The following is a 123,229-nucleotide window of genomic DNA, read 5'->3' as shown; positions in this document are numbered from 1 at the left end:
TTCTAAGTCTGATTTTCCGATTGTCAAAGTAGGTCAACGCACAAAGAGCCGATAGCAACGCATCGGTCTTTTACCATAAAACGCCAGTAAGGCCAGACTCAAATGGTAACCTGTGACCCTCGCCTGACCAAACTCAGATCCCCAATTGCCCATCGAACAGATTCAACTCGCGGCGATGCGAATCCCAGATCCCCAACCGCGCAGATTCATCTCCGCAACGAATCAGATGGCGGAATCGTCCAACGCCAATGCAACGGTCTCTGGCCTGAAGGTAATCTTTAACTGCCTCTCGCCATCCGAGCATAGTGTTAGAACTAATAGCAAACATCTGAATTAATGCCTCATTTCACCATTAATTTTAGGTATCAGACATTCTGTTGCCGCATCCTTCTCTTCCAAACTCTCTCTGTCTTGGCCCACGTACTATCGAGAGTCCTGCCCATCTGATTTCTTGCGAGGCCAATAGGATCCCCTTCGTGAGCCAGAATTTAGATCTAGCTTCTTGGACCGACTGCTTACGAGCCTGGCCTAACCCTCCTGAAGATTGGGTTTCCTGGTACAGTAGAATATCCAAAACTCACCAATCCAAATGGGAAACCACGGGAATAGCCGATGCTCTGTCCTTATCATTGTCTCCCCTTGAGAAGCATGAAAATCTTCTAAAAACCATCGGCCACTTCTGGTCTGATGCTCTGAACTGCTTCATGTTTGGCCACGGCCCCATGACACCAACTCTTCTAGATGTGGTAATGATCACTGGCCTAGACGTTACATCCCCCAGCCCCTCTGCTTTTATGCTGCCAAGAGTTCCTTTCAAACTCTCTTCCAAAACAGAGTGCACAAACTGGGGTACTTACCTTCGACGCCACATGAAAAATAAAGGCCCTGTAACAGAGAAAGAACACACGGCCTTCCTAAATTTCTGGTTGGAACACTTCATATTCTGTGGCCCTTCACTTGCTCCGACCAAGAATTATCTTCCCTTGGCCTATGTACTTGCCAGAGGCACCCATCTTGGCATCGGCAAACTGTTCCTTGGAGAGGTCTATCGATATCTCCAACTAATGTCCGTCAAATTATCTTCCCAACAAACAGTCAAAATAGGAGGTCCCTGGTGGTTTATTCAGTTATGGGCTCAATTGTATTTCCAGAACCATATCCCAAACTTTCCACTTTTGGCCACTTGCACCTTTCCAGATGCTAACGAGAAGCAGATCCGATGCACTAGCTACGGCCAAGCCTTGTATAGCCTTCCAGGTAGTAAATTGATCCCCAGGGAAGCATCAAAGTGGTTCAGAATTTTCTTCCAAGGCCTGGACAATCCTCTCTTCTTTCCTTACACGGAATCTAAATTTTTTGAAAATCCAGTCTCCTTCAGGCTAGACAGCTTTGCCGATGACACCAGCACCCGGCAATTGTATTCCACCATGATCCGTCCCTTCTTCCTTCCAGTTGGCATGAGCACATCAAACAGAATAATCAAACATGGTTATGAGTCCTATCAGCCGATCGTAGCAGCCCGGCAGTTTGGTCTTGGGCAGGTGTCTCCCCATTTCTTCCTCCACCACTTAACAGAGAGCAGAGATGATTTGCCCGATGTCCTCACCGGTCAGAGGTGTTACTCTTTCTTCGATGCTCTAGCCATCCCAATCCCTAACAACCTCTCTTTCACCTCGTCAACCGATGGTTTTGAGACCTGGTGGTCAATGTGGAAAACTCATGCCTTCAGGAGAGGTCTGGGACCGTTGCTGAAACAACTTGATGCTGAATACAATATCCCCGCAGAACAGGTACTACCACTCACAAATTTTCTTGAAGTGGCTTACAATGATTTTTATAACCTAGCTCTGTCTCCTTGCAGCAACAAGATGGTCCAGAACCTACACACGATGACGGCTCCCCCTTTGAATTCTTCCCACCAGCTCCTGTGGTCCTCTTCTACAAAAGCTCGCCACCCTTGAAAAAGGTCGTGTTGCAGAGCCAGCCAATTTCACCAAAATCGGCTTTCAAGAGCAAAGTCTCTTCCGGGCCAGCTGCCCCCCGAGCCCCAACCAAGGCGAGAACGGCGGTGAGGAAAGTAGCCGCCAGGAAAACTTTGAAGCGCCGGAGCCCTTCTCCAGATCAAGAGATCTTGCACGTACGTTGATCCATGCCTTGACTGATTTCATCTATCCTTATGGGCTTCTGCCAACATGCTTGTGCTTACTAACTCTTCTTTTATAGGCCTCCACCGAAGACAACTCCAGCGAGGAAACACAATCCAATCGAGGGGATTCGAGCTCGGGCAACTCTGGGAAAATCACCACGCAGAGCCAGCCAGATTTGCCACCATCGGCTTCCAGGAAAAGGCCAGTTCCTAAACCTGTTGTCCCCCAAGCTCCAATCAAAGCGGGGCAGGGCGGTCAACGCACAAAGAGACGATGCACCAAGAGGACTCGAAAGGAACCGCAAGCCCCTTCATCAAAACAAGAGGCTTCAAATGTAATTACCCTCCATACTCTCCCCGGCTCATCTTTCATGCTAACCCATTGCTGCTCGCATCGGCTAACCACTTCCTTTGCAGACTGATGACACTTCTAGTGGGGGAGTCGAGGAAGTACTGATGCCCTCCGCAAACCTGGATCCAGTAATCCCTAAAGGTGCCGTTGACAAGGTCGCCAATTTGGCCAAGCCCCCAGCAGAAACACAAGAGCCGATTACCTCATCATCGGCTGCCCCCTGGTCTCAGGAGAGGTATACTCCTTTCGTTTGGCTTACCCTTCCTTTCTGCTGCATACTGACGCTATTTCTGTTTGTCATGGTTGTGGCCTCTTGGGCTTGCTAACGTTCGACCCTGAATCCATCGAACCAGCTCCTTCTACGGCATGCAATGAACCACGACCCAGCGCTGTCCTACGTCAATTCCAGCGTCTCAAAGCCCTGCTTTCCTCCCCGATCGAGACGTTGGTCGAAGACCCCGAGGAAGTGAAGAGCGTTCTTGAAGAAATCCAGCACCACCTCCCGGTAACGTTGCAGGTGAAACTTTGGCCAGTTGTGACTCTGTCTGCCTACAGGTCAAGGGTGAAGTTAGCTCGTCAGAGAATCGATCAACGCCACGCCCAACTTCCGTTGAAAGCCGATATTGCAGACAAATGTCAGCGGCTCAATGAGAAAAAGGCGGCCTTAGATGCCAAAACTGACATCTCTGTCAGCACCGCCGAACTCGAGACCTTGCGAAAGGAATTGGAGGACCTTGAAGAGAGGGTCCGGGCAACCAAACAGCTTATTTCCGATAAGGAAGCTCTTATTGCCCGCTCCCAAGAGGAAGCAGAAGGCCTCAAAGCTCAACTGAAAACTGATCTGGCAGAAATACGTGCCCTGAACAAGCAGCTAGTGATGGGCGAAGACGAAGATGACGAGGCCGAGATCGCCGAGGTGGATCGTGTCCGTGCTGACGCCCTCCGTGCCTTCGAGGCATTCCTTCAGTAGAGCCCATCTATGTAACAGTTTGTACCTCTAGAGTCGATGGCTGCGCATCGGCTTTTTTGTCTATAGTCGATGTTTGTGAATCGGCTGTACTTTGCGTCCTGTTGCTTTGTATTTTTTTTACTGGCCGATTTCATGCATCGGCCCCCATATTTCACTGTTCGTCATCCCACATACTTGGGAAATATTTCTTGAGATGCTGACCATTGACAGCCACTGGGAATTTCACACCGTTCAGCTCCTCGAGCATGTATGCGTTACCCTTTAAAACTTGGTCGATCCTGTACGGCCCGTGCCAATTTGGAGACTATTTACCATACACTGCATCCTTAGTCCCCAATGGCAATACAGCTTCCCATACCAGATCTCCAACGTGGAACTCCTTTGGTCTCACCTTCTTATTATATGCGCGAGCTACCTTGGCTTTGTTCTCTTTAATTTTCTCAAGCGACCAAAGTCTAAGTTCTGTTAGATCCTCAATGCTATCACTCATCAGGGCTGCATATTCTTCAGTTGTTAAATCATTCTGAAACGTAATACGTCTCGACCCAGCCGTGATTTTCCAGGGCAATACGGCTTCCTGTCCATAGACCAGATGGTATGGCGAGGTTTTTATCGCTCCATGACATGACATGCGATAAGCCCACAAAGCCTCTGACAATACCTCGTGCCAACGTCTAGGGTGCTCGTCGACTTTCCTCTTAATAAGCTTGATAAGGCTCTGGTTGGACGCTTCAGCTTGCCCATTTGCTTGAGCATAGTATGGAGATGATCGGATCAACTTAATTCCCATGTCCTCGCAGAACTTTCCAAACTCGCGAGAAATGAAAACCGAACCTCCATCGGTCGTGATAGTCTGGGGAATCCCGAATCTATGAATGACATGTTCCTTCACGAAATTGATAACATCTTGCGATGCCACTGACTTCATAGGGACGGCCTCCACCCATTTAGTGAAATAATCTGTAATGGCCAAAATCCAATTATGGCCTTTGCTCGATGGAGGATTGATTTTGCCGATCATATCCATGCCCCAACCTCGAAATGGCCAAGGCTTGATGATGGGGTTCATTGCTGATGCGGGTGCCGTCTGAATTTTCCCAAACATCTGACACGCTTGACACCCTTTATAATACTTAAAGCAATCCTCAAGCATGGTGGGCCAATAAAACCCCGATCGCCTGATCAACCATTTCATCTTATGAGCCGATTGGTGAGTTCCACAGGCGCCTTCGTGTACCTCATGTAAGAGCCATTTTGACTCGGCTGGTCCCAGACATTTGAGAAGTAACCCTTCCAAAGTCATGTAGAACATGTCATCCCCAATAAGGACATACTTCATGGCCTTGTACCTTATCCATTTAGGTGCCCCCCGAGCCGAATCTTTCAAGTAATTGAAGATATCGGCTCTCCAGTCATCCGGTTCCAGGAATTGTACCTGAACATCGGCTCCACCTGCTACGTCCTTTTAGCCTGACGCCATCTGTGCGAGATCGTTTGCCTCGGTATTTTGCGACCTCGGGATCCAATTGAAGTTTATGTACCTAAATTGTGCCATCAGCTCACGGCATTGCATCCATAATGGGAAGAGCGACTCGCTCTCACATTTGTATTCTTCCATGAGTTGGGAAATCACCAATTTGGAGTCTCCAAAAAGTTCCACTGCTTCTGCCCCGGCTTCCATAAGCAACTCCATTCCCTTGCGTATTGCTTCATAATCAGCGACATTGTTGGTGCCAGGGGTAGGTAGCCTGATGGAGAAGGAATATGTTGCCCCCCGGGGCGACACGAGTAGAATGCCGATGCCGCAACCATCATCACAAGCCGATCCATCGAAAAACATGGCCCATGCACGCACAGACAGTGCTGCTATATCAGTGTTGATTCGTTCAGCAATAATATCGGCCAACGCCTGTCCCTTGACTGCTTTCGCAGGCTGATACCGGAGATCAAATTCCGATAATGCAAACATCCACTTACCGAGTCGGCCTTTCAACACAGGAGCCGACAGCATATGTTTGATGACATCTGATTTGCAAATGATGACAATTTCCACTGACAGCAAGATGTGACGAAGCTTGGTGCAGGTAAAAAATAGGCAGAGGCACAACTTCTCGATCTCAGGGTACCTAGTCTCTGCATCCAACATCCTTCTTTCTGAGGTAGAAAGCGACTCTCTCCAGACCATCATAAACTTGCACCACCACTGAGGCGATGGAAGTGTTAGCTACTAACAAGTAAATATAGAATGGTCTGTCTTGCTGGGGCGGAACCAACACAGGTGGCTTCGTTAGATACTCTTTAATCTCGTCAAACGCTCGATGTTGTTCTGCCCCCCAGCGAAACTCCTCATCAGATTTGATTTTTACCAATCCCATGAACGGCTCGATTCGCCCTGACAGATTGGAGATGAACCTTCTGACGAAATTTATTTTGCCGATGAGACACTGGAGTTTCTTCTTCGTGGTAGGCGGCTTCATTGTTCGCACTGCCTCCTGGCTTTTCAGGCCGATCTCAATTCCGCGTTCATGAACCAAGAAACCCAAGAATTGACCGGCCGTTACACCAAAAGCACACTTCTTTGGATTCATTCTTAGCCCGAATTTTCTAGTTCGGTCCAGGATGCGTCGCAAATCCTCCAAGTGTCCTTCTACTGCAACAGACTTGACTACCACGTCATCAATGTAAATCTCCACCAACTTGCCGATCAGATCATGAAAGATGTAATTCATGGCTCTTTGGTATGTTGCGCCAGCATTTTTCAGTCTAAATGTCATGACTACATATTCTAACAAACCCACCGAACATGGTACTCTGAATGCAGTCTTGTGTATATCTTCTGGAGCCATGAAAATTTGGTTGTAACCGGCATTGCCATCCATGAAACTTAAAACCTTATGACCAGCAGCAGCATTGATCAGTGTCTCTGCTACCGGCATGGGATACTCATCCTTTGGAGTGGCTCTATTGAGATCCCGAAAATCTATGGCGACGCGCCATCGGCCGTCCTTTTTCTGTACAGGTACGATACTAGAAATCCATTCAACATACATGCATGGCCTGATGAACCCGGCGTTCAACATTTTCTCGATCTCTTTCTTGACTTCTTCTAAAATTTCGGCCTTCATCTGTCGTGCTCGCTGCTGGAACGGCCGAAATCCTTTCTTAAGAGGGAGCCGATGCTCAATGATGCTCCTGTCTAACCCGGGCATCTCTGTGTAATCCCAGGCAAAGCAATCTGGGTATTCCTTCAACAGAGCTATCATCAGGCCCCTCAGATGCGGATCTAACTTTTTGCTGATAAATGTTGGTCGTGGCTTATCCCCAGGACCAATGTCAATCTCTTCTAGCTCATCAGCTGATGTAAACCCATATCCTAGCTTTCCGTCGCCTGCTAGATCGATGCTGAACACAGGCAAAACGTATGTTGAGGATAATTTGGGCCGATTACTGGAATCGGCCCCCTTTTTGATTGCATTGCTCAATGAAGGTTTACAACTTATTTGTGCTTTACTACAGGAGGGAGTCTCCCTACTGCGACTACGTGACATGCTTGAGGTGAGATCATTGCTTTTTATTTTTTGGGGCCGATCGCAGGGATCGGCCTTGCCACGTACGTCCGTTGACTTTGCTCTTGCTACTCTGTCAGGCCGGTGGATAAGACCAGCCTCACCCCGTTTTTTGTAGCTTCGATGCGCTCACAGCCGTCCAAACTGACTCCAGAGATCGGCTCTTGGTCGTCTGCGTCCCAAATATTCATGCCAGCTATTGAGATCTCGACCGAGTCATCTGCATGAACGACCTCCACTTCATCTCCATCCTTTGTATCGAGCCTTTGGTGCATTGTGGATGGAATGCAGCAGTTGGCGTGAATCCAATCCCTCCCTAGCAGGACAACGTAGGTGCTTTTGCTGTCGACGATGAAGAATGATGTAGGGATGGTTTTTCGGCCTATGATTAGATCCACGTTCAGAACGCCTTGCGTTTCTGATGCTTGGCCGTTGAAGTCGCTTAATGTGACGTTGGTTTTGATCAGATCTGCGCTAGAGCGTCCCAAACGCCGTAGCATGGAGTATGACATTATATTGACTGCCGCTCCCGTGTCAACCAACATCTTGCTGACAGGCTGCCCGTTGATATAGCCTCTTAGGTACAGGGCCTTCAAATGTTTGTAGCTCTTCTCTCGTGGCTTTTCAAAGATAACTGGCCGTGGGCCGCAGTCAAACTGTGCTACCGGCACTTCTTCGGCTCTTGGAGCACAAAACTCCGACGGAAGTATGAACACCATATTTGTGCGAGCCGATGCCTTCGCATCGGTTTTTATTTGTTTGGGGCGCCATTCTTTCTTCTGTGGACGCATCTCCGTGTCCAAAGTTTGCTGAATTTTCACGGCCAGATCGGGCCGCGCTTTCCTCAACGTGTGCAGGTATTGCGCCTCGGCTTCCTCCAAGCTATGTAGCCGCTGAACCCTACGCTTTTGGGAGTGACTGAGTCCATCAGGGCACCACCTTGGCCGGTGGTATCTATCTTCTTCTTAATCTTCTGACTCCTCGAAATCTTCCACTCGAGATGACTCGGCTAAATGTTCTGAGATGGGAGAGGCCCTAGACGTTTGAACACTGAAACCTCACCTGTGTCCTCCTTCTGCTGTCTACATTCCGGGCAGTTGTCGATTGTAGGCAATCGGCTCATTCCTGAATCCCAGCAGTGCTTAAAGAAAGGACAATCCCAGTGTCTGTCCATGTCTTCCTGCTCTCTTGACTTCCCCTTAGCGCGGCGCTCATATCATTCGTCGTCTCTATCGTACCGACGATATTTTCCGTTGTCTTCATCAGACCGACGATATCTTTCGTCATCTATGTCGTATCACCGGCGTCGGTCGTACTGACGCTCATATTTGTTAAGGAGATGCGCGGAGAGCGGTCATTGATACCGCACGTTTCTCACTTGTTCCTCGGTGATGTACCGTCTGTCATCGTATCGGGGCCAGTCGCGTGGGCCGGCCTCCTCCTTTTCCTTGCCACGGGAATGACCGGTTTCTTCTTTATCCCTGCCATCGTGGTATACAGGCCCTGCCATGTTAACACCGAATGAGAAATCTAGCTGACGCCTCGTGGAGTGATTGTGTTCCACCATGTTGACGCCAGGAAACGGTTGCGTTTCCACTTTCATGGCAAACTGACCAAAGATCAGACGGCCTTGTTCTATCGCCGTTTGGATCTACCGACGCAATTCTTTGCAGTCATTGGTGATATGGGTGAACGAGTGATGCCACTTGCAGTACGGTCTCCCGTTCATTTCTTGCGCCGTAGGGATTTTATGGCCTTCGGGTAACTTCAGCTGTTTTTCCTTAAGCAATAAATCGAATATCTGCTCAGCTTTGCTTACATCGAAGTCAAACCCTTTTGCAGGCCCTTGTTGTTTCACCCATTTGCAGGACACAGGATATGCCCCCCGAGCCCATTCAGCCACGGCTACTTCCTGGTCTTCTGCAGAGTCCCCAACTTCGTCTGTCTCGACCAGGCCTATCGGGCGTTTGAACTTTTCTTGGTACAATTCAGGGTGGCGCTGCTCATACAATGTTAATTTCTGGGCCATGTGCGCCAGTGAATTGTATTCCACTTGGAAAGCCAGATCCTTGATCGGCGCCGCGAGGCCCAACACTGCCAGATCGACTGCTTCTTTCTCAGTTAAACGAGCCGAATAACATCGGTTCTTGACAGTCCTGAAATGCTGAATGTATTCCGACACCATTTCTCCCCGCTTCTGCCGCACCTGCGCCAGATCGGCAATGCCAGCCTCGGTAGCTTCTGAGTGATATTGAACATGAAACTGCTCTTCCAGTTGCTTCCACGTCCGGACTGAATCTGGTGGCAACGAGGTGTACCACCCAAAAGCTGGTCCTGTGAGAGATTGCGCAAAATACCTTACACGTAACGGGTCTGATGCTGAAATCATGCCCAACTGTGCCAAATATCAGCTCACATGCTCAATTGAGCTAGACCCTTCTGACCCATTGAACTTTGAGAATTCGGGGAGCCGATAATTGGGCGGCAGTGGAATCAAATCATATTCGTTGGGGTACGGCTTGGAATAGCCGACTGTTCTCCTCTTTGGCAGGATGCCGAACTGGTCTCTCAAAATTGTACTAATTTGATCCACGGTATGAGCTGCAGGGGCTGAGCTTTCATGACTCGTTCCGGTAGCATATTTAGCTAGCCACGCCTGTTTATCGGCGTCCGCTCAAGAAATCCCTCCTGCTGCAATCTGGTTCGTGCGCGCCAAGTTATTGCAGTCCGGCACGTATGTGCACACGTATCCATGTGGGATTTCTTTAGGCGGCTCATGCAAGAACTGGTAATCGCCAGGATCGCCTCCAATCTTGTAGACGACGTATGCCGGTGAACCCGGCGGCTCTGGAGCTGCAAGCGCGAATGGCAGCTGCGGTCTGGTTTGGAACGGTATTTCTCCCTGGTGAGTCCCTAGGGCAGGCCCTGACGGAGAGTACTGATGCTTCATGATTTCCTGAACCACGCGAACCGCAATGCGCTCGAAAGCGTTCACCAGGCTCTCAGAATGACGGTGTAGAGAATGAGCCACCATGTAATTAACTTCCTGGCGCAGAGCTCTGGTGCGTTCCTCTGAAGGGATAGACAGATCTACTTCATCGAGAACGCCTTCGGGTGAGAACCCCTTCCACCTAATGCCATGTTTACGGGTCCTCTCGAAAGAGCCGATAAGATCGGCTTCGAAGACAGCCTTAATATCATCATATTTCTTCTTGTGCTCCTCAGGCAGATCTTCGTACGTGATTGGTGCGTCCGCCATCTCAGCTGCAGATGTTGACGCAGTTGCTGTAGAATGTCCCACCGGGCGTGCCAGAATGTGTTGCCTGCCAAAACCCACCGGCGAGCAGCGACGAGCAACACGAAGAGCCGGGAGGCTCCCAGAACTGCTGGTGGGCCCTTGTCCCTCGGGCAACGGCCCGCAAAACTCTAACACACGTCATGGCTATTGCGAGGGCGTGCCACCTGACCTATACCTGGTCAGGAAGGTGATGGATTGCTTCAACTAGTTTCCTGCATGGCAGACACGTAAACATTAAATCCGAGCCTTGATCGGCTCTCAGGTTACCCTGTGAATCGGCTCAAAGAGCCGATTGACCCATGATACGTATTGGATCTACGATAACATGGGGATCCTGCTTGATCAATACCAAGCTAAATCAATCTACGACAGTCTAGGGTTTTCACCGCATAACTGGAACGTCCTACGCGTAGTTGAGCCTGGCAGTTACGAATGATAACAGAAAACTAGTCCTAGAAGAGGCCTAAAAGCCAACACAAAGTCGATTCCCGGAACAACCCCTCTTGGATCAGCAAACCGTACCTTACGCACTACTGGATCATTCAACCCGTTTGCAAGGCCTAACCATGCGGATATCAAACTAATCCTTGGATAACAAGGAACAACCATAACAGATCAGATCTATAAATAAAGACTAAGCAAGATGCTGCCCTTACACCTAAGATAGGTGCAAAAGCAGCTAGATATGTAGGGGCAGCATAACTAAGCAAACATGTCAAACAAGTATCGATGTTAGCCCCAACACATCTATGATAACGGTGTTACTCGCCATCAACAAGGCTTCAGTACGAGCAACACAAAACAACGAATAAACTGATACTGCTCAGATCGCAAGATGCGATCTGGGCAGCATGGCGCTTACCCGGAAGAAACCCTCGAAACAAGGGGTGGCGATGCGCCTAGATTGTGTTTGTTGTGAACGTGATCGTCCTCCTTTCTCAATAACCCTAGGTACATATTTATAGTCCGTAGACTTCCTATCTTTGAAATAAACCTAACTGTGTACGAACTAAACTCTATCTTTTAATTCTAAACTGAAACGTAATCTACCATAATGTACAGATACACGGGCAATCTAGCCCAAACTCTCGCACGAGGACGATTCAGAAACACTTTATGTACATATCCTCTGAGCCCATCTCAATCACGGCCCATCTCCTTATTTGGCTAAAATCCGGCGATAACAGGTTGTCAAGCACATGGTTTCGTATTAGTAATATGAAAAGCGAAGTAAAATAAAAGTAAAGTATAAAATATAAATAAACTAAGCAAGCTAAATGAAAATCTAATGGTTTTTGGGTTTATTGAGTGAGTATGTGGAGAAAGTATTTTTGATATTTTCGGAATAATAAATAGCAGTATATGTAAATTGTAGTAATAGTGTTGGAAAGGTGTTTCTAATGATTTAAATGGATTTATAGGTTCACTTGTCTACTCTCTTTCTAAGTTGTAGTGAAAACAAACAACTCATCAAAGACATAATATTGGTGGAACTTCAACATGTGTTTGATAAGCATTCATATGGGCCTCACCGCGCCGCCGGTCGGATTCGAGCGTGGCGAGGTTGATGAACTCGATGGTGAGTTGGTCCTGTCGAGCCTCTTCCTACGGGCCGTTGTCCTCGGACCGATGCATTTCTCCCTACGCACTCTCACTCTCTTTCCCTTTTTTATGCCACATGGAGCTGCCGAGGCGGAGGAGTGCAGCGAGGGAGCCTCCCCGCACGAGCGCGATGGGGCGCATGGGCAGCAAGGCGGGGGCTCCACCTAGACGCACGTCTTTAACCGGCCGTCCAGCTCCGCCTCCATTCCTTTCCATGCCTCCTCTTCCGCTAGAAATGTTGTCGTGCGGAGCTGCAAAGAAAGAGCACCGATGCTGCAAATGGTAGGCATCGAAACTATAAAATGTCAGCAGAGGTGCTGCAGTCTACTAGCGGTGGTGTTGCAAAAGATCAGCGGGTGTGCGGCAAATGCTCACTGACAGTGCTACCAACAATCAGTGGCAGTGCTGCAAGAAGCAAGCGACAATGCTGCAAGCTGGAGTAGGGATGTTGTCGGCGGTGCGCTGATGAGTAGTTGACAATGCTACGATAGTATATTTTGTTTGCTGCAAATGTTCTACTGTTCTGCTACGTTAGTACCAAGTTTTTGCTACAAGATGTCCAACAAGGTTGATTTAGCTTCAATAGCGCAATTTTTTTTGCTATGAAGTCTCCGGCGAGGTTTCCGGCAAGTCTATTTTTATTTTTGATCGAACCGTTTTTTGCTTCAATAAAGAAAAAGTGAAAACATGTTTTGCTGCGATGAAGCAAAGTTTAGAGACTTGAGGTCAAAGTAGGCACATGTCACGCTGACCCGGACTTTTGGCTCTCATCCTCGCCGCTGCCCCGTATCTGGCCGTTCAGTACATGCTTTGCGATCTGTGGAGAAGGTAAGGATTTGCAGCCCAGTGTGCGAATAAAAATCAGAATACAACCCCTATAGGCTAGGGATAAACCTACGTTGCGTCACGGGAACAGGCTGGGACAGAATCCTTGCCACCGGCCCGAATAAATGTTGCTCACCCAACTGTTGCCGCTTTGATGTCTCTGTAGTAGAGCAGCTCCACTTTTGGGTCGTCTTCAACCTTGGCTCCGATCCTCAGACGCCTGGCAGAAAATAAACATCAGAAGGAGGAGGAGAAAACTGCATATAAAGCTGAAGTTTAATTCACTAAACAGAACAATCTAAAGTTCAGTTAAAAGGTACTACATTTAACAGTTGTGAAAATGACTTTGTTTGTTCCTGGCAGTAACTGCATCCATGCCAGAACAAGAGTTCTGGTGTCGAACCTCTGACCATTGATGCTAATGGTTTCATCAATTTCATGCCGACTGGTTGTCTAGGCACAGCAGCACCAGTTCTAGTGTTTCAGTCATGGGAGCTACGGCAGTGGCAGGTGTGGCCTCATACTTGTTGAAAGCTTCCGACAAAGGGCATGTAGATTTTCTATCAGATGTGTTTAGTATTGTTGTCCAGGGGGGAATATGTCAAATCTGTTTTTTTTCACTCTAGGTCTGAACCTTATGGTTGCTTACTTGCTTTTTCTTTTGAACAAGCATGGTTTACAGATGTGGTGGTTATGCCAAGTGATGGAAACGGCAGTGTAGAATCAATGACAGAGTTAATTGCTGCACCTACCCAACGTGTTGACGTCATGTTTGTGGGGTCCTGTTCATCTGTACTAAAGCTAGTACAGGCGGAAATACACCTTCGTGTATACATACACAAAGTAGCTACGCGGGAATGTACAAGTAGTGGACGGTTCCAGATATAAAATCGAAGGTCAGATACACAGGGGGTGCGTTCGCAGGTTCTCCACCGCAATTTCGCATGTCACGCATGCAAGCAGGAAGCTGGGAGAGTCCTAGCCTCCGGAGAATTTCTAGCACTGTCCTATTTCTAAGTAAGGCTTTTCCCGTCCTAGCCTGTCCCACGAGTGAACCAACGGCGAGCAGATCCGACATATAATGTCTCTGAAACAGGATACTACTCCGTATATCAAACTGCATTTATTTAATCAATATTTTCCTTAGATTGAACTTTTATTGTAAAGCAGGATGTTTCACGCCAAAAGAAATTCCGAGTTGTATTTGGTCCGGAACTCTCTCTTTTCAGAATTACACTCCGTACAAATAGTATCCTTTTCATACTGTGTTCCGAATTCCCATACATCTCGTCCTCTGGTACCTCTTGCACAACAAAAACAGGCTTTCCTATTTAACTCACCAAATCTCTTCCTGCCAAAGCACTAATCCAAAACCAAGTTACGGCCAAAACATCGAACACCCAATCGACCCAGGGGAGGACGACCATAATGCCGAGATCAAGGGAGCCGTTCAACATCTGCGAGGAATTGGGGAAAGGTTTACTCTTTACCAGCGTAGTCGCGCCCCCGTACCTCTTCGTTAGGGGCGGCATGCAAGCCGTCTGCGCGTTCACGCCATTGGCGACTTGCGTTGGCGCGGGGTGGTGGGGCTGCTACTCAGCCATTGAGCACGCACGACGGAAAGAGGAGACGCCGGCCTTGACCCCGGTCCTCGCGATGGCCGGCGCCAACGGAATCGTTTCCTTGCCCCTGGGTGTCCGCGCCGCCGTCCGTTCTTCTCTTGTCGGGGGCGCCATGGCTACGGCTGTGTGTGGCGGCCTCAAGCTCCTGCTAGGAGATCCGCCCCGGGCTATCTAGACGCGACAAGCGGGTCGATCGATGATCCGGCGCCTGCTGCTTGCCCAACAACGCCTACCAAAGCGGATGATTTTTTTCTTCTTTTTTGCCAACAAACACACGTTATGTTTTTTATCATGTTGCAGTTCTTCCTTACGGTATGCATGGTTTTCTTAGCTCTAATTCTCAAACTATATATGTAGGCTTGGGTTTCGTTCTGATATTTCAGTCGCTAAACTCTGCTTGCTACAGCTAGTTCTCAACTCATAATTTTGGTGATCCTGCAAATTCCTAGCTTATATAAGCTAGGAATATCAGGACCTATGACGGGATCAAATTGTACTGAAAACAAATAAAGGAAAAATATATAAAATAAAGGAGCATTGTCCCACACACCGACGTGGCCAACCTTTTTTTTGCGAGAAATCCACCGATCTATTAATAATCATCAACAGTAGTACAAATAAGCCAAAAAGTAAAAAAAAAATACAAATTGGTACTCGGACCACCTAGCGACGACTACAAACACTAGCACGAGCCGAAGGCGCGCCGCTGTCCTCGCCCCTCCATCGCCGGAGTCGGGCAAAGCTTGTCGTAGTAGAGCTTGTTGTAGTAGACAGACGGGAAGTCGTCGTGCTAAGATCCCAAAGGACCAGCGCACAAGAGCAGCAACCATCGCCAATGATGACAACCCTAGATCGGAAGAGACTATCATGAAACCACACCAATAAACATGAAAACCGACCGGATCCCAGGAGATCCGATGGGCACACAACTCCACGCGCCCTCCGTCAGCGCTAGATGCACCACCGGAGCGAGGATAGGGCGGGGAGGACCTTATTCTGACTTCAGGATGTAGCCGCCGCCTCACCATCCCAAAAGAGAGACTGAAAAGCAAACTAAATTAAGAACGGAAACTCCCCGTCGGCGAGGGACCGTGGTCCGCCACACCTCCAAGGCCCCAAGGTGACGTGGCCAACCTCCAAGCCCCCGGAAGCTGTCGCTGGTGACGCCATATCCACTGCAGCCACCAACGGTGCCTCCACGGAAGAACGATGGTGCCCGCCTTCGTTGATCTGACAGAGTTAACACTCAACACTCACATATTCAGGAACATATTCAGGAACACATGAAGTCTACACACACTAAGAAGGCTGCAATATGGAGATTACCATTTGGCGCAGGCGACGGTTATGGTCCTCCAAGATGTGCACCTACGATCAACCATTCACGACCATAAATCATATCAACAAATTCCTGAGACATTTATCGGTTTATGCTTACTTCACCCAACAGATCACAATTGCAATTACCTTGCGCCGTGATTCGTCCAGCTGCTGGTTCAGTAGCTCATCCTACATCAGCACACAAGAAAAGATGATGCACAGTTACATGACCATTTTTTTCTCTCACACTGACATGTAACGGTGAATTCCATGTAGAGCGTGTACATACTTTCCTGTCACGGACTTTGCCTAGTGTAGACTCGAGCTGCTTCTGCAGATTGTCAAGCTCATCGGTATTGGCGGATGCAAGGTCTTCTCCGGTCTGCCTCCTTATGTTGGCCTTGAGTTGGTCACACTCACGCCTCAGCCTTGCGATCTCCACAGACATTTGCTGCGTGGCAAGAATCACAGATGCATTAAGAATCGCATATACTCCGTAGGTCAATAAGTTGTACAAAGTATGTGTATCTGTTAGTTAACCTGATCATCATCATGATTTGTCTCCTGGTGCTGGGCGTTGCTGATGGCCTCGTAACGCTTAATTAGCTCACTCCAGCTTAACAAATCAAAAGTGAATACGTCACTATTACTGTACGTACACAGGAATACATGATAGATTTAAGTAATTAACTTTTAGTCATTTTGTATTGTTTAATTATGCCTGGATTTAACTCCCTCTCGCAAATAGTCTTTGATAGGATAAAACTTGAGGCGAGGTTGTGGGTTTTGGCGGGTGCCTAGCGCTTGGGTGATTTGATGTTGGGAGAGTAAAACTTTGTAATGACTCCGCTTTTACAGTCTCGTAAACTTCAAACTCCGCCTTAATTAATCGATTTGGGCAAAATCTTTTTTGCCCCCGTTTTTTTTTTTTAAAATATGCCAGGATTATGAATATGCAGCTGCAAGTGGAATGCCGGAGTACAGAGTACTTGTTGAACTTTTCAGGCTGAGCTCAGGAAACGTCTATAGCTAAGTGCATCTGATTCTGACCATGAATCCTAATCGAAAGATGCCACATGATTAGAATAGGGATGAATTTAGACATCATTAGATAACTTTAGAGAACGTTCTACGCGGCTAGTGCCATCCATTTGGCAAGCTTAATACCAAAATTTATTGAAGAAAATGCAGATTCAAGAATCGCGATGAACGTGCTATGCGGTGAATAAACTGAAGGAACATGCCTGGTAAGTGGGCTGCAGTATTCGAAGAGCTTGCCACGGGCGGAGAAGACGATGACGCCGACGTGCGCGTCGCAGAGCACGGCAAGCTCGTGCGCCTTCTTCAGCAGCCCACCGCGACGCTTGCTGAAGGTCACCTGCCGGTTCACCTTGTTCTCGATCCTCTTCACCACCACCTTCCCACGCCCCATCTTCTGGGAGAAGAAGATAGCTGAGAGCAGGAAATGCTGAGGAAACTGGTTTGCTCAGCACTGGCGGTTTCCCGCAACCAAGTACTAGTACCTGTTAGGATGATCTCCACGTCACCGATTCCAACGGATCGGTAACAAGTCCTTGATCTCGTTCGCGCCCTGATCGGGGGCGTCCAACCCTCTTATGGTTGGTGGGCCCCTGTGACCTGCGCTATATAAAGAGGTGGGGGCCGGCACACGGGGTGAGGTTGACCGCGCCGCCAGTCACCCCACCGATATTCCCCTACCGATCTAGGGCTAGCGCAGTGCTCACGGGAAGCACCACCACCGTCGCGCACAGCACGCCCACCCTCTCCGCCGCCGCCACCATGTCGGCACCCGAGAGCTCCTCCTCGAAGGGAGAAGGTACTCATCTCTCTCTCAGATCTACCAGTGTACCCAACAGCAATAGCATCTACCTGTATAGGATCTAGTGTAGTCGTTGGCTACTCTAACATTGGTATCAGAGCATCTGTTAGAACGTATAGATCCTATTTGTTCAGGTAGAAAAGTAAGAACAGTAAACCCTAAATCCTCCCTGATGCCGACGAAAAGAAAAGTACACCGGCCGAGGCCTTTTGGGCTCGCCGGCAAAGTTTGCGCCGCCGCAAGGCCGCGCCGCCCCTCTCGATCCCGATGCGCATCGGCAAGCCGAGGCATCGGGAAGAAGGGCCACTCTCACTTGCTATGCAAGCCGGGGGCAAAGAAAAGTGTGAAAGATGGACCTCACCGGCTTACCGTGCTGCGGCTCGGTCGCCGGCAGAGCAAAAGGGCACCGCCGCTGAGCCAGTTGACGGTGACGCGTTCACCCTCGGGGTGCTCGCGCACACCGGCAACAGGGCCAGGGGGGCGCCACTGGTCTTCTCCCTCGTCGCCGACGATCCTCGGATTTTGGTGGCTGGAGGAGGAAAGAAATGGAAAAGGGCCGGCAGCGCCGTCGCCTAGCTGCCGCCACCTCACGGCCTCGTCATGGACGAGCGCGCGGGAGGCTGCTGCGGTGGTGGCCGCGGGTGCGCTCCGCTATCGCCGGCACATACCGCCGGAGCCGCGAGTGCGAGCGGGAGGAGGAGCCTCTCCGTCGCCGCCGCCGGACAAAAGAGCCAGAGAAGGGCTCGGGGGGAAAAGAGTTTAGGGTTAGGGTTTCTGCCGTTTCGGCGGTTTATAAACCGACCGAAAATGATGCCCGACCGTCGGATTCAATCCGACGGCCAGGAGCGTAAGGAGCCGGTCTCCGCGTGGGCTCCGTTGCCTGGGCCGCGTGGGAGAAGTGGCCGGACCGCGGCTGGGCCGCGTGGAGGCCCTGTGTTGGGCCGCGGCGGCAGGCCGCGTCGTTTTCGGTGGGCGGCTGGCTCGGCAGCGTGAGCGGGCCGCTGCGGTTGGCAGCGTATGCGCCGCGTTACCGCGTGCCGCACAGCGTGAGCGCCGCGTAGGCTGCGCGTCGCGCACCGCGTGGTGGGCCGCGTGGGCCGCGGGCCGCGCTGTACAGTAATTACAGTTTTTTACAGTTTTATTAATTACAGAGGCAATTTTAGGCAGTTTTGGGTCATTTTTGGCCAAAATTTTGTCTAGTTTTTTCTGAATAAATAGGACCAACGAAATATTTGTTCAGAAATTAAAAAGTAAAGAAAATGCCTCTGAAAAGTTCAAAGTTTAAAGTTTAAATTCACAGTTTCCGCTGCAAATAGCAATGATATGTGCATTTATCTCTATTTATGCCCAACGGTGATATAGTTTTATTTGCATTAACAGTTGCATGTTTTAATTCGGACCAACGTTGGATTATAATTTGCAATTGTACTGTTCTCACTTCTTTGTGGTTTTCAGGAGGGTTCTACTTGATGAGCTGCATCAAGGATGTTCCCACCCTTAGAGGGGATAACTACACGGAATGGAGGAAGAAGGTGGATTTCGCCTTCGTGTGTGCTGAGGTGGACTGGGTGGTTGACACACCGCAGCCCATCAAGCCTGCTGACCCCGTCAGAGCTGACGGGGATACTGATGATGCATGGGCTAAAAAGAAAAGGGACCATGCTCCTGTGGAGATGTCCTACACCCTAGAGAACAGACAGTGGCAGACTGCCAACAAAAAGTGCATGGCTTTCATAAAGAATACAATTGAGAACGCTATAGTGGGCTCAATTACAGAGTGTACTTCCGCTGGGGAGTACCTAGAAAAGATAAAGAGCCAGTTCACTGGTTCTTCAAAGACATATGCAACCAGCTGTTGAAGGCAGTGGTGACAGAAAAAGTATCTTGGAGGTGCACATGGCATCGGGGAGCACATCCTCGGGATGAGCAACATGGCTGCAAAGCTGAAGCCCATGGATGCTGACTGAGCTGAAGCGCTGCACTTACGGTTCACGTGGTGATGGCTTCATTGCCACAACAGTTTGAAAACTTTGTCATCAATTACAACATGAGCCCTGAGAAATGGGACATTGAAAAGACCATTGCCATGTGTGTGCAAGAGGAGGATAGACTCAAGGCACAGAATGGAGGTACCATCAATTATGTGAAGGACAATAAGAAAAGGCCCTTCACACCAAGCAACAATGGTTCTCCTTCAAAGCAATATGGTAAAGCCCCAATGCAGCATCAGAAGTTCCAGCACAGGCAACTGCCAGTGAACAAAGATCAGTGCCTTCATTGTCAGAAGACTGGGCACTACAAGAAAGATCGCCTGCTTTTCTGAAAGAACTAATGGTAAAGAAAGGTAACAATTTAGTTTCCTTTGTAAATGAATCCCTGTATACACGAGTTTCGAAATCTACTTGGTGGATTGATTCAGGTGCAACTGTTCATGTTGCAAATTCTTTCTGAGGATTCCATTCGACGAGGACTACGAAAAGAGGCGAAGGATGCGTTGAAGTCGCGAATGGAATTCAAGCAGAAGTTGAAGCTGTTGGCGACGTCCTATTGGAGCTAGCTGATGGCTTGACTATTCTGCTTAGAGATGTCTTATTTGTTCCTTCCATACATAGAAATTTAATAAGTGTATCGCGCTTAGATAAAGACAGTTATCAATGTTATTTTGGACATGGCAAATGTGCCATATGGTGTAATAATTCTTATGTTGGGGTTGCTATACTCCATGATGAGCTTTATTTATTGTCCTTGCGTGAAAAAGTAATGTCTGTGTGTAAAGTGAATGAACAAATATCCTCGTCGGAAACAGAAGGAAAGAAAAGAAAAAGAACTGATGAATCATCGAAATTATGGCACTGTCTGAAAGGACACGGATGTCGCCTAGAGGGGGGGGGTGAATAGGCGATTTAAAACTTTTACGAGATGGGCTTAACAAATGCGGAATAAAACTAGCGTTTACTTTGTCAAACCCAAAGCCTATATACTATGGTTCACCTATGTGCACCAACAACTTATTCTAAGCAAGAGTTCACCTATGTGCACCAACAACTTATGCTAAGCAAAACAAGCAAGTATGTGATAGCAAGATATATATAACTTCAAGCACGATGGCTATCACAAGGTAAAGTGCATAAGTAAAGAGCTCGGGTATAGAGATAACCGAGGCACGCGGGAGACGATGATTTATCCCGGAGTTCACACTCTTGCGAGTGCTAATCTCCGGTGGAGAGGTGCGGTTGCTTAGTGCTCCCGAACGCCACAAGAGGCTCACCTTGAGGTGTGGTTGCTCGATGCACACCAACGCCACAAAGGCCTCACCCCAAGATGCGGTACTCACACCACACACCGAACGCCACGAAGGCGCCTCACCTAAATCTCCGGTGACCCTCGCCACAAAGGCCTAGGTCACGGTTCCACTAAGGGATTTCCTTCGAGGCGGAAACCGGGCCTTACACAAAGATTGGGGCACACATCCACAACTTAATTGGAGGCTCCCAACAAATCGCCACAAAGGCCTAGAATCCGTCTAGGGTTCCAAGAACCCAAGAGTAACAACTTCCTTGCTTTCACCTCCACGAATCACCGTGGAGAACTCAAACCGATGCACCAAATGCAATGGCAAGAACACCACAAAGATGCTCAAGTCCTTCTCTCTCAAATTCCAACAAAGCTACAAAAGCTATTGGGGGAATAAGAGAGGAAGAACAAAGGAATTCACAAAGAACACCAAGATCAAGATCTAGAGGATTCCACTCACAAAGAGATGGATTTGATTGGTAGAAAAGTAGATCTAGATCTCCTCTCTCTTTTCCCTCAAATGGGGGCAAGAATCATGGAGGGATTGAGAGATAGTGCAAGCTTCTCTAGTTCAACAATGGAGGAGAGAGAGAGTGAGAGAAGCACAGCCCAAGGAGGAAGAAGGGGGTATTTATACCCCCCAAGAAAATCGAGCCGTTTGGGCAAAAACAGGGCCGGATATTCCGGCCCAAGTTGGGGCCGGATTATCCGGGGGCCGGATAATCCGGCCTCAGGGACAAAACCAGGACAAAATCCGGCCAAAAATCCGGCCCCTATCCAGAGCTGCTTTTCTTCCGGTCCTTAGACGATTTCGGGGGGGCCGGATATTTCCGAAATATCCGGTCCGGATAATCCGGCCCGGATATTTCCAAAATATCCGGCCTAAGAAAACTGCAGAAACACCAAAACTAAAACGGGCATAACTTTTGCATCCGGACTCCGATTTCGATGATCTTGGGCTCGTTGAAATCACAACAACGAGCTCTACAACAATATGCATAGAAACATCATAGTCCAGCAAAGGAGGATAGAAACAAATGATGAAAGGTTTGACCTATCTCAAAAAGACATACCGGTAAAACCTCCAATCTTGAAAATGCAACAAGTTGCCCAAGGAAAAACCATTCTCAATGAACTAGAGCTTGTCATGAGAATAAGCACAAGCTCTAAAACATCACATGGATAAGATCCAAATAAAACCAAGAAAGATGATGAACCAAACTCGAAAACGCAACAAGTGATCTATGCGAAATCCGTTTTCGATGAACTAGAGCTTGTCATGAGAATAAGCACAAGCTCTAAAACATCACATGGATAAGGTCCAAATATCAACCAAGAAAGATGATGCAAGGATGCAAAGGTTTGAGCTCTCTCCGAACGATACGATCGAGTTACTCACTCGAGAGCCCTCTTGATAGTACGGCAACTAAACTATAAACCGGTCTCCAACTACACTATGAGACCGGTGAGAAACAAACCCTATCAAGAGCAAACCTTATACTTGCGCATTCCACTTGAGCTCGATGACGACGATCTTGACCTCAACAAGATGGAACGCCTTTCCTGCTTGTGCTTGCTTGATGAAGTCTTGTGGATTGCTCCCCCATAATCCACCATGGGAGAGCTTCTTCTTCGGCGCATCTTCACATATCCATGATCACCATATGGATGGCAAGACTCAAGCAAAGGATCTCTTCGAGATGGCTCATCTTGAACTTGCACTTCATTTCTTCATTCTTCATCATGTTGATGTCTTGAAGTAACTTGAGGGCTCACTTCATCTTCATCTTCAAGACATACTTGACACTTGATATCCTTCATCAATTTCTTCTTATTGCAACCTTGAAGCCAACATATGGTTCAAGAATTGCCTATGGACAACTCCTACAAATATAACTCAATGCAAACATTAGTCCATAGGGATTGTCATTAATTACCAAAACCACACATGGGGGCTCCATGCACTTTCAATCTCCCCCATTTTGGTAATTGATGACAATCTCTTTGAGAGGGTTTATATAAGGAATTGAAGTAACAAATAAGTTGAATATATAGAGCAAACTCCCCCATAATATATGCATGTGTGAATGACCTTGACTTTCATTGCATATATTGGCATTCAAAGCCTAGTGGAGTTTCCTCTAAATATTCAACTATGCAAAGCAACAAGATGCAATGCAATAAAGGCACATGCTTAAGCACAAAGCAAAGACATAACCAAATTCCCTTAAACCCTCCAAACTTCTCCCCCATTGGCACCAATTGCCGAAATGGGTGAAAAACTTAGAAGGCCAATATAATGAGAGTTCCTCCATAGCGTGTGCATTTCTCATAATTTGAGTGGAATCAAATGCACATATCCAATGACGAATATTCGGAAGGAATCACACTATAGATAGGATCAAAGATTGCAAAAAGATAACAAAGTCAAGAAGCTTCAACAAATGAAGCAAGCAACCAAATGAACGACAAAGAAGATACCAAAAGAAAGATAGATATTATGATAAGATCAAGAAAATTGCTCTAAATAATATGAGGAAGCTCCCCAAGGTTTGTGCACAAAACTAGACAATTTGCATTGGAGTATAAAGTGCACAAACATGGAATCATCACTCCCATAATATCATTCAAAAACAAAAGATACCAAGTGAATCAAACTCTAATGATCACCACAAGATAGTGTTCTAAATCAAATGAGGAAGCTCCCCAAGGTACATGCATAAAATAAAATGTTGCATTTGAATACAATATGCATAACATGGAATCCTCACTTCCTCATTACCATTTAAAAACACAAACATTTACAAAAGATCATAGATAGACAAATAAGCTTAACACTTGCAACAAATAAATAGTTGAGCAACAAGTAAGAGGCACCATAATAAAAGGCTCAACCAAGAGGATATGTGAAAGGCATGATAAAGCATATTATAAGACTATTACAAGGATGAGCAAAAAGCATCATCATAGTCTTCAATGAATTATGTTGCTTAGCATGACCAATCAACACGCAACAAATAAATAAGATATCAAAAGGAGATGTATCATCTCTTATGTGTATAAGTTTCTCTAGGTGGACAACATCACTAAGATATTTATCCACAAAGAAACATGCACACACAAAATAGACACACAAGACATATAGCATGATATCCAAAATGAAGTCATGCAATATACCAATAAGAATTTTTGCTTAATAGCATGGCCAAAGGCTCAATTTTATCTTATTGTACATTCATGAACTTCAACCACACACACATCAAAGATATCACAAATATCAACAAGGGAAAGAAGATAGTTGAGATACTTTGAGAGGAGCAACAAGTATCACAAAGAAAGAATACCACAACAAATAACTCAATTTGCACTTTCATCTATATTGCACATGCGTGAGCCTTGAGGAATTGATATGCAATAAAATTGCTAGATAGGCATAGTTGGGATGGATGAATCATGAGCATGATTTAGTATACTTCCCAACAAATGCACTCATCTCAAATAACTCACATTCACAATAAAGAGGTTTCATTAAGACTTTAGCAAGAAGCACAACATTTGCAAATCAAGAGATTCATGCCAAGATGCAACCACATGGTTGGATGCTAGAAAAATATGCATGAGAAGATACTTGTTACCGAGATAGCATTGGTGAGGATGTAGTAGATATGTGTTCGTTGACCATCCTAGCTTGCCTCAAGTTACCATTGAGTCACCACTTCTCCCAAGAGTGAGACAAGCATCCAATGCATATCCATTGTACCTAACACAAAGGTAAGTACAAAATGGTCCCCAAACTAATTGGGTCCGAAGTAGTTAGACACACTACAACATATAGGACAAACTCCACAATTCTATGTGCATATAAGATATGAAATTGAATTTCATGCACATCTTAGTCAAATTAGGATTTGATGGAGTTTACCCTATATATTGGATCAAAGAAAGTGACACATGCCATAAGATATACATATATTAAAATATGCATGCACAATACTTTCAAGAACCAAAGGAAGATACAATTTGGACAAAACACCAAATAAACCAAGAGACAATGGTTGTCCAAATTATATCAAAGAATCAAATCAACACAAGATTGACTCCAAAGACTTATCTCATTATAAGAAGCTAATTAAACCTAAGCACAAAGGAATGAGATAACCAACTCCCAAGAGAGCAAGGTTCCAACAAATAAACCAAACCCTCGACACTTTTTATGATGGCACAAAGTACCAAAAAGAAAATTTTATGTCTCCCAAAACCAAATTTTTGATAAAGATCAAGAGATGTTAAGCATTCTAATAATATAGAAGAGCTCCCCCAAGTTTGGTGCATTATCTAGGATTTTTTATATGAATACAAAATGCACAAAACTAGGATCATCACGCTACCTATATCTTCTAACAATGCTAAGAAAGTTTGAATAGACAACTTAGATCCATAAGATGCAAGGAAGACACATGGGAGTCAAAGCACAACAAATTCATGGCAATAAATAAGGCAATATAAATACAAGAGCCAATGTAGATATGATCAATAAATATCTACCTCATAATTGATTACCAATTGTCCTAGGACAAGCGGTATTAGGAAATATTTCCCGGTGGTAGTTTGTAAGTATACCTAAGATCATATTTACAACGAACAAAGCATATGGTAAAAGATAAGAGTTAACCATCATGCAAAGATAGTTTCTTGATAGCTTCATTTAGTCATACCAACATGCAAGGCAATTAATAGTATTCATACCAACATGCAAAGCAATTAATAGTATTCATACCAACATGCAAAGCAATTAATAGTATGACTTGAAGCACATGGTTTTCCATAAAAGTATTGAGGGACACGTTGTGAAAAATCATGCCAAGAAAAACTTTCACAAATAAGATCCACAAAGATATTAGCAATGAAGCCATTTAAGCAAATTGGAGCTTGTTTGAGCAAACATGCCACATAGGAGAGAGATAATTTAAGGTATCAATTCTATGTGACACAACCTCAAATGTCACATTTTCTAGGCTTGTAATATGCACAAAGCTTATTACTCCCCCATAATGTGATAAGGAATTTATTTTCACAAGAGGCAAATAAGATCCAACTAGAGATATTAATGGACATTAGAATTTGAATTTCTCATGAAGATGACATACCACATAGAGACTAGATAATCTTGCAATATCAATTCTAAGTGATATTCCTCATGTACACACATTGTTAGGATCATGAAATTCCCAAAGAAATATCACTCCCCCAAAATGGGATAGTCCATTAATCGCTCATAAGAGCCATATAAGATACAACAAGATGCAAAGTGGCTCATACACAAACACAAATACATGGTGTGCAACCCAACATGCATAGACTTGATTTCTCAAGAAAAGCAAATAGGAATCACAACATATACAAACACATGTTAGGAACAAAAACTAACACATGCAAAGGGGCGAGTAACTTTCAATATAAATGAGTTGAGCACATGTTACCACAAGGAGGAACATTGAATATATGATAGAAGCAAGATAACCAAGACTTGGCTTGAGATAATATAAATGATGAAGATCCCTTAATTCTTCATGATGTAGCCAAATCTCCAATGCCCTCCAACAAGCACCTATTGATCAAGTTTTGGATTGTTGGTCCCCAACTAAGTTGGGTCCTAAGAGGTTAGTCACAATAGGCTTGGCAACCCAAATGGTTCTTTTCTTGACACCACTTTGAGCACCAACATATTTGGCAAACACATTGCCACCCTCATCCTTACGAAGAGAATAAACATCATTAATGGTGATAGAGTTGGATGAGGTACCAATAGTGCACAAGGAGGAGATGTGGCCCTTCTCACGGCATATGTAGCAAGTTCTTTTCTTCTCCTTCTTCTCACTAGATTTCTCCACAATGGGAGCATTGACTTGTTTCTTCTTGGGAAGTGGCATTTCTTCAACTTGAGGTTGAATGTGAGTTTGAGCTTGAGGCCGCTTCCCTTTTTGCTTCTTCTTCAAAGGGCAAGATCTAACATGATGCCCTTCAATTTTGCACTTGAAGCAAACAATCTTGGCCGGGTCTTTGACTTGTACTTGGCCCTTCTTCTTATTGTTGCTCTTGGACTTGTTCTTGTTGTTGGAGTTGAATCCAAGTCCACTTTTGTCATTGGGGGATTGTTGCACACTCAACATCTTGTCAAGTTTGCATTTCCCTTCATGACTCTTTACCAAGTCGTTCTTCAAGGAAGTGACTTGGGCCTTGAGCTCTTTGATTTCCTCTACATGGTTAGTAACAACACAAGTACTAGAGGAAGTAGAACCTTTATTGTTAGAGCAACAAGGCAAGGAAGATAATTCATCACAAGATTTAGCGATACTATGAGTGGATGAATTACAAGGACTAGCACATTGCAATATAGCATTTTGAGTAGTAGTGCTAGTATCCACATGAGGCTCACAAGGTGTTTCCTTTGATATGATAGCCTCATGAGCTAACTTTAGCCTATCATGAGAGGCTAGAAGGTCCTCATGGGAGCTAGAAAGCTTTCCATGATTTTCTTCCAATTTCCCATAATTGCTAGTTAGCAATTCAAGTTGAGCCCTTAGCTCAACATTCTCCTTCAAGATAGATGCTTCACAAGAAGTAGAGTTAGTAGCACAAGCATCATCACAAGACATATTAAGAAGAGAAGGTAACATAGCATGCTCTTTTAAATAGGAAGCTTGAAGTTGCTCATGGGACTTGGTGAGGATAGAGTGTTCGCTCTCCAAGACCTTGTGGGCCTTGTCTAGATCATCTAGATCCTTAACAAGTTTATCATGACCAACACCAACTTTGGAATTTTCCTTTTTAAGCATTTTTACTTGAGCTTTAGCATGGTCTCTTTCCTTAGTGAGTTTAGAAACTATTTCATTTTGAGACACTTCAAGGGTTTCAAGTTGCTCTTCAAGAGAGGCTACGGTCTCTTGTTCTTCTTCAAGATCATTCTTTAAAGATGCTACATCATCGGCATACTCTCGTTCAAGAGCACCCTTTTTATCAATGGTGTTCTCATGCATCCAAATAAGTTTTTGGCTCTCAATAGCGGTAGTCAAGATTTCAAAGAAGTGAGAGCTAGCAATTTTATCTTTGTAAAGAACCTTGAATACACTCTCACCTTTATCGCGTAGAGAGACAACCCAATCCTCTTCTTCATATTCATCCTCATTCTTATCACCACGAGACATATTAGGTTCCATGGTAGGAGGTACCGTGGAACCCTTGGCCATAAGGCATATATGAGGACCGTGAAATAAAGATGAGGAGTTACTTGAGGCTCCTTTCAAGATCTTGTCTTGACTAATAGAATCCTTGGTTTCCTCTACATTGTTAGACACACAACAACTAGAGGAAATAGAATCATTTTTATCATGGCCACAAGACAAATCAAGCATATCATTATGAGATTTATTCAAGCAACTTACACATGATATGCAAGGACTATCAACACAAGCATGTAAATCATTTCTAGTGCTAGATGTGTTTAAGTCCAAAGATGAAGCATTGCAATGAGATAGAGATGAAGAATCATCAATAGTAAGCTCAATATCAACATTGCAATTTTCATCACCACTCACCATATCATTACCTTGTGTCTTACCACACTTTGGTGAAGTGGATGAAGATGAGAACTCATCACGGCCGGAAGTGGAAGCAATACAATCATCCTCAATAATATTGGACACATCATATTTATCTTGAATCTTTGTCCATAACTCATGAGCGCTCCCAAAAGGCATGATTGAAGAAGTAACTACATTGCTCACAACAATGGAAAACACATGAGAAGCAAGAGCATCGAGGCAAGAGTTTTTCTCCTCCTCAAGAGATAAATTTTGAGGATCCTTAGGAGAAGAAAAACCCATGTCAAGAAATCGCTCCATGTCCGGAGACATACGCCGCAAAATATTAAGCACATAAATTTTCCATCGATCATAATTTGTGCCATCAAATATAACCAAGTTATTGTGCGCTAATCCCCTAACCGACATCTTTACTCTCAAGGCGGTGAAGCCTAAGAATGAGAGACCTTGCTCTGATACCAATTGAAAGGACACGGATGTCGCCTAGAGGGGGGGGGTGAATAGGCGATTTAAAACTTTTACGAGATGGGCTTAACAAATGCGGAATAAAACTAGCGTTTACTTTGTCAAACCCAAAGCCTATATACTATGGTTCACCTATGTGCACCAACAACTTATTCTAAGCAAGAGTTCACCTATGTGCACCAACAACTTATGCTAAGCAAAACAAGCAAGTATGTGATAGCAAGATATATATAACTTCAAGCACGATGGCTATCACAAGGTAAAGTGCATAAGTAAAGAGCTCGGGTATAGAGATAACCGAGGCACGCGGGAGACGATGATTTATCCCGGAGTTCACACTCTTGCGAGTGCTAATCTCCGGTGGAGAGGTGCGGTTGCTTAGTGCTCCCGAACGCCACAAGAGGCTCACCTTGAGGTGTGGTTGCTCGATGCACACCAACGCCACAAAGGCCTCACCCCAAGATGCGGTACTCACACCACACACCGAACGCCACGAAGGCGCCTCACCTAAATCTCCGGTGACCCTCGCCACAAAGGCCTAGGTCACGGTTCCACTAAGGGATTTCCTTCGAGGCGGAAACCGGGCCTTACACAAAGATTGGGGCACACATCCACAACTTAATTGGAGGCTCCCAACAAATCGCCACAAAGGCCTAGAATCCGTCTAGGGTTCCAAGAACCCAAGAGTAACAACTTCCTTGCTTTCACCTCCACGAATCACCGTGGAGAACTCAAACCGATGCACCAAATGCAATGGCAAGAACACCACAAAGATGCTCAAGTCCTTCTCTCTCAAATTCCAACAAAGCTACAAAAGCTATTGGGGGAATAAGAGAGGAAGAACAAAGGAATTCACAAAGAACACCAAGATCAAGATCTAGAGGATTCCACTCACAAAGAGATGGATTTGATTGGTAGAAAAGTAGATCTAGATCTCCTCTCTTTTCCCTCAAATGGGGGCAAGAATCATGGAGGGATTGAGAGATAGTGCAAGCTTCTCTAGTTCAACAATGGAGGAGAGAGAGAGTGAGAGAAGCACAGCCCAAGGAGGAAGAAGGGGGTATTTATACCCCCAAGAAAATCGAGCCGTTTGGGCAAAAACAGGGCGGATATTCCGGCCCAAGTTGGGGCCGGATTATCCGGGGCCGGATAATCCGGCCTCGGGGACAAAACCAGGACAAAATCCGGCCAAAAATCCGGCCCCTATCCAGAGCTGCTTTTCTTCCGGTCCTTAGACGATTTCGGGGGGCCGGATATTTCCAAAATATCCGGTCCGGATAATCCGGCCGGATATTTCCAAAATATCCGGCCTAAGAAAACTGCGAAACACCAAAACTAAAACGGGCATAACTTTTGCATCCGGACTCCGATTTCGATGATCTTGGGCTCGTTGAAATCACAACAACGAGCTCTACAACAATATGCATAGAAACATCATAGTCCAGCAAAGGAGGATAGAAACAAATGATGAAAGGTTTGACCTATCTCAAAAAGACATACCGGTAAAACCTCCAATCTTGAAAATGCAACAAGTTGCCCAAGGAAAAACCATTCTCAATGAACTAGAGCTTGTCATGAGAATAAGCACAAGCTCTAAAACATCACATGGATAAGATCCAAATAAAACCAAGAAAGATGATGAACCAAACTCGAAATCGCACCAAGTGAGCTATGCGAACTCCGGTTTCGATGTACTAGAGCTTGTCATGAGAATAAGCACAAGCTCTAAAACATCACATGGATAAGGTCCAAATATCAACCAAGAAAGATGATGCAAGGATGCAAAGGTTTGAGCTCTCTCCGAACGATACGATCGAGTTACTCACTCGAGAGCCCTCTTGATAGTACGGCAACTAAACTATAAACCGGTCTCCAACTACACTATGAGACCGGTGAGAAACAAACCCTATCAAGAGCAAACCTTATACTTGCGCATTCCACTTGAGCTCGATGACGACGATCTTGACCTCAACAAGATGGAACGCCTTTCCTGCTTGTGCTTGCTTGATGAAGTCTTGTGGATTGCTCCCCCATAATCCACCATGGGAGAGCTTCTTCTTCGGCGCATCTTCACATATCCATGATCACCATATGGATGGCAAGACTCAAGCAAAGGATCTCTTCGAGATGGCTCATCTTGAACTTGCACTTCATTTCTTCATTCTTCATCATGTTGATGTCTTGAAGTAACTTGAGGGCTCACTTCATCTTCATCTTCAAGACATACTTGACACTTGATATCCTTCATCAATTTCTTCTTATTGCAACCTTGAAGCCAACATATGGTTCAAGAATTGCCTATGGACAACTCCTACAAATATAACTCAATGCAAACATTAGTCCATAGGGATTGTCATTAATTACCAAAACCACACATGGGGGCTCCATGCACTTTCACTGTCGCCTAGGCCATATTTCGAGGGGGAGAATAGAAAGACTCGTTAAAAATGATATTCTTCCTCCATTAGAATTCTCAGACATAGAACAGTGCATCGATTGCATTAAAGGAAAATTTGTAAAGCAAATTAAAAAGGGTGCAAATCGAAGCACAGCAACACTAGAAATAATTCACACCGATATATGTGGACCATTTCCGGTGAAAAGTGTGGATGGCTATGATTCGTTCATAACATTCACGGATGATTACTCCCGATATGGTTATATTTATCCAATAAAAGAAAGAACAGAAGCGTTGGATAAATTCAAAATATTCAAAGCTGAAGTTGAAAATCAGCATGATAAAAGAATAAAGATAGTCAGGTCTGATCGTGGAGGGGAGTACTACGGTCGACATACTCCATATGGCCAAGTCCCTGGACCTTTTGCAAGGTTCCTACAGGAGACTGGAATAGTCGCCCAGTACTCGATGCCGGGCGAACCTCAGCAGAATGGAGTAGCTGAAAGGCGCAACCGTACCCTTATGGATATGGTGCGCAGTATGATGAGCTATTCCACCCTACCATTGGGATTGTGGATTGAGGCGTTAAAAACCGCTATTCACATTCTAAATAGAGTACCAAGCAAATCGGTGCCCAAAACACCGTATGAGCTATGGACAGGGAGAGTGCCTTCTCTAAACCACCTGAAAGTGTGGGGGAGCCCTGCTGAGGCCAAAGTATTCAATCCAAATATCGCAAAGTTAGATACCAAAGCAGTCGGTTGCCATTTTATTGGCTATCACGAAAAGTCAAAAGGTTATCGTTTCTCATCCAGACAAATATACAAAGTTTGTGGAAACGAGACATGCTTGTCTTCTTAGAGGACGAAATGATGAGGGGAGCATGGTAGCTCGGAAAATTGATCTTGAGGAGAAGAGGGTGCATGCACCCAATCCGATGACTCGGGAGCCATTTTTGCGCTACCATGTGCACTGTACCGACGATCCCTGCGATTGTGGTGCAAGCGCTGTTGTGACTCCACCCATGACAACGATGAGTGAAAATTCGGAACCTGTCCGTCAGGAGACGAATGAACCATTTGTTGAGCATGAAAGGGAGCAACAACAGCCACCTCCAGAAGCTGAGCCACAAGTTGAGGAACAGAATGCTCAAGAGAATGTGGCCCCTAGAAGGTCTACAAGAGCTAGAAAATCAGCCATTTCGACTGATTACAAAATTTACAACACAGAAAGAGTTCATATGGAAGGTGATCCCACTTCATATGAAGAAGCCATGAGAAGCCCAGATTCATCAAAGTGGGTGGAGGCCATGGAAGACGAAATGAGATCGATGAGTACCAACAATGTTTGGGACTTAGAGAATATTCCTAAAGGAGCCAAAACAGTGGGCTGCAAATGGGTCTACAAAATAAAATATGACTCCAATGGGAATGTCGAAAAGTACAAAGCACGACTTGTGGCAAAAGGATTTACACAAAGAGAAGGGATAGATTACAATGAGACATTTTCTCCGGTCTCATGTAAGGATTCCTTCAGGATCATCATGGCACTAGTTGCACATTTTGATTTAGAGTTGCATCAAATGGATGTAAAGACGGCATTTCTAAACGGGGATTTAGAAGAAAATGTCTACATGAAACAACCCAAGGGTTTTATCATGGAAGGAAAGGAAGAAATGGGATGCCGCCTAAAGAAATCCATTTATGGATTAAAGCAAGCCTCCAGACAGTGGTATCTAAAGTTTAATGAAACAATTAAGAGATTTGGATTTAAAGAAAATATTGAGGACAATTGCGTTTATGCAAAGTTTAAAAGTGGGAAATATATTTTCCTAATCTTGTATGTGGATGATATTCTGCTTGCCAGCAGTGATGTTAGTCTACTACAAGAGACAAAGAAGTTCTTGTCCTCAAATTTTGATATGAAAGATCTTGGTGAAGCGTCATATGTTTTGGGCATAGAAATTCACCGAGATAGAAACAATGGAGTATTAGGACTATCGCAAAAGGCTTATTTAGAAAAGATTCTAAGTAAGTATAATATGCACAAGTGCAGTGCCACACCTGCCCCTATAGTCAAGGCGACGATTTTGGGAACCATCAAAGTCCCCAAAATCAATACGAGCTCGATCAAATGAAAGCGGTTCCATATGCTTCGGCTATTGGAAGCCTACGGTATGCACAAGTGTGCACTCGCCACGACTTAGCATTTATCACCGGAGTACTCGGTAGATATCAAGAAAATCCAGGTTTCGAACACTGGAAAATGGTAAAGAAGGCATTGCGTTATGTGAAAGGCACAAAGAGTTTACATGCTAACATACAGAAGATCTGATTCCCTAGAAATAAGAGGGTATTCAGATGCAGATTTTGCGGGGGATAAAGATGATAGAAAATCCACATCTGGATATGTATTCACCCTCGCAGGGGGAGCTATTTCGTGGAGAAGCTCCAAACAGACCATAGTTGCATCATCCACGATGTATGCAGAATTTATAGCATGTTATGAAGCCACGGGGCAGGCATTATGGTTAAAGAAATTCATACCCGACTTGAAAGTGGTAGATTGTATTGACAAACCACTAAAGATGTCTTTGCGACAATGAGCCTGCGGTATTTTATGCTCACAACAACAAGTCGAGTAATGCTACTAAACCGATTGAGGTTAAGTATTATGTTGTGAAACACAAGGTCCAGGATCAAACTATAAGTCTCGAGCATATAAGGACAAAAGATATGCTTGCGGATCCGCTAACGAAAGGCTTACCACCCAGCGTGTTCAAGGAGCACGTAGCCGGCATGGGTTTAAGGGAAAGTCTTACCTATCCTGGATCATAAGAGGCCCAAAAGTAAAAGAATTTGTTTCAAAACAGAGAAGTGCATTGTGGCTGTCTGATTCTATCGGCAATAGAGCTGTGACGATGAAACATGCCCTATGAACTAATCCAATATGAAACGAATAAAGTGAAAGTATAAAGTTAAAAGAAAAGTTGAGATCAAGGGGGAGAATGTTAGGATGATCTCCACGTCACCGATTCCAACGGATCGGTAACAAGTCCTTGATCTCGTTCGCGCCCTGATCGGGGGCGTCCAACCCTCTTATGGTTGGTGGGCCCCTGTGACCTGCGCTATATAAAGAGGTGGGGGCCGGGGCACACGGTACGAGGTTGACCGCGCCGCCAGTCACCCCACCGATATTCCCCTACCGATCTAGGGCTAGCGCAGTGCTCACGGGAAGCACCACCACCGTCGCGCACAGCACGCCCACCCTCTCCGCCGCCGCCACCATGTCGGCACCCGAGAGCTCCTCCTCGAAGGGAGAAGGTACTCATCTCTCTCTCAGATCTACCAGTGTACCCAACAGCAATAGCATCTACCTGTATAGGATCTAGTGTAGTCGTTGGCTACTCTAACAGTACCAACCAGAAGAGCCTTGAAACAGAAGGCAAGCACTGTTGTAGCACTGCCGATTTGTTTTACCTTGTATTGTAATTTTCACCTCGTGTCGATCGTATATTCGTATAGCAGTGGAGCTGCAAGATGGAAAGACAAAATAGGCATGTGTACATTTGGAGGAGCCGCGCGCGTCGCAGTCACCTCCTCCGGAGCGGCACACATGGGCGCGGTGTGGCGGCAGGGGCTTCCGCGCCTTGCACGCGAGCGACGACGCACGTGGCATCCGGGACGCACGTAACAAGGCGGAGTCTCGATCTGCTTACCGCGCGCGCGTGCCCACCTGTGAACGGAGGAGAGCCTCCTGCACGTTCCGCCGCACGGAGATTTTTAACGCGAGCGCACGGCTGAATCCACCTGAATTTGGAGCTCCCTCTGTTCTGTTGCTCTTCCATCGGGACATACGCACCGCCGCTGGACGTTGACTAATCCACTTTTCTCTCCAAAAAATAGCGTACGCGAATTAATACTAGCTGTCTCCGCTCCACTCTTATCAGCTGGTGGAACGATTACCTCTTTTTCTGCCTCGGGTTTATTAATTGTGTCGCTCGTACCCATCTCCTTCCATGCATCTGCCTTCACTTTGTTTCTTTTCTTCAATTCAAAACAAATGATCATGCGACCTGACCTGTTCAGCTTAGATTATTTCCCTTTCGATCTCTACCTATATGCATGCTTCACCCGATCGACATGCACAGCTACATCGCACGTATGTGTTGGTCCTCACTACATGGGGACGTGACATGCATGCGTGCCGCAACACGAAACTTTGATCGAGTTGCTCGTCCCAAAGCGCCTCTTCTTTCGTTGTCTCCCTGTGTGAACGAATCATCAACCTTAATAAAAGGACGCGGCACCTCTTTTGGTTGGTTCCCTCGATTTCAATTCATTTGGGGTTGCGCGCGCCAATTATCAACCGATTTTCAAGGAGCCTGCAGTGGCTCAATCGATCGCTTGGTCTTCAACGCCTGGCCGTGACCATGGAGATTCTCTTTGTTTGTGACTAATCGATCCATCAGCACCTGACCAAGAGCGCTTTTTCAGTTCCATCCTTCATTTTAATTTCCGTCTAGCTCTAATCTTTATCCACAAAATAGTAGAAGTAGGATGTGTGTGGGAGTAAGTTATGTACGTATGTGTGATCATCTACTGTGTTTCAGAAGAAAAAAAACGTCAGGCCAGCCCTCCAGGTCGTTCTCTCTCTCTCTCTCCCTTCTTTTTTTTCCCTACTTCGAATTTGAACGACACTAGCTTGGCTATCTCTGCAGCAAATGTTAGCACGATGAACCACATCTGTCTCTTAACACTAGTAGCTGGTTAGACATTAATTTCTCCAAGTTTAAAAAAAAAAAAAGACACTACTTTCTCTAAAATGACCATACCCTAATTCCTCTCCGAAGGGGAAGTATACTAACAAACAATACAAGCCACGAAATTGTTAACGTACCAACTAAACTGGGGCCACCCAACTTAAATTTTGATCCAACACAAGCGTTAAAATTGATTTATACTTGCAGACAACACTACTGCTACAACTTACAGTCTGAATATTGTTACTATTATCATCGCAAGACCTGAATCATTATATTACATAATCACATCACCACACCGCCACAACTGCCGACATTGGGCAAGTGCTCGTCTCGCTATGCCCATACCAGAACATGCAACACCACCGCCACCGCTACAAATCAACAGCAGCAGCAGCCACTACCATCTCGCACTTCAACTTCCCTGGAGAGGTACATGGCAAAGCTAAAGATCAGGCATAGTACAGCAAAATAACAATCTTAATTTGGCCAGCAGCAAAAGTTGACAGCACAACTACTCTACTTCGGATCAAGAAATTATTGGTATATCAAGAAATAGATGGAATTGCTAACTGTCGCCCATGTGCACAGCAGAGTACCTGAAACGGTGTTACATAAACAGATCACCACCACCAAAGCCAGAATTAAGAAGCCAGATAGGCAGCGAGGGACACGGCCAGCCCTCGGCTCCTCTAGAAAGCTGCAGCTTCGCCATCTCCCACTTCCCTGGACAAGTAAATAGGAAACTCAACATTAGGATAATACAGCAAACCAACCATCTTAATCTGGCCAAGCAAATGCTGACAGCAAACCAACTTCCATACTGAATATTATTATTACAAGACCTGAATCAGTGTTCATCTTGCAGTTGCACTTCCCTAGACAGGCAGATGGCGAAGCTCAAGATGAGGATACTACAGCAAACAAACCAGCTTAATTTGGCCAACCAAATGCTGACAGCAAAAACAACTACTTCAACTCAAGAAATTGTATCAAAAATATATGGCAGCAGACTTTGAAAACAAACGCTACAGTTTCTTTCATACATCATTACTCATTGTATAGCACTAGGCCTAGTTGATAATCGACATTGACCACTCAAGCCATTTAGCACATGGAAAATATTGAAATTCAGTCAACATGGAATATGCATGAGCTGAAACAAATTAGCCAGCTACAAGTTTAATTCAACAGAAATGATGCAAAGGAAGTTGTTACCGACTGAATATTATAACAAGACCTTAAACAGTATTACATAATCACATCAGCACCTCCACTGCCGCCGGTGGCCTAGTGCTCGTCTCGCAATGCCGTTGCCGGAAAAAAAAATGCACCAGCCAGAACAAAAACGCGGCGACGGACATGGACTCCTCTAGAAAGCAGAGGCAACAGCTTTACCATCTCACACTTCCCTGGACAGGAAAATGGGAAAGCTCTCAACATCAGGATAATACAGCGAACTAACCATCTTAATTTGGCCAAGTAAAAATGCTGACAGCAATACAGCTACTTCAACTCAACAAATTATAATAGCTACCACAATGATGAACAAGATAGAACATGCTTAGATGAATATAGTACAAGTTTCAAGACACACGCAACAATTACTAGGGTAGGCCAAGCAATGTCAGTCTACGTAGCAAACTGAGGATGATCAACGTAGCATCTGAGCATGCACTACAGGTGCCCAACTCAATCTGAACTCAGTATTGAAATAACTATGCACCACTAATTTGTTGTTTTACATCAGACCAAAACTTCGTTACTGTGCATAAGTGTCCTGAAATTTCGTTTACAGGTGTATTTAATTTCAGAAACCAAAGCTGCAACCACGCCTCTAGCTGCTCAAGAAAATTTCGTTTTTTTTTTGTCAAATAGGAGAGAATAGGATTGGGGGCAGGGGTTTGGGCACATCATACCATCAGCCGCTGGAGACGGGCGACGGGCAAGGCGGGCGGTGCCGTCGCGACCTGCTGCCACGCCGGCGTGCAGCAACCGCCCTCGGACACACGCGCGACGCAGGCAGCGAGTTCGGCGGAGCGCCGCGCACCGTCCTAACGGTACACGCGCGCGCCGGCGAACAAGCAGCCGCGACGCCGTGGCTCCTGGCCGGCAGCGCATCTCGAATCGGCGAGGATGGGGCTCCGGCGTCGATCTGATGTGGAAGGCGAGGATGGAAGGAACTGGGGACGGAGACAGGAAGGGGAGGAGGAGGCGATGGTGTGGGAGACGAGGTAGCGGCGGAGGTGAAATTCAGGCGGCCGGCGCCGGAGGGGACAAGGCGGGATATTGGGCTGCTAGGGTTTGTGGTGGGGCAGCGATTGAGCGGTTCCACGGCGTGCAATAGAGAGAGGAGGATGATCTGGTGCCGATGCGGTGGTTGGCTCGCCGGAGCAGGACGGCGACGGAGGTGAGTGATGGTGAGTGGGAGGCGCAAATGGTGTGCCCAAATTTTTTCACGACGATGGTCTCTTTATTTCAGGGAAACGAGAATGTTGGACTAAACAATCAATTTCCGTCAGCGTGTCAAAATTTTGTTGGGATTGGCACCTGTTGTATGGGCTGTAGTACGTATGGATGTGCTAACTCAGTATGTGTACGTACATGCTGTTGTACAACCATATAGCACGTGACGAAAAAATTACACACATGTACATAGGTATATGCACGTCACTGCACTTGTCACGGTCGGGTTTCTTCCCAAATGATTTTTTTCAGATAAGTTCTGTCGAAATAATTTCGTTGAGGCACTACAATTTTGGAGATAACATGGATTATAGGGTAGGCGCGGACAACTTGAGGGAAGCAACTGGCCCAAGGATGATGGAGGACCTACCGCATGCATTGGTGTGATGTCCAAGTCACCCGCAAAAGGGTACAACCAAAAGCGACGAATAGAAGACACCTCGGAAACCACAAGCCAAATTGCTAGACTCTAGGAACTCGGTGAGAACACCGAAGACTATAAGACCATCCAAAGTTTAACATAGGGGAATATTCATATGCATACCAAAAACACAGAGGAGTGTCTTAAGAATGTCAAAAAGGGATTCGATTGCCGACACTACGGGGCAACGCCAGAGTGCTATCAACATAGCGAGAATATAACATATGACTTAGGCGTGTGGCACCGAAGTGTTGTCATCATGCATGATTGAAACACAACACGTTGTCAACGCCTCCCTCGAGCGCCAAGATAGCTATGCATGACACCAACACAAAATAGCTCCTCTAGGACCAAAGGCCAAGAACTAAAGAGACATAATAAGGCAAAGATATATGATGCCTTGAAGGCTCACATCATAAAAGCCGGGTATATATGATCGGGTCCGTGTGTCATCCCAAGAGCCATGTTAGTGGAAATACAAATACAACTAATGGATGAGATGACACATTAGTGGTGACACAACCAAAAGCACTTGATAACTAGAAGGTGTACACTTTTTAGCATAACTCCTAATGAGCTTTCCAACAAAGATGTCGCGGACATAACAACCCTAATGGCACATGGAATTGTAGGTGATAACCATCCCGAAGCATCAAATAACAACCCTAACAATGCATGAATACTAATGACATGAAATGATAGATAATAATTACTCCTAGAATAAAACAAAAGATGATGGTGATGACGATGGGCGGCAGATCGACACCTCCTTCACAGATTTACTAGACAATCCGTCAAAGAAGTTGCTTTGGACGTGGAATCGAAATCTCCCATCGTTTAACCGAACCAAATTTTGTAACAACTTGGCCCCTATTTAAAGCAAGTATTGGCCATGTGACCTATTTGCTACTATAAAATAATAAATTGAGATAAAATCATCACTTCGGGTGAAAATTTAATAAATTTTCTAGGTGGAGTGCTAATATGTGTATATAAGGTCAACTTAGAGGAAAAGTCCATCCACAACTTTGAAGTTTCTCATGCTTTAGAAATAGGAGTATCTCGCAATAAGTTTTTGGACTTATATTTGAAAAATCCCACTTTGAAGCAATATAACCAACTTGTTAAGAACATGGCATATTATATCACGAATAACATAGAAATTCACATAAAATTACCTATTTGTGGTGAAAAGCTAGAGTGTTTCCTTCACGAGGGTCGTATAATAGAGGGAAACATGAGATCACACTAATAAATCCTCGTAAACCCTAGATTTATGGAGTTGAGTCCTAATATGGGTATATACAGGAGATTGGTGTAGGGGCGGCGCGATGATGTGCCGAGTATTCAGACAAGAGTTCGGCAGTGGGCACACATTCGCATGCCGACAAGGACTCTGCGGGAGGATGGCAAGACGATAACCCTAGAGTGTGGTGCTCTCGCCGACACGTGAATGAGTTGGTGATTGATTCGTGACGGGGGTTGCCACCGACTAGGTTGCGGCAATGCGTGGAGCCCTGGATGGTGGATGACCCCATGGAGTACTAACCCAAAAATCATCTTGCTCGATGTAGTGCTAGCTCGTTGGACACAACTCATCCATTGCATGTGAACTCATTGGGCCACATATATGCGAAAACTACTACCTAGGATCAATTGGAGAGTTTAGTGGTGCTTCAATTTTGTTTTCTTTTGGAAAGAAACTTTTTTTTTGAACTGTTTGGAAAGAAACTTGATACTACACATAAGGGAGCTGCTCATCCAATCAGATCCCAAGAATCGCAATCCCGCGGATCACCCCAGAAAGCAGCATCTAAACCGTCCAACGCCTCTCCTAATCTCCATCCAACGGCCATCGCGAAAACACAGAATTAGCGCAGAGTCAAATCCTGCTCCCGATACCCGAAGCATCTCTCCTTAATTTCGGCCTAGCTAGTTCCTCGCAGACCACCGCCTCCTTGATTCCTCACCCAATCAATTCTCTCTCGCTCCCCATCTACCGCCCCGAGATTTCGATCCCAAATTGTGCGCCGCCGCCATCCCTCTGCTCACCATAGCTGCCGCCATGGCAGCTCACATCGCGGTTCTCCCCGTACAACCCCGGGCGACACAGGCTCCCGCCGCCTCCCGGCTCGATGCAGATCCATACGGCGACGGTCGAGGCTGAAGCCGGCGGTGGTGATGGAGGACCAACTCCACGGTCACTGCCATGCCCTAGAGACTACTTTGTGTACCGCCGCTGTTGCGATCGGGCGTGGACCGGCTGCGGCAACGACGATGCACAAACCGAGGAGCGAGGCGACCTGTACATGCCCGACCAGGAGGAGCTCGTCCACAACCACCACGGCGCCCACCAAAAGGTCCGTTTTCCCCCTCTACCACTGTGCTCTAGCCGCCGTTGACCAGGCTGCAAATTGGCCTGTCTATTAGGATTTTGCTGAGTCCGTTGCAGATTTCTTTTGGTTCAAACCGTGCCAAGTTATTAGGATTTCTTTCTTACCTGATCTACCTTCTCCGAGATTCTATTTTCAAGGAGATGCGAGTTAGTCTGACGATTGATAAGTTCTCCTGGCTAAGTGCGTTGCATATACTAGTCTGAAGATTGATTGACTTCTGAAAATAGTAGCGTTCTGAAAACTCTCCTTGGTTTACTTGGGGCAGTCAGCTCAACGCATTTTCACCTTTTCAGTACATTTGTTCCCCTGGCAGTAGTAAACATCTATTGACCTTGGTTTACTTGTCGGCTCGTTGCTTTGTATTTTGGTGAATTGTTGATTTCTAACTTAAGCGCATTTAGGGGAGGGTCATCATAATTACTGTACACAGTCATTCATGTAATGCAATCAGAGGTACAAAAGATTGCAGGTGTGTTTGGTTTGAGCCCAAGATTTTTCCCTATTAAATTGAAGAAATAGGTTGGAGAGGCTAGGAAAATTGATACCTTTTTCAAAAAAAATCAAAGTGAAAAAAAAGAAGTATTTCTCATCTGTTTGAGAGTATATGTTCATGTGACCCGCGCCATTCTTTACATGGATAACCCTTTGTGGGAGGCATCTTTTCCAACATGATCGGACATATATCTTTAGCATTTTTTTCTTGGATACTCTCAAAATATGGATCATTATAAAATAATTAGTTCCATTGACAAAATTATAATTATTTATAACTATCTCACTGCACTTGTGACATAAGTCCTACTTGTCTCTGTACATATTTTCTATCGGCGATGTCTGAGCATTAGCCCATCAGTTGTAATACAAGATTGTGACGAGATAAAGTGAAATGAGACAGTGTTAGAATATCAAGTATATTGTGATACAAATCTCTATATGTTCATGTGACCTGCGCCATCTTTACATGGATAACCCTTTGTTGGAGGCATATTTTCCAAGATGATTGGACATATATATTCAGAATTTTTTCTTGGATACTCTCAAAATATAGATCATTATAAAAATTAGTTCCATTGAAAAAATCATAATTATTTACAACTATCTCACAATTAAACTGACATAAACCTTCCTTGTATCCGTACATCTTTTGTATCAACAATGTCCTGAGGATTAGCCCGTCCATTGTGACAAGATAAAGTGAAATGGCACAGTGCTTGAATATCAAGTATATTGTGTTGCCTTTGTACTCCGTCCATTGTGCGCACTGAGGAATTTGTAAGTGAGATCACATAACATCGTTTTAGCTGCATGTGTACTAAGATTCATCATTAGAGAATCAGTTCAGAATTGTAGAATAATAATATAATATGGATCATGGATCATTACTTCTTAAGAATCCAAGCTGGAAAAAAGTGAATCTTTAATTAGCAAAATCGTCGACGTGAATGGATACAGATTGTTGCCCATCTCAAGTATCAAGACAGGACTTCAAACCAAAATTCAATTCCTGATAATTAGTTTTAATTTTTTGGCCTTGCCCTCAGGTCTATCACATGATTCCCTTGCATTGACAAAGGCCTTGAACGTAGGTGAGCAAGGGCGTGCAGCCGAGAGGCAAAACGGCGTCAGCGCTAAGTGGTAGGTGCGAACCTAAAAAATCATTGGTAAAATAGGAGTGAACCTAGATAACCAAAAATATTCTCAGGTTAACCACTCGGCCCATTGGGCTATTTTAACCTAACCAATGGATAAACGGGAACCAAGTCCCATCTTTAGCCTTGATCCACTGCCCCACATAGTTCGCTTGACGAATGAAGGCCTACTAGTCAGGCCAAACACTTTTCGAGACATGAGAATTCTTGGCCAATTATGTTCTAATGTACTTATGCCTGGTCCACTACTTCAATCTCAAACTAATAGTCTAGCGACGCGCTGCACTGGGCCAAGACAGAGGCCTTGGAGGAGATGAAGCTGCAATAGCATGGTGGGTACGGAGGATCACTGCCATGCCACAAACTGATGAATTTCAATTTTAACTTGGAGTACTTCTGATCTTTTATTTTCCTCCATTTCTTACCCTACTGAGAATCACCGATTTCCACACATATATTATACAGCACGATGCTACATAACCACTTCAAAGGTTCATTGTAGAGTCTGTAATAGATAATACAATCGAACATGACTGTTGTGTGTCTTGGTAGAACGCATATAAAAACATTTTGTACTTTGCATACTTATCTACGGGCCATCATGAATAACCAACCCAGTCTACTTGTCTAAATTTTCTGATCAACTCTCAAGCAGTAAAGCTGAAGGAACAAATGAGTCTTGCAAGATTGCACACCATTATTTTCCGACTTGCGTTTTCCTTGTTTCTGCATCATATTCAAGTGAATGCTCAAGATGTTCATTGGCAGATAAGTGACCAATGATAACCGCCCTCCCACCTAAGGATCTTGTTGGATCCCAACTCAGCAAACATGTGTAGCCTCACAATGAGTTCAGCCTCCACTCCAAGGCCACCTTCGGCGCTGAGTTCTAGACCAACACACTACATATCGACAACCGGACTATCAAGGTGTAGATTTGGGACACCACGGGACAAGAAAGTTGCAGTACTAACAAAGTATTAACCAAAAAACACCATGCTGTGTCCTCTCTATGTTCTTGATCGTTTACTTGGGGAGTCATTCACATTACTGATGTATTAGCTGTAGTAACTATCTGCTCCTCTGTTTTTTAACTCATGGACAAAGCATTTTGTGTGGAATGTACATAAGCTTGTAGTTTCCACTATATTGTGTGCATGGTTCTGCCATTGCTGAGCGCAGCAGTGATAGAATTATCATTGTTTGTGAGGAAATCATGAGCTTCTTGTTTGTTCTGTGCAATAACGATGATATTGTTATATTGCCCACTTTAAAGGTTAATTCTTGTTCGGTGTTCTCATTTCTCTAAGCAGGCTTCTTCATCACCAGTTAAATATGTTTTAGATGTTTTCTCTGTTCATCTTGGGTAGCTACCTGACCCAAAATATGTCCATACGAATGCCAAGAATATATATTCTGTCAATCTAAATGTAGACTAATGAGTTGCATTACAACAACTTGCCTTAGATTTTGACACGATCAGAGGTTTCAGTTCCCTATTAACATCTTCAGTTAGGAACAATATTAGAATCTGCCAAAAAACTTTGACCAACTTCTCAACATCTTGCACAGTACTTGTGGAATTATATGAGATTTTGACACGATCAGAGGTTTCAGTTACCTATTACTACCTCCTTTTTAAGGAATAAGGCATCCTCGTTTTATGTGTTTTTTGTTTGACCATAAATTACTTCAAATATATATAAAATGTTCGTATGAAATTAGCATCATTAGAAAGTGATTTTCAATACGAATCCAACGGTGCTAATTATATATAATGTAACCAAGATATTGTTGCTCAACTTTTATGGTCAAAGTTTGTCTTGGAATACGTGTGCGTCTTATTCCTTGAAACGGAGGTAGTATCATATAATTGCACATTTTCAGTTAGGAACAATATTAGAATCTGCCAAAAAAAAACTTTGACCAACTTCTCAACAATAAAGTGAGAAAATAAGTAGACATCAACATCTTGCATAATACTCTCTGTTTTTGTGTGGAAGTCATTTTTTTTTGTAGAATTCTATGTTCTCTACAGATTAGCTAGTGGAGCTACTTGTGTCCTGCAATCGTTTATGTATTTGTGCATGTAAGGGGAATGGTGTCTCCTATAGTATATTCAAGAGGCATCATCCTATACACATGCATGTTTCTTCAGTTGCTTATCTAGGTGCTTCTTGATATGTCAATATTATTAAAATCAATCATTCCTATGCCAGGTTTGCATGGAAGAGTTAAGAGGATGATTTGAGCACATAGAGCCTCCCCGCTGCATGGACCAACAAGCAAGATGTGTGTGGAGCACCCCTGCTCCAGCCTAGCTGATGACACAAGACTGCTGCTACTCCCTGTCTTCATTGAGGCTGAAGACGGCGCTGGTGATGGAGGACCAACTCCACGGTCTCCACCATGCCCTAGAGGCTCGCCTGTGTACCGCCGCCGCCGTCGGAGCATGGAGCGGCTGCAACAACGACGACACACAAGACGAGGAGGGGGCGACCTGTACATGCCCGACCAGGCGGAGCTCCTCCACAACCACCACGGCGCCCACCAAAAGGTCCATTTCCCCCCTCTACCGCTGTGCTCTAGCCACCGTTGATCAGGCTGCAAATTGGCCTGTCTATTTGGATTTTGCTGAGTCCGTTGCAGATTTGTTTTGGTTTAAACCGTGCCAAGTTATTAGGATTTCTTTTTTCTTTCTGTACCTGATCTACCTCCTCCCAGCTTCTATTTTCAACAACAGTACTTGAAGCTGCGGGTTAGTCTGGCGAATGATAAGTTCTCCTGGTTAAGTGTGTTGCATATACTAGTCTGAAGATTGATTGACTTCTGAAAATAGTAGCGTTCTGAAAACTCTCCTTGGTTTACTTGGGCAGTCAGCTCAATGCATTTTCACCTTTTCAGCACTTTTGTTCCCCTATCAGTAGTAAACATCTATTGACCTTGGTTTACTTGTCGGCTCGTTGCTTTGTATTTTGGTGAATTCTTGATTTCTTACTTAACTGCATTTGGGGAAGGGTCATACTGTACACAGTCATTTGTGTAATGCAAGCAGAGGTACAAAGATTGAGGGTGTGTTTGAATTGAGCCCAAGATTTTTTCCTATTAAATTGAAGAAATAGGTTGGAGAGGCTAGGAAAATTGATTCCTTTTTCGAAAAAATCAAAGTGAAAAAAAGAAGTATTTCTCATCTGTTTGAGAGTATATGTTCATGTGACCCGCGCCATCTTTGCATGGATAACCCTTTGTGGGAGGCATGCTTTTCCAAGATGATCGGACATATATCTTTAGCATTTTTTCTTGGATACTGTCAAAATATGGATCATTATAAAATAATTAGTTCTACTGACAAAATTATAATTATTTATAACTATCTCACAACTGCACTGACATAAGTCCTACTTATCTCTGTACATCTTTTCTATCAACGATGTCCTGAGGATTAGCCCATCAGTTGCAATACAAGATTGTGACGAGATAAAGTGAAATGAGATAGTGTTAGAATATCAAGTATATTGTGATACAAATCTCTGTAGGTTGTAGGCTGTGTTGCCTATGTACTCTGTCCATTGTACACACTGATGAATTTGTAAGTGAGCTCGCATTACATGATTTCCGTTGCATGTGTGTGGGAGTAAGTTATGTACGTATGTGTGATCATCTACTGTGTTTCAGAAGAAAAAAAACGTCAGGCCAGCCCTCCAGGTCGTTCTCTCTCTCTCTCCCTTCTTTTTTTTCCCTACTTCGAATTTGAACGACACTAGCTTGGCTATCTCTGCAGCAAATGTTAGCACGATGAACCACATCTGTCTCTTAACACTAGTAGCTGGTTAGACATTAATTTCTCCAAGTTTTAAAAAAAAAAAGACACTACTTTCTCTAAAATGACCATACCCTAATTCCTCTCCGAAGGGGAAGTATACTAACAAACAATACAAGCCACGAAATTGTTAACGTACCAACTAAACTGGGGCCACCCAACTTAAATTTTGATCCAACACAAGCGTTAAAATTGATTTATACTTGCAGACAACACTACTGCTACAACTTACAGTCTGAATATTGTTACTATTATCATCGCAAGACCTGAATCATTATATTACATAATCACATCACCACACCGCCACAACTGCCGACATTGGGCAAGTGCTCGTCTCGCTATGCCCATACCAGAACATGCAACACCACCGCCACCGCTACAAATCAACAGCAGCAGCAGCCACTACCATCTCGCACTTCAACTTCCCTGGAGAGGTACATGGCAAAGCTAAAGATCAGGCATAGTACAGCAAAATAACAATCTTAATTTGGCCAGCAGCAAAAGTTGACAGCACAACTACTCTACTTCGGATCAAGAAATTATTGGTATATCAAGAAATAGATGGAATTGCTAACTGTCGCCCATGTGCACAGCAGAGTACCTGAAACGGTGTTACATAAACAGATCACCACCACCAAAGCCAGAATTAAGAAGCCAGATAGGCAGCGAGGGACACGGCCAGCCCTCGGCTCCTCTAGAAAGCTGCAGCTTCGCCATCTCCCACTTCCCTGGACAAGTAAATAGGAAACTCAACATTAGGATAATACAGCAAACCAACCATCTTAATCTGGCCAAGCAAATGCTGACAGCAAACCAACTTCCATACTGAATATTATTATTACAAGACCTGAATCAGTGTTCATCTTGCAGTTGCACTTCCCTAGACAGGCAGATGGCGAAGCTCAAGATGAGGATACTACAGCAAACAAACCAGCTTAATTTGGCCAACCAAATGCTGACAGCAAAAACAACTACTTCAACTCAAGAAATTGTATCAAAAATATATGGCAGCAGACTTTGAAAACAAACGCTACAGTTTCTTTCATACATCATTACTCATTGTATAGCACTAGGCCTAGTTGATAATCGACATTGACCACTCAAGCCATTTAGCACATGGAAAATATTGAAATTCAGTCAACATGGAATATGCATGAGCTGAAACAAATTAGCCAGCTACAAGTTTAATTCAACAGAAATGATGCAAAGGAAGTTGTTACCGACTGAATATTATAACAAGACCTTAAACAGTATTACATAATCACATCAGCACCTCCACTGCCGCCGGTGGCTAGTGCTCGTCTACGCAATGCCGTTGCCGGAAAAAAAATGCACCAGCCAGAACAAAAACGCGGCGACGGACATGGACTCCTCTAGAAAGCAGAGGCAACAGCTTTACCATCTCACACTTCCCTGGACAGGAAAATGGGAAAGCTCTCAACATCAGGATAATACAGCGAACTAACCATCTTAATTTGGCCAAGTAAAAATGCTGACAGCAATACAGCTACTTCAACTCAACAAATTATAATAGCTACCACAATGATGAACAAGATAGAACATGCTTAGATGAATATAGTACAAGTTTCAAGACACACGCAACAATTACTAGGGTAGGCCAAGCAATGTCAGTCTACGTAGCAAACTGAGGATGATCAACGTAGCATCTGAGCATGCACTACAGGTGCCCAACTCAATCTGAACTCAGTATTGAAATAACTATGCACCACTAATTTGTTGTTTTACATCAGACCAAAACTTCGTTACTGTGCATAAGTGTCCTGAAATTTCGTTTACAGGTGTATTTAATTTCAGAAACCAAAGCTGCAACCACGCCTCTAGCTGCTCAAGAAAATTTCGTTTTTTTTTTTTGTCAAATAGGAGAGAATAGGATTGGGGGCAGGGGTTTGGGCACATCATACCATCAGCCGCTGGAGACGGGCGACGGGCAAGGCGGGCGGTGCCGTCGCGACCTGCTGCCACGCCGGCGTGCAGCAACCGCCCTCGGACACACGCGCGACGCAGGCAGCGAGTTCGGCGGAGCGCCGCGCACCGTCCTAACGGTACACGCGCGCGCCGGCGAACAAGCAGCCGCGACGCCGTGGCTCCTGGCCGGCAGCGCATCTCGAATCGGCGAGGATGGGGCTCCGGCGTCGATCTGATGTGGAAGGCGAGGATGGAAGGAACTGGGGACGGAGACAGGAAGGGGAGGAGGAGGCGATGGTGTGGGAGACGAGGTAGCGGCGGAGGTGAAATTCAGGCGGCCGGCGCCGGAGGGGACAAGGCGGGATATTGGGCTGCTAGGGTTTGTGGTGGGGCAGCGATTGAGCGGTTCCACGGCGTGCAATAGAGAGAGGAGGATGATCTGGTGCCGATGCGGTGGTTGGCTCGCCGGAGCAGGACGGCGACGGAGGTGAGTGATGGTGAGTGGGAGGCGCAAATGGTGTGCCCAAATTTTTTCACGACGATGGTCTCTTTATTTCAGGGAAACGAGAATGTTGGACTAAACAATCAATTTCCGTCAGCGTGTCAAAATTTTGTTGGGATTGGCACCTGTTGTATGGGCTGTAGTACGTATGGATGTGCTAACTCAGTATGTGTACGTACATGCTGTTGTACAACCATATAGCACGTGACGAAAAAATTACACACATGTACATAGGTATATGCACGTCACTGCACTTGTCACGGTCGGGTTTCTTCCCAAATGATTTTTTTCAGATAAGTTCTGTCGAAATAATTTCGTTGAGGCACTACAATTTTGGAGATAACATGGATTATAGGGTAGGCGCGGACAACTTGAGGGAAGCAACCTGGCCCAAGGATGATGGAGGACCTACCGCATGCATTGGTGTGATGTCCAAGTCACCCGCAAAAAGGGTACAACCAAAAGCGACGAACCGAGAAGACACCTCGGAAACCACAAGCCAAATTGCTAGACTCTAGGAACTCAGCTGAGAACACCGAAGACTATAAGACCATCCAAAAGTTTAACATAGGGGAATATTCATATGCATACCAAAAACACGAGAGGAGTGTCTTAAGAATGTCAAAAAGGGATTCGATTGCCGACACTACGGGGCAACGCCGAGTGCTATCAACATAGCCAGAATATAACATATGACTTAGACGTGTGGCACCGAAGTGTTGTCATCATGCATGATTGAAACACAACACGTTGTCAACGCCTCCCTCGAGCGCCAAGATAGCTATGCATGACACCAACACAAAATAGCTCCTCTAGGACCAAAGGCCAAGAACTAAAGAGACATAATAAGGCAAAGATATATGATGCCTTGAAGGCTCACATCATAAAAGCCGGGTATATATGATCGGGTCCGTGTGTCATCCCAAGAGCCATGTTAGTGGAAATACAAATACAACTAATGGATGAGATGACACATTAGTGGTGACACAACCAAAAGCACTTGATAACTAGAAGGTGTACACTTTTTAGCATAACTCCTAATGAGCTTTCCAACAAAGATGTCGCGGACATAACAACCCTAATGGCACATGGAATTGTAGGTGATAACCATCCCGAAGCATCAAATAACAACCCTAACAATGCATGAATACTAATGACATGAAATGATAGATAATAATTACTCCTAGAATAAAACAAAAGATGATGGTGATGACGATGGGCGGCAGATCTGACACCTCCTTCACAGATTTACTAGACAATCCGTCAAAGAAGTTCTTTGGACGTGGAATCGAAATCTCCCATCGTTTAACCGAACCAAATTTTGTAACAACTTGGCCCCTATTTAAAGCAAGTATTGGCCATGTGACCTATTTGCTACTATAAAATAATAAATTGAGATAAAATCATCACTTCGGGTGAAAATTTAATAAATTTTCTAGGTGGAGTGCTAATATGTGTATATAAGGTCAACTTAGAGGAAAAGTCCATCCACAACTTTGAAGTTTCTCATGCTTTAGAAATAGGAGTATCTGCAATAAGTTTTGGACTTATATTTGAAAAATCCCACTTTGAAGCAATATAACCAACTTGTTAAGAACATGGCATATTATATCACGAATAACATAGAAATTCACATAAAATTACCTATTTGTGGTGAAAAGCTAGAGTGTTTCCTTCACGAGGGTCGTATAATAGAGGGAAACATGAGATCACACTAATAAATCCTCGTAAACCCTAGATTTATGGAGTTGAGTCCTAATATGGGTATATACAGGAGATTGGTGTAGGGGCGGCGCGATGATGTGCCGAGTATTCAGACAAGAGTTCGGCAGTGGGCACACATTCGCATGCCGACAAGGACTCTGCGGGAGGATGGCAAGACGATAACCCTAGAGTGTGGTGCTCTCGCCGACACGTGAATGAGTTGGTGATTGATTCGTGACGGGGGTTGCCACCGACTAGGTTGCGGCAATGCGTGGAGCCCTGGATGGTGGATGACCCCATGGAGTACTAACCCAAAAATCATCTTGCTCGATGTAGTGCTAGCTCGTTGGACACAACTCATCCATTGCATGTGAACTCATTGGGCCACATATATGCGAAAACTACTACCTAGGATCAATTGGAGAGTTTAGTGGTGCTTCAATTTTGTTTTCTTTTGGAAAGAAACTTTTTTTTTGAACTGTTTGGAAAGAAACTTGATACTACACATAAGGGAGCTGCTCATCCAATCAGATCCCAAGAATCGCAATCCCGCGGATCACCCCAGAAAGCAGCATCTAAACCGTCCAACGCCTCTCCTAATCTCCATCCAACGGCCATCGCGAAAACACAGAATTAGCGCAGAGTCAAATCCTGCTCCCGATACCCGAAGCATCTCTCCTTAATTTCGGCCTAGCTAGTTCCTCGCAGCAGCCACCGCCTCCTTGATTCCTCACCCAATCAATTCTCTCTCGCTCCCCATCTACCGCCCCGAGATTTCGATCCCAAATTGTGCGCCGCCGCCATCCCTCTGCTCACCATAGCTGCCGCCATGGCAGCTCACATCGCGGTTCTCCCCGTACAACCCCGGGCGACCTGGGCTCCCGCCGCCTCCCGGCTCGATGCAGATCCATACGGCGACGGTCGAGGCTGAAGCCGGCGGTGGTGATGGAGGACCAACTCCACGGTCACTGCCATGCCCTAGAGACTCGCCTGTGTACCGCCGCTGTTGCAGTCAGAGCGTGGACCGGCTGCAGCAACGACGATGCACAAACCGAGGAGCGAGGCGACCTGTACATGCCCGACCAGGAGGAGCTCGTCCACAACCACCACGGCGCCCACCAAAAGGTCCGTTTTCCCCCTCTACCACTGTGCTCTAGCCGCCGTTGACCAGGCTGCAAATTGGCCTGTCTATTAGGATTTTGCTGAGTCCGTTGCAGATTTCTTTTGGTTCAAACCGTGCCAAGTTATTAGGATTTCTTTCTTACCTGATCTACCTTCTCCGAGATTCTATTTTCAAGGAGATGCGAGTTAGTGTGACGATTGATAAGTTCTCCTGGCTAAGTGCGTTGCATATACTAGTGCGAAGATTGATTGACTTCGAAAATAGTAGCGTTAAAAACTCTCCTTGGTTTACTTGGGGCAGTCAGCTCAACGCATTTTCACCTTTTCAGTACATTTGTTCCCCTGGCAGTAGTAAACATCTATTGACCTTGGTTTACTTGTCGGCTCGTTGCTTTGTATTTTGGTGAATTGTTGATTTCTAACTTAACTGCATTTAGGGGAGGGTCATCATAATTACTGTACACAGTCATTCATGTAATGCAATCAGAGGTACAAAAGATTGCAGGTGTGTTTGGTTTGAGCCCAAGATTTTTCCCTATTAAATTGAAGAAATAGGTTGGAGAGGCTAGGAAAATTGATACCTTTTTCAAAAAAAATCAAAGTGAAAAAAAAGAAGTATTTCTCATCTGTTTGAGAGTATATGTTCATGTGACCCGCGCCATTCTTTACATGGATAACCCTTTGTGGGAGGCATCTTTTCCAACATGATCGGACATATATCTTTAGCAATTTTTTCTTGGATACTCTCAAAATATGGATCATTATAAAATAATTAGTTCCATTGACAAAATTATAATTATTTATAACTATCTCACAACTGCACTGACATAAGTCCTACTTGTCTCTGTACATATTTTCTATCGGCGATGTCCTGAGCATTAGCCCATCAGTTGTAATACAAGATTGTGACGAGATAAAGTGAAATGAGACAGTGTTAGAATATCAAGTATATTGTGATACAAATCTCTATATGTTCATGTGACCTGCGCCATCTTTACATGGATAACCCTTTGTTGGAGGCATATTTTCCAAGATGATTGGACATATATATTCAGAATTTTTCTTGGATACTCTCAAAATATAGATCATTATAAAAATTAGTTCCATTGAAAAAATCATAATTATTTACAACTATCTCACAATTAAACTGACATAAACCTTCCTTGTATCCGTACATCTTTTGTATCAACAATGTCCCGAGGATTAGCCCGTCCATTGTGACAAGATAAAGTGAAATGGCACAGTGCTTGAATATCAAGTATATTGTGTTGCCTTTGTACTCCGTCCATTGTGCGCACTGAGGAATTTGTAAGTGAGATCACATAACATCGTTTTAGCTGCATGTGTACTAAGATTCATCATTAGAGAATCAGTTCAGAATTGTAGAATAATAATATAATATGGATCATGGATCATTACTTCTTAAGAATCCAACTGGAAAAAAGTGAATCTTTAATTAGCAAAATCGTCGACGTGAATGGATACCAGATTGTTGCCCATCTCAAGTATCAAGACAGGACTTCAAACCAAAATTCAATTCCTGATAATTAGTTTTAATTTTTTGGCCTTGCCCTCAGGTCTATCACATGATTCCCTTGCATTGACAAAGGCCTTGAACGTAGGTGAGCAAGGGCGTGCAGCCGAGAGGCAAAACGGCGTCAGCGCTAAGTGGTAGGTGCGAACCTAAAAAATCATTGGTAAAATAGGAGTGAACCTAGATAACCAAAAATATTCTCAGGTTAACCACTCGGCCCATTGGGCTATTTTAACCTAACCAATGGATAAACGGGAACCAAGTCCCATCTTTAGCCTTGATCCACTGCCCCACATAGTTCGCTGACGAATGAAGGCCTACTAGTCAGGCCAAACACTTTTCGAGACATGAGAATTCTTGGCCAATTATGTTCTAATGTACTTATGCCTGGTCCACTACTTCAATCTCAAACTAATAGTCTAGCGACGCGCTGCACTGGGCCAAGACAGAGGCCTTGGAGGAGATGAAGCTGCAATAGCATGGTGGAGTACGGAGGATCACTGCCATGCCACAAACGATGAATTTCAATTTTAACTTGGAGTACTTCGATCTTTTATTTTCCTCCATTTCTTACCCTACGAGAATCACCGATTTCCACACATATATTATACAGCACGATGCTACATAACCACTTCAAAGGTTCATTGTAGAGTCTGTAATAGATAATACAATCGAACATGACTGTTGTGTACTGGTAGAACGCATATAAAAACATTTTGTACTTTGCATACTTATCTCTGGGCCATCATGAATAACCAACCCAGTCTACTTGTCTAAATTTTCTGATCAACTCTCAAGCAGTAAAGCTGAAGGAACAAATGAGTCTTGCAAGATTGCACACCATTATTTTCCGACTTGCGTTTTCCTTGTTTACGCATCATATTCAAGTGAATGCTCAAGATGTTCATTGGCAGATAAGTGACCAATGATAACCGCCCTCCCACCTAAGGATCTTGTTGGATCCCAACTCAGCAAACATGTGTAGCCTCACAATGAGTTCAGCCTCCACTCCAAGGCCACCTTCGGCGCTGAGTTCTAGACCAACACACTACATATCGACAACCGGACTATCAAGGTGTAGATTTGGGACACCACGGGACAAGAAAGTTGCAGTACTAACAAAGTATTAACCAAAAAACACCATGCTGTGTCCTCTCTATGTTCTTGATCGTTTACTTGGGGAGTCATTCACATTACTGATGTATTAGCTGTAGTAACTATCTGCTCCTCTGTTTTTTAACTCATGGACAAAGCATTTTGTGTGGAATGTACATAAGCTTGTAGTTTCCACTATATTGTGTGCATGGTTCTGCCATTGCTGAGCGCAGCAGTGATAGAATTATCATTGTTTGTGAGGAAATCATGAGCTTCTTGTTTGTTCTGTGCAATAACGATGATATTGTTATATTGCCCACTTTAAAGGTTAATTCTTGTTCGGTGTTCTCATTTCTCTAAGCAGGCTTCTTCATCACCAGTTAAATATGTTTTAGATGTTTTCTCTGTTCATCTTGGGTAGCTACCTGACCCAAAATATGTCCATACGAATGCCAAGAATATATATTCTGTCAATCTAAATGTAGACTAATGAGTTGCATTACAACAACTTGCCTTAGATTTTGACACGATCAGAGGTTTCAGTTCCCTATTAACATCTTCAGTTAGGAACAATATTAGAATCTGCCAAAAAACTTTGACCAACTTCTCAACATCTTGCACAGTACTTGTGGAATTATATGAGATTTTGACACGATCAGAGGTTTTGAGTTACCTATTACTACCTCCTTTTTAAGGAATAAGGCATCCTCGTTTTATGTGTTTTTTGTTTGACCATAAATTACTTCAAATATATATAAAATGTTCGTATGAAATTAGCATCATTAGAAAGTGATTTTCAATACGAATCCAACGGTGCTAATTATATATAATGTAACCAAGATATTGTTGCTCAACTTTTATGGTCAAAGTTTGTCTTGGAATACGTGTGCGTCTTATTCCTTGAAACGGAGGTAGTATCATATAATTGCACATTTTCAGTTAGGAACAATATTAGAATCTGCCAAAAAAAAACTTTGACCAACTTCTCAACAATAAAGTGAGAAAATAAGTAGACATCAACATCTTGCATAATACTCTCTGTTTTTGTGTGGAAGTCATTTTTTTTTGTAGAATTCTATGTTCTCTACAGATTAGCTAGTGGAGCTACTTGTGTCCTGCAATCGTTTATGTATTTGTGCATGTAAGGGGAATGGTGTCTCCTATAGTATATTCAAGAGGCATCATCCTATACACATGCATGTTTCTTCAGTTGCTTATCTAGGTGCTTCTTGATATGTCAATATTATTAAAATCAATCATTCCTATGCCAGGTTTGCATGGAAGAGTTAAGAGGATGATTTGAGCACATAGAGCCTCCCCGCTGCATGGACCAACAAGCAAGATGTGTGTGGAGCACCCCTGCTCCAGCCTAGCTTTTTTTTTTGAGATCAAGCTCCAGCCTAGCTGATGACACAAGACTGCTGCTACTCCCTGTCTTCATTGAGGCTGAAGACGGCGCTGGTGATGGAGGACCAACTCCACGGTCTCCACCATGCCCTAGAGGCTCGCCTGTGTACCGCCGCCGCCGTCGGAGCATGGAGCGGCTGCAACAACGACGACACACAAGACGAGGAGGGGGCGACCTGTACATGCCCGACCAGGCGGAGCTCCTCCACAACCACCACGGCGCCCACCAAAAGGTCCATTTCCCCCCTCTACCGCTGTGCTCTAGCCACCGTTGATCAGGCTGCAAATTGGCCTGTCTATTTGGATTTTGCTGAGTCCGTTGCAGATTTGTTTTGGTTTAAACCGTGCCAAGTTATTAGGATTTCTTTTTTCTTTCTGTACCTGATCTACCTCCTCCCAGCTTCTATTTTCAACAACAGTACTTGAAGCTGCGGGTTAGTCTGGCGAATGATAAGTTCTCCTGGTTAAGTGTGTTGCATATACTAGTCTGAAGATTGATTGACTTCTGAAAATAGTAGCGTTCTGAAAACTCTCCTTGGTTTACTTGGGCAGTCAGCTCAATGCATTTTCACCTTTTCAGCACTTTTGTTCCCCTATCAGTAGTAAACATCTATTGACCTTGGTTTACTTGTCGGCTCGTTGCTTTGTATTTTGGTGAATTCTTGATTTCTTACTTAACTGCATTTGGGGAAGGGTCATCTTTTGTACACAGTCATTTGTGTAATGCAAGCAGAGGTACAAAGATTGAGGGTGTGTTTGAATTGAGCCCAAGATTTTTTCCTATTAAATTGAAGAAATAGGTTGGAGAGGCTAGGAAAATTGATTCCTTTTTCGAAAAAATCAAAGTGAAAAAAAGAAGTATTTCTCATCTGTTTGAGAGTATATGTTCATGTGACCCGCGCCATCTTTGCATGGATAACCCTTTGTGGGAGGCATGCTTTTCCAAGATGATCGGACATATATCTTTAGCATTTTTTCTTGAATCTTGTCAAAATATGGATCATTATAAAATAATTAGTTCTCTTGACAAAATTATAATTATTTATAACTATCTCACAATTGTGACATAAGTCCTACTTATCTCTGTACATCTTTTCTATCAACGATGTCACGAGGATTAGCCCATCGGTTGCAATACAAGATTGTGACGAGATAAAGTGAAATGAGATAGTGTTAGAATATCAAGTATATTGTGATACAAATCTCTGTAGGTTGTAGGCTGTGTTGCCTATGTACTCTGTCCATTGTACACACTGATGAATTTGTAAGTGAGCTCGCATTACATGATTTCCGTTGCATGTGTACTAATATTCATCATTAGAGAATCAGTTCGAGAACTCTAGAATAGTATGGATCATGAATTATTACTTTTTAAGAATCCATCTGGAAAAAACTGAATCTTTAGTAAAATAGTATAATGTGAATGGATACCAGATTTTTGCCCATCTCAAGTATCAAGACAGGACTTGAAACCAAAATTCAATTCCTGATAATTAATTTTAATTTTTCTCCTTACCCTAAGGTCAATCACATGATTCCCTTGCATTGACAAAGGCTTTGATGCCTTGCACCACAGAGTTCGCTTGACGAATGAAGGCCTACTAGTCAGGCCAAACACTTTTCGAGACGTGTGAATTCTTAGCGGATTTTGTTCTATTGTCCTTATGCCTGGTCCACTGGTTCAATCTCAAGCTAATAGTGTGGCCACAGACTGCCTTTGAGCCAAGACATAGCCCTTGGAGGAGATGAAGCTGCAACAGCATGGCTCGTAGCTGTTTGCCATGCTACGAACTGATGAATTTCAATTTTAACTTGGAGTACTTCTGGTCTTTTTTTTTCCTCCATTTCTTACCCTAATGAGAATCACCGATTCCCAGAGATATATTTCACGGCACGATGCTACATAACCCCTTCAAAGGTTCATTGTAGAGTCTGTAATAGGTAGACTTTGTTAATTTTATAAGATAAGATACATTCGTATAGATAATACAATCGGATATGACTGTTCTGTACTGGTAAAACACATATAAAAAATAAACATTATGTACTTTGCATACTTATCTCTGGGCCAGCATGAATAACCAACCCAGTCTAGTTGTCTAAACTTTCTGATCAACTCTCAAGCAGTCAAGCTGAAGGAACAAATGAATCTTGCAAGATTGCACACCATTATTTTCCGACTTGTGTTTTCCTTGTTTCTGCATCACATTCAAGTGAATGCTCAAGATGTTCATTGGCAGATAAGTGACCAATGAGAACAGCCCTCCCACCTTAGGATCCGGTTGGATCCCAACTCAGCAAACATGTGTAGCCTCATAACGAGCTCAGCCTCCACTCCAAGGCCACCATCGGCGTTGCGTTCTAGACCAAGACACTACACATCGACAACTGGACTGTCAAGGTGTAGACACCAGGGGACAAGAAAGTTGCAGTACTAACAAAGTATTAACAAAAAAAACACCATGCCACATCCTCTCTATGTTCTTGATCGTTTAATTGGGGAGTCATTCACATTACTGATGTATTAGCTGTAGTAACTATCCGCTCCTCTGTTTTTTAACTCATGGACAAAGCATTTTGTGTGGAATGTACATAAGTTTCTAGTTTCCACTAAGCGGGCGTCTTCATCACCAGTTAAATATGTTTTAGATGTTTTCTCTGTTCATCTTGGGTAGCTACCTAACCCAAAATATGTCCATACTAATGCTCATAATATTTAATCTATCAATCTAAATGTAGACTAATGAGTTACATCAGAACAACTTGCCTTAGATTTTCACATGATCAGAGGTTTCAGTTACCTATTATCATATAATTCCACATCTTCAGTTAGGAACAATATTAGAATCTGCCAAAAAAACTTTGACCAACTTCTCAACAATAAAGTGAGAAAATAAGTAGACATCAACATCTTGCACAATACTCTCTTTGTTTTTGTGTGGAAGTCGACTTTTTTTTTGTAGAATTCTATGCTCTCTACAGATTAGCTAGTGGAGCTATTTATGTCCTGCAATCGTTTATGTATGTGTGCATGTAAGGGGAATGGTGTCTCCTATAATATATTCAAGAGGCATCCTCCTATACACATGAATGTTTCTTCAGTTGCTTATCTAGCTACTTCTTGATATGTCAATATTATTAAAATCAATCATTCCTATGCCAGGTTTGCATGGAAGAGTTAAGAGGATGATTTGAGCACATAGAGCCTCCCCGCTGCATGGACCAACAACCAAGATGCGTGTGGAGCACCCCTGCTCCAGCCTAGCTGACGGCGCAAGGCTGCTGCTGCTCGCTGTCTTCATTGAGTATGGTTCAGCATGTACAAAAAAGTAATCGTCTTTCTCTCTTTTCCCCTACTTCCTAATTAACCCACTTGGCTCGGATGTGCATTAACTGAATTTTTCTCACATCACTTTGTAGTTTGGATTTACATCCTATTTTTTATCTTCTAAGCACACATGCAGTCCCATCTTCCATATGTAGTTACTGATCACTTCATCCAGAAATATTTCAGCTTGTACAGTTATTCTCCGTGTACAGTCCCATCTTCCTAATTAACCCACTTGGCTCGGTTGAATTGATTTTTTCTTGTGTCATGAAAATGTTATATGAACTGATTCAGATGTTTTTTTAAATTTCCTAGAAGCTAGTGGATTTGTGAATCTCCCACGGAATTAGATATTTGATATTTCTATAAAATCTCACAGAAGAATATGGAGTGCATGTTTGCACCAAGTGGCATCTGAACCAACTTACGTTGGTCCACACAAAGGTATGACACAAGTTCGCCATTGGGAGTCAAAGACAACATGAAGAGCTGCTCACCTTGCTGGCATGTGGCGACCGCAGTGGCACGCTTCTTTGGCGCCGCCATGCAGTGCCCCCTCCACGCTTGCTGGCGACCGTAGAGTTTGATTTACAATCCTCCTAAGCGCTGGGTTACAACAAGATGGAAGCTAACTTAGTGCACATCCCAGGTGGGTGGCAAGACTACTCGAAGCCCGTAGGCGCCAGCCCTTGCCCAAAGTCTGGCTTTGTCCTTGATCATGGAGACCAGGGAGTGGATAGAAGGCTGGTTTACCTGGGATATGCAGTCATTTCGATGATTCCAAATTATCCAAGGGGTGAGTAGCACGACAGAGGCGAGGCCTTTGCGAAGCTGCTTGGGGGTTTGTTGTTTGGCCTGCAACCACCTGTCCATGAGGGTGTCCTCTCCATTTGGAGCTCTTGCTATCATTTTCAGCCATGCAAGCACTTCATGCTAGGCAGTCTGGGTGAAATGGCATTTGAGCATCGGGTGGCGCATTGTTTCGAGGGCCTGGTTGCCGAGAGGTCCGCGTGGGGGATGGTGCGGGCCGTGTCTTGCGAGGCGTTCCACAGTCACCTGTCCACATTTGCTAGCTAGTGAAAGAATTTTACTTGCGGTGGCGCCCATGTTTTCCAGATTAACTTCCAGGAGTGGCACAGGATGGATCCATGGAAGGTTGCCAGGTATGCAGAACGGGCAGAGTAGGTACCACCATTTGTCCAGTTCCAAAGTCGTTGAGGATGGTGCTCCGGATTGCAAGCCAGATCTGCAAGTATTGCCCAACCTTAGTGATGCCAATGACGCCCTAAATGTCCCTAGCCCAGCTGTTGCCGTTTAGGCCTATTGCGACGGTTGTGGCCTTGTGTCTCCACTTGGGGATGCAGCTGTAGAGTTATGGCGTCAACTCGCAGACCACACGTCTGTTGATCCATGGATCCTCCCAGAAGAGAGCCTTGCTTCTGTAACCAACTTTCATGGATGTCGAGGTGAAGAACATGTCGCGCTCATCGGAGGAGAATTGCAGTTCTAGTCCGATCCGAGCCCTGTTGGTGTCCGTCCAAGAGTACGAGCCGGCTTAGCTTGTGCCTGTCTGCGCGCTCAAGATCTTGGACACCCAGGCCTCCATGGGAGAAAGGGCGGCAGACCCGGTTCCAGTTGACATGGCAAAGACCTCCATTGGCGTCTGCACGTCCAGCACAAAGGAAGCCTCTCTAAATTTTAGTGATCTACTTGAGGGATTTTTTTGGTGCTGCATAGACCAATAGTTGGTGCAGAGGGATGGCGCCAAGGACAGACTTGACAAAGGCGAGGCTGCATGTTTTGTTCATGAGCTTGGCCTTCCAAGATGGCAGTTGTCCAGCAATGCGATCGACGACAGGCTGCGATTGTGCGGTGATGGTCTTTTGATTGTGAGAGGAATGCCCGGGTACTTGATTGGTGGGTCCACAATTGGGCATTGAAGCTGTGCAACAACGGGTACAGCCACCTCATTATCGCAGCGTAGCAAAGTAGCCGAGCTTTTTCCTTAGTTGACCTGGAGGCCTGAAGTGTTGCTGCACACCTGGAGTATTCCTTTGATTGTGGCGATGTCGCTAGGTGATGGGTGGAAAAATAGCATCACATTATCGGCGTGTAGGGAGATGGCCGGGATCGCCCTCGAGTGGTGTAGCTGCTGCAAAACCCCAAGTTGGGTAGTGAACTTGTTAATGTTGTCTACTTTGTCAATTAGTATCTATAAAAGCCCTACCTAAATCCACATCTTGTGTGTTGTGACTTTCAGGTAAAGAATAAAAGTTCAAGAAGAAAAGGCCAGGTTTTGTGCTCCCGGTCCCATTGCTATTGTTATTAGCATGAAATATTTTCCTTGTTTCTTATTGTTCTAATGTGAATCAGTTCAGTGAAGATGATATTTGCTCTAATGTTTTATTTCTAGTGAGGTTGCTAGTGCACTACTAAGGCTTGAGAATATTGGTTCAGATATGAAGAACATCAAAGAAGTGGTTTGGCTTCGGTAAGTAAATTTCTTTCTTACATAGCCAGCCACATTTGATACTTAATGTTTTCCCAATGATTATGTTAATCCCCATTCACTTATAAATGTTTCATTTTTTATTTAAATCCTTTATGGTATGCGTTTGTTTAATTTCTGAATTACTTTAATGGCATTCCTCCTTTGGCTCCTTTCATCTTCTAGCTATAACTAACTTAAATTCTTCGCCATGAAACATTCCTTATTTTTATCGATGGGCTAGAGTGACACAACACTTCAAAAGAATTCCAATGACACTTAAGCTGTGCCAATGGTCATGTTGTTGTTATACTACACTATAGCATTGGCTTGTTTAGGTCCCAAACACCATTTCCGAGGTAAACTACCCTCTGTTGCTGCCTTAGCTTTGCATATGCTCTGGATTTCTAGAATACACTATATTAGAATCTTGTTAATGAAGTGCATGAGTGTGATGTGTGTGTTTTGAGCATATGTTTTTTCTTGACATAAATTATTTTGTGGGGCCTAGTTAGTGTTGTTTCCAAGTTCCATTTTTGGTTGTTGCAAGAGCAGATGCTATTGAGATGGAAGTTGTTGCTATCCGGTGAGGGAGCTCATTTGTTGTGTTCATGTGAAATGATTTTGATCTGAGATGTTTTCCGTATTTGTGTTGATAACCATGGTCTGATGAATGATGCGTTTACCCGTGTTTTCTCATGCATAGCAAGAAAGTCCAGCAGTTGGGTAGGGATGGCGGTGGCGAAATGCATGGCCATGTTGCAATCATCTAGTGTTGTGGTAGACACATGTAGAAACATTATATTTTTGACAAATCATACACACATGCATGAGTTGATTGATATGTACGTGTGAAACACATACCTATACTTTAAGGCAGAGTAACTACATATCTGTGGTTCTTAGCGGGAGTGATATCTAGTTGATAGCTAGGAAGGAGGTGGGCAGCGGCCAAGTAGTTCCGACTAGCGCGATGGAGAAGTGACCTCGTTGTGTGAGGAAAGTACACACAGGCAAAACTCGGGCCAGGCCGGGCTTCGGGCCAAACCCGAAAAAGCCCGAACGTAAAATGCAAGCCCGAGCCCGGCCCGGCCCGATCGCCGGGCCTATAAATTAAGCCCGAACCTGGCCCGAACAGGCAAAAAGCCCGGCCTGGCCCGAGAAGCCCGGCCCAAACCTGCCTAAAGTGCACAGCGCAAGCCCGAGCCCGGCCCGGTCCAAGTTGCTTCCATTGGGCAACCGCTCGCTTTTCTGGTTCTTCCACTCCCGCTTTGTTCTATGGTGATCTCAATTAGTGATGTGGCCTATGAGCCATGGTGTTGATATTTAAGGGTTTTTGTGTAGCTGGGATTTGATCTCCTAGAATCTTGGCTTTGTGATGTGCAATGCTTTACGCTTATGTGTGATGAACTTTCGCTCTATCAAGGTCAATTTGTATTGTTAGTATGCTTGAAATATTAATTAAAACTTAGAAGATTTACTCGTTTTAGGTTCTAAATAAGCTCTGTCGATTTAAGTTCACTCAAGTTTGTTTAGTTACATATTAAATGGAGTACAATTTGAATATTTGTTGATAGTTCTAACTACTTAATCTTATGACTAATCACACAATTCTATCTTATTCATGCCATTTCTTTTGATGCATTATGCACGGGCAAGAAATTTGATGCCCAAGATAAGTTATTGTATTGGTTTAGGTTAACCCATTAGATGTTAAGTTCCTGTGCTATATCACCGCATGGAAGAAATGATTGTTTGTACGAAATATTGTTTAATTTGCGCATGCATCCTTAGTTTGCCTTTTCCTCCACTTGCAATGAAATTATAATTTGTTGTGCTTTGGTATACAAATGAACTATGCCCCATATGTATGTACTTTCTGCTGTTGGTATGAATGAATTGCACTTCTCCTACATACATCAATTGGATTTTAGTTTTCTTCGTAGTCTTCCTTTTTATTTATTGTCCTATTTTTTTGTTTGTATCTTTGCCATAAATGACGGGGAGAAACTATATGAGGTAAAGTAGCTATGGACCCTGTCTATTTTGCTGGGTAGTTGGTTTGCCCTTGCTAGATTGACAGATTGTTTGTTTTACTACCACTACAAGCAATCCACAATTCGGTTGACTTACCTTAGTAATGAAGTTATTGTCTCTGTGGTTGTGAACCAGTTTTTTTACGTAGAGGTGGGCACCTCGTGGCCTTCTAGTATATGTTACTTTTTTCTATTGGACACATATGCTACAACCATGACAAATCCATACTATTCATGTTAAAATATTGGTAATATCCATATGTATTTGGTGGACAATCTGCTTTAATTCAATTCTTCTGATGATTATCATTACAACACTCGATGCTCTCTCAAATGGTACAAATACAAAAGCTTTTCTTGATCTTCTTGAGTTAGAGAGTGGTCTTATAGTTGCACGTGCGGTTGTTTGTTGATTGATGAGTGAGTTCATTTGTTGGGTTCATGTGAAATGATGTTGCTTTGATGAGATGCTTTCCACATTTGTGTTGATAATCCTAGTCCGATGAATGAAGCTTTAATTACCCTCCGCATGTTCTTGCAGGTTTCATCCATGAGTGTGTACGTCTTGCATAGCAAAAATGTCCAGCAGTTGTAGTGGTTGTTGGTGGCGAGCTGGAGAAGACATGTCCTCCTCCTTGGAGCGGAGGAGGGAGGATATGATGATGTTGTTCCTAGCTGCTCAATGTGGTGATGAAGCCATGCATCGACGCCCTGATTGGTGCCGTTCATATGCTCGAGAATTGGAGTACTTCACTTCACGTCTTGTGTCTAGGAATGAAAACCAACTTGTGTAGAAGATTTTCTTCTCTTGGTCTGCTTGACAATTCTGCTGGGTGTTAGTTGATACTACGTGCTACATGTATAATTTTCTTCTTTCAAAATCTGCTCATTTACATAAATGAAACTGAACTTGTGTACAATATTTAGAAATAAAGAGATGCTAAATGTGATGCTTGTTGTGTGATGATTATGATCGAGCAAAATACCGTGCAAGATTTTGTAGTTGTGAAGAGGTACGAGCTTAATACATAATTAGTCTGTCACATGTCAAATATCTTGTCTGTTTGCTATTTGCAGCAACCTTCTTAAAGGGTAATTGGTTGAAGAGATAAGATGGAGCCTGAATGCATTTAGTTTAGAGTTGTACTACCCCCGCTCAAGAATAAGTGCCACAACTTTGTTACGATTTTAGTCACCTAGATAAATTTATTGTATTTAGAAAAAGTTGTGACATTTATTTTAAAATGGAGAAAGTATTTGCAAGACGCTGAACTTATTGGCAGCGAGTTTCTCCTGGTTGATTATGTGATTCTTACGCCAAACAAATCGTATTTTGTCATGTTTCCTATGGAACCTCAGCCTTCTTCCATAGCATAGATCCTCTAAAATCAATGATGCTTCATATAGTGTAACACTACGGGAACTAGGAGCCACAGTCTTCCTTTGTAAAATAAGAAAAGAAACGAACCACCACATTTTGGGAAAATAATCACCGGATCATAGGAAACGACATGACTGAAGGAAACCTGATTGATTTATTAAAGGCAAACAAACTAATCTCGGTACCTCTCTCCCTCCCTCTTGGCATGTTGGGTCTTACGTCAAACAAATCTTATTTTATCATGTTTCGTCTTGAACCCCAAGCCTTCTTCCATAGCAAAGAACCCCTAAAATCAATGATGCTTCCTATAGTGTAACACTACGGGAACTAGGAGCCGCGGTCTCCTTTGTACAATAAGAAAAGAAACGAACCACCACATTTTGGGAAAATAATCACCAGATCATAGAAAACGACATGACTGAGATTGATTTATTAAAGGCAAACAAACTAACCCCGATACCTCTCCCTCTCCCTCTGGCATGCTGGGTCTTTGCCTTAATTACTGGTGCCTCCTCGTTATGCCGGCCAATTACCATTGATTACGGCCGCTCGCATGCGATTAGTTTCCGGAAAATCAAGGATCCTCCCCCTCTCCATGTCAGCGATCCATGGCACATCGCCTTCTGTCCGTCCATCCTTAACAAGGTCAAAATAGAATAGAGGACCAGGATTGCATCATCTTCCCGCCCCTGGCTACCTCTCTCTCTTTCTGAAAATTTGATCTCGGGTGCATAGCTCTTCTATAAGTAGAGGCCCATTGTCACCTACCGCGTGTGGGTTGCGCGTGTGACTATGACTTAGACTTTGACTTTGTCGAGGAGAGGAGAGTGGGCGCTATGGCGCCGTCGGCGAGGAGGAGGAGGAGGTAGTGATCGATGGAGCTGGGTGGATCGTGCAGGGAAACACACGCAGCTAGCCGGCTGGTGCTTGTTTATATGCTCTAGGGCGTCGGGTTCCTTTCTTTTATCTCCTTACAATGTAAAACATGGAGTAATTAAACCGACCAACAGTGGTTCCTAATTTCGTTTGTCTTCTTCTTTTCAGCAGGGGATTTTCGTCGGTGAAAACATGCATGGAGAAAGTAGATCGATTGATCATGCCGGGCGCAGATGGAGGAGGCGTACCAACGTGCGCGCGCGTGATCCAATCGGCCAATTAAAGGTCAGTCCAGCTACCGATCGCACCGGCCGGTTTTGTTTTGTTTTCACGGGCGGCGAGACCTGCACCTTATGGATTCGATTAGTGGATCCGTGGCGATGATTTCAGTTTCTCTTCTTTTACGGGCGCTCTGAGCGGAAAACCGATGGATGGATGAATCGATTACGGCACGGATGAAACGGAAAGGAGGGAGACGTGGCTGATCCACTCAGCCGGCCAGGTAGCGACCGAACCAAAATTACTCCGGTTGTCGGATCGCAATAGTGTTGCTTTCTCCAGGGGCAATTGCTCATGTGTTTAGGATAGAGTTCCTCATGTGTTTACGAGTAGAATTTCATTTGTCATGACATTCTATTCATCTGTTGTTCACATGATGCAACCTTTCAGTGGATTATCATAGCAATTTCGATGATTAGACTTCAAAATTATTTTGTCCAATTAATCATGCATAAGGTTCATAGGTGGTTTCACTCTAACAAACATGTTTTTTTTTAACTGTACGCAATCAGGATTAAATCTGAGTTACTAGGTTGTATGATAATCCAACAGGCTCAGCAGCACGTGCCAGGTGCATCAATGGTGTATGGTGGGCAGCAGGGCCAGCCGGTGACTTGCCCGTATCAGGATTCAGGATCCTCAGGAACAGCAGCAGGTGCCTCCTGCAGAGCAGCAATCCTTTGATGAAAGTGGCTGAGGTAGCGAGATGTGATGCCCCAAAGGCTGAAGCTGTCTATAGATTCAGAAACCTAATTTTGGTCTCGACATCTAAATTTTTTCTTTAAGTTTCCAGTTAGCTTATATGATGGTTATTTATTGGTTGAACCTGGTGGTTATGATTAGGAAGCTTCGACTACAATGCCCTCTTCTAGCGCTACCCCACAGACGGCGCCATATTTTCTCTCTTTTCTCTTCCTTCTATTACATCTCTCTTCCTTTTTCCCTCTTTTCTCATATTCCTTTATCTTTCCTCTCTTTTTTCTTCTATCAAACTTCGAAGAAACCTCAACCAAACTTCGACGAAAAACATTGAAAGGTTACTGTATGGTTAAAGACCGTCAGTACGGAGGGATGCACCCATATCGCGAGCCCGTACCAGACTCAAGTATGGATTCCAAACCCTAACAAATGTATCAACAATTACGACCGTCGATACGAGAAGGATGTGCCCATACCATGCGCCCGTACCGTGTATGTTGCCCCTAAAAAACGACGCTGGCTGGCCTTGGACCTCCAAACCAGCCATTCTCTTCCTCTCTTTCTCTCTCTCTCTCTCAAACCTCAACCCTAATCACCTAGAATCCCCGATTCTTCGCCAATTTCATCATTTTGAGTTGGAGAATCTTCACATCAGTAAAATTCTCATCCAATCAATGTCTTATTATCAGAAACTCATGGGTAAATCTCTCACATTGATTATCTAGATGAGTTCATAATATTCTTAGGTTCCCGATTACGATTCAAAGTTTTTGCTAGGAATCGTTTTTACACCATAGAAACCTTGCGCTCATAATTTTGTGTTGAAACTTTGCAGTACAATGAATTTGGGAAGAAAGTTTGACGGCGATGGTTTGTTGGGCTCGAAGAAGAACCACAAGTGTCTAGAATCCCTATGTATCTAGATAAAGTTGAGTGGATTAATACTTTTTATAGTGCCTATAGATTTTTGGCATTTGTTTCAGAATATAAGGTTGTACCTTAGCTTTTTTTCAATTACCCCCTCCCCGTTCAGCTCGCAAATCGTCCAGCTCCCAAATTTATTATGGTAACTTAGGAAGATATGGATTTCCCAAATTTTACGTTGATCTCAAATCGTTCAGCTAGGGATCTTGTGTAAAAAATACTCTTGCGCTAATTTCCGTGCTAAAAAACTATAGGCACTATAGAATGGAACAGAGGAAGTATAAATCTAAGGGTGTATATATATAATTTAATTACCCATTTTTTATATCTAAACTGCTAACATACCACCTATTAGCTCGAAGGTAAATTTGTGGAATAAAATTAATTATTTTTCAAACCCGGCGGGCTGGTCGGCTCCGCTCGTCCTTTTGGGTAGACTCGCGTAGTCCCTCTCTCCAGGCTCCCCTCTCGATTTCTCACGCGACAGCGCAGCCACGCCGCCGACCACCCCCGTCCCCGTCCCCCGCACCTCCCCCGCACACCGATGTCCCCGCCGCTCGCTGGTGAAGCTCCGTCGCGGTCTCCGTCGACCGTCCCCCCCCCCCCCCCGATGCAGCCACCCCGCGCCTCCAATCGCGCCGCCGTGCCGAATCCTAGCGCCTCTCGAGTCTCGATGAGAGCAGTCGGCGCAGGAAGACGTGGACGCGCGGAGGATGGACTGCTGGTCGCCTCCACGAGCTGAAGCCGCATCGACTTCCACTGCATGTTGCCTCAAAGAGCTGAAGCGGCATCTGCACCGTCATCTAATCGACGTCCGCATGTAGATAGTCTCCATCCCCGAGCACCAGGTAGGCAACCCGACCAGTCTACCTCTCCCCTTACGCCTTTCTCCAGGTAAATTCTTACTGTGTTTGACTAAACTGAATGGTAGTTGGATCTTGGAGCAACTCTAGCAGCCCCGCATCGAACTCTGGCAGATATGTTGTACACAACGTGCTTGTGCTATTGCCCGCGCGGGCTCCTTTTGTCCTGCTGGTTTCCATGGGATCCGGGTGGGCATGCAGTGCACGTCCGATGGGCGGATGGTGCCCACTTTATTTTCAGGGGTCAACAATAAAGCGTCCCAGTCTATTTCAGTTTGAGAGTAATAAAACAAGCCGAGATGTAAAAGACTCGTTTTTAGGTGTTAGGGTTGTGTTGCGTCAAGTCATGGTTTGTTTAGGTTGCAGCTCGAGGACGAGCTGCATGTCCAAGTGGGGTGTAGTGTTACAGTACGTCATGGGCCTGAGCCCGTTAGTCTTATGGTTTGCTTAGGGGTCAAGTAAACCTCTCTATATATGAAGAGGAGATGTATCAATCTAATCAAGCAAGAATTAAGAAGAAAATCTCTTCCCTCTTGCCCGGCCGTGGGCAAAAGGCCCCCCGGCCGGCCTTCTCGCGCCCTCGCAACTCTCTCTCTCCCTCCCAAACCCTAGCAGCACATAACAATACCACAATTGTATTCGCCAGAATTCTAAATCTAAATATCAATATGGTGTTAGCTGTCGTTGCCTTTCTTATCAGGATGTAGTAAATTTATGGAAGAATCATCTGCGACAGGACTAGTATGGAAATCGATGCATCAAATCATGGTTGTCGCGATCTGATAGGTAGGATTCTTCTCAGGTTAGCATATGTTTTGGTTGGTTAAAGACCATGACCCAAGATCTGGATCACTATCAAATTCCATCTTACTCTTAGCACTGAACTACAGATCGAAGCGGTCCCAAGGCCCAATGGATCTAGTAAATTGACTGGGGAGATCTGGGCTGCGTCACGCCCGTGGAGGATGTTCTGACCATGGAGATGCCGTACTCCCTCAGCGAGGTGCTCACTGAGCATTGGGGCCATGGATGCCGGTCTGCGGGCTGGGGGCTGTGCCCAGCGGCCCAGGCATGGATCTTTCCTTGTCATGCTCCACTGATCTGACCAGGGTGGTCAGGTCGTGGCCATGGTCGACGTCCTCTGTGCGGGATCTGGTGCGTTGATCCAGTTTTGGTCCACGCACATCTGATTTTTGTCGTCTTCCTCAACCGGTGGTTGCCGTTGGGTTGGGTTCTTTGCGACAGTACACCTTTTCATTAATGTAAGGGTGTTTTAGACAATTCAACAGTTCTGACAGTAGACAATGGTGGTTTGCCAAAGACTTCCACTCAGAAAAGCAGCTTCTCCCAGACAGCAGCTTTTCTGCACAGCACCCACAGCCAGCCACAGCCAGCCACAGCCAGCCACACCAAACAGGCCCTAGAGTAGCTCTTTTTCTGGCTCGCGTTTATTAATTGTGTCGCTCGACCGGGACGCCAAATCCACCCATCTCCTTCCATTCATCTGCCTAGACTTCGTTTCTTTTCTTCAATTCAAAACAAATGATCATGCGACCTGACCTGTTCAGATTATTTGCCCCGACATGCACAGCTACACCACCAAAGTTGCCTCAAAACACAAACAACAATTACTAGGCTAGGCTAGGCCAACCAATGTCAAAGTCTACGCAGCAAACTGACCATGCATGATCAACACATAGCGCGCCGAGCATGCATTACATGCCCGACTCAATCTCAACCACTCACTCTTCAAATTAAAACTACAATCACTAATTTGTTGCTTTACATCAGATCAAAACTACAAGAACCATGTGTACGCCCTGATAAAATCGACTTTTTCACATACAAGAGAATAGGATTGGGTCTCTGCTGGCCAGAAACGCCACGCCGGCCGTCTCTGCGTTTCGATGGCGGGTGGGTCAGGGAGTCGATGGTGGTGGTACGACGGTCAACTTGCGTTTTGCACGCGCGCGATCGACAGCATGCAGAGTCTGGTTGGTTTCTACACCACCATCGCTGCATCGCACGTATGTGTTGGTCCTCGCATGGGGACGTGACATGCATGCGTGCGGCAACACGAAACTTTGATCGAGTTGCTCGTCCCAAAGCGCCTCTTCTTTCGTTGAACGAATCAACTTTAATAAAAGGACGCGGCACCTCTTTTGGTTGGTTCCCTCGATTTCAATTCATTTGGGGTTGCGCGCGGCAATTACCAACCGATTTTCAAGGAGCCTGTGGCTCAATCGATCGCTAGGTCTTCAACGCCATGGAGATTCTCTTTGTTTGTGACTAATCGATCCATTAGCATATGTGACCAAGAGCTTTTTCAATTCTATCCTTCATTTTAATGTTCGTCTAGCTCTAATCTTTATCCACAAAAGAGTGAACGTCTATCTTTCCAGTGCACTTTAATTGCTTCTCTCTCATCGCATGGTAATCAAACCCAATAATATTGAGGATATGTTCTCCTTCTTTTCTACATGCACTTAGCTCATTGGGGGTGAAAGAATTAAAGATGACACATGCATCTTCTCAATGCATTTTCCAATTCACTTTATAATTTGTCTTGGAAAACCCGCATGTACACTTATTTGTGGACGGAAGGAGCAGGTGTGTCTTTTCTTTCCAGCGTCATGCCACCAGAATTCAAATTCAGATTTGACACTATAGTGTCTCATTAGAAGACGGAATATTAATCAGTGGGAGACGATAACTTCATCAATCTTAAGACCTACCAGATCAGTTTCTGTCTCTCAGGAGATGCTCTTAGGAGTAGGATGTGAGTGCGTTCATAGGAGTAAGTTATGTCCGTATGTGTGATCATCTACCGTGTTTCTCGGAAAAAAAAACGTCAGGCCAGCCCTCCAGGTCGCTCTCTCTCTCTCTCTCTCTCTCTCTCCCTTCAGGTATGTTCTTTTTTTCCCTACTTCGAATTTGAACGACACTAGCTTGGCTATCTCTGCAGCAAATGTTAGCACGATGAACCACATCTGTCTCTTAACACTAGTAGCTGGTTAGACATTACTTTCTCCATGTTCTAAAAAAAAAGACACTACTTTCTCTAAAGTGAACATACCCTAATTCCTCTCCGAAGGGAAGTATACTAACAAACAATACAAGCCACGAAATTGTGAAAGTACCAACTAAACTGGGGCCACCCAGCTTAAATTTTGGTCCAACACAAGCGTTAAAATTGATTTATACTTGCAGACAACACTACTGCTACAACTTACAGTCTGAATATTATTACTATTATCATCGCAAGACCTGAATCAGTATATTACATAATCACATCACCACACCGCCACAACTGCCGACGTTGGGCAAGTGCTCGTCTCGCAATGCCCATACCAGAACATGCAACACCACCGCCACTGCTACAAATCAACAGCAGCAGCAGCCACTACCATCTCGCACTTCCACTTCCCTGGAGAGGTACATGGCAAAGCTAAAGATCAGGCATAGTACAGCAAACTAACAATCTTAATTTGGCCAGCAGCAAAAGTTGACAGCACAACTACTCTACTTCGGATCAAGAAATTATTGGTATATCAAGAAATAGATGGAATTGCTAACTGTCGCCCATGTGCACAGCAGAGTACCTGAAACGGTGTTACATAAACAGATCACCACCACCAAAGCCAGAATTAAGAAGCCAGATAGGCAGCGAGGGACACGGCCAGCCCTCGGCTCCTCTAGAAAGCTGCAGCTTCGCCATCTCCCACTTCCCTGGACAAGTAAATAGGAAACTCAACATTAGGATAATACAGCAAACCAACCATCTTAATCTGGCCAAGCAAATGCTGACAGCAAACCAACTTCCATACTGAATATTATTATTACAAGACCTGAATCAGTGTTCATCTTGCAGTTGCACTTCCCTAGACAGGCAGATGGCGAAGCTCAAGATGAGGATACTACAGCAAACAAACCAGCTTAATTTGGCCAACCAAATGCTCACAGCAAAAACAACTACTTCAGCTCAAGAAATTGTATCAAAAATATATGGCAGCAGACTTTGAAAACAAACGCTACAGTTTCTTTCATACATCATTACTCATTGTATAGCACTAGGCCTAGTTGATAATCGACATTGACCACTCAAGCCATTTAGCACATGGAAAATATTGAAATTCAGTCAACATGGAATATGCATGAGCTGAAACAAATTAGCCAGCTACAAGTTTAATTCAACAGAAATGATGCAAAGGAAGTTGTTACCGACTGAATATTATAACAAGACCTTAAACAGTATTACATAATCACATCAGCACCTCCACTGCCGCCGGTGGCCTAGTGCTCGTCTCGCAATGCCGTTGCCGGAAAAAAAAATGCACCAGCCAGAACAAAAACGCGGCGACGGACATGGACTCCTCTAGAAAGCAGAGGCAACAGCTTTACCATCTCACACTTCCCTGGACAGGAAAATGGGAAAGCTCTCAACATCAGGATAATACAGCGAACTAACCATCTTAATTTGGCCAAGTAAAAATGCTGACAGCAATACAGCTACTTCAACTCAACAAATTATAATAGCTACCACAATGATGAACAAGATAGAACATGCTTAGATGAATATAGTACAAGTTTCAAGACACACGCAACAATTACTAGGGTAGGCCAAGCAATGTCAGTCTACGTAGCAAACTGAGGATGATCAACGTAGCATCTGAGCATGCACTACAGGTGCCCAACTCAATCTGAACTCAGTATTGAAATAACTATGCACCACTAATTTGTTGTTTTACATCAGACCAAAACTTCGTTACTGTGCATAAGTGTCCTGAAATTTCGTTTACAGGTGTATTTAATTTCAGAAACCAAAGCTGCAACCACGCCTCTAGCTGCTCAAGAAAATTTCGTTTTTTTTTTTTTGTCAAATAGGAGAGAATAGGATTGGGGGCAGGGGTTTGGGCACATCATACCATCAGCCGCTGGAGACGGGCGACGGGCAAGGCGGGCGGTGCCGTCGCGACCTGCTGCCACGCCGGCGTGCAGCAACCGCCCTCGGACACACGCGCGACGCAGGCAGCGAGTTCGGCGGAGCGCCGCGCACCGTCCTAACGGTACACGCGCGCGCCGGCGAACAAGCAGCCGCGACGCCGTGGCTCCTGGCCGGCAGCGCATCTCGAATCGGCGAGGATGGGGCTCCGGCGTCGATCTGATGTGGAAGGCGAGGATGGAAGGAACTGGGGACGGAGACAGGAAGGGGAGGAGGAGGCGATGGTGTGGGAGACGAGGTAGCGGCGGAGGTGAAATTCAGGCGGCCGGCGCCGGAGGGGACAAGGCGGGATATTGGGCTGCTAGGGTTTGTGGTGGGGCAGCGATTGAGCGGTTCCACGGCGTGCAATAGAGAGAGGAGGATGATCTGGTGCCGATGCGGTGGTTGGCTCGCCGGAGCAGGACGGCGACGGAGGTGAGTGATGGTGAGTGGGAGGCGCAAATGGTGTGCCCAAATTTTTTCACGACGATGGTCTCTTTATTTCAGGGAAACGAGAATGTTGGACTAAACAATCAATTTCCGTCAGCGTGTCAAAATTTTGTTGGGATTGGCACCTGTTGTATGGGCTGTAGTACGTATGGATGTGCTAACTCAGTATGTGTACGTACATGCTGTTGTACAACCATATAGCACGTGACGAAAAAATTACACACATGTACATAGGTATATGCACGTCACTGCACTTGTCACGGTCGGGTTTCTTCCCAAATGATTTTTTTCAGATAAGTTCTGTCGAAATAATTTCGACTGAGGCACTACAATTTTGGAGATAACATGGATTATAGGGTAGGCGCGGACAACTTGAGGGAAGCAACCTGGCCCAAGGATGATGGAGGACCTACCGCATGCATTGGTGTGATGTCCAAGTCACCCGCAAAAAGGGTACAACCAAAAGCGACGAACCGAGAAGACACCTCGGAAACCACAAGCCAAATTGCTAGACTCTAGGAACTCAGCTGAGAACACCGAAGACTATAAGACCATCCAAAGTTTAACATAGGGGAATATTCATATGCATACCAAAAACACAGAGGAGTGTCTTAAGAATGTCAAAAAGGGATTCGATTGCCGACACTACGGGGCAACGCCAGAGTGCTATCAACATAGCCAGAATATAACATATGACTTAGACTGTGTGGCACCGAAGTGTTGTCATCATGCATGATTGAAACACAACACGTTGTCAACGCCTCCCTCGAGCGCCAAGATAGCTATGCATGACACCAACACAAAATAGCTCCTCTAGGACCAAAGGCCAAGAACTAAAGAGACATAATAAGGCAAAGATATATGATGCCTTGAAGGCTCACATCATAAAAGCCCGGGTATATATGATCGGGTCCGTGTGTCATCCCAAGAGCCATGTTAGTGGAAATACAAATACAACTAATGGATGAGATGACACATTAGTGGTGACACAACCAAAAGCACTTGATAACTAGAAGGTGTACACTTTTTAGCATAACTCCTAATGAGCTTTCCAACAAAGATGTCGCGGACATAACAACCCTAATGGCACATGGAATTGTAGGTGATAACCATCCCGAAGCATCAAATAACAACCCTAACAATGCATGAATACTAATGACATGAAATGATAGATAATAATTACTCCTAGAATAAAACAAAAGATGATGGTGATGACGATGGGCGGCAGATCTGACACCTCCTTCACAGATTTACTAGACAATCCGTCAAAGAAGTTGCTGGACGTGGAATCGAAATCTCCCATCGTTTAACCGAACCAAATTTTGTAACAACTTGGCCCCTATTTAAAGCAAGTATTGGCCATGTGACCTATTTGCTACTATAAAATAATAAATTGAGATAAAATCATCACTTCGGGTGAAAATTTAATAAATTTTCTAGGTGGAGTGCTAATATGTGTATATAAGGTCAACTTAGAGGAAAAGTCCATCCACAACTTTGAAGTTTCTCATGCTTTAGAAATAGGAGTATCTCGCAATAAGTTTTTGGACTTATATTTGAAAAATCCCACTTTGAAGCAATATAACCAACTTGTTAAGAACATGGCATATTATATCACGAATAACATAGAAATTCACATAAAATTACCTATTTGTGGTGAAAAGCTAGAGTGTTTCCTTCACGAGGGTCGTATAATAGAGGGAAACATGAGATCACACTAATAAATCCTCGTAAACCCTAGATTTATGGAGTTGAGTCCTAATATGGGTATATACAGGAGATTGGTGTAGGGGCGGCGCGATGATGTGCCGAGTATTCAGACAAGAGTTCGGCAGTGGGCACACATTCGCATGCCGACAAGGACTCTGCGGGAGGATGGCAAGACGATAACCCTAGAGTGTGGTGCTCTCGCCGACACGTGAATGAGTTGGTGATTGATTCGTGACGGGGGTTGCCACCGACTAGGTTGCGGCAATGCGTGGAGCCCTGGATGGTGGATGACCCCATGGAGTACTAACCCAAAAATCATCTTGCTCGATGTAGTGCTAGCTCGTTGGACACAACTCATCCATTGCATGTGAACTCATTGGGCCACATATATGCGAAAACTACTACCTAGGATCAATTGGAGAGTTTAGTGGTGCTTCAATTTTGTTTTCTTTTGGAAAGAAACTTTTTTTTTGAACTGTTTGGAAAGAAACTTGATACTACACATAAGGGAGCTGCTCATCCAATCAGATCCCAAGAATCGCAATCCCGCGGATCACCCCAGAAAGCAGCATCTAAACCGTCCAACGCCTCTCCTAATCTCCATCCAACGGCCATCGCGAAAACACAGAATTAGCGCAGAGTCAAATCCTGCTCCCGATACCCGAAGCATCTCTCCTTAATTTCGGCCTAGCTAGTTCCTCGCAGCAGCCACCGCCTCCTTGATTCCTCACCCAATCAATTCTCTCTCGCTCCCCATCTACCGCCCCGAGATTTCGATCCCAAATTGTGCGCCGCCGCCATCCCTCTGCTCACCATAGCTGCCGCCATGGCAGCTCACATCGCGGTTCTCCCCGTACAACCCCGGGCGACCTGGGCTCCCGCCGCCTCCCGGCTCGATGCAGATCCATACGGCGACGGTCGAGGCTGAAGCCGGCGGTGGTGATGGAGGACCAACTCCACGGTCACTGCCATGCCCTAGAGACTCGCCTGTGTACCGCCGCTGTTGCAGTCAGAGCGTGGACCGGCTGCAGCAACGACGATGCACAAACCGAGGAGCGAGGCGACCTGTACATGCCCGACCAGGAGGAGCTCGTCCACAACCACCACGGCGCCCACCAAAAGGTCCGTTTTCCCCCTCTACCACTGTGCTCTAGCCGCCGTTGACCAGGCTGCAAATTGGCCTGTCTATTAGGATTTTGCTGAGTCCGTTGCAGATTTCTTTTGGTTCAAACCGTGCCAAGTTATTAGGATTTCTTTCTTACCTGATCTACCTTCTCCGAGATTCTATTTTCAAGGAGATGCGAGTTAGTCTGACGATTGATAAGTTCTCCTGGCTAAGTGCGTTGCATATACTAGTCTGAAGATTGATTGACTTGAAAATAGTAGCGTTCTGAAAACTCTCCTTGGTTTACTTGGGGCAGTCAGCTCAACGCATTTTCACCTTTTCAGTACATTTGTTCCCCTGGCAGTAGTAAACATCTATTGACCTTGGTTTACTTGTCGGCTCGTTGCTTTGTATTTTGGTGAATTGTTGATTTCTAACTTAACTGCATTTAGGGGAGGGTCATCATAATTACTGTACACAGTCATTCATGTAATGCAATCAGAGGTACAAAAGATTGCAGGTGTGTTTGGTTTGAGCCCAAGATTTTTCCCTATTAAATTGAAGAAATAGGTTGGAGAGGCTAGGAAAATTGATACCTTTTTCAAAAAAAATCAAAGTGAAAAAAAAGAAGTATTTCTCATCTGTTTGAGAGTATATGTTCATGTGACCCGCGCCATTCTTTACATGGATAACCCTTTGTGGGAGGCATCTTTTCCAACATGATCGGACATATATCTTTAGCATTTTTTTCTTGGATACTCTCAAAATATGGATCATTATAAAATAATTAGTTCCATTGACAAAATTATAATTATTTATAACTATCTCACAACTGCACTGACATAAGTCCTACTTGTCTCTGTACATATTTTCTATCGGCGATGTCCTGAGCATTAGCCCATCAGTTGTAATACAAGATTGTGACGAGATAAAGTGAAATGAGACAGTGTTAGAATATCAAGTATATTGTGATACAAATCTCTATATGTTCATGTGACCTGCGCCATCTTTACATGGATAACCCTTTGTTGGAGGCATATTTTCCAAGATGATTGGACATATATATTCAGAATTTTTTCTTGGATACTCTCAAAATATAGATCATTATAAAAATTAGTTCCATTGAAAAAATCATAATTATTTACAACTATCTCACAATTAAACTGACATAAACCTTCCTTGTATCCGTACATCTTTTGTATCAACAATGTCCTGAGGATTAGCCCGTCCATTGTGACAAGATAAAGTGAAATGGCACAGTGCTTGAATATCAAGTATATTGTGTTGCCTTTGTACTCCGTCCATTGTGCGCACTGAGGAATTTGTAAGTGAGATCACATAACATCGTTTTAGCTGCATGTGTACTAAGATTCATCATTAGAGAATCAGTTCAGAATTGTAGAATAATAATATAATATGGATCATGGATCATTACTTCTTAAGAATCCAACTGGAAAAAAGTGAATCTTTAATTAGCAAAATCGTCTGACGTGAATGGATACCAGATTGTTGCCCATCTCAAGTATCAAGACAGGACTTCAAACCAAAATTCAATTCCTGATAATTAGTTTTAATTTTTTGGCCTTGCCCTCAGGTCTATCACATGATTCCCTTGCATTGACAAAGGCCTTGAACGTAGGTGAGCAAGGGCGTGCAGCCGAGAGGCAAAACGGCGTCAGCGCTAAGTGGTAGGTGCGAACCTAAAAAATCATTGGTAAAATAGGAGTGAACCTAGATAACCAAAAATATTCTCAGGTTAACCACTCGGCCCATTGGGCTATTTTAACCTAACCAATGGATAAACGGGAACCAAGTCCCATCTTTAGCCTTGATCCACTGCCCCACATAGTTCGCTTGACGAATGAAGGCCTACTAGTCAGGCCAAACACTTTTCGAGACATGAGAATTCTTGGCCAATTATGTTCTAATGTACTTATGCCTGGTCCACTACTTCAATCTCAAACTAATAGTCTAGCGACGCGCTGCACTGGGCCAAGACAGAGGCCTTGGAGGAGATGAAGCTGCAATAGCATGGTGGGTACGGAGGATCACTGCCATGCCACAAACTGATGAATTTCAATTTTAACTTGGAGTACTTCTGATCTTTTATTTTCCTCCATTTCTTACCCTACTGAGAATCACCGATTTCCACACATATATTATACAGCACGATGCTACATAACCACTTCAAAGGTTCATTGTAGAGTCTGTAATAGATAATACAATCGAACATGACTGTTGTGTACTGGTAGAACGCATATAAAAACATTTTGTACTTTGCATACTTATCTCTGGGCCATCATGAATAACCAACCCAGTCTACTTGTCTAAATTTTCTGATCAACTCTCAAGCAGTAAAGCTGAAGGAACAAATGAGTCTTGCAAGATTGCACACCATTATTTTCCGACTTGCGTTTTCCTTGTTTCTGCATCATATTCAAGTGAATGCTCAAGATGTTCATTGGCAGACAAGTGACCAATGATAACCGCCCTCCCACCGAAGGATCTTGTTGGATCCCAACTCAGCAAACATGTGTAGCCTCACAATGAGTTCAGCCTCCACTCCAAGGCCACCTTCGGCGCTGAGTTCTAGACCAACACACTACATATCGACAACCGGACTATCAAGGTGTAGATTTGGGACACCACGGGACAAGAAAGTTGCAGTACTAACAAAGTATTAACCAAAAAACACCATGCTGTGTCCTCTCTATGTTCTTGATCGTTTACTTGGGGAGTCATTCACATTACTGATGTATTAGCTGTAGTAACTATCTGCTCCTCTGTTTTTTAACTCATGGACAAAGCATTTTGTGTGGAATGTACATAAGCTTGTAGTTTCCACTATATTGTGTGCATGGTTCTGCCATTGCTGAGCGCAGCAGTGATAGAATTATCATTGTTTGTGAGGAAATCATGAGCTTCTTGTTTGTTCTGTGCAATAACGATGATATTGTTATGTTGCCCACTTTAAAGGTTAATTCTTGTTCGGTGTTCTCATTTCTCTAAGCAGGCTTCTTCATCACCAGTTAAATATGTTTTAGATGTTTTCTCTGTTCATCTTGGGTAGCTACCTGACCCAAAATATGTCCATACGAATGCCCAGAATATATATTCTGTCAATCTAAATGTAGACTAATGAGTTGCATTACAACAACTTGCCTTAGATTTTGACACGATCAGAGGTTTCAGTTCCCTATTAACATCTTCAGTTAGGAACAATATTAGAATCTGCCAAAAAACTTTGACCAACTTCTCAACATCTTGCACAGTACTTGTGGAATTATATGAGATTTTGACACGATCAGAGGTTTCAGTTACCTATTACTACCTCCTTTTTAAGGAATAAGGCATCCTCGTTTTATGTGTTTTTTGTTTGACCATAAATTACTTCAAATATATATAAAATGTTTGTATGAAATTAGCATCATTAGAAAGTGATTTTCAATACGAATCCAACGGTGCTAATTATATATAATGTAACCAAGATATTGTTGCTCAACTTTTATGGTCAAAGTTTGTCTTGGAATACGTGTGCGTCTTATTCCTTGAAACGGAGGTAGTATCATATAATTGCACATTTTCAGTTAGGAACAATATTAGAATCTGCCAAAAAAAAACTTTGACCAACTTCTCAACAATAAAGTGAGAAAATAAGTAGACATCAACATCTTGCATAATACTCTCTGTTTTTGTGTGGAAGTCATTTTTTTTGTAGAATTCTATGTTCTCTACAGATTAGCTAGTGGAGCTACTTGTGTCCTGCAATCGTTTATGTATTTGTGCATGTAAGGGGAATGGTGTCTCCTATAGTATATTCAAGAGGCATCATCCTATACACATGCATGTTTCTTCAGTTGCTTATCTAGGTGCTTCTTGATATGTCAATATCATTAAAATCAATCATTCCTATGCCAGGTTTGCATGGAAGAGTTAAGAGGATGATTTGAGCACATAGAGCCTCCCCGCTGCATGGACCAACAAGCAAGATGTGTGTGGAGCACCCCTGCTCCAGCCTAGCTGATGACACAAGACTGCTGCTACTCCCTGTCTTCATTGAGGCTGAAGACGGCGCTGGTGATGGAGGACCAACTCCACGGTCTCCACCATGCCCTAGAGGCTCGCCTGTGTACCGCCGCCGCCGTCGGAGCATGGAGCGGCTGCAACAACGACGACACACAAGACGAGGAGGGGGCGACCTGTACATGCCCGACCAGGCGGAGCTCCTCCACAACCACCACGGCGCCCACCAAAAGGTCCATTTCCCCCCTCTACCGCTGTGCTCTAGCCACCGTTGATCAGGCTGCAAATTGGCCTGTCTATTTGGATTTTGCTGAGTCCGTTGCAGATTTGTTTTGGTTTAAACCGTGCCAAGTTATTAGGATTTCTTTTTTCTTTCTGTACCTGATCTACCTCCTCCCAGCTTCTATTTTCAACAACAGTACTTGAAGCTGCGGGTTAGTCTGGCGAATGATAAGTTCTCCTGGTTAAGTGTGTTGCATATACTAGTCTGAAGATTGATTGACTTCTGAAAATAGTAGCGTTCTGAAAACTCTCCTTGGTTTACTTGGGCAGTCAGCTCAATGCATTTTCACCTTTTCAGCACTTTTGTTCCCCTATCAGTAGTAAACATCTATTGACCTTGGTTTACTTGTCGGCTCGTTGCTTTGTATTTTGGTGAATTCTTGATTTCTTACTTAACTGCATTTGGGGAAGGGTCATACTGTACACAGTCATTTGTGTAATGCAAGCAGAGGTACAAAGATTGAGGGTGTGTTTGAATTGAGCCCAAGATTTTTTCCTATTAAATTGAAGAAATAGGTTGGAGAGGCTAGGAAAATTGATTCCTTTTTCGAAAAAATCAAAGTGAAAAAAAGAAGTATTTCTCATCTGTTTGAGAGTATATGTTCATGTGACCCGCGCCATCTTTGCATGGATAACCCTTTGTGGGAGGCATGCTTTTCCAAGATGATCGGACATATATCTTTAGCATTTTTTCTTGGATACTGTCAAAATATGGATCATTATAAAATAATTAGTTCTACTGACAAAATTATAATTATTTATAACTATCTCACAACTGCACTGACATAAGTCCTACTTATCTCTGTACATCTTTTCTATCAACGATGTCCTGAGGATTAGCCCATCGGTTGCAATACAAGATTGTGACGAGATAAAGTGAAATGAGATAGTGTGAGAATATCAAGTATATTGTGATACAAATCTCTGTAGGTTGTAGGCTGTGTTGCCTATGTACTCTGTCCATTGTACACACTGATGAATTTGTAAGTGAGCTCGCATTACATGATTTCCGTTGCATGTGTACTAATATTCATCATTAGAGAATCAGTTCAGAACTCTAGAATAGTATGGATCATGAATTATTACTTTTTAAGAATCCATCTGGAAAAAACTGAATCTTTAGTAAAATAGTATAATGTGAATGGATACCAGATTTTTGCCCATCTCAAGTATCAAGACAGGACTTGAAACCAAAATTCAATTCCTGATAATTAATTTTAATTTTTTCTCCTTACCCTAAGGTCAATCACATGATTCCCTTGCATTGACAAAGGCTTTGATGCACTGCACCACAGAGTTCGCTTGACGAATGAAGGCCTACTAGTCAGGCCAAACACTTTTCGAGACATGAGAATTCTTAGCCAATTATGTTCTAATGTACTTATGCCTGGTCCACTCATTCAATCTCAAGCTAATAGTCTGGCCACAGACTGCACTGGGCCAAGACATAGCCCTTGGAGGAGATGAAGCTGCAACAGCATGGCTCGTAGCTGCCATGCTACGAACTGATGAATTTCAATTTTAACTTGGAGTACTTCTGGTCTTTTTTTTTCCTCCATTTCTTACCCTAATGAGAATCACCGATTCCCAGAGATATATTTCACGGCACGATGCTACATAACCCCTTCAAAGGTTCATTGTAGAGTCTGTAATAGGTAGACTTTGTTAATTTTATAAGATAAGATACATTCGTATAGATAATACAATCGGATATGACTGTTCTGTACTGGTAAAACACATATAAAAAATAAACATTATGTACTTTGCATACTTATCTCTGGGCCAGCATGAATAACCAACCCAGTCTAGTTGTCTAAACTTTCTGATCAACTCTCAAGCAGTCAAGCTGAAGGAACAAATGAATCTTGCAAGATTGCACACCATTATTTTCCGACTTGTGTTTTCCTTGTTTCTGCATCACATTCAAGTGAATGCTCAAGATGTTCATTGGCAGATAAGTGACCAATGAGAACAGCCCTCCCACCTTAGGATCCGGTTGGATCCCAACTCAGCAAACATGTGTAGCCTCATAACGAGCTCAGCCTCCACTCCAAGGCCACCATCGGCGTTGCGTTCTAGACCAAGACACTACACATCGACAACTGGACTGTCAAGGTGTAGACACCAGGGGACAAGAAAGTTGCAGTACTAACAAAGTATTAACAAAAAAACACCATGCCACATCCTCTCTATGTTCTTGATCGTTTAATTGGGGAGTCATTCACATTACTGATGTATTAGCTGTAGTAACTATCCGCTCCTCTGTTTTTTAACTCATGGACAAAGCATTTTGTGTGGAATGTACATAAGTTTCTAGTTTCCACTAAGCGGGCGTCTTCATCACCAGTTAAATATGTTTTAGATGTTTTCTCTGTTCATCTTGGGTAGCTACCTAACCCAAAATATGTCCATACTAATGCTCATAATATTTAATCTATCAATCTAAATGTAGACTAATGAGTTACATCAGAACAACTTGCCTTAGATTTTCACATGATCAGAGGTTTCAGTTACCTATTATCATATAATTCCACATCTTCAGTTAGGAACAATATTAGAATCTGCCAAAAAAACTTTGACCAACTTCTCAACAATAAAGTGAGAAAATAAGTAGACATCAACATCTTGCACAATACTCTCTTTGTTTTTGTGTGGAAGTCGACTTTTTTTTTTGTAGAATTCTATGCTCTCTACAGATTAGCTAGTGGAGCTATTTATGTCCTGCAATCGTTTATGTATGTGTGCATGTAAGGGGAATGGTGTCTCCTATAATATATTCAAGAGGCATCCTCCTATACACATGAATGTTTCTTCAGTTGCTTATCTAGCTACTTCTTGATATGTCAATATTATTAAAATCAATCATTCCTATGCCAGGTTTGCATGGAAGAGTTAAGAGGATGATTTGAGCACATAGAGCCTCCCCGCTGCATGGACCAACAACCAAGATGCGTGTGGAGCACCCCTGCTCCAGCCTAGCTGACGGCGCAAGGCTGCTGCTGCTCGCTGTCTTCATTGAGTATGGTTCAGCATGTACAAAAAAGTAATCGTCTTTCTCTCTTTTCCCCTACTTCCTAATTAACCCACTTGGCTCGGATGTGCATTAACTGAATTTTTCTCACATCACTTTGTAGTTTGGATTTACATCCTATTTTTTATCTTCTAAGCACACATGCAGTCCCATCTTCCATATGTAGTTACTGATCACTTCATCCAGAAATATTTCAGCTTGTACAGTTATTCTCCGTGTACAGTCCCATCTTCCTAATTAACCCACTTGGCTCGGTTGAATTGATTTTTTCTTGTGTCATGAAAATGTTATATGAACTGATTCAGATGTTTTTTTAAATTTCCTAGAAGCTAGTGGATTTGTGAATCTCCCACGGAATTAGATATTTGATATTTCTATAAAATCTCACAGAAGAATATGGAGTGCATGTTTGCACCAAGTGGCATCTGAACCAACTTACGTTGGTCCACACAAAGGTATGACACAAGTTCGCCATTGGGAGTCAAAGACAACATGAAGAGCTGCTCACCTTGCTGGCATGTGGCGACCGCAGTGGCACGCTTGCTGGCGCCGCCATGCAGTGCCCCCTCCACGCTTGCTGGCGACCGTAGAGTTTGATTTACAATCCTCCTAAGCGCTGGGTTACAACAAGATGGAAGCTAACTTAGTGCACATCCCAGGTGGGTGGCAAGACTACTCGAAGCCCGTAGGCGCCAGCCCTTGCCCAAAGTCTGGCTTTGTCCTTGATCATGGAGACCAGGGAGTGGATAGAAGGCTGGTTTACCTGGGATATGCAGTCATTTCGATGATTCCAAATTATCCAAGGGGTGAGTAGCACGACAGAGGCGAGGCCTTTGCGAAGCTGCTTGGGGGTTTGTTGTTTGGCCTGCAACCACCTGTCCATGAGGGTGTCCTCTCCATTTGGAGCTCTTGCTATCATTTTCAGCCATGCAAGCACTTCATGCTAGGCAGTCCTGGTGAAATGGCATTTGAGCATCAGGTGGCGCATTGTTTCAGGGGCCTGGTTGCAGAGAGGTCATCGTGTGTGATGTTGCGGGCCGTGTCTTGCGAGGCGTTCCACAGTCACCTGTCCACATTTGCTAGCTAGTGAAAGAATTTTACTTGCGGTGGCGCCCATGTTTTCCAGATTAACTTCCAGGAGTGGCACAGGATGGATCCATGGAAGGTTGCCAGGTATGCAGAACGGGCAGAGTAGGTACCACCATTTGTCCAGTTCCAAAGTCGTTGAGGATGGTGCTCCGGATTGCAAGCCAGATCTGCAAGTATTGCCCAACCTTAGTGATGCCAATGACGCCCTAAATGTCCCTAGCCCAGCTGTTGCCGTTTAGGCCTATTGCGACGGTTGTGGCCTTGTGTCTCCACTTGGGGATGCAGCTGTAGAGTTATGGCGTCAACTCGCAGACCACACGTCTGTTGATCCATGGATCCTCCCAGAAGAGAGCCTTGCTTCTGTAACCAACTTTCATGGATGTCGAGGTGAAGAACATGTCGCGCTCATCGGAGGAGAATTGCAGTTCTAGTCCGATCCGAGCCCTGTTGGTGTCCGTCCAAGAGTACCAGAGCCAGCTTAGCTTGTGCCTGTCCTGCGCGCTCAAGATCTTGGACACCCAGGCCTCCATGGGAGAAAGGGCGGCAGACCCGGTTCCAGTTGACATGGCAAAGACCTCCATTGGCGTCTGCACGTCCAGCACAAAGGAAGCCTCTCTAAATTTTAGTGATCTACTTGAGGGATTTTTTTGGTGCTGCATAGACCAATAGTTGGTGCAGAGGGATGGCGCCAAGGACAGACTTGACAAAGGCGAGGCTGCATGTTTTGTTCATGAGCTTGGCCTTCCAAGATGGCAGTTGTCCAGCAATGCGATCGACGACAGGCTGCAGTTGTGCAGCTGATGGTCTTTTGATTGTGAGAGGAATGCCCGGGTACTTGATTGGTGGGTCCACAATTGGGCATTGAAGCTGTGCAACAACAGGTACAGCCACCTCATTATCGCAGCGTAGCAAAGTAGCCGAGCTTTTTTCCTTAGTTGACCTGGAGGCCTGAAGTGTTGCTGCACACCTGGAGTATTCCTTTGATTGTGGCGATGTCGCTAGGTGATGGGTGGAAAAAATAGCATCACATTATCGGCGTGTAGGGAGATGGCCGGGATCGCCCTCGAGTGGTGTAGCTGCTGCAAAACCCCAAGTTGGGTAGTGAACTTGTTAATGTTGTCTACTTTGTCAATTAGTATCTATAAAAGCCCTACCTAAATCCACATCTTGTGTGTTGTGACTTTCAGGTAAAGAATAAAAGTTCAAGAAGAAAAGGCCAGGTTTTGTGCTCCCAGTCCCATTGCTATTGTTATTAGCATGAAATATTTTCCTTGTTTCTTATTGTTCTAATGTGAATCAGTTCGACTGAAGATGATATTTGCTCTAATGTTTTATTTCTAGTGAGGTTGCTAGTGCACTACTAAGGCTTGAGAATATTGGTTCAGATATGAAGAACATCAAAGAAGTGGTTTGGCTTCTGGTAAGTAAATTTCTTTCTTACATAGCCAGCCACATTTGATACTTAATGTTTTCCCAATGATTATGTTAATCCCCATTCACTTATAAATGTTTCATTTTTTATTTAAATCCTTTATGGTATGCGTTTGTTTAATTTCCTGAATTACTTTAATGGCATTCCTCCTTTGGCTCCTTTCATCTTCTAGCTATAACTAACTTAAATTCTTCGCCATGAAACATTCCTTATTTTTATCTGATGGGCTAGAGTGACACAACACTTCAAAAGAATTCCAATGACACTTAAGCTGTGCCAATGGTCATGTTGTTGTTATACTACACTATAGCATTGGCTTGTTTAGGTCCCAAACACCATTTCCGAGGTAAACTACCCTCTGTTGCTGCCTTAGCCTGCATATGCTCTGGATTTCTAGAATACACTATATTAGAATCTTGTTAATGAAGTGCATGAGTGTGATGTGTGTGTTTTGAGCATATGTTTTTTCTTGACATAAATTATTTTGTGGGGCCTAGTTAGTGTTGTTTCCAAGTTCCATTTTTGGTTGTTGCAAGAGCAGATGCTATTGAGATGGAAGTTGTTGCTATCCAGTGAGGGAGCTCATTTGTTGTGTTCATGTGAAATGATTTTGATGCTGAGATGTTTTCCGTATTTGTGTTGATAACCATGGTCTGATGAATGATGCGTTTACCCGTGTTTTCTCATGCATAGCAAGAAAGTCCAGCAGTTGGGTAGGGATGGCGGTGGCGAAATGCATGGCCATGTTGCAATCATCTAGTGTTGTGGTAGACACATGTAGAAACATTATATTTTTTTGACAAATCATACACACATGCATGAGTTGATTGATATGTACGTGTGAAACACATACCTATACTGCGCAGGAGTAACTACATATCTGTGGTTCTTAGCAGGAGTGATATCTAGTTGATAGCTAGGAAGGAGGTGGGCAGCGGCCAAGTAGTTCCGACTAGCGCGATGGAGAAGTGACCTCGTTGTGTGAGGAAAGTACACCTGGGCAAAACTCGGGCCAGGCCGGGCTTCGGGCCAAACCCGAAAAAGCCCGAACGTAAAATGCAAGCCCGAGCCCGGCCCGGCCCGATCGCCGGGCCTATAAATTAAGCCCGAACCTGGCCCGAACAGGCAAAAAGCCCGGCCTGGCCCGAGAAGCCCGGCCCAAACCTGCCTAAAGTGCGAAAACTGCAAGCCCGAGCCCGGCCCGGTCCAAGTTGCTTCCATTGGGCAACCGCTCGCTTTTCTGGTTCTTCCACTCCCGCTTTGTTCTATGGTGATCTCAATTAGTGATGTGGCCTATGAGCCATGGTGTTGATATTTAAGGGTTTTTGTGTAGCTGGGATTTGATCTCCTAGATACTGGCCTGTGATGTGCAATGCTTTCTGCTTATGTGTGATGAACTTTCGCTCTATCAAGGTCAATTTGTATTGTTAGTATGCTTGAAATATTAATTAAAACTTAGAAGATTTACTCGTTTTAGGTTCTAAATAAGCTCTGTCGATTTAAGTTCACTCAAGTTTGTTTAGTTACATATTAAATGGAGTACAATTTGAATATTTGTTGATAGTTCTAACTACTTAATCTTAAGACTAATCACACAATTCTATCTTATTCATGCCATTTCTTTTGATGCATTGTCTGGGCAAGAAATTTGATGCCCAAGATAAGTTATTGTATTGGTTTAGGTTAACCCATTAGATGTTAAGTTCCTGTGCTATATCACCGCATGGAAGAAATGATTGTTTGTACGAAATATTGTTTAATTTGCGCATGCATCCTTAGTTTGCCTTTTCCTCCACTTGCAATGAAATTATAATTTGTTGTGCTTTGGTATACAAATGAACTATGCCCCATATGTATGTACTTTCTGCTGTTGGTATGAATGAATTGCACTTCTCCTACATACATCAATTGGATTTTAGTTTTCTTCGTAGTCTTCCTTTTATTTATTGTCCTATTTTTTTGTTTGTATCTTTGCCATAAATGACAGGGGAGAAACTATATGAGGTAAAGTAGCTATGGACCCTGTCTATTTTGCTGGGTAGTTGGTTTGCCCTTGCTAGATTGACAGATTGTTTGTTTTACTACCACTACAAGCAATCCACAATTCAGTTGACTTACCTTAGTAATGAAGTTATTGTCTCCTGTGGTTGTGAACCAGTTTTTTTCTGTAGAGGTGGGCACCTCGTGGCCTTCTAGTATATGTTACTTTTTTTTCTATTGGACACATATGCTACAACCATGACAAATCCATACTATTCATGTTAAAATATTGGTAATATCCATATGTATTTGGTGGACAATCTGCTTTAATTCAATTCTTCCTGATGATTATCATTACAACACTCGATGCTCTCTCAAATGGTACAAATACAAAAGCTTTTCTTGATCTTCTTGAGTTAGAGAGTGGTCTTATAGTTGCACGTGCAGTTGTTGTTGATTGATGAGTGAGTTCATTTGTTGGGTTCATGTGAAATGATGTTGCTGATGAGATGCTTTCCACATTTGTGTTGATAATCCTAGTCCGATGAATGAAGCTTTAATTACCCTCCGCATGTTCTTGCAGGTTTCATCCATGAGTGTGTACGTCTTGCATAGCAAAAATGTCCAGCAGTTGTAGTGGTTGTTGGTGGCGAGCTGGAGAAGACATGTCCTCCTCCTTGGAGCGGAGGAGGGAGGATATGATGATGTTGTTCCTAGCTGCTCAATGTGGTGATGAAGCCATGCATCTGACGCCCTGATTGGTGCCGTTCATATGCTCGAGAATTGGAGTACTTCACTTCACGTCTTGTGTCTAGGAATGAAAACCAACTTGTGTAGAAGATTTTCTTCTCTTGGTCTGCTTGACAATTCTGCTGGGTGTTAGTTGATACTACGTGCTACATGTATAATTTTCTTCTTTCAAAATCTGCTCATTTACATAAATGAAACTGAACTTGTGTACAATATTTAGAAATAAAGAGATGCTAAATGTGATGCTTGTTGTGTGATGATTATGATCGAGCAAAATACCGTGCAAGATTTTGTAGTTGTGAAGAGGTACGAGCTTAATACATAATTAGTCTGTCACATGTCAAATATCTTGTCTGTTTGCTATTTGCAGCAACCTTCTTAAAGGGTAATTGGTTGAAGAGATAAGATGGAGCCTGAATGCATTTAGTTTAGAGTTGTACTACCCCCGCTCAAGAATAAGTGCCACAACTTTGTTACGATTTTAGTCACCTAGATAAATTTATTGTATTTAGAAAAAGTTGTGACATTTATTTTAAAATGGAGAAAGTATTTGCAAGACGCTGAACTTATTGGCAGCGAGTTTCTCCTGGTTGATTATGTGATTCTTACGCCAAACAAATCGTATTTTGTCATGTTTCCTATGGAACCTCAGCCTTCTTCCATAGCATAGATCCTCTAAAATCAATGATGCTTCATATAGTGTAACACTACGGGAACTAGGAGCCACAGTCTTCCTTTGTAAAATAAGAAAAGAAACGAACCACCACATTTTGGGAAAATAATCACCGGATCATAGGAAACGACATGACTGAAGGAAACCTGATTGATTTATTAAAGGCAAACAAACTAATCTCGGTACCTCTCTCCCTCCCTCTTGGCATGTTGGGTCTTACGTCAAACAAATCTTATTTTATCATGTTTCGTCTTGAACCCCAAGCCTTCTTCCATAGCAAAGAACCCCTAAAATCAATGATGCTTCCTATAGTGTAACACTACGGGAACTAGGAGCCGCGGTCTCCTTTGTACAATAAGAAAAGAAACGAACCACCACATTTTGGGAAAATAATCACCAGATCATAGAAAACGACATGACTGAGATTGATTTATTAAAGGCAAACAAACTAACCCCGATACCTCTCCCTCTCCCTCTGGCATGCTGGGTCTTTGCCTTAATTACTGGTGCCTCCTCGTTATGCCGGCCAATTACCATTGATTACGGCCGCTCGCATGCGATTAGTTTCCGGAAAATCAAGGATCCTCCCCCTCTCCATGTCAGCGATCCATGGCACATCGCCTTCTGTCCGTCCATCCTTAACAAGGTCAAAATAGAATAGAGGACCAGGATTGCATCATCTTCCCGCCCCTGGCTACCTCTCTCTCTTTCTGAAAATTTGATCTCGGGTGCATAGCTCTTCTATAAGTAGAGGCCCATTGTCACCTACCGCGTGTGGGTTGCGCGTGTGACTATGACTTAGACTTTGACTTTGTCGAGGAGAGGAGAGTGGGCGCTATGGCGCCGTCGGCGAGGAGGAGGAGGAGGTAGTGATCGATGGAGCTGGGTGGATCGTGCAGGGAAACACACGCAGCTAGCCGGCTGGTGCTTGTTTATATGCTCTAGGGCGTCAGGTTCCTTTCTTTTCTCTCCTTTCAATGGAAAACATGGAGTAATTAAACCGACGAAGTGTGGTTCCTAATTTCGTTTGTCTTCTTCTTTTCAGCAGGGGATTTTCGTCAGGTGAAAACATGCATGGAGAAAGTAGATCGATTGATCATGCCGGGCGCAGATGGAGGAGGCGTACCAACGTGCGCGCGCGTGATCCAATCGGCCAATTAAAGGTCAGTCCAGCTACCGATCGCACCGGCCGGTTTTGTTTTGTTTTCACGGGCGGCGAGACCTGCACCTTATGGATTCGATTAGTGGATCCGTGGCGATGATTTCAGTTTCTCTTCTTTTACGGGCGCGCTCTGAGCGGAAAACCGATGGATGGATGAATCGATTACGGCACAGATGAAACGGAAAGGAGGGAGACGTGGCTGATCCACTCAGCCGGCCAGGTAGCGACCGAACCAAAATTACTCCGGTTGTCGGATCGCAATAGTGTTGCTTTCTCCAGGGGCAATTGCTCATGTGTTTAGGATAGAGTTTCTCATGTGTTTACGAGTAGAATTTCATTTGTCATGACATTCTATTCATCTGTTGTTCACATGATGCAACCTTTCAGTGGATTATCATAGCAATTTCGATGATTAGACTTCAAAATTATTTTGTCCAATTAATCATGCATAAGGTTCATAGGTGGTTTCACTCTAACAAACATGTTTTTTTTTAACTGTACGCAATCAGGATTAAATCTGAGTTACTAGGTTGTATGATAATCCAACAGGCTCAGCAGCACGTGCCAGGTGCATCAATGGTGTATGGTGGGCAGCAGGGCCAGCCGGTGACTTGCCCGTATCAGGATTCAGGATCCTCAGGAACAGCAGCAGGTGCCTCCTGCAGAGCAGCAATCCTTTGATGAAAGTGGCTGAGGTAGCGAGATGTGATGCCCCAAAGGCTGAAGCTGTCTATAGATTCAGAAACCTAATTTTGGTCTCGACATCTAAATTTTTTCTTTAAGTTTCCAGTTAGCTTATATGATGGTTATTTATTGGTTGAACCTGGTGGTTATGATTAGGAAGCTTCGACTACAATGCCCTCTTCTAGCGCTACCCCACAGACGGCGCCATATTTTCTCTCTTTTCTCTTCCTTCTATTACATCTCTCTTCCTTTTTCCCTCTTTTCTCATATTCCTTTATCTTTCCTCTCTTTTTTCTTCTATCAAACTTCGAAGAAACCTCAACCAAACTTCGACGAAAAACATTGAAAGGTTACTGTATGGTTAAAGACCGTCAGTACGGAGGGATGCACCCATATCGCGAGCCCCGTACCAGACTCAAGTATGGATTCCAAACCCTAACAAATGTATCAACAATTACGACCGTCGATACGAGAAGGATGTGCCCATACCATGCGCCCGTACCGTGTATGTTGCCCCTAAAAAACGACGCTGGCTGGCCTTGGACCTCCAAACCAGCCATTCTCTTCCTCTCTTTCTCTCTCTCTCTCTCAAACCTCAACCCTAATCACCTAGAATCCCCGATTCTTCGCCAATTTCATCATTTTGAGTTGGAGAATCTTCACATCAGTAAAATTCTCATCCAATCAATGTCTTATTATCAGAAACTCATGGGTAAATCTCTCACATTGATTATCTAGATGAGTTCATAATATTCTTAGGTTCCCAGTTACGATTCAAAGTTTTTGCTAGGAATCGTTTTTTTACACCATAGAAACCTTGCGCTCATAATTTTGTGTTGAAACTTTGCAGTACAATGAATTTGGGAAGAAAGTTTGACGGCGATGGTTTGTTGGGCTCGAAGAAGAACCACAAGTGTCTAGAATCCCTATGTATCTAGATAAAGTTGAGTGGATTAATACTTTTTATAGTGCCTATAGATTTTTGGCATTTGTTTCAGAATATAAGGTTGTACCTTAGCTTTTTTTCAATTACCCCCTCCCCGTTCAGCTCGCAAATCGTCCAGCTCCCAAATTTATTATGGTAACTTAGGAAGATATGGATTTCCCAAATTTTACGTTGATCTCAAATCGTTCAGCTAGGGATCTTGTGTAAAAAATACTCTTGCGCTAATTTCCGTGCTAAAAAACTATAGGCACTATAGAATGGAACAGAGGAAGTATAAATCTAAGGGTGTATATATATAATTTAATTACCCATTTTTTATATCTAAACTGCTAACATACCACCTATTAGCTCGAAGGTAAATTTGTGGAATAAAATTAATTATTTTTCAAACCCGGCGGGCTGGTCGGCTCCGCTCGTCCTTTTGGGTAGACTCGCGTAGTCCCTCTCTCCAGGCTCCCCTCTCGATTTCTCACGCGACAGCGCAGCCACGCCGCCGACCACCCCAGTCCCCGTCCCCCGCACCTCCCCCGCACACCGATGTCCCCGCCGCTCGCTGGTGAAGCTCCGTCGCGGTCTCCGTCGACCGTCCCCCCCCCCCCCCCCGATGCAGCCACCCCGCGCCTCCAATCGCGCCGCCGTGCCGAATCCTAGCGCCTCTCGAGTCTCGATGAGAGCAGTCGGCGCAGGAAGACGTGGACGCGCGGAGGATGGACTGCTGGTCGCCTCCACGAGCTGAAGCCGCATCGACTTCCACTGCATGTTGCCTCAAAGAGCTGAAGCGGCATCTGCACCGTCATCTAATCGACGTCCGCATGTAGATAGTCTCCATCCCCGAGCACCAGGTAGGCAACCCGACCAGTCTACCTCTCCCCTTACGCCTTTCTCCAGGTAAATTCTTACTGTGTTTGACTAAACTGAATGGTAGTTGGATCTTGGAGCAACTCTAGCAGCCCCGCATCGAACTCTGGCAGATATGTTGTACACAACGTGCTTGTGCTATTGCCCGCGCGGGCTCCTTTTGTCCTGCTGGTTTCCATGGGATCCAGGTGGCTGTACAGGTGCACGTCCGATGGGCGGATGGTGCCCACTTTATTTTCAGGGGTCAACAATAAAGCGTCCCAGTCTATTTCAGTTTGAGAGTAATAAAACAAGCCGAGATGTAAAAGACTCGTTTTTAGGTGTTAGGGTTGTGTTGCGTCAAGTCATGGTTTGTTTAGGTTGCAGCTCGAGGACGAGCTGCATGTCCAAGTGGGGTGTAGTGTTACAGTACGTCATGGGCCTGAGCCCGTTAGTCTTATGGTTTGCTTAGGGGTCAAGTAAACCTCTCTATATATGAAGAGGAGATGTATCAATCTAATCAAGCAAGAATTAAGAAGAAAATCTCTTCCCTCTTGCCCGGCCGTGGGCAAAAGGCCCCCCGGCCGGCCTTCTCGCGCCCTCGCAACTCTCTCTCTCCCTCCCAAACCCTAGCAGCACATAACAATACCACAATTGTATTCGCCAGAATTCTAAATCTAAATATCAATATGGTGTTAGCTGTCGTTGCCTTTCTTATCAGGATGTAGTAAATTTATGGAAGAATCATCTGCGACAGGACTAGTATGGAAATCGATGCATCAAATCATGGTTGTCGCGATCTGATAGGTAGGATTCTTCTCAGGTTAGCATATGTTTTGGTTGGTTAAAGACCATGACCCAAGATCTGGATCACTATCAAATTCCATCTTACTCTTAGCACTGAACTACAGATCGAAGCGGTCCCAAGGCCCAATGGATCTAGTAAATTGACTGGGGAGATCTGGGCTGCGTCACGCCCGTGGAGGATGTTCTGACCATGGAGATGCCGTACTCCCTCAGCGAGGTGCTCACTGAGCATTGGGGCCATGGATGCCGGTGCTGCGGGCTGGGGCTGTGCCCCGCGCTGGCATGGATCTTTCCTTGTCATGCTCCACTGATCTGACCAGGGTGGTCAGGTCGTGGCCATGGTCGACGTCCTCTGTGCGGGATCTGGTGCGTTGATCCAGTTTTGGTCCACGCACATCTGATTTTTGTCGTCTTCCTCAACCGGTGGTTGCCGTTGGGTTGGGTTCTTTGCGACAGTACACCTTTTCATTAATGTAAGGGTGTTTTAGACAATTCAACAGTTTACAGCCAGACAGCCAGCTGGTTTGCCAAAGACTTCCACTCAGAAAAGCAGCTTCTCCCAGACAGCAGCTTTTCTGCACAGCACCCACAGCCAGCCACAGCCAGCCACAGCCAGCCACACCAAACAGGCCCTAGAGTAGCTCTTTTTCTGGCTCGCGTTTATTAATTGTGTCGCTCGACCGGGACGCCAAATCCACCCATCTCCTTCCATTCATCTGCCTAGACTTCGTTTCTTTTCTTCAATTCAAAACAAATGATCATGCGACCTGACCTGTTCAGATTATTTGCCCCGACATGCACAGCTACACCACCAAAGTTGCCTCAAAACACAAACAACAATTACTAGGCTAGGCTAGGCCAACCAATGTCAAAGTCTACGCAGCAAACTGACCATGCATGATCAACACATAGCGCGCCGAGCATGCATTACATGCCCGACTCAATCTCAACCACTCACTCTTCAAATTAAAACTACAATCACTAATTTGTTGCTTTACATCAGATCAAAACTACAAGAACCATGTGTACGCCCTGATAAAATCGACTTTTTCACATACAAGAGAATAGGATTGGGTCTCTGCTGGCCAGAAACGCCACGCCGGCCGTCTCTGCGTTTCGATGGCGGGTGGGTCAGGGAGTCGATGGTGGTGGTACGACGGTCAACTTGCGTTTTGCACGCGCGCGATCGACAGCATGCAGAGTCTGGTTGGTTTCTACACCACCATCGCTGCATCGCACGTATGTGTTGGTCCTCGCATGGGGACGTGACATGCATGCGTGCGGCAACACGAAACTTTGATCGAGTTGCTCGTCCCAAAGCGCCTCTTCTTTCGTTGAACGAATCAACTTTAATAAAAGGACGCGGCACCTCTTTTGGTTGGTTCCCTCGATTTCAATTCATTTGGGGTTGCGCGCGGCAATTACCAACCGATTTTCAAGGAGCCTGTGGCTCAATCGATCGCTAGGTCTTCAACGCCATGGAGATTCTCTTTGTTTGTGACTAATCGATCCATTAGCATATGTGACCAAGAGCTTTTTCAATTCTATCCTTCATTTTAATGTTCGTCTAGCTCTAATCTTTATCCACAAAAGAGTGAACGTCTATCTTTCCAGTGCACTTTAATTGCTTCTCTCTCATCGCATGGTAATCAAACCCAATAATATTGAGGATATGTTCTCCTTCTTTTCTACATGCACTTAGCTCATTGGGGGTGAAAGAATTAAAGATGACACATGCATCTTCTCAATGCATTTTCCAATTCACTTTATAATTTGTCTTGGAAAACCCGCATGTACACTTATTTGTGGACGGAAGGAGCAGGTGTGTCTTTTCTTTCCAGCGTCATGCCACCAGAATTCAAATTCAGATTTGACACTATAGTGTCTCATTAGAAGACGGAATATTAATCAGTGGGAGACGATAACTTCATCAATCTTAAGACCTACCAGATCAGTTTCTGTCTCTCGGAGATGCTCTTAGGAGTAGGATGTGAGTGCGTTCATAGGAGTAAGTTATGTCCGTATGTGTGATCATCTACCGTGTTTCTCGGAAAAAAAAACGTCAGGCCAGCCCTCCAGGTCGCTCTCTCTCTCTCTCTCTCTCTCTCTCTCCCTTCAGGTATGTTCTTTTTTTCCCTACTTCGAATTTGAACGACACTAGCTTGGCTATCTCTGCAGCAAATGTTAGCACGATGAACCACATCTGTCTCTTAACACTAGTAGCTGGTTAGACATTACTTTCTCCATGTTCTAAAAAAAAAGACACTACTTTCTCTAAAGTGAACATACCCTAATTCCTCTCCGAAGGGGAAGTATACTAACAAACAATACAAGCCACGAAATTGTGAAAGTACCAACTAAACTGGGGCCACCCAGCTTAAATTTTGGTCCAACACAAGCGTTAAAATTGATTTATACTTGCAGACAACACTACTGCTACAACTTACAGTCTGAATATTATTACTATTATCATCGCAAGACCTGAATCAGTATATTACATAATCACATCACCACACCGCCACAACTGCCGACGTTGGGCAAGTGCTTGTCTCGCAATGCCCATACCAGAACATGCAACACCACCGCCACTGCTACAAATCAACAGCAGCAGCAGCCACTACCATCTCGCACTTCCACTTCCCTGGAGAGGTACATGGCAAAGCTAAAGATCAGGCATAGTACAGCAAACTAACAATCTTAATTTGGCCAGCAGCAAAAGTTGACAGCACAACTACTCTACTTCGGATCAAGAAATTATTGGTATATCAAGAAATAGATGGAATTGCTAACTGTCGCCCATGTGCACAGCAGAGTACCTGAAACGGTGTTACATAAACAGATCACCACCACCAAAGCCAGAATTAAGAAGCCAGATAGGCAGCGAGGGACACGGCCAGCCCTCGGCTCCTCTAGAAAGCTGCAGCTTCGCCATCTCCCACTTCCCTGGACAAGTAAATAGGAAACTCAACATTAGGATAATACAGCAAACCAACCATCTTAATCTGGCCAAGCAAATGCTGACAGCAAACCAACTTCCATACTGAATATTATTATTACAAGACCTGAATCAGTGTTCATCTTGCAGTTGCACTTCCCTAGACAGGCAGATGGCGAAGCTCAAGATGAGGATACTACAGCAAACAAACCAGCTTAATTTGGCCAACCAAATGCTCACAGCAAAAACAACTACTTCAGCTCAAGAAATTGTATCAAAAATATATGGCAGCAGACTTTGAAAACAAACGCTACAGTTTCTTTCATACATCATTACTCATTGTATAGCACTAGGCCTAGTTGATAATCGACATTGACCACTCAAGCCATTTAGCACATGGAAAATATTGAAATTCAGTCAACATGGAATATGCATGAGCTGAAACAAATTAGCCAGCTACAAGTTTAATTCAACAGAAATGATGCAAAGGAAGTTGTTACCGACTGAATATTATAACAAGACCTTAAACAGTATTACATAATCACATCAGCACCTCCACTGCCGCCGGTGGCCTAGTGCTCGTCTCGCAATGCCGTTGCCGGAAAAAAAAATGCACCAGCCAGAACAAAAACGCGGCGACGGACATGGACTCCTCTAGAAAGCAGAGGCAACAGCTTTACCATCTCACACTTCCCTGGACAGGAAAATGGGAAAGCTCTCAACATCAGGATAATACAGCGAACTAACCATCTTAATTTGGCCAAGTAAAAATGCTGACAGCAATACAGCTACTTCAACTCAACAAATTATAATAGCTACCACAATGATGAACAAGATAGAACATGCTTAGATGAATATAGTACAAGTTTCAAGACACACGCAACAATTACTAGGGTAGGCCAAGCAATGTCAGTCTACGTAGCAAACTGAGGATGATCAACGTAGCATCTGAGCATGCACTACAGGTGCCCAACTCAATCTGAACTCAGTATTGAAATAACTATGCACCACTAATTTGTTGTTTTACATCAGACCAAAACTTCGTTACTGTGCATAAGTGTCCTGAAATTTCGTTTACAGGTGTATTTAATTTCAGAAACCAAAGCTGCAACCACGCCTCTAGCTGCTCAAGAAAATTTCGTTTTTTTTTTTTGTCAAATAGGAGAGAATAGGATTGGGGGCAGGGGTTTGGGCACATCATACCATCAGCCGCTGGAGACGGGCGACGGGCAAGGCGGGCGGTGCCGTCGCGACCTGCTGCCACGCCGGCGTGCAGCAACCGCCCTCGGACACACGCGCGACGCAGGCAGCGAGTTCGGCGGAGCGCCGCGCACCGTCCTAACGGTACACGCGCGCGCCGGCGAACAAGCAGCCGCGACGCCGTGGCTCCTGGCCGGCAGCGCATCTCGAATCGGCGAGGATGGGGCTCCGGCGTCGATCTGATGTGGAAGGCGAGGATGGAAGGAACTGGGGACGGAGACAGGAAGGGGAGGAGGAGGCGATGGTGTGGGAGACGAGGTAGCGGCGGAGGTGAAATTCAGGCGGCCGGCGCCGGAGGGGACAAGGCGGGATATTGGGCTGCTAGGGTTTGTGGTGGGGCAGCGATTGAGCGGTTCCACGGCGTGCAATAGAGAGAGGAGGATGATCTGGTGCCGATGCGGTGGTTGGCTCGCCGGAGCAGGACGGCGACGGAGGTGAGTGATGGTGAGTGGGAGGCGCAAATGGTGTGCCCAAATTTTTTCACGACGATGGTCTCTTTATTTCAGGGAAACGAGAATGTTGGACTAAACAATCAATTTCCGTCAGCGTGTCAAAATTTTGTTGGGATTGGCACCTGTTGTATGGGCTGTAGTACGTATGGATGTGCTAACTCAGTATGTGTACGTACATGCTGTTGTACAACCATATAGCACGTGACGAAAAAATTACACACATGTACATAGGTATATGCACGTCACTGCACTTGTCACGGTCGGGTTTCTTCCCAAATGATTTTTTTCAGATAAGTTCTGTCGAAATAATTTCGACTGAGGCACTACAATTTTGGAGATAACATGGATTATAGGGTAGGCGCGGACAATTTGAGGGAAGCAACCTGGCCCAAGGATGATGGAGGACCTACCGCATGCATTGGTGTGATGTCCAAGTCACCCGCAAAAAGGGTACAACCAAAAGCGACGAACCGAGAAGACACCTCGGAAACCACAAGCCAAATTGCTAGACTCTAGGAACTCAGCTGAGAACACCGAAGACTATAAGACCATCCAAAGTTTAACATAGGGGAATATTCATATGCATACCAAAAACACAGAGGAGTGTCTTAAGAATGTCAAAAAGGGATTCGATTGCCGACACTACGGGGCAACGCCAGAGTGCTATCAACATAGCCAGAATATAACATATGACTTAGACTGTGTGGCACCGAAGTGTTGTCATCATGCATGATTGAAACACAACACGTTGTCAACGCCTCCCTCGAGCGCCAAGATAGCTATGCATGACACCAACACAAAATAGCTCCTCTAGGACCAAAGGCCAAGAACTAAAGAGACATAATAAGGCAAAGATATATGATGCCTTGAAGGCTCACATCATAAAAGCCCGGGTATATATGATCGGGTCCGTGTGTCATCCCAAGAGCCATGTTAGTGGAAATACAAATACAACTAATGGATGAGATGACACATTAGTGGTGACACAACCAAAAGCACTTGATAACTAGAAGGTGTACACTTTTTAGCATAACTCCTAATGAGCTTTCCAACAAAGATGTCGCGGACATAACAACCCTAATGGCACATGGAATTGTAGGTGATAACCATCCCGAAGCATCAAATAACAACCCTAACAATGCATGAATACTAATGACATGAAATGATAGATAATAATTACTCCTAGAATAAAACAAAAGATGATGGTGATGACGATGGGCGGCAGATCTGACACCTCCTTCACAGATTTACTAGACAATCCGTCAAAGAAGTTGCTGGACGTGGAATCGAAATCTCCCATCGTTTAACCGAACCAAATTTTGTAACAACTTGGCCCCTATTTAAAGCAAGTATTGGCCATGTGACCTATTTGCTACTATAAAATAATAAATTGAGATAAAATCATCACTTCGGGTGAAAATTTAATAAATTTTCTAGGTGGAGTGCTAATATGTGTATATAAGGTCAACTTAGAGGAAAAGTCCATCCACAACTTTGAAGTTTCTCATGCTTTAGAAATAGGAGTATCTCGCAATAAGTTTTTGGACTTATATTTGAAAAATCCCACTTTGAAGCAATATAACCAACTTGTTAAGAACATGGCATATTATATCACGAATAACATAGAAATTCACATAAAATTACCTATTTGTGGTGAAAAGCTAGAGTGTTTCCTTCACGAGGGTCGTATAATAGAGGGAAACATGAGATCACACTAATAAATCCTCGTAAACCCTAGATTTATGGAGTTGAGTCCTAATATGGGTATATACAGGAGATTGGTGTAGGGGCGGCGCGATGATGTGCCGAGTATTCAGACAAGAGTTCGGCAGTGGGCACACATTCGCATGCCGACAAGGACTCTGCGGGAGGATGGCAAGACGATAACCCTAGAGTGTGGTGCTCTCGCCGACACGTGAATGAGTTGGTGATTGATTCGTGACGGGGGTTGCCACCGACTAGGTTGCGGCAATGCGTGGAGCCCTGGATGGTGGATGACCCCATGGAGTACTAACCCAAAAATCATCTTGCTCGATGTAGTGCTAGCTCGTTGGACACAACTCATCCATTGCATGTGAACTCATTGGGCCACATATATGCGAAAACTACTACCTAGGATCAATTGGAGAGTTTAGTGGTGCTTCAATTTTGTTTTCTTTTGGAAAGAAACTTTTTTTTTGAACTGTTTGGAAAGAAACTTGATACTACACATAAGGGAGCTGCTCATCCAATCAGATCCCAAGAATCGCAATCCCGCGGATCACCCCAGAAAGCAGCATCTAAACCGTCCAACGCCTCTCCTAATCTCCATCCAACGGCCATCGCGAAAACACAGAATTAGCGCAGAGTCAAATCCTGCTCCCGATACCCGAAGCATCTCTCCTTAATTTCGGCCTAGCTAGTTCCTCGCAGCAGCCACCGCCTCCTTGATTCCTCACCCAATCAATTCTCTCTCGCTCCCCATCTACCGCCCCGAGATTTCGATCCCAAATTGTGCGCCGCCGCCATCCCTCTGCTCACCATAGCTGCCGCCATGGCAGCTCACATCGCGGTTCTCCCCGTACAACCCCGGGCGACACAGGCTCCCGCCGCCTCCCGGCTCGATGCAGATCCATACGGCGACGGTCGAGGCTGAAGCCGGCGGTGGTGATGGAGGACCAACTCCACGGTCACTGCCATGCCCTAGAGACTCGCCTGTGTACCGCCGCTGTTGCAGTCAGAGCGTGGACCGGCTGCAGCAACGACGATGCACAAACCGAGGAGCGAGGCGACCTGTACATGCCCGACCAGGAGGAGCTCGTCCACAACCACCACGGCGCCCACCAAAAGGTCCGTTTTCCCCCTCTACCACTGTGCTCTAGCCGCCGTTGACCAGGCTGCAAATTGGCCTGTCTATTAGGATTTTGCTGAGTCCGTTGCAGATTTCTTTTGGTTCAAACCGTGCCAAGTTATTAGGATTTCTTTCTTACCTGATCTACCTTCTCCGAGATTCTATTTTCAAGGAGATGCGAGTTAGTCTGACGATTGATAAGTTCTCCTGGCTAAGTGCGTTGCATATACTAGTCTGAAGATTGATTGACTTCTGAAAATAGTAGCGTTCTGAAAACTCTCCTTGGTTTACTTGGGGCAGTCAGCTCAACGCATTTTCACCTTTTCAGTACATTTGTTCCCCTGGCAGTAGTAAACATCTATTGACCTTGGTTTACTTGTCGGCTCGTTGCTTTGTATTTTGGTGAATTGTTGATTTCTAACTTAACTGCATTTAGGGGAGGGTCATCATAATTACTGTACACAGTCATTCATGTAATGCAATCAGAGGTACAAAAGATTGCAGGTGTGTTTGGTTTGAGCCCAAGATTTTTCCCTATTAAATTGAAGAAATAGGTTGGAGAGGCTAGGAAAATTGATACCTTTTTCAAAAAAAATCAAAGTGAAAAAAAAGAAGTATTTCTCATCTGTTTGAGAGTATATGTTCATGTGACCCGCGCCATTCTTTACATGGATAACCCTTTGTGGGAGGCATCTTTTCCAACATGATCGGACATATATCTTTAGCATTTTTTTCTTGGATACTCTCAAAATATGGATCATTATAAAATAATTAGTTCCATTGACAAAATTATAATTATTTATAACTATCTCACAACTGCACTGACATAAGTCCTACTTGTCTCTGTACATATTTTCTATCGGCGATGTCCTGAGCATTAGCCCATCAGTTGTAATACAAGATTGTGACGAGATAAAGTGAAATGAGACAGTGTTAGAATATCAAGTATATTGTGATACAAATCTCTATATGTTCATGTGACCTGCGCCATCTTTACATGGATAACCCTTTGTTGGAGGCATATTTTCCAAGATGATTGGACATATATATTCAGAATTTTTTCTTGGATACTCTCAAAATATAGATCATTATAAAAATTAGTTCCATTGAAAAAATCATAATTATTTACAACTATCTCACAATTAAACTGACATAAACCTTCCTTGTATCCGTACATCTTTTGTATCAACAATGTCCTGAGGATTAGCCCGTCCATTGTGACAAGATAAAGTGAAATGGCACAGTGCTTGAATATCAAGTATATTGTGTTGCCTTTGTACTCCGTCCATTGTGCGACCGAGGAATTTGTAAGTGAGATCACATAACATCGTTTTAGCTGCATGTGTACTAAGATTCATCATTAGAGAATCAGTTCAGAATTGTAGAATAATAATATAATATGGATCATGGATCATTACTTCTTAAGAATCCAACTGGAAAAAAGTGAATCTTTAATTAGCAAAATCGTCTGACGTGAATGGATACCAGATTGTTGCCCATCTCAAGTATCAAGACAGGACTTCAAACCAAAATTCAATTCCTGATAATTAGTTTTAATTTTTTGGCCTTGCCCTCAGGTCTATCACATGATTCCCTTGCATTGACAAAGGCCTTGAACGTAGGTGAGCAAGGGCGTGCAGCCGAGAGGCAAAACGGCGTCAGCGCTAAGTGGTAGGTGCGAACCTAAAAAATCATTGGTAAAATAGGAGTGAACCTAGATAACCAAAAATATTCTCAGGTTAACCACTCGGCCCATTGGGCTATTTTAACCTAACCAATGGATAAACGGGAACCAAGTCCCATCTTTAGCCTTGATCCACTGCCCCACATAGTTCGCTTGACGAATGAAGGCCTACTAGTCAGGCCAAACACTTTTCGAGACATGAGAATTCTTGGCCAATTATGTTCTAATGTACTTATGCCTGGTCCACTACTTCAATCTCAAACTAATAGTCTAGCGACGCGCTGCACTGGGCCAAGACAGAGGCCTTGGAGGAGATGAAGCTGCAATAGCATGGTGGGTACGGAGGATCACTGCCATGCCACAAACCGATGAATTTCAATTTTAACTTGGAGTACTTGATCTTTTATTTTCCTCCATTTCTTACCCTACCGAGAATCACCGATTTCCACACATATATTATACAGCACGATGCTACATAACCACTTCAAAGGTTCATTGTAGAGTCTGTAATAGATAATACAATCGAACATGACTGTTGTGTACTGGTAGAACGCATATAAAAACATTTTGTACTTTGCATACTTATCTCTGGGCCATCATGAATAACCAACCCAGTCTACTTGTCTAAATTTTCTGATCAACTCTCAAGCAGTAAAGCTGAAGGAACAAATGAGTCTTGCAAGATTGCACACCATTATTTTCCGACTTGCGTTTTCCTTGTTTCTGCATCATATTCAAGTGAATGCTCAAGATGTTCATTGGCAGACAAGTGACCAATGATAACCGCCCTCCCACCGAAGGATCTTGTTGGATCCCAACTCAGCAAACATGTGTAGCCTCACAATGAGTTCAGCCTCCACTCCAAGGCCACCTTCGGCGCTGAGTTCTAGACCAACACACTACATATCGACAACCGGACTATCAAGGTGTAGATTTGGGACACCACGGGACAAGAAAGTTGCAGTACTAACAAAGTATTAACCAAAAAACACCATGCTGTGTCCTCTCTATGTTCTTGATCGTTTACTTGGGGAGTCATTCACATTACTGATGTATTAGCTGTAGTAACTATCTGCTCCTCTGTTTTTTAACTCATGGACAAAGCATTTTGTGTGGAATGTACATAAGCTTGTAGTTTCCACTATATTGTGTGCATGGTTCTGCCATTGCTGAGCGCAGCAGTGATAGAATTATCATTGTTTGTGAGGAAATCATGAGCTTCTTGTTTGTTCTCAGGTAATAACGATGATATTGTTATGTTGCCCACTTTAAAGGTTAATTCTTGTTCGGTGTTCTCATTTCTCTAAGCAGGCTTCTTCATCACCAGTTAAATATGTTTTAGATGTTTTCTCTGTTCATCTTGGGTAGCTACCTGACCCAAAATATGTCCATACGAATGCCAAGAATATATATTCTGTCAATCTAAATGTAGACTAATGAGTTGCATTACAACAACTTGCCTTAGATTTTGACACGATCAGAGGTTTCAGTTCCCTATTAACATCTTCAGTTAGGAACAATATTAGAATCTGCCAAAAAACTTTGACCAACTTCTCAACATCTTGCACAGTACTTGTGGAATTATATGAGATTTTGACACGATCAGAGGTTTCAGTTACCTATTACTACCTCCTTTTTAAGGAATAAGGCATCCTCGTTTTATGTGTTTTTTGTTTGACCATAAATTACTTCAAATATATATAAAATGTTTGTATGAAATTAGCATCATTAGAAAGTGATTTTCAATACGAATCCAACGGTGCTAATTATATATAATGTAACCAAGATATTGTTGCTCAACTTTTATGGTCAAAGTTTGTCTTGGAATACGTGTGCGTCTTATTCCTTGAAACGGAGGTAGTATCATATAATTGCACATTTTCAGTTAGGAACAATATTAGAATCTGCCAAAAAAAAACTTTGACCAACTTCTCAACAATAAAGTGAGAAAATAAGTAGACATCAACATCTTGCATAATACTCTCTGTTTTTGTGTGGAAGTCATTTTTTTTGTAGAATTCTATGTTCTCTACAGATTAGCTAGTGGAGCTACTTGTGTCCTGCAATCGTTTATGTATTTGTGCATGTAAGGGGAATGGTGTCTCCTATAGTATATTCAAGAGGCATCATCCTATACACATGCATGTTTCTTCAGTTGCTTATCTAGGTGCTTCTTGATATGTCAATATTATTAAAATCAATCATTCCTATGCCAGGTTTGCATGGAAGAGTTAAGAGGATGATTTGAGCACATAGAGCCTCCCCGCTGCATGGACCAACAAGCAAGATGTGTGTGGAGCACCCCTGCTCCAGCCTAGCTGATGACACAAGACTGCTGCTACTCCCTGTCTTCATTGAGGCTGAAGACGGCGCTGGTGATGGAGGACCAACTCCACGGTCTCCACCATGCCCTAGAGGCTCGCCTGTGTACCGCCGCCGCCGTCGGAGCATGGAGCGGCTGCAACAACGACGACACACAAGACGAGGAGGGGGCGACCTGTACATGCCCGACCAGGCGGAGCTCCTCCACAACCACCACGGCGCCCACCAAAAGGTCCATTTCCCCCCTCTACCGCTGTGCTCTAGCCACCGTTGATCAGGCTGCAAATTGGCCTGTCTATTTGGATTTTGCTGAGTCCGTTGCAGATTTGTTTTGGTTTAAACCGTGCCAAGTTATTAGGATTTCTTTTTTCTTTCTGTACCTGATCTACCTCCTCCCAGCTTCTATTTTCAACAACAGTACTTGAAGCTGCGGGTTAGTCTGGCGAATGATAAGTTCTCCTGGTTAAGTGTGTTGCATATACTAGTCTGAAGATTGATTGACTTCTGAAAATAGTAGCGTTCTGAAAACTCTCCTTGGTTTACTTGGGCAGTCAGCTCAATGCATTTTCACCTTTTCAGCACTTTTGTTCCCCTATCAGTAGTAAACATCTATTGACCTTGGTTTACTTGTCGGCTCGTTGCTTTGTATTTTGGTGAATTCTTGATTTCTTACTTAACTGCATTTGGGGAAGGGTCATACTGTACACAGTCATTTGTGTAATGCAAGCAGAGGTACAAAGATTGAGGGTGTGTTTGAATTGAGCCCAAGATTTTTTCCTATTAAATTGAAGAAATAGGTTGGAGAGGCTAGGAAAATTGATTCCTTTTTCGAAAAAATCAAAGTGAAAAAAAGAAGTATTTCTCATCTGTTTGAGAGTATATGTTCATGTGACCCGCGCCATCTTTGCATGGATAACCCTTTGTGGGAGGCATGCTTTTCCAAGATGATCGGACATATATCTTTAGCATTTTTTCTTGGATACTGTCAAAATATGGATCATTATAAAATAATTAGTTCTACTGACAAAATTATAATTATTTATAACTATCTCACAACTGCACTGACATAAGTCCTACTTATCTCTGTACATCTTTTCTATCAACGATGTCCTGAGGATTAGCCCATCAGTTGCAATACAAGATTGTGACGAGATAAAGTGAAATGAGATAGTGTTAGAATATCAAGTATATTGTGATACAAATCTCTGTAGGTTGTAGGCTGTGTTGCCTATGTACTCTGTCCATTGTACACACTGATGAATTTGTAAGTGAGCTCGCATTACATGATTTCCGTTGCATGTGTACTAATATTCATCATTAGAGAATCAGTTCAGAACTCTAGAATAGTATGGATCATGAATTATTACTTTTTAAGAATCCATCTGGAAAAAACTGAATCTTTAGTAAAATAGTATAATGTGAATGGATACCAGATTTTTGCCCATCTCAAGTATCAAGACAGGACTTGAAACCAAAATTCAATTCCTGATAATTAATTTTAATTTTTTCTCCTTACCCTAAGGTCAATCACATGATTCCCTTGCATTGACAAAGGCTTTGATGCACTGCACCACAGAGTTCGCTTGACGAATGAAGGCCTACTAGTCAGGCCAAACACTTTTCGAGACATGAGAATTCTTAGCCAATTATGTTCTAATGTACTTATGCCTGGTCCACTCATTCAATCTCAAGCTAATAGTCTGGCCACAGACTGCACTGGGCCAAGACATAGCCCTTGGAGGAGATGAAGCTGCAACAGCATGGCTCGTAGCTGCCATGCTACGAACTGATGAATTTCAATTTTAACTTGGAGTACTTCTGGTCTTTTTTTTTCCTCCATTTCTTACCCTAATGAGAATCACCGATTCCCAGAGATATATTTCACGGCACGATGCTACATAACCCCTTCAAAGGTTCATTGTAGAGTCTGTAATAGGTAGACTTTGTTAATTTTATAAGATAAGATACATTCGTATAGATAATACAATCGGATATGACTGTTCTGTACTGGTAAAACACATATAAAAAATAAACATTATGTACTTTGCATACTTATCTCTGGGCCAGCATGAATAACCAACCCAGTCTAGTTGTCTAAACTTTCTGATCAACTCTCAAGCAGTCAAGCTGAAGGAACAAATGAATCTTGCAAGATTGCACACCATTATTTTCCGACTTGTGTTTTCCTTGTTTCTGCATCACATTCAAGTGAATGCTCAAGATGTTCATTGGCAGATAAGTGACCAATGAGAACAGCCCTCCCACCTTAGGATCCGGTTGGATCCCAACTCAGCAAACATGTGTAGCCTCATAACGAGCTCAGCCTCCACTCCAAGGCCACCATCGGCGTTGCGTTCTAGACCAAGACACTACACATCGACAACTGGACTGTCAAGGTGTAGACACCAGGGGACAAGAAAGTTGCAGTACTAACAAAGTATTAACAAAAAAACACCATGCCACATCCTCTCTATGTTCTTGATCGTTTAATTGGGGAGTCATTCACATTACTGATGTATTAGCTGTAGTAACTATCCGCTCCTCTGTTTTTTAACTCATGGACAAAGCATTTTGTGTGGAATGTACATAAGTTTCTAGTTTCCACTAAGCGGGCGTCTTCATCACCAGTTAAATATGTTTTAGATGTTTTCTCTGTTCATCTTGGGTAGCTACCTAACCCAAAATATGTCCATACTAATGCTCATAATATTTAATCTATCAATCTAAATGTAGACTAATGAGTTACATCAGAACAACTTGCCTTAGATTTTCACATGATCAGAGGTTTCAGTTACCTATTATCATATAATTCCACATCTTCAGTTAGGAACAATATTAGAATCTGCCAAAAAAACTTTGACCAACTTCTCAACAATAAAGTGAGAAAATAAGTAGACATCAACATCTTGCACAATACTCTCTTTGTTTTTGTGTGGAAGTCGACTTTTTTTTTGTAGAATTCTATGCTCTCTACAGATTAGCTAGTGGAGCTATTTATGTCCTGCAATCGTTTATGTATGTGTGCATGTAAGGGGAATGGTGTCTCCTATAATATATTCAAGAGGCATCCTCCTATACACATGAATGTTTCTTCAGTTGCTTATCTAGCTACTTCTTGATATGTCAATATTATTAAAATCAATCATTCCTATGCCAGGTTTGCATGGAAGAGTTAAGAGGATGATTTGAGCACATAGAGCCTCCCCGCTGCATGGACCAACAACCAAGATGCGTGTGGAGCACCCCTGCTCCAGCCTAGCTGACGGCGCAAGGCTGCTGCTGCTCGCTGTCTTCATTGAGTATGGTTCAGCATGTACAAAAAAGTAATCGTCTTTCTCTCTTTTCCCCTACTTCCTAATTAACCCACTTGGCTCGGATGTGCATTAACTGAATTTTTCTCACATCACTTTGTAGTTTGGATTTACATCCTATTTTTTATCTTCTAAGCACACATGCAGTCCCATCTTCCATATGTAGTTACTGATCACTTCATCCAGAAATATTTCAGCTTGTACAGTTATTCTCCGTGTACAGTCCCATCTTCCTAATTAACCCACTTGGCTCGGTTGAATTGATTTTTTCTTGTGTCATGAAAATGTTATATGAACTGATTCAGATGTTTTTTTAAATTTCCTAGAAGCTAGTGGATTTGTGAATCTCCCACGGAATTAGATATTTGATATTTCTATAAAATCTCACAGAAGAATATGGAGTGCATGTTTGCACCAAGTGGCATCTGAACCAACTTACGTTGGTCCACACAAAGGTATGACACAAGTTCGCCATTGGGAGTCAAAGACAACATGAAGAGCTGCTCACCTTGCTGGCATGTGGCGACCGCAGTGGCACGCTTGCTGGCGCCGCCATGCAGTGCCCCCTCCACGCTTGCTGGCGACCGTAGAGTTTGATTTACAATCCTCCTACGCGCTGGGTTACAACAAGATGGAAGCTAACTTAGTGCACATCCCAGGTGGGTGGCAAGACTACTCGAAGCCCGTAGGCGCCAGCCCTTGCCCAAAGTCTGGCTTTGTCCTTGATCATGGAGACCAGGGAGTGGATAGAAGGCTGGTTTACCTGGGATATGCAGTCATTTCGATGATTCCAAATTATCCAAGGGGTGAGTAGCACGACAGAGGCGAGGCCTTTGCGAAGCTGCTTGGGGGTTTGTTGTTTGGCCTGCAACCACCTGTCCATGAGGGTGTCCTCTCCATTTGGAGCTCTTGCTATCATTTTCAGCCATGCAAGCACTTCATGCTAGGCAGTCCTGGTGAAATGGCATTTGAGCATCAGGTGGCGCATTGTTTCAGGGGCCTGGTTGCAGAGAGGTCATCGTGTGTGATGTTGCGGGCCGTGTCTTGCGAGGCGTTCCACAGTCACCTGTCCACATTTGCTAGCTAGTGAAAGAATTTTACTTGCGGTGGCGCCCATGTTTTCCAGATTAACTTCCAGGAGTGGCACAGGATGGATCCATGGAAGGTTGCCAGGTATGCAGAACGGGCAGAGTAGGTACCACCATTTGTCCAGTTCCAAAGTCGTTGAGGATGGTGCTCCGGATTGCAAGCCAGATCTGCAAGTATTGCCCAACCTTAGTGATGCCAATGACGCCCTAAATGTCCCTAGCCCAGCTGTTGCCGTTTAGGCCTATTGCGACGGTTGTGGCCTTGTGTCTCCACTTGGGGATGCAGCTGTAGAGTTATGGCGTCAACTCGCAGACCACACGTACGTTGATCCATGGATCCTCCCAGAAGAGAGCCTTGCTTCTGTAACCAACTTTCATGGATGTCGAGGTGAAGAACATGTCGCGCTCATCGGAGGAGAATTGCAGTTCTAGTCCGATCCGAGCCCTGTTGGTGTCCGTCCAAGAGTACCAGAGCCAGCTTAGCTTGTGCCTGTCCTGCGCGCTCAAGATCTTGGACACCCAGGCCTCCATGGGAGAAAGGGCGGCAGACCCGGTTCCAGTTGACATGGCAAAGACCTCCATTGGCGTCTGCACGTCCAGCACAAAGGAAGCCTCTCTAAATTTTAGTGATCTACTTGAGGGATTTTTTTGGTGCTGCATAGACCAATAGTTGGTGCAGAGGGATGGCGCCAAGGACAGACTTGACAAAGGCGAGGCTGCATGTTTTGTTCATGAGCTTGGCCTTCCAAGATGGCAGTTGTCCAGCAATGCGATCGACGACAGGCTGCAGTTGTGCAGCTGATGGTCTTTTGATTGTGAGAGGAATGCCCGGGTACTTGATTGGTGGGTCCACAATTGGGCATTGAAGCTGTGCAACAACAGGTACAGCCACCTCATTATCGCAGCGTAGCAAAGTAGCCGAGCTTTTTTCCTTAGTTGACCTGGAGGCCTGAAGTGTTGCTGCACACCTGGAGTATTCCTTTGATTGTGGCGATGTCGCTAGGTGATGGGTGGAAAAAATAGCATCACATTATCGGCGTGTAGGGAGATGGCCGGGATCGCCCTCGAGTGGTGTAGCTGCTGCAAAACCCCAAGTTGGGTAGTGAACTTGTTAATGTTGTCTACTTTGTCAATTAGTATCTATAAAAGCCCTACCTAAATCCACATCTTGTGTGTTGTGACTTTCAGGTAAAGAATAAAAGTTCAAGAAGAAAAGGCCAGGTTTTGTGCTCCCAGTCCCATTGCTATTGTTATTAGCATGAAATATTTTCCTTGTTTCTTATTGTTCTAATGTGAATCAGTTCGACTGAAGATGATATTTGCTCTAATGTTTTATTTCTAGTGAGGTTGCTAGTGCACTACTAAGGCTTGAGAATATTGGTTCAGATATGAAGAACATCAAAGAAGTGGTTTGGCTTCTGGTAAGTAAATTTCTTTCTTACATAGCCAGCCACATTTGATACTTAATGTTTTCCCAATGATTATGTTAATCCCCATTCACTTATAAATGTTTCATTTTTTATTTAAATCCTTTATGGTATGCGTTTGTTTAATTTCCTGAATTACTTTAATGGCATTCCTCCTTTGGCTCCTTTCATCTTCTAGCTATAACTAACTTAAATTCTTCGCCATGAAACATTCCTTATTTTTATCTGATGGGCTAGAGTGACACAACACTTCAAAAGAATTCCAATGACACTTAAGCTGTGCCAATGGTCATGTTGTTGTTATACTACACTATAGCATTGGCTTGTTTAGGTCCCAAACACCATTTCCGAGGTAAACTACCCTCTGTTGCTGCCTTAGCCTGCATATGCTCTGGATTTCTAGAATACACTATATTAGAATCTTGTTAATGAAGTGCATGAGTGTGATGTGTGTGTTTTGAGCATATGTTTTTTCTTGACATAAATTATTTTGTGGGGCCTAGTTAGTGTTGTTTCCAAGTTCCATTTTTGGTTGTTGCAAGAGCAGATGCTATTGAGATGGAAGTTGTTGCTATCCAGTGAGGGAGCTCATTTGTTGTGTTCATGTGAAATGATTTTGATGCTGAGATGTTTTCCGTATTTGTGTTGATAACCATGGTCTGATGAATGATGCGTTTACCCGTGTTTTCTCATGCATAGCAAGAAAGTCCAGCAGTTGGGTAGGGATGGCGGTGGCGAAATGCATGGCCATGTTGCAATCATCTAGTGTTGTGGTAGACACATGTAGAAACATTATATTTTTTTGACAAATCATACACACATGCATGAGTTGATTGATATGTACGTGTGAAACACATACCTATACTGCGCAGGAGTAACTACATATCTGTGGTTCTTAGCAGGAGTGATATCTAGTTGATAGCTAGGAAGGAGGTGGGCAGCGGCCAAGTAGTTCCGACTAGCGCGATGGAGAAGTGACCTCGTTGTGTGAGGAAAGTACACCTGGGCAAAACTCGGGCCAGGCCGGGCTTCGGGCCAAACCCGAAAAAGCCCGAACGTAAAATGCAAGCCCGAGCCCGGCCCGGCCCGATCGCCGGGCCTATAAATTAAGCCCGAACCTGGCCCGAACAGGCAAAAAGCCCGGCCTGGCCCGAGAAGCCCGGCCCAAACCTGCCTAAAGTGCGAAAACTGCAAGCCCGAGCCCGGCCCGGTCCAAGTTGCTTCCATTGGGCAACCGCTCGCTTTTCTGGTTCTTCCACTCCCGCTTTGTTCTATGGTGATCTCAATTAGTGATGTGGCCTATGAGCCATGGTGTTGATATTTAAGGGTTTTTGTGTAGCTGGGATTTGATCTCCTAGATACTGGCCTGTGATGTGCAATGCTTTCTGCTTATGTGTGATGAACTTTCGCTCTATCAAGGTCAATTTGTATTGTTAGTATGCTTGAAATATTAATTAAAACTTAGAAGATTTACTCGTTTTAGGTTCTAAATAAGCTCTGTCGATTTAAGTTCACTCAAGTTTGTTTAGTTACATATTAAATGGAGTACAATTTGAATATTTGTTGATAGTTCTAACTACTTAATCTTAAGACTAATCACACAATTCTATCTTATTCATGCCATTTCTTTTGATGCATTGTCTGGGCAAGAAATTTGATGCCCAAGATAAGTTATTGTATTGGTTTAGGTTAACCCATTAGATGTTAAGTTCCTGTGCTATATCACCGCATGGAAGAAATGATTGTTTGTACGAAATATTGTTTAATTTGCGCATGCATCCTTAGTTTGCCTTTTCCTCCACTTGCAATGAAATTATAATTTGTTGTGCTTTGGTATACAAATGAACTATGCCCCATATGTATGTACTTTCTGCTGTTGGTATGAATGAATTGCACTTCTCCTACATACATCAATTGGATTTTAGTTTTCTTCGTAGTCTTCCTTTTATTTATTGTCCTATTTTTTTGTTTGTATCTTTGCCATAAATGACAGGGGAGAAACTATATGAGGTAAAGTAGCTATGGACCCTGTCTATTTTGCTGGGTAGTTGGTTTGCCCTTGCTAGATTGACAGATTGTTTGTTTTACTACCACTACAAGCAATCCACAATTCAGTTGACTTACCTTAGTAATGAAGTTATTGTCTCCTGTGGTTGTGAACCAGTTTTTTTCTGTAGAGGTGGGCACCTCGTGGCCTTCTAGTATATGTTACTTTTTTTTCTATTGGACACATATGCTACAACCATGACAAATCCATACTATTCATGTTAAAATATTGGTAATATCCATATGTATTTGGTGGACAATCTGCTTTAATTCAATTCTTCCTGATGATTATCATTACAACACTCGATGCTCTCTCAAATGGTACAAATACAAAAGCTTTTCTTGATCTTCTTGAGTTAGAGAGTGGTCTTATAGTTGCACGTGCAGTTGTTGTTGATTGATGAGTGAGTTCATTTGTTGGGTTCATGTGAAATGATGTTGCTGATGAGATGCTTTCCACATTTGTGTTGATAATCCTAGTCCGATGAATGAAGCTTTAATTACCCTCCGCATGTTCTTGCAGGTTTCATCCATGAGTGTGTACGTCTTGCATAGCAAAAATGTCCAGCAGTTGTAGTGGTTGTTGGTGGCGAGCTGGAGAAGACATGTCCTCCTCCTTGGAGCGGAGGAGGGAGGATATGATGATGTTGTTCCTAGCTGCTCAATGTGGTGATGAAGCCATGCATCTGACGCCCTGATTGGTGCCGTTCATATGCTCGAGAATTGGAGTACTTCACTTCACGTCTTGTGTCTAGGAATGAAAACCAACTTGTGTAGAAGATTTTCTTCTCTTGGTCTGCTTGACAATTCTGCTGGGTGTTAGTTGATACTACGTGCTACATGTATAATTTTCTTCTTTCAAAATCTGCTCATTTACATAAATGAAACTGAACTTGTGTACAATATTTAGAAATAAAGAGATGCTAAATGTGATGCTTGTTGTGTGATGATTATGATCGAGCAAAATACCGTGCAAGATTTTGTAGTTGTGAAGAGGTACGAGCTTAATACATAATTAGTCTGTCACATGTCAAATATCTTGTCTGTTTGCTATTTGCAGCAACCTTCTTAAAGGGTAATTGGTTGAAGAGATAAGATGGAGCCTGAATGCATTTAGTTTAGAGTTGTACTACCCCCGCTCAAGAATAAGTGCCACAACTTTGTTACGATTTTAGTCACCTAGATAAATTTATTGTATTTAGAAAAAGTTGTGACATTTATTTTAAAATGGAGAAAGTATTTGCAAGACGCTGAACTTATTGGCAGCGAGTTTCTCCTGGTTGATTATGTGATTCTTACGCCAAACAAATCGTATTTTGTCATGTTTCCTATGGAACCTCAGCCTTCTTCCATAGCATAGATCCTCTAAAATCAATGATGCTTCATATAGTGTAACACTACGGGAACTAGGAGCCACAGTCTTCCTTTGTAAAATAAGAAAAGAAACGAACCACCACATTTTGGGAAAATAATCACCGGATCATAGGAAACGACATGACTGAAGGAAACCTGATTGATTTATTAAAGGCAAACAAACTAATCTCGGTACCTCTCTCCCTCCCTCTTGGCATGTTGGGTCTTACGTCAAACAAATCTTATTTTATCATGTTTCGTCTTGAACCCCAAGCCTTCTTCCATAGCAAAGAACCCCTAAAATCAATGATGCTTCCTATAGTGTAACACTACGGGAACTAGGAGCCGCGGTCTCCTTTGTACAATAAGAAAAGAAACGAACCACCACATTTTGGGAAAATAATCACCAGATCATAGAAAACGACATGACTGAGATTGATTTATTAAAGGCAAACAAACTAACCCCGATACCTCTCCCTCTCCCTCTGGCATGCTGGGTCTTTGCCTTAATTACTGGTGCCTCCTCGTTATGCCGGCCAATTACCATTGATTACGGCCGCTCGCATGCGATTAGTTTCCGGAAAATCAAGGATCCTCCCCCTCTCCATGTCAGCGATCCATGGCACATCGCCTTCTGTCCGTCCATCCTTAACAAGGTCAAAATAGAATAGAGGACCAGGATTGCATCATCTTCCCGCCCCTGGCTACCTCTCTCTCTTTCTGAAAATTTGATCTCGGGTGCATAGCTCTTCTATAAGTAGAGGCCCATTGTCACCTACCGCGTGTGGGTTGCGCGTGTGACTATGACTTAGACTTTGACTTTGTCGAGGAGAGGAGAGTGGGCGCTATGGCGCCGTCGGCGAGGAGGAGGAGGAGGTAGTGATCGATGGAGCTGGGTGGATCGTGCAGGGAAACACACGCAGCTAGCCGGCTGGTGCTTGTTTATATGCTCTAGGGCGTCAGGTTCCTTTCTTTTCTCTCCTTTCAATGGAAAACATGGAGTAATTAAACCGACGAAGTGTGGTTCCTAATTTCGTTTGTCTTCTTCTTTTCAGCAGGGGATTTTCGTCAGGTGAAAACATGCATGGAGAAAGTAGATCGATTGATCATGCCGGGCGCAGATGGAGGAGGCGTACCAACGTGCGCGCGCGTGATCCAATCGGCCAATTAAAGGTCAGTCCAGCTACCGATCGCACCGGCCGGTTTTGTTTTGTTTTCACGGGCGGCGAGACCTGCACCTTATGGATTCGATTAGTGGATCCGTGGCGATGATTTCAGTTTCTCTTCTTTTACGGGCGCGCTCTGAGCGGAAAACCGATGGATGGATGAATCGATTACGGCACAGATGAAACGGAAAGGAGGGAGACGTGGCTGATCCACTCAGCCGGCCAGGTAGCGACCGAACCAAAATTACTCCGGTTGTCGGATCGCAATAGTGTTGCTTTCTCCAGGGGCAATTGCTCATGTGTTTAGGATAGAGTTTCTCATGTGTTTACGAGTAGAATTTCATTTGTCATGACATTCTATTCATCTGTTGTTCACATGATGCAACCTTTCAGTGGATTATCATAGCAATTTCGATGATTAGACTTCAAAATTATTTTGTCCAATTAATCATGCATAAGGTTCATAGGTGGTTTCACTCTAACAAACATGTTTTTTTTTAACTGTACGCAATCAGGATTAAATCTGAGTTACTAGGTTGTATGATAATCCAACAGGCTCAGCAGCACGTGCCAGGTGCATCAATGGTGTATGGTGGGCAGCAGGGCCAGCCGGTGACTTGCCCGTATCAGGATTCAGGATCCTCAGGAACAGCAGCAGGTGCCTCCTGCAGAGCAGCAATCCTTTGATGAAAGTGGCTGAGGTAGCGAGATGTGATGCCCCAAAGGCTGAAGCTGTCTATAGATTCAGAAACCTAATTTTGGTCTCGACATCTAAATTTTTTCTTTAAGTTTCCAGTTAGCTTATATGATGGTTATTTATTGGTTGAACCTGGTGGTTATGATTAGGAAGCTTCGACTACAATGCCCTCTTCTAGCGCTACCCCACAGACGGCGCCATATTTTCTCTCTTTTCTCTTCCTTCTATTACATCTCTCTTCCTTTTTCCCTCTTTTCTCATATTCCTTTATCTTTCCTCTCTTTTTTCTTCTATCAAACTTCGAAGAAACCTCAACCAAACTTCGACGAAAAACATTGAAAGGTTACTGTATGGTTAAAGACCGTCAGTACGGAGGGATGCACCCATATCGCGAGCCCCGTACCAGACTCAAGTATGGATTCCAAACCCTAACAAATGTATCAACAATTACGACCGTCGATACGAGAAGGATGTGCCCATACCATGCGCCCGTACCGTGTATGTTGCCCCTAAAAAACGACGCTGGCTGGCCTTGGACCTCCAAACCAGCCATTCTCTTCCTCTCTTTCTCTCTCTCTCTCTCAAACCTCAACCCTAATCACCTAGAATCCCCGATTCTTCGCCAATTTCATCATTTTGAGTTGGAGAATCTTCACATCAGTAAAATTCTCATCCAATCAATGTCTTATTATCAGAAACTCATGGGTAAATCTCTCACATTGATTATCTAGATGAGTTCATAATATTCTTAGGTTCCCAGTTACGATTCAAAGTTTTTGCTAGGAATCGTTTTTTTACACCATAGAAACCTTGCGCTCATAATTTTGTGTTGAAACTTTGCAGTACAATGAATTTGGGAAGAAAGTTTGACGGCGATGGTTTGTTGGGCTCGAAGAAGAACCACAAGTGTCTAGAATCCCTATGTATCTAGATAAAGTTGAGTGGATTAATACTTTTTATAGTGCCTATAGATTTTTGGCATTTGTTTCAGAATATAAGGTTGTACCTTAGCTTTTTTTCAATTACCCCCTCCCCGTTCAGCTCGCAAATCGTCCAGCTCCCAAATTTATTATGGTAACTTAGGAAGATATGGATTTCCCAAATTTTACGTTGATCTCAAATCGTTCAGCTAGGGATCTTGTGTAAAAAATACTCTTGCGCTAATTTCCGTGCTAAAAAACTATAGGCACTATAGAATGGAACAGAGGAAGTATAAATCTAAGGGTGTATATATATAATTTAATTACCCATTTTTTATATCTAAACTGCTAACATACCACCTATTAGCTCGAAGGTAAATTTGTGGAATAAAATTAATTATTTTTCAAACCCGGCGGGCTGGTCGGCTCCGCTCGTCCTTTTGGGTAGACTCGCGTAGTCCCTCTCTCCAGGCTCCCCTCTCGATTTCTCACGCGACAGCGCAGCCACGCCGCCGACCACCCCAGTCCCCCTCCCCCGCACCTCCCCCGCACACCGATGTCCCCGCCGCTCGCTGGTGAAGCTCCGTCGCGGTCTCCGTCGACCGTCCCCCCCCCCCCCCCCGATGCAGCCACCCCGCGCCTCCAATCGCGCCGCCGTGCCGAATCCTAGCGCCTCTCGAGTCTCGATGAGAGCAGTCGGCGCAGGAAGACGTGGACGCGCGGAGGATGGACTGCTGGTCGCCTCCACGAGCTGAAGCCGCATCGACTTCCACTGCATGTTGCCTCAAAGAGCTGAAGCGGCATCTGCACCGTCATCTAATCGACGTCCGCATGTAGATAGTCTCCATCCCCGAGCACCAGGTAGGCAACCCGACCAGTCTACCTCTCCCCTTACGCCTTTCTCCAGGTAAATTCTTACTGTGTTTGACTAAACTGAATGGTAGTTGGATCTTGGAGCAACTCTAGCAGCCCCGCATCGAACTCTGGCAGATATGTTGTACACAACGTGCTTGTGCTATTGCCCGCGCGGGCTCCTTTTGTCCTGCTGGTTTCCATGGGATCCAGGTGGCTGTACAGGTGCACGTCCGATGGGCGGATGGTGCCCACTTTATTTTCAGGGGTCAACAATAAAGCGTCCCAGTCTATTTCAGTTTGAGAGTAATAAAACAAGCCGAGATGTAAAAGACTCGTTTTTAGGTGTTAGGGTTGTGTTGCGTCAAGTCATGGTTTGTTTAGGTTGCAGCTCGAGGACGAGCTGCATGTCCAAGTGGGGTGTAGTGTTACAGTACGTCATGGGCCTGAGCCCGTTAGTCTTATGGTTTGCTTAGGGGTCAAGTAAACCTCTCTATATATGAAGAGGAGATGTATCAATCTAATCAAGCAAGAATTAAGAAGAAAATCTCTTCCCTCTTGCCCGGCCGTGGGCAAAAGGCCCCCCGGCCGGCCTTCTCGCGCCCTCGCAACTCTCTCTCTCCCTCCCAAACCCTAGCAGCACATAACAATACCACAATTGTATTCGCCAGAATTCTAAATCTAAATATCAATATGGTGTTAGCTGTCGTTGCCTTTCTTATCAGGATGTAGTAAATTTATGGAAGAATCATCTGCGACAGGACTAGTATGGAAATCGATGCATCAAATCATGGTTGTCGCGATCTGATAGGTAGGATTCTTCTCAGGTTAGCATATGTTTTGGTTGGTTAAAGACCATGACCCAAGATCTGGATCACTATCAAATTCCATCTTACTCTTAGCACTGAACTACAGATCGAAGCGGTCCCAAGGCCCAATGGATCTAGTAAATTGACTGGGGAGATCTGGGCTGCGTCACGCCCGTGGAGGATGTTCTGACCATGGAGATGCCGTACTCCCTCAGCGAGGTGCTCACTGAGCATTGGGGCCATGGATGCCGGTGCTGCGGGCTGGGGCTGTGCCCCGCGCTGGCATGGATCTTTCCTTGTCATGCTCCACTGATCTGACCAGGGTGGTCAGGTCGTGGCCATGGTCGACGTCCTCTGTGCGGGATCTGGTGCGTTGATCCAGTTTTGGTCCACGCACATCTGATTTTTGTCGTCTTCCTCAACCGGTGGTTGCCGTTGGGTTGGGTTCTTTGTGTCTGGAAGTGCGTTGGTGCGGCAATGGGGTAGCCTGTTGCACTCCTACGGCTTGTCTTCTCAGAGACGAGTTAGGTTGTCTCCTGGATTCTTGAGCGGCGGCTCCTTATGGTGGACACGGTGGAGCCTGGTGGCGGGTGCCGGGTGCTGTGTGGCTGCTCCTTGGTAGTCTCGGTTGTGTGGGCAGCGGGATGTGCTGCGTGGGAGGCATTCACGGTGTTGGAGTCCTCATGCTCCTGCCCAGATCTTGGCGTGTCGCCTACCTTGATCTGTTTCGGTTTCACCTCTTCTCTGTGCGAGGTGTTGTGTTCGGGGATTCAATGGACGGTGGTCTCTATTCGGGTGAAAGCTTTTGTCAGTGCCGGTGACGTCGACGCTCTCGAGCGCCGCTTCCCTGCTTGGAGGCGTCATTGTGAATCAAACCCCTCCACCATTGGCTCTGTGTGAAAACTCACGTCCGGTCTGTCGGTCGGGGCAGTGGTGGTGTCTTTGGTGTTGCTCCCTTCTGGAAGGTGCTGCCTTGGTAGCCTTTGGTCCTATTCAGCTACTCGTCGTGGGTGCGGTACTTGGGCGGCGATAGTGTGCCTTTCGGATGGCAGGCTTCCCCATGGCGGGTGTGCTCGGATTCTCTTCTTCTTTGATGGTCTTGCTTTCATTTGCATTTTGAGCTCTCGGGTCAGCGCTCCATCATTTGTCGGTTTGGCGCCCTCGATTCTGGGCGAGAGGGCAAGGCAGGGGGGGGGGGCTCTTTGACGATGGACGGGATGCGCTGTGAAGCAGTCTATGTATGCTTGATGGCGATGAAGGCCTTCCTCCGATGGTGTGGCGTCTTCCTCCTCCGCTTCCTCCAGCAAATGTTTTGGTGGATGAAGATCCAAGCGTTTGAAGATCCAAGCGTTTCCATGGAGGCTAAAGTTGTCACTGGTTTCAGAATACTCATTTTAGCCTGGACATGTAAAAAAAAAATTTCTTGGAGTTTCACGTTAGCTTATATGTAGTGCGGCGCAACACCAGGGATTCCGGCGCCAACGTGGAACCTGCACAACACAACCAAAGTACTTTGCCCCAACGAAACAGTGAGGTTGTCAATCTCACCGGCTTGCTGTAACAAAGGATTAACCGTATTGTGTGGAAGATGATTGTTTGCAGAAAACAGTAGAAACGATTGCAAGAGATTGTATTTCAGTAAAGAGAATTGGACCGGGGTCCACAGTTCACTAGAGGTGTCTCTCCCATAAGATAAACAGCATGTTGGGTGAACAAATTACAGTTGGGCAATTGACAAATAAAGAGGGCATGACCATGCACATACATATCATGATGAGTATAGTGAGATTTAATTGGGCATTACGACAAAGTACATAGACCGCCATCCAACTGCATCTATGCCTAAAAAGTCCACCTTCAGGTTATCATCCGAACCCCCTCCGCTACTTTGCCTATTTTATTACCAAATGCGTTCTTGCTAAAAAGATTGGTGGTAAACTTTCTATCCCGGATTTGGCTTTTCTAGCTGCGGCACTGCAAAGTAGTAGGACTTATAATTTGGGGGCATTGATAGCTTATAGACTTGCTACTAACCGTGAGAAAGGTGGAATTTGTGGAGGCCTCATTGCCTCTCGTTTACTAGCTTTTCATAATGTAGAACCTCATCATTTTGATATTCCATTCCCCATAGAAAAACTTGACATAGCTTCTATGATTAAACATGAATTTGTTTCTGATTCCTCCAACTTGGGTAACCTGTTTTACAAGATGACATTTTATAAGAAAGTCTGGAGAATAACTAAGAAAACTGAGAAATTAGTAAGATTGCCTGCGCCTGTTCTATCTAACCTTGATTCCAGAGGAGATTGGTCGGTCACAGAAGGTGCACTGGATGCACACATAGAGAGAGGAGGCCAACATGCAAGAGACGACACGGAGGTCGAGGAGCACCTCGACTCACCATCCGATGCAGCAAGTTCCTCGCATCAACATGGTGGACATATGGAGCCTCCACGCTTTTCTTCTGCACAGGAACTTTACTATGACTACACCATGGATTATCCACCGGCGAGGAACAGCGACCCTCGTTGGGGTTGAACTCCACTTAGGCCAAAAGCCTAAACTTGGGGGGAGGTATACCGGCATCACTCATTCTTTGCATATTATGATTGCTGGATACTTGTACATACTTGTTTTGTTCGTTTGAGTGGTTTTCTAATGAGAGGAAGATGATATTTGGGGAAGTGCTGCCTGAAAACAGATTCTTGACTGTTACTAGAAAAATTCGTGTGCACAGCCAGTGCGTTATTTTGAGTTGCCAATTTTTGTGCAGGTTCCCCAGGTTGTTATCTAACTTTCATTAGTTGAACAATTTTCGAGCTGAGCAACGTAAGATTTTTGTAAAAATCGATTTCTGTACTGCTGTCAGGTTTTGGCAGATTTCTGCCATCTCGCTTTTCTGTGTTTCTTTTAGTTTGCTATTTCTTGCTCTTGCTTTGTTTCTTTCTCAAAACATAAAAAGACCAAAAATATTTCTGTTGTTTCTCTTCACCATTTGTTTGCTTTGGTTTCTTGCATTTGTTTCGCTTTATTTGCTATTGCTAGTTTGCTATAAGAAAACCCAAAAAGATTTTGCTTTGTTTGTTTGTTTCCTCTTGTTCTTGTTCTCAAATTTGAAAACACCAAAAATATTTGCTGTTCTTCTTTGGTTTGTAAAG

At 44.2% G+C, this 123,229-nt stretch overlaps 1 protein-coding gene and 9 long non-coding RNA genes across 10 annotated transcripts; 5 read left to right on the top strand and 5 right to left on the bottom strand.

Moving 5' to 3' along the window:
- Positions 1-15,044: 15,044 nt before the first annotated feature.
- LOC127315092 (MADS-box transcription factor 30-like) lies at positions 15,045-17,503 on the bottom strand. The gene is made up of 7 exons (XM_051345621.2): positions 17,447-17,503; positions 16,946-17,136; positions 16,242-16,317; positions 15,991-16,152; positions 15,849-15,890; positions 15,708-15,749; positions 15,045-15,611 (listed from the first exon to the last, which is right to left on the bottom strand). The coding sequence occupies exons 1-7, from the start codon at positions 17,501-17,503 to the stop codon at positions 15,435-15,437; spliced, it is 747 nt and encodes a 248-aa protein (XP_051201581.2). The 3' UTR covers positions 15,045-15,434.
- Positions 17,504-36,207: 18,704 nt separating this feature from the next.
- LOC127311947 (uncharacterized) lies at positions 36,208-38,581 on the bottom strand. Its single transcript, XR_011749682.1, has 4 exons — positions 37,981-38,581; positions 36,907-37,473; positions 36,661-36,787; positions 36,208-36,485 (listed from the first exon to the last, which is right to left on the bottom strand). It is a non-coding gene; the product is annotated as an uncharacterized lncRNA (long non-coding RNA).
- A 2,654-nt stretch (positions 38,582-41,235) lies between these two features.
- On the top strand, positions 41,236-56,044 carry LOC139834163 (uncharacterized). The gene is made up of 3 exons (XR_011749598.1): positions 41,236-41,308; positions 45,213-45,550; positions 55,968-56,044. It is a non-coding gene; the product is annotated as an uncharacterized lncRNA (long non-coding RNA).
- Positions 46,962-48,099, bottom strand: LOC139830003 (uncharacterized). The gene is made up of 3 exons (XR_007858044.2): positions 47,661-48,099; positions 47,415-47,541; positions 46,962-47,239 (listed from the first exon to the last, which is right to left on the bottom strand). It is a non-coding gene; the product is annotated as an uncharacterized lncRNA (long non-coding RNA).
- Positions 56,045-72,100: 16,056 nt separating the features above from the next.
- LOC127311945 (uncharacterized) lies at positions 72,101-74,503 on the bottom strand. The gene is made up of 4 exons (XR_011749681.1): positions 73,903-74,503; positions 72,826-73,392; positions 72,580-72,706; positions 72,101-72,404 (listed from the first exon to the last, which is right to left on the bottom strand). It is a non-coding gene; the product is annotated as an uncharacterized lncRNA (long non-coding RNA).
- A 2,651-nt stretch (positions 74,504-77,154) lies between these two features.
- LOC139833483 (uncharacterized) lies at positions 77,155-84,727 on the top strand. The gene is made up of 3 exons (XR_011749312.1): positions 77,155-77,240; positions 81,142-81,479; positions 84,406-84,727. It is a non-coding gene; the product is annotated as an uncharacterized lncRNA (long non-coding RNA).
- A 228-nt stretch (positions 84,728-84,955) lies between these two features.
- Positions 84,956-89,956, top strand: LOC127311949 (uncharacterized). The gene is made up of 3 exons (XR_007858058.2): positions 84,956-86,868; positions 86,990-87,068; positions 89,644-89,956. It is a non-coding gene; the product is annotated as an uncharacterized lncRNA (long non-coding RNA).
- Positions 89,957-97,153: 7,197 nt separating this feature from the next.
- LOC139834187 (uncharacterized) lies at positions 97,154-99,658 on the bottom strand. Its single transcript, XR_011749680.1, has 4 exons — positions 99,058-99,658; positions 97,982-98,548; positions 97,736-97,862; positions 97,154-97,560 (listed from the first exon to the last, which is right to left on the bottom strand). It is a non-coding gene; the product is annotated as an uncharacterized lncRNA (long non-coding RNA).
- Positions 99,659-102,309: 2,651 nt separating this feature from the next.
- Positions 102,310-109,881, top strand: LOC139833437 (uncharacterized). The gene is made up of 3 exons (XR_011749222.1): positions 102,310-102,395; positions 106,297-106,634; positions 109,560-109,881. It is a non-coding gene; the product is annotated as an uncharacterized lncRNA (long non-coding RNA).
- A 1,252-nt stretch (positions 109,882-111,133) lies between these two features.
- LOC127311951 (uncharacterized) lies at positions 111,134-115,107 on the top strand. The gene is made up of 3 exons (XR_007858060.2): positions 111,134-112,022; positions 112,144-112,222; positions 114,798-115,107. It is a non-coding gene; the product is annotated as an uncharacterized lncRNA (long non-coding RNA).
- The last annotated feature ends 8,122 nt before the right edge of the window (positions 115,108-123,229 follow it).

Source organism: Lolium perenne, chromosome 7, assembly GCF_019359855.2.
Source record: "Lolium perenne isolate Kyuss_39 chromosome 7, Kyuss_2.0, whole genome shotgun sequence".
NCBI classification, from domain to species: Eukaryota; Viridiplantae; Streptophyta; class Magnoliopsida; order Poales; family Poaceae; genus Lolium; species Lolium perenne.
This window is presented reverse-complemented; position numbering and strand designations above follow the sequence as displayed.

What these genes read in the sequence shown, in the direction of transcription:
- LOC127315092 (XM_051345621.2), bottom strand. Translation starts at nt 17,503, where the DNA reads ATGGTGGCGGCGGCGGAGAGGGTGGGCGTGCTGTGCGCGACGGTGGTG. An exon ending in CAAATCATGATGATGATCAG is followed by an intron (nt 16,153 to 16,241) that starts GTTAACTAACAG and finishes CTTGCCACGCAG; the next exon opens with CAAATGTCTGTGGAGATCGC. An exon ending in TGGACGAATCACGGCGCAAG is followed by an intron (nt 15,750 to 15,848) that starts GTAATTGCAATT and finishes GGTTGATCGTAG; the next exon opens with GTGCACATCTTGGAGGACCA.